The sequence below is a fragment of the Enoplosus armatus genome, chromosome 10 (assembly GCF_043641665.1).
Source record: "Enoplosus armatus isolate fEnoArm2 chromosome 10, fEnoArm2.hap1, whole genome shotgun sequence".
Taxonomy (NCBI): domain Eukaryota; kingdom Metazoa; phylum Chordata; class Actinopteri; order Centrarchiformes; family Enoplosidae; genus Enoplosus; species Enoplosus armatus.
In genome coordinates, this window is record NC_092189.1 from 3988846 (window position 1) to 4111191 (window position 122346).

The 122346-nt window shown below is 41.9% G+C and overlaps 11 protein-coding genes and 2 non-coding genes across 19 annotated transcripts; 5 read left to right on the forward strand and 8 right to left on the reverse strand.

Annotated features, from left to right (window-relative positions):
* Positions 1 to 7386: 7386 nt before the first annotated feature.
* irf2b (interferon regulatory factor 2b) lies at positions 7387 to 14312 on the reverse strand. The gene is made up of 9 exons (XM_070913136.1): positions 14276 to 14312; positions 12610 to 12702; positions 12429 to 12528; positions 11599 to 11775; positions 11391 to 11437; positions 10211 to 10331; positions 9880 to 10032; positions 8985 to 9022; positions 7387 to 8464 (listed from the first exon to the last, which is right to left on the reverse strand). Exons 2-9 carry the CDS (start codon positions 12694 to 12696, stop codon positions 8195 to 8197), a joined length of 993 nt encoding a protein of 330 aa, XP_070769237.1. The 5' UTR covers positions 12697 to 12702; positions 14276 to 14312; the 3' UTR covers positions 7387 to 8194.
* A 3694-nt stretch (positions 14313 to 18006) lies between these two features.
* LOC139291022 (caspase-3-like) lies at positions 18007 to 22937 on the reverse strand. The gene is made up of 7 exons (XM_070912908.1): positions 22851 to 22937; positions 21200 to 21280; positions 20743 to 20879; positions 20318 to 20446; positions 19829 to 20004; positions 19175 to 19295; positions 18007 to 19043 (listed from the first exon to the last, which is right to left on the reverse strand). The coding sequence occupies exons 2-7, from the start codon at positions 21274 to 21276 to the stop codon at positions 18814 to 18816; spliced, it is 870 nt and encodes a 289-aa protein (XP_070769009.1). The 5' UTR covers positions 21277 to 21280; positions 22851 to 22937; the 3' UTR covers positions 18007 to 18813.
* A 231-nt stretch (positions 22938 to 23168) lies between these two features.
* cenpu (centromere protein U) lies at positions 23169 to 29056 on the reverse strand. The gene is made up of 14 exons (XM_070913784.1): positions 29031 to 29056; positions 28851 to 28908; positions 28687 to 28774; positions 28024 to 28270; positions 27729 to 27893; positions 26536 to 26620; positions 26317 to 26403; positions 26123 to 26201; positions 25589 to 25715; positions 25334 to 25412; positions 24840 to 24887; positions 24177 to 24238; positions 23762 to 23918; positions 23169 to 23545 (listed from the first exon to the last, which is right to left on the reverse strand). Exons 1-14 carry the CDS (start codon positions 29054 to 29056, stop codon positions 23420 to 23422), a joined length of 1434 nt encoding a protein of 477 aa, XP_070769885.1. The 3' UTR covers positions 23169 to 23419.
* Positions 29057 to 32217: 3161 nt separating this feature from the next.
* LOC139291693 (C-X-C motif chemokine 6-like) lies at positions 32218 to 32978 on the forward strand. Its single transcript, XM_070913798.1, has 3 exons — positions 32218 to 32328; positions 32481 to 32601; positions 32897 to 32978. The coding sequence occupies exons 1-3, from the start codon at positions 32265 to 32267 to the stop codon at positions 32976 to 32978; spliced, it is 267 nt and encodes an 88-aa protein (XP_070769899.1). The 5' UTR covers positions 32218 to 32264.
* A 1839-nt stretch (positions 32979 to 34817) lies between these two features.
* On the reverse strand, positions 34818 to 44507 carry LOC139291292 (long-chain-fatty-acid--CoA ligase 1-like). 6 transcript variants are annotated; one of them, XM_070913279.1, is made up of 20 exons: positions 44418 to 44507; positions 43669 to 43783; positions 43176 to 43240; positions 42006 to 42107; positions 40722 to 40821; positions 40432 to 40607; positions 40010 to 40042; positions 39861 to 39912; positions 39640 to 39713; positions 38682 to 38759; positions 38418 to 38552; positions 38077 to 38211; positions 37095 to 37190; positions 36865 to 36937; positions 36663 to 36751; positions 36461 to 36577; positions 36235 to 36378; positions 36031 to 36135; positions 35088 to 35159; positions 34818 to 34958 (listed from the first exon to the last, which is right to left on the reverse strand). In XM_070913279.1, exons 1-20 carry the CDS (start codon positions 44505 to 44507, stop codon positions 34818 to 34820), a joined length of 1992 nt encoding a protein of 663 aa, XP_070769380.1. The 6 variants fall into 6 exon arrangements, with proteins under 6 accessions (XP_070769380.1, XP_070769381.1, XP_070769378.1 ...); XM_070913280.1 differs by lacking the exon at positions 38682 to 38759 and adding an exon at positions 38908 to 38985; XM_070913277.1 differs by having other exon boundaries at positions 44313 to 44507.
* Positions 44508 to 51146: 6639 nt separating this feature from the next.
* st3gal5 (ST3 beta-galactoside alpha-2,3-sialyltransferase 5) lies at positions 51147 to 61783 on the reverse strand. Its single transcript, XM_070913282.1, has 8 exons — positions 61665 to 61783; positions 60154 to 60270; positions 57599 to 57719; positions 56733 to 56942; positions 55849 to 55985; positions 55518 to 55704; positions 53086 to 53244; positions 51147 to 52719 (listed from the first exon to the last, which is right to left on the reverse strand). The coding sequence occupies exons 1-8, from the start codon at positions 61670 to 61672 to the stop codon at positions 52462 to 52464; spliced, it is 1197 nt and encodes a 398-aa protein (XP_070769383.1). The 5' UTR covers positions 61673 to 61783; the 3' UTR covers positions 51147 to 52461.
* A 129-nt stretch (positions 61784 to 61912) lies between these two features.
* Positions 61913 to 79099, reverse strand: polr1a (RNA polymerase I subunit A). The gene is made up of 37 exons (XM_070912946.1): positions 79011 to 79099; positions 78396 to 78504; positions 78219 to 78314; positions 77864 to 78013; positions 77591 to 77701; positions 77341 to 77426; positions 76826 to 76931; positions 76652 to 76730; positions 76197 to 76314; positions 75825 to 75966; positions 75517 to 75678; positions 75298 to 75420; positions 74979 to 75206; positions 74787 to 74894; positions 74562 to 74708; positions 73749 to 73940; positions 73403 to 73552; positions 72955 to 73138; positions 72789 to 72871; positions 71759 to 71917; positions 71009 to 71107; positions 70710 to 70862; positions 70452 to 70534; positions 69578 to 69743; positions 68447 to 68570; positions 67840 to 67940; positions 67473 to 67672; positions 67005 to 67172; positions 66425 to 66560; positions 66044 to 66198; positions 65765 to 65894; positions 65505 to 65612; positions 64842 to 65114; positions 63920 to 64120; positions 63136 to 63253; positions 62870 to 63034; positions 61913 to 62417 (listed from the first exon to the last, which is right to left on the reverse strand). Exons 1-37 carry the CDS (start codon positions 79085 to 79087, stop codon positions 62317 to 62319), a joined length of 5091 nt encoding a protein of 1696 aa, XP_070769047.1. The 5' UTR covers positions 79088 to 79099; the 3' UTR covers positions 61913 to 62316.
* Positions 71274 to 71410, reverse strand: LOC139291916 (small nucleolar RNA SNORA5). The gene has a single exon (XR_011597613.1). It is a non-coding gene; the product is annotated as a small nucleolar RNA SNORA5 (small nucleolar RNA).
* LOC139291915 (small nucleolar RNA SNORA5) lies at positions 72455 to 72591 on the reverse strand. Its single transcript, XR_011597612.1, has one exon. It is a non-coding gene; the product is annotated as a small nucleolar RNA SNORA5 (small nucleolar RNA).
* A 330-nt stretch (positions 79100 to 79429) lies between the features above and the next one.
* On the forward strand, positions 79430 to 87554 carry ptcd3 (pentatricopeptide repeat domain 3). Its single transcript, XM_070913319.1, has 23 exons — positions 79430 to 79518; positions 80041 to 80093; positions 80726 to 80765; positions 80934 to 80979; positions 81087 to 81155; positions 81439 to 81543; positions 81778 to 81901; positions 82003 to 82106; positions 82367 to 82528; positions 82677 to 82737; positions 83233 to 83315; positions 83971 to 84115; positions 84268 to 84318; positions 84396 to 84485; positions 84636 to 84664; positions 85015 to 85121; positions 85284 to 85362; positions 85587 to 85677; positions 85817 to 85902; positions 86007 to 86152; positions 86289 to 86330; positions 86744 to 86902; positions 87424 to 87554. The coding sequence occupies exons 1-23, from the start codon at positions 79430 to 79432 to the stop codon at positions 87467 to 87469; spliced, it is 2007 nt and encodes a 668-aa protein (XP_070769420.1). The 3' UTR covers positions 87470 to 87554.
* A 6371-nt stretch (positions 87555 to 93925) lies between these two features.
* LOC139290953 (plastin-3-like) lies at positions 93926 to 105386 on the forward strand. Its single transcript, XM_070912795.1, has 16 exons — positions 93926 to 93987; positions 97568 to 97636; positions 98503 to 98654; positions 98901 to 99030; positions 99145 to 99277; positions 99414 to 99495; positions 99752 to 99917; positions 100161 to 100300; positions 100526 to 100621; positions 101194 to 101380; positions 101490 to 101568; positions 101670 to 101790; positions 101883 to 102016; positions 102476 to 102599; positions 102805 to 102929; positions 103472 to 105386. Exons 2-16 carry the CDS (start codon positions 97576 to 97578, stop codon positions 103602 to 103604), a joined length of 1863 nt encoding a protein of 620 aa, XP_070768896.1. The 5' UTR covers positions 93926 to 93987; positions 97568 to 97575; the 3' UTR covers positions 103605 to 105386.
* Positions 105387 to 106852: 1466 nt separating this feature from the next.
* Positions 106853 to 112009, forward strand: cnga2a (cyclic nucleotide gated channel subunit alpha 2a). Of its 2 annotated transcripts, none has more exons than XM_070912891.1 (10): positions 106853 to 106941; positions 107737 to 107847; positions 108094 to 108285; positions 108376 to 108486; positions 109274 to 109380; positions 109520 to 110007; positions 110121 to 110399; positions 110548 to 110646; positions 111372 to 111749; positions 111830 to 112009. In XM_070912891.1, the coding sequence occupies exons 1-10, from the start codon at positions 106853 to 106855 to the stop codon at positions 112007 to 112009; spliced, it is 2034 nt and encodes a 677-aa protein (XP_070768992.1). The 2 variants fall into 2 exon arrangements, with proteins under 2 accessions (XP_070768992.1, XP_070768993.1); XM_070912892.1 differs by having other exon boundaries at positions 107761 to 107847.
* Positions 112010 to 117046: 5037 nt separating this feature from the next.
* fgl1 (fibrinogen-like 1) lies at positions 117047 to 120622 on the forward strand. The gene is made up of 7 exons (XM_070912893.1): positions 117047 to 117115; positions 118140 to 118308; positions 118442 to 118601; positions 118706 to 118794; positions 119337 to 119425; positions 120093 to 120280; positions 120424 to 120622. The coding sequence occupies exons 1-7, from the start codon at positions 117047 to 117049 to the stop codon at positions 120620 to 120622; spliced, it is 963 nt and encodes a 320-aa protein (XP_070768994.1).
* Positions 120623 to 122346: the final 1724 nt, after the last annotated feature.

Here is a 122346-nt window from a genome sequence, read left to right on the forward strand (position 1 = left end):
TAAGTGTTATTATTTGTAAACTTGTAAATTATAGTTGTGGTTTTTTATAATTGTTATTATAGTTTTTATAACTGTCTTTATTGTTTTGTATGTATTGTATATCTTGATTTTTCTTACTTACTAACAATGCAAATTTCCCCCGCTGAGGGATTAATAAAGGATTATCTTATTGTGAAATAATGTAATAATGATAAAGTATCAATCATCTTGACGTATGCATCGATATGTACTGCCTTCACGTTACAAACAGGATACAAACAAACTGAGAAAAACGAGGCAAAGAGGTGACAAGGTCAAACAGATGAAACCCTCGGCTGACCCCACAACAGTTGAAGCCATCCCCAGAAAAAGGACGCCTATATACTTCCCTATTGACGAGGTGGGTAGTCTTGGTTTCTTTTCCTCTTCAGGCAAAACGCTGTATTCTTGAAACAAATACGAAACTCCTCCATGTTTTAGCGACTTACCAAATTTATCTTCACAGGACATGGGGAGGAAATGCTACCTTAAGAAAAAGTCAAACAACAGTAATTCACATGGTGAGTCATACAAGTCACCAGCTTATAATGACTTTAACAGCCACCACTGAAACAAACCTAGTTTTAAAATCTTGTTTTAATGGAATATTTAGATATTTGGGGAAATATACTTATTTAATGGTCCAATCTTCTACTCACAGCAAGAAAGCAAATACAGGAAGTGTTTTCCCCCAAAATGTTGAACTATTCCTTTTAAGACATTCGTTATTTTAGTTCTGTGGGGGTTTTTTGTCGCATATTGCCAGATTCAGATTGAGATTTCTTTTAACTCCGGACCACGACTGCATGGTCTGGAGAACAAGCAAAACAAAAATACAATCATGGCAGAGCAATGGCACCCGGTACATAAAGTTAAGAACAAGCTGAACTTAAACAGAGGTAAAACATTCTTCAAGAGGGCGCCTAACTTGCGAATACAGTAACGTTTGCCTTATCTCGCTGTAATAACACAATTAATTCAAACATGGCTGGGCGATTTACATAACACCGTGGCGAGTACTTTCCCCTATCATCCCCCTATAGTCCAAGTCTGCGAATCCACCCCGAAGTGAACCGTCTGTAGTTTTGGTTTTCATACAACAGATGCCTTTCCAGTTTAAGTCCCCGTCCAAATTCAACATAAAGATCACACCCTGACATACTTTCTACTTAGCTTTGCCACCTCATTATTATATTATCATGTCATGTCGTGTATTATTGCTGCAAAACTTGTGATGCATGCAAATGGGTAGTATTCCAGTGTAGAACAACTGTACACATTGTGCTAAGAGGGGCCCTCTAGCACAGATCAAACCACAGACTTTTATTATCCAATTTCTTACGTGTTTGTTTCTCTTTTTCCTGGATGTTTCTTCTCAGTGAAAAAGAATGTGGCTCTTTCATCACTTTACATTACACCGTGTGACATTGTGTCCAGCCTATTATATTCACATGATGTGTCTTCTCTCTTGCAGCAGGAGGATGTAAAAACTCCCCCCACCCTCTCCCGTGTGAGTGACATCTTCGATGAAGACTCGGTTGGACCAGTGCACGCAGTCGTGAGCCTTCACTCCTGCACTTCCATAAAAACTGCAGACATACTGTGCGCAAGCAGCGATGAGGAAATCATCGGGGGACACACATTAGAGAAGGAGAAGTCTTCCAAAGCCGAACTGAACGTGGCCTTGAAAAGGGAAGAAATGGCCAGGATGTCTCTTGAGGAAGCCTTGTGTAATGAGAAACTATCAACCGCTGCTCTTGGAAAAAGCTCTGGCTCGGGAAAAATCCACGACTGCTGCGCTTGGGAAGGCCTTGCCAAAGAAAAACAGCAGACAACGCGGCGCTCCACAAGTCCCTGCAAAAGAGGAAGGTCGTCATTTCAGATCTTCAGGCTACACTTGCGGAAGAGAAGGCAAACTCTACAAAGGTTCGACAAGAGATGGAAACTCTGGCATCTGAGCTCAAAAGCTGTGAGAAGGCTAAGAAGCAGCTCAAGAGGAACTGAGCGCACACTGAGCGCAGGCTGAAAGAGCAAGTGGAAGCGAACGGCAAGCTGGCTCAGGAGACAAACAAGGAAATCCAGGAGCTTCAGGACCACATCATTGAGCTTCGAGGGAGACAATTGCGCAAGAATGCGTCCGAGATCCTGGTACAGAAACGTCAACAAGAGGTCAGAACTAAAGACCAGCAGCTGCTCTTGCTGAAGACGAAGGCAAACCAGATGTCCGCAGACCTGACCGAAGAAAAAAAACAAGCGCTCGTGTGCGCAGATTGACGTCGCAGCAGATCGGTCCCGACAGCAGAGAGCTGAAGAGGAAAGGATTCGTCCAAACCTCGAGAGCAAGGAAAGGCTCACAGAAATCCAGGAGCTCAAATCCTCCCTGGTGGCGCGAAAAGCCGCCGTGACCCAACTGCAGGAGAGACTCGAGAACAAGACCGAGCACGCGTCAGCTCTGGTGACCCAGGTGCAGACTCTGGCAAGAGACCATGAGAGCTAAAGATGAGCTTCTGGCTTTGAAAGACCAAAGAATCAATCAGCTGATGTCTGACGGCCACATGGATTTAGGCTCTAAGGCTGCGCTCGCTGAGACACGCCAAAGACAAAGTATGACAGAGATCGTAACCGGAACTGCCCCGAAATACAAACGCAGCTCGTAATACTGAAAGGGATGAGATAACCCAACCGGTCGAGGCAGACGACCGCCCACCCAGAGCCGGGTCCTGCTCGAGGTTTCTGCCTGTTAAAAGGGAGTTTTTCCTCGCCACTGTCGCCAAGCGCTTGCTCCTGGTGGGAGCTGTTGGGTCTCTGTAGTTCACCTGTTAGACCACACATCTAGTCCTTACTGCAGCGGCCCTTTGCTACGCGTCATCCCTTCTCTCGCCCCTGTCTTTCCTGTCTTCTCTCTACTATCAATAAAGGCGAATAAAATTGAATAACTAAGGCTTGACCCTAACACAGGCTGACCACTCACAGAGCCTGGACACAAAGCTTCCTAAACAAGTGCAACTTCAACTTCCCACCAGTCAGCAGAACGGATCTTGGATGAGCGGCGGAACATATTTTAAGACAATACAGTTGCCTTTGAAAGTCATGTTATTTTGGAAATAAAATACACATAGTGGAACACTCGTGTACTGCATTTTGTCGTGAACCTCAACTGTGTTTTTCCTGTATTTCGGCATTAGTGTGAGACGAAAAAACAACAACTGAATTTCGATGGATTACACTGGATTGTTGGATACAATATATGATCCAAGTGTAAGATGACGACTAGCCTGTTATATAGTATAATGTGAGCTACAGCATATCAAATTAAATATCAGTATGGTACAATATTGTATGCATTTTGAACATGTGGTGGAAAGTTAACATTTACTCAAGTACTGTGCTTAAGTACAGTTTTGAGGTACTTGTACTTGAGTATTTAAATTTTTGGCCGCTTTATACTTTTAATATTGTACTTTTTACTCCACTACATTTATCTAATAACTTTGCAGATTCAGATTAATAACAGGAAATATAATCAACAAATACATCATGATGTATTATTACAGGTTAAGCTCCCCAGCAGTATCTGAAGTCGTTCAAATTAGCTCATATCGAACCAGCCTTCAAAGTGCACAATGAAATGGCCTTTCTGCATTATGAATACTTTTACTTTTGGTACTTTAAGTATATTTTCATGCTAATACCTTTGCACTCCTGCTGAAGTACAATTTTGAATGCATGACTTTTACACGTAACAGAGTATTTCTACATTGTGTCTAGCACATTGCACACTTAAACATGTTATTGCATAGTTACAATGCTTACAATTGTAACATATATACATTGCTGCATATATTCATATTGTATTTTCTTGAATTTGCATCCTTTATATTTCTTTTTCACATTTTGCTCATGCGTTTGTAAATACAACCGTATTCATATGTCACATTCACGTGCTCAATAGCACTGTTGCTCTTCTGGCTCTACTATCCCTTAAAAGTATTCCTACAGGCACTTGTTTTGATATTTGAACAGAATAATATAAAAAAAAATAAGCACAACATTGATGACATTATAATAATGGAGCCCTTCTGTCCCACCTTTATCAGAGAAATAAAGCTGCAGTTTTACTTTTTAACCACTGGGTGGTAGAAGTGAGACATCACCGCAGAACCGCCCGCCTGATCTGTCTGCAGGATGGTTGACCTTCCTTTTACGGCTCAATATAAACCTTTACATACTATGAATGTGGATTGTTTTGAAGAAAATGAGTCGAAATGTAAACTATGATTATAACTGTGACTAAGTTTGCCTTCTAATTGTTATTGTTAATATCGTGTGTAAGTTGTATTTATTCCCGATTTGGCTCTGCTGGGCATGTGATCCAGATAAATGAACTCCATCAGAGGCTTCACGTTGATATTGTCCACTGCTTTTGTTTCTCCTACTACTTGAAGAACTCATGTTCGAGGGAACAGAAAGCAGAATAGGGACTTTTTTTGACTAGCGGTCAAGGAGGTTAGAGGGAGGAGAAGGCGACATGTAGCTGTATACCACACAAAAGACAGGGCCGCTTACTACGACTAATGGCATGCGGTCCAACGAGGCCTCGGAGACAAACAGGAAGTAGAGTGAGGACCGAGAACAGCAACTGAAACTGAAACAGCAGTTAGTGCTCTGGTCTAGCTGAGTGAGCTGTGAAACGAGGAGACATCTGCTCTGACAAAAAGCTAAACCACACACACGAAAACAAGCATTTTCCACTCAGCACACACACACACACACAACCCTCTGTATTCTTGTGCAGTCATTACATGTGCACAGAACCTTTATTTCTTATCATACCTGAGCTCTAACTCCATTTATATTAATTATATTGTAGAGGCGCTCATAAACCATCGACCCTGGACTCTGAACTTTTACGAGTGCACGAGATAGAACTGTCAGCAGTTCCATCTGCATGTCAGGTAAGCACGTGAAACGCCTGGGAATAAATACAAAAAAAACAGTCTTTATTCAGATTTACACGTCAACTCACATGTAGCTTTCATGACGTACACAGGATTAACAGCTGTGAACTGAAGCTCTTTGCTTGCATTGCGGAGCTTTGAACTGAATGTTGATATTGTCCGCGCTTCGGTTTTAGCTCAACAGCGATTCAGTGGCTCTGAATCACACAAAGCAAAAGCAGGTAGGAAAGGTCAACAACGACATGATGGATCACTCTCTGATAACTGATCAGACTATTAAACCCCCCCCCCCCCTCCCCCGACGTCCAACTTTCACTGCTGACTACTGGCTGCAATGGCATCCCTTTTATACACGGAATAAAGCAGGAACGCTCTCTTATAAGTGCACTTTAGTTATTCCCTGCTAGGCCTCTTTACAACAACATGGTCAGGGTTTTGAGGCGACGTGCGTTATAGAGGGGGCTGAATGTTTCATTATTCAACTGGAACTCATTTAGAGCTTGCTGATTTCAGGTCAAAACATAATCTTACATTTAATCCAAATCCATTTGCTCTGGCGTAATGGCCCAATATGGATCGCGCTGTTTATATGCTAAGTGACACTTTGACGTAAATTAGGCACATTTAAGCATCTGATTTGGTCATTAAAACTACAGGGACCACTGTGACGTTGCTGAAGATAAAAAGGCTTGCAAGGAGCAAATGCATGGTTAAAAAAAAAAAAAAAAAAAGAAAAGGCAGGTGTTTGTCATGGCTGTTGACAAATATGATTAACATCCACTGCTTTAAATATTGCAGCGCGTTGAGCAGCCCTGCCATGGAGAACTATCATGAAGTGTAACCACACAGAAATAGAAGCAACCTTTCAGTTTCTAACAATAAAAAAAAAAAAAAAAAGGCACATGGAAGAAAACATTTGGTGAAGCAAAGTCTATTCCGCGTCTGCAGTGAAGCCCCTTTAGATTCAGCGAGAATCTTAAAATAATTCACCATGAGTAATGTGCATCCAGTGTAAATCTCTCTAGTGGTTTGGTTCGAACTCATGGCAGATAACTATTATTTTTATTCCTGCAGGAACTTTTAGGAGCCGTTCCCACTGGAGCTCTGCTGAAGGCAGGCCGGGAATGAGGACTGTGCTTTAGCCTGCTAGCTGCTAACAGAAGTAGCATCCATTTCATATTCTAGTACTTTCTTTTTTTTCCAATTCTATATCTTTTCATATAAATAATCTTGAAACCACTGAGCTTGCTCCAATAATGCCTTGTAAAACAGACATTAAAACAAGAAACATCTTCCATTTGATGCCAGAGTTCATCATTCTGTGCATATATTTCATCTTTAGGACGTCAGGATTAAGGCTAGTGGCTTCTGCACTTGGACTGCGACATCTTGCGCACCAAAGTCAACTGGGACATGGGACGTTTTGAGCTCAGAGGCTAGACTGTAAAAACAAGTGTGACTTCAAAACAACGGAGCTGATGACACAGTCCTCTGGGATGTCTTTCAAGCCCAGACTTCCCTATTCCTTGTCATCACAGCGAGACACTCACTTTGAACACTTCTCTCAACGGTGTTACTCAAAGTTAAGATGTTCGGGCGGAGATTCAGTCACTCGCCTTCCTCTTAACCAATGAGCCGAAATAGAAATATTCTAACAAATGAGGATTCTGTCTGTTTCTTTGTTGACTCAATTGACTGGGTCAAGACCCTCATAGTGCATAAAAAATATGGCCACTTCTTTGTCCCGCCGTGCTCCCCACTAAAACACTGCCTGCTCTCAATCCACGTGGGGCTGGATGAGAAGCGACCTGCATGTGTCGCTAGCAGACGAGAGCCGCTCTCTATCGAAAGGCACACATCTTCACCACGGCTTTTTCGCTCTCTCACTCACTCACTCACTCACACACACACTCAGACACACACACACTAGTGCTGTCCGTAAGGTGCTGAAGCGGCTTGCAGGCGTACATACATATGAGCTATGTACATTATTAACACCAGGAGGCTCAAGAGAGGAGAAGACACCAATACATTGTTCACAATCTGCCAGTCTTGTCTCTCAGCGAGTCTGTCGTTCTGTCTGTCTGCGTGTTGGCGGGTGCATTGTCCTGAGGTCTTCAGACAGACAGATATACACATACACACACATATACACGTACACACACACACACACGCCTGCTTTCCACCGCAGAGCAAATCAGGGCTTGAAGATGATTGTCATTTGTTATCTTGATCAAACAACATGCCTTTGATTCTTTTTGCAACCCGCTGATAGTAAATAACGTCCTGTGACAGTTTGCGTTCACTGCTTTGTTGTGCACACAGAGTGCTTCTGGGAACGCACCAACTTTGTTCCATCCATGTGTCCCAGTAAAGCATTTAAGTGCAATGTTTCATGCTAACACTTGAGCTTACACTGTTTTGAGACGGCGGGTAATTGGTTCAAATACTTAATGGCTAATGACACGTGGCTAAATGTGGGGAGTTTTGAAACAACTTCCTGTGATCAACGTTAAAAAGTGAAGGTTTTAGGTGATTGCATACAGCTTAAAAATCACAACAAAACATGAGGACGTACAGCTAGGCAATACTGATTCATCATACATTATACATATTCTATACATCTGTAGGCTGTGCAATAAAATAGAGTTGAAATTTTCACAACTAAAAGCTAATTCTTTTTTTCATTTGGCAGTGTATGCTAAAGTGTTAGCACAAAGCAGCAGAGACAATGACACACGGATGATTGTGGTGCCCAAAAGGCCTGACGTAGTCCAAAAAAAAGATGTGGACATGTATAATATTTATTCCATGCGTCTGCACACGTGTCTGTCGGTGTGTTCGGTCCACGTGGTCTTAAATTTCAAGCTGCACGCGGAGGGTCCGGAACACCTCGCAGACATGTGAAGATGATGAAACTGACATCACACAGACCCTCGCGTACGTACAGATGCAGACATGATAAATTGGGCTTAAGTGCTCGCCAATTAGGCAAGTCAAGCCCACTGAGAATTCAGATAACACCAGAAAGCTATTTCTCCAATTAAAAAGGGAAACGGAGAGTTCATGGCCCAGACAGAAGCAGTACAGTAAAATCAAAGGTTTTGAAGCTCGTCCTCTTTAGGCTCCACGCTGCCCTGATGGAGAAACCAGGCGATCTCTGTCATTCCTATGCCCTGGAAGCAACCGACGACACTCCCCTCATCTGGGGTCAGAGGTCAGGAGGGAGTGACATCGGAGGTTTTCATAATGACGCTTGCGCGCATCTCGTGGGTGTGGCTGGCCGCCGCAGACGCGAGAGAGTTCTGGCTGTAGGTGGGCGTCCAGCCGTCGGTGTGGTAGCTGATGAGGGGGTCCGGGTCTCGCGTGCTGGTCACCCTGAAGTTGGGCTTGCCCGCGCTGACGAAGGTGGCCATGCCGGGAAGAGAACACGTGGGGAGCCTGAGGACTGGTGTGTGGTAGTCCCGCCTCCAGCCCATACCGACACCCTGTCAGTTAAAACAATGAAGAAAGGAATGTCACTGTATCCAACACTGGCCAAAAACTTTTATTTTCTTACTGACTACTATTATTCACAACAGAAAATAACATTCAGACATTCTACATTACAGCACAGTAAAGAAGACTGTAATCTTACTACTGATAAGAGGTAGAGTGTGTGTGTGTGTGTGTGTGTGTGTGTGTGTGTGTGTGTGTGTGTGTGTGTGTGTGTGTGAGCATAGTGTTCACTGCGGGTACAATGTACCACAAAAGGATAACCTCAGATCAGAACTGTTAATGTTTGACAGCCACAGTTCCTGACAAGGCCCTCCCTTTTTGCAGTCTCTCACACATTACAGGAAAGAACACACACACACACACACTTTCAGACAGATAAACACAAACACACACACACCCTGTTTCAGTAGTTAAGTTGAAACAGGTAAAAACCTGTTTATCTGAAGATCAGAGCAGTTAATCATTGATTCATCACTCTCTCCTTGTGCGTTTGTATTATGGGAGACTCACCTCTTTAGTGTCCTCTGTGTCGCTGTCTGTGTCGCTGCCTGGGGAAATAAAGAATACACGAAAACGGTTCATAAATTAGTATTCAGAAAATTTTGCAATAAGTCATCCAGAGATCACAAACAACAGGGAGAGGTAAAAACAGACAGAGAGAAATACATGGAGAGCGGGACAAAGAGGAAGAGGTCAATAAAACCTTGATTTTAACCAGAAAACCATAGTGACAAGGCTCACATCCAACAGGCCCTTTGAACTGTTCAAACAGCGCACACAGTAGCACAATAAAATGTACACGTCAAGTAAATATAAGAAAAGAAGGGATATGTGAATGATTCTAATTTGAACCCTGACTCTTCCAGTCATGGTGGCAATAGTGAAAGACTAAAACCAGAAAGACAGATGGAACGATTACAACTGTAAACTGGTAGAGCCGCCTCTGCCTGAATGACAGAGGAAGAGAGGAGATGGATCAACAGATCTCAGGGTGGTAATGAAAGTCAACTTTGTTTTACTCTCCAGCATGAATCTGTTTTGTAATAGGGGATGATGTAATAACAGACATTAACAGTTCATGCGGTCATCATCAGAAACACACTTCTGTGGCTTTTTTTTGATCAAAATCAAAAACACAGTATTTGATTTGAGCTTGACAGCCAGATTAAGCTGTGTGTTTTAACATACCAGTAGTATAAACCACACCCCAGTAAGCTGTGTGTGTGTGTGTGTGTGTGTGTGTGTGTGTGTGGTAACCACCATGTTCTAAGGCAGCCTGCCGATTGAAACTGTGGCTCTGAAAAACTTCGACAGCTTCTACAAGCCTGGTCCCATGTAACTAATCTCACAACAAAATGTGTGTGAAGCGTGATGTGTTAGCATGGGCGCGCGTGTGTTGTCTCACCACAGCAGGAGGACACAGGAGAGATCTGGAGCGGGTACGAGTGGGAGGAGCTAACAGTCTGCTCTTCGTTCTCTGTGGTCACTTCAATTGTCTGACAGACGAATGGCAGCTGCTCGCTGGTGATCACATGGTCGTCTACTGAGCTGTGAATGGCTGTGGACGGACGGGACAGGAAATGCGTCTGAAAATATCACAAGATCAGCTATTCCTACACCTCAAAAAGTGTAGTTATTCAATATTCAGGATGTCTTAGGATATAGTTATTGTGCTGCCAGAAACATCAAAATGTAACTAGCAATCTGTCTGTCCAAAAGAGACACCGGTGTAGTACCTGAGGCACTGTCCGTCACTGTAAGCTCTACTGTCTCCTGCTTGATCACTTCCTGTTTGGTATAGTCAATAGGTCCAACATGACCATCAGGAAGAGTCCTGTCCGGAGATGGAGACGCTACCTGAATGTGAGAAGGGCACAGAGAGGAAGTAGAGACAGATCGTTATGGAGGGTCGACGTTGTCAATCGTGCATGCAGCATTTGTGGACGGTGACTTACTGAAAACACACAAGTTTATTTATGCCAGTTACATGCACACCACTACTCATATACCCATCAAAACTCTAGTTGGGATGTAGTGACCCAGTGCAGAGACTTGTAAGTGAGGTTTGTCAACAGCTTATTCCATACCAAGACCATACCAGGATACAAGCTGATGTCTGGAGCATTTCAGGCATGTAAACACACTAATTAAACTGACCAAAACATATTACTACAACTAACCAGACAAATATCAAACAAGCACTCTTGATGAAACAAAAAAGTGGATGTCGTCTTGTTTATTTATTTCAGCATTCCTGTTGAGCGGGCTGAACACTGAGAGGGTAGTTTAGCATTTCTGACTCATATTGCTGATTTCATTCTTTATTATTTCTTACATTAAGTCCTATTGTTAAGTTAGGTTGTAAGTGAAGTAAATTGAATGTTTCCAGTCAGTTTAAGAGTAATCCTTCTTTAGTTTCAGACTCAGATTCGGTGTATGTTTTCTGTTCCTTCCTGTTGACTGGTGTTGAAATAGAAGAAGCCAATTCCATAATTGTTCGTTAACAAGGTGGGGAGGTAGTAGTACTAGTTTTATTTGTACATAGCTTGGTGAGACACAACCAAAATGGGGGAGGAAGGCTTGGTTACTGCACCTCCTCCCTGGCAAATGTCTGCGTCATGTGGGAGGCGGACCCAGGGCTGATTGTTCATGTTAAGACGCTCAGCTCAGGACTGAGGAAGATTCCCAGAAATCTTTTGATCTGAAAACACACTCTTCTTTTGTGGTGTTATTATTTCCAACATGCTGTTGTGTTCCTGCAACGTTGCCACTTATGGTGAGCAGAATACATTTAAAAAGGGTTAAGTCATGTGTGAGCAACCTCTTGAAGAGAGTCACGTGCCCATAAAAACCACAACCCGACCCTGCAAACGTTGTGGGTTTCATGTGTAAAATGGCTTTTGCATGTTCATCTACCTCTTTGTTTCCCTTGGGCCTCCCCTCCTTGTCTGTCTTCTTCTTTCCTAAATGGACAGAAACACACGCCTTTCAGGAAGTGATTTATATCTGACTTAATAGATTAAATATGGAATTATAAATATGTCCTTTCAAGAGACAATCAAGTCTAGAGAAGTGATAAGAGTTCTTAAACACCAAGCTGAGGAGGAGGAGCAGCAGCACGCACCTTTCTTCATGCTTCTCTCTGACGAGGAGAGCATCTTATACACTCTGAAGGCATTAGTTCCCTTTTTGATGCTTTTATCCTTCACCTCCTCGATGTCTGGCAGGCTGTTCATGGCACAGCGGAAGTTAGCCTTCCACGTCTTGGGATCTGGACGGTCTATGCCCGGCTGGTACTTACCTACACATGCACATGCACAGAAACATCACAATCAAAGTGTGTTTTTGGCCTACGTCACAGAAGTCATTTTCCAGGTTAATAATTATTCAATTAGGATTTTTATCATACATTATTCAGCTTGCCCACTGTTCTGCTAAAGATTAGACAAAATAACACAGACTTGTTATGTGGATTTGTTGGGTCTGACACGTCATACAAACATTGTGACAGACAACAAACTATGACAGGGGACCAAACGTTTTACCTTCTGCACAGCAGTCTTACATTGGAAACGTTCTATACAAATAAAGTTCTTATTATTTAGTTTGACAACAGCTTGTGAGCTCAAACCTTTTTTCTTCAAACAATTAAAACAATATATTGTTTCTTTAAAAGCAGGCAAGAATCCAGCTGATTTTTATTAAACTTCCTCTTTACTGACGCAGGAAGGTCTTGTGGGACTTTCTACTCTTACAGAAACACATTAAAGGATGTTTCCTGTGGCCTAATACAATGGGAGACCTGATCATTTTGATTTCTTAGCTAAATATATTATGGAAATCGAAATGTTCTTTCATTTAAGACATACAAGTGGTGTGGTGTCTGCTAGGCATGAAAATGAAAACCACTGAAAAGGAGAACCACTGAGCATATAGTTGCATCTGTGTATTTACCAGTGTGTATGGCCCATCTCATGAAGAGCGGAGCATCTTTCTCCAGGTCCCAGCCGTGACGCGCAGCATGCATCCACGGGATCTGGAAGATTCTCTTTTCCTACGGACATTTACATTTTGTCAGCTTTTGAACTTTAATATTAGTGTGTGTGTATATATATTTGTGTGTGTGTACACTTACTTTGTTAACCCATTTGAGCCCTGGTATCTGGCAGGAGTTGATCTGTTCCTCCAGCCACGGCCGCATCCTCATTCTCTCTACTGGCATCGTGTCCTGTGAGCACACACAAATTCAGACGCAAACACGCAGTCATGTACATACATTGTAAACACCAACATCACTGTCTAATTTATGATGTGGAGAACGTACAGGTGTCGTAAAATACTGTAAACAAATAAAACTCTCAAAACATGTCTGTAACTGCGGCCATGTAGTCCGCTCCTGTCCGCAATCCCTTACTGACCCTCTTTGTCGGATTCCATTTTAAATAAAATATTTGATAGAGGAGAGGGAGGACAACAGAAAGAACTAAAAAGGAAGATAATGAATGCAGCATGTTTATCAGAAAACGGTGAAAGCGATCTTCGCCCAGCCCACTACATTTGATTTAAGAGCAGGGTTATGATCCCCGCAGTCTGATGTGATCAAAGTCCGGTGGGCCAGATCGGCCAGTGAGCATGGCACTCCCCATGCACGGTACAGTGAGCCAACACACTGGCTCCTGACGTGAGAATGAGATCCCCAACAGGTCAAACAGGGTGACATGGCACAGCATCAAATACAAAATATTATCCCTTATGAGCCACAGGCTTGAAACTTCCAGCTGCATCCGGCTTACTGCTCAGTGAAACGCTGCATACAGCACACACAGGTTGACTGACTGTACAACGCCATTTGCTCTATATTACTGGGGCCAATAGAAGCTTAAAAAAGGTATGGTAGTAGTTAAAGTATGTTAAATCGGACATTTGCAAGGCTGTGTTCGTGAAAAAATGAGTCATCAATTTCAGGGTTAAAATGCGGTAAGAAAGGTAGGAAATCATGTGGGTAGGCAATAATCTAAAATAGTTTCAGACAAACACTGCTAGTTTCAATACTATGTGGCAATGTGTTTTTTTTATGATTGCACAATGAGGGCCATTTACTGTCCTTGGTTTAAAAAAAAGAAGGTACATTTAATCAGTAGCCAGGCTGTATATGTATGTATTTATGAATAATAACCCTTTAATCACAATTTATTTTTAAAATTAAATTTTAAATTATGGTACTTTTGAATGTTTCAATTCATATTATATAAACATTTCAAAAAGTTTGCTTCACATATTTGTGCTTCACTGCTGACCTGCTTTACTGACAGCCACCCAAATATATAGATTTAATTTCTGAAATGTTCAAGTTGCAAATGAGGTGGATACTGTGTTACTTGTGCAGTTCAAGTAACACAGTTCTCACAGTACTGTGATTTACTGACACATGCACGGAGGCCTGAATACAACATGAATATTGTTCACAGGTCAGTCCATTTCTCCTCCTCACGTTACAAAATAGTTATAACTGCACCACTACAACTGCATTAGTCCCTCTGACACAACACGTTGTCAACTATGAGCAAATGCCAAGTCCTAGCCATATTACCTCCGACATTTGGTAAATCTTTGTAATAGGGTTTATTTGGGATCAATGTCTGTGTTTAACGTTAGCACTGTCAAGTCAAAAGTTAACCGCGGTCTGTTTGCCTACTGTCTGCCAGCGTGCTGACCCAAAAAACAACCGAGCCAAAAGTGAAAATAAACACCGTACCGAGTCAACAAACGCAGAGAAAAACTACAGTACTACTTTCACTTACACAGCGAGCAAGGGATCCGTCATGTCGTCCTGTAGGAAGTCTGTGCGGTGTGTGCGTGAGCGCAAGTCAACAGCGTTAATATGCGGAAATAAAATGTTACCTGTTCAGTTTGGACGGCCTGTAGCTTCACGGTCCCGCTGCCGGAACAACAAGCGCAGCTGGAGTTGGACAAGTTAATTTGTTTGCGGTTTTAAGTGGGTAAAATGAGGGAAAGTGGGGGCCGTCGTTTATTTCTGTTTCTGGGTCCAGACCGAAAGCAAAACAACGGCTGGCTCGGGAAGTGGGGGCTCGCGCTGGAAATCCCCCTCCTGCTCGAGTGCTCTCGCTTTGGGTCGATCTCGAGCGGCGTCGCGGAAGTCTCTTGGCCGCGTGCGCGCTCCCCAGGAAAAACCCGTCGCGAAGAGGGCTCACTCTGCTATTATTTCGTGGTACCACGAAAGTCAATGCATTGCTAATATAGAAAAGCAGACATTAAGGCTGTCAATCGCTATATTTCCCCACTCACAATATCTCTTATTGCGCTGTCTCCCTCGTGTCCATGTGTGTCTCATACAAAGTGCCTTTGGGATTGTTTTTTTACATACATAAATACTACTAAATGCCTATTATTTTTTTACATACACAAATTCCTGCTAAATGCCTATTATTAAAAATATTGAAGGTCGAACGAAACAACTTGATTGATAATGTAGCCAGAGTTTAGCTGCAGAGGAGAGCGCATGGTGAAAAATGAACGCCCACTTTTGAATCACTTTCTTCAAAAAAAAACATAGACGATCTTTGAGCTGGATTTCATTTTCACTTCCTCCATCGCCTACTCCCTAACCCCCCCCCCCCCCCCCCCCCCCCCCTTTCTGCGCGGTTGATGTTAGAAACGAAACCAGAAACTTTGAGCTACAAATGTGTTTTTAAACACCCCACCTGCAGTCATTTGGAAAGTGCAGATTTTGACTTCATTTGCCTGCTTCTGAGTTGTGTTTTCAAAGACTGGCCACAGTGCATTTTATATTGAACACAAGAGTCTCGATTTGGAAGGGGTTTTTTATTTTTTGTAACACCGTTGCAGTTACTGATGAAAATGTGCATATGATTTAAAATGCATTGTATCTTAATAGTTATTATAAGATATATATATATATATATATTGCCAATAATGTGAATGTATTCATTTGTAGAAGGCCTATCCTTGTGTTCCTAAAACCAAAGACGAACTTTTTTTAAGTCTTTGAACACAGGAATTAATATCCTGACTAATATATGAATTACTTTATTGCACTGTGTCCACATTAAAAAAAAAAAACCCAACAACACATCAATGCATGCTTACAACTTTAAGATGCAGGTCACATGCATTTTCAGATGAAGTTATGACCATTCGTAACAGCCCCCCCTCAATGCACGTACACACACATTGCCCTTTGTGTTTACACCAGAGAGAAAATAGCTTTTGAAAAATACAGGAACAGAAAATGGGATGTTTGACGAACACTGTTATTTAATGCCTACAAACCAAACTAAAGACATGTAAAGTGGTTCAGGAGGTAGTTTTGAAAAAGTCATACAGGGTCAGGCCACAGCCCTCTGGACAGGCAGACATCTGCTTAGAGTCTGGGTTATCTCTTTCTGACACACACACACACACACATGCTGCAGCTGAGACTGGGGAGGGGTCTGATAAACTGATACAGACAAACTAATACAGTTTACACTTAAACAGCAAGACTGATGGGCCAAAACTAAAGGCAGACATATGGACAGGGAAAAAAGACATCATACACATGGTGTGCAGTATACATATAGGAGGGTTTAACCATCAGCCTTTGTTCAGACTGAGATACGCAGGAACAAGAGCGGCAGCTGGAATCTAAAACGTCACCTGGCTGTGTGCACAGACTGAAGCCAAGGAGAAAACCTTATTCTTCTGTGTTTTAACAGTTCCAAATGGTCCGATCTGTGCATCAAGGGTTAAACTGAGCCAGAGTTTCAGTTCCTGGAGGAGTGAACCTTTGAAGGACTGCTGATTCACTAAAGGCCACTAACTAGACCATAAATGCCTCTCTGGCTTCCTCTAGTGGTTGCATGTCCACACGCCGCCGCCAAACTATCATAGACTGTTGATCATTCATATAAACAAGTACACCACAGGCTCATTGCCTTCATCAGCCGTGATAACAGAAAGTCTACAGTCGGTGGTGAGTTGACATTTTACAACAAGACGCACAAAAGCTGAAAATGATTACTTGTAATCATTTTTTGAGACCCAGATGGTCAAGTCCTGACCTTGGAATGAAACCATCCATTTTTCTTTTCTAAATACACATTTGGATTTAAATATGTCAACAAAAAAAAAATAATTATATATATATATATATATATATATATATATATATATACAGGCTGTATCAAATGCAGGAAATGTCAAAACTTCATCACAGTGTGTTTGAGAGGCATCCCACAAGAGACTCCTTAACTCTGGGCCTCCATTTGTCAATATTCTTGTCCAGGACAGGAAACAGAGTGCATCATTCAACACTCTTGCTGGGGCTTTAGCTCAACGCCACTTTGACTGTGCTGCCACCTTCTGGTAGAGAAGTTCTCCACAAATCGGTAATAAATAAGCTTCAGATTGCTCAAAATAAGTTTATAAGGGGTGTATTTAAATGAGGTCTCTGTACACACTTGGCATGTCTTCAAAGATTTCAAAGAAGAATGCAGTTTCTGGTTACATAACGGATGGTCCTAATGATGCAGCAACAGGTAGTTCAGCTAATGTTTTTCAATTTTTCGATTAAGGACAAAAATGCATTTTTTTTTTTACACACTGCTTCCAGGGTCCCTGAAGCAACAGCTGACTGGCAGGGGTAAGAAATGGTGGTGAAATAGTAAATCACAAGTTTAGCTCTGGTTGTTTTTGTCTTGCCTAACTCGTATGGAGTTGTATTTGTGTCAAAATCAAAAACATTCTGAACGCAGAAAAGTGTTGTTATTATTATTATATGAACCATGCAAACAAAAGTCAATTTTTGACTCAATACATGCATTTGTGTGTGTTTGTTATTATCCACATTCAGTGCACAATAATGACCTCCATGATGATTTGAATCTAGCTGCCATTCTTCTTCGTGCTCCCTTGCTCCCCTAGTGATGGGACTAGGGATGGGATTGGAGACAGACCAGCTTTAAAATCTGTAATTTTGCCTTTTCCCTTCTGTATCGAGGGCCACAATGTAAATAAACTTTCTTTACTTTTGTCAATAACGTAATGGTGTGTGAGGACTGGGTGACTACGGTCTTGCGTTAACCTTTATCATTCATTCATTCTTCAGAATACAGAGGCAATGATAGTAGGAATGTAGTCCACCTACAGTGAGTCTGTGATCTACTGAAAAAGGAAAGAAATATTCTAGATATTCTGCAACAGTACTCATATTATATATATATATATATATATATGACAGTATTCATTATTAGCATTGTTATTGCATTGCTCAGCTCACTTTGGGTAGCTTTACAGTCATCATACGGCTACTTAAACATTACTACATTTCTGAAGAGGCCGATTAATTCCAAAAGCCAACATTGTTTATGGTGAAATACGTTTGGTGATTTTATTTTCATGTTTCATGCCCTGATTAGAGACTCGGTCACACAGTCACTGTGATCTATTTGTGCTTGTTGCATTCAAAAACTGGCAAAAAAAAGTTGTATCCTTTAAAAATAGTCAAGTCAAGTCAATTTCATTTGTATTGCCCAATATCACACATTTCCCTCAAGAGGTTTTACAGTCTGTACAGCGCACGACACTCTGTCATTAGACCCTCGGTTCAGATACAGAAAAAAAAAAAACCTCAGCAAGAGCAGCAGAGGAGGATCCCTCTCCCAGCAGACAGACATGCAGCAGATGCCGTGTGTCCAGAATACAGCAACATAGTGAGATTCCAGGAAATGATTACTTGTAATCATTTTTGTGATCATTTTGATCATTTTTGAGACCCAGATTGTCAAGTCCTGACCTTGGAGTGAAACCATCCATTTAAATATGTCATAAAATATATATACAGGCTGTATCAAATGCAGGAAATGTCCAAACTTTATCACAGTGTGTTTGAGAGGCATCCCACAAGAGACTCCTGGGGGTGTATTTAAATGACCTCTCTGTACACACTTGGCATGTCAATCAGTTCTGACAGTCAAGATGACATTATTACAGGCAGATTGTAAACATATATGAAGAATCCAGGAGGAAGTCGAGCAACGTCTAGGTGCTGCCAAACAGACCTGAGCCACACCACCAACATACAACATTAGGTTTCTGCAGTAAAAGTAGAAAAGCACATTTGGATTCTCCACGTAGTCACATTAAAACTATATACTTATCCTGGTTCAAGGACAGCACCGAACTGGAGAAAATGGATTGACAAAAAATGTAATTTCCCCCAGAGGGATTAATAGAAATCAGGTGAATAGATATTGGTAATTCGACTCAGTTTCCCCCACGGGTACGCAGTTTCCCGTAGGTAAAAATAAAACATCTTAATCTAGGCAGGAAAGTAGAAGTCTTTGGTCAACATTGAGACGATGCAGGGGATCTGCTTCTTGCCACTAAATCCAGGTAGGTCGGAGGAGGACTCAAAGTGTACTGCCACCTTGTGGTTGACTCGGGTCATGATCTGCATCAGCTCCAGCTGTCCCCTGTAACGCTGCAACATCTCACACAAGGCCTGCATGAACCAGGAACCGTTGTAAGTGTTTCTCCATGAGTAGTAGCCTGCAGGACAGTATGCTGCGTTAATGAATAGGTGCACACAGTGCTTTGCCATGAACACACTGGATACAGGGTTTATATACACAGACAGTCATTTAGTGAATATAATGCAGTTTTATGAAATACTATGTTACCTGGAGCAGTGGAATAGGCATACAGGAAATCTGCCTCCACAGGGATCCTCTCTGACGTTTGCTGGTCTACACTGTCAGTCTCGAGGAAGGCTCCCTCATCCAGGTCTGAACCACGGCACGCCTAGAAAGGACAGGAAATCCAGGTATACTCTGACAAGTTCAATTGTGCCTTCAGCGATTCAGATTTCATTGGAGCCACATCTCTGTGACGTGTGAGGAGTCATAATGAGCACAGAGTTTTGACTTTGGGACCATAATTTACTAAATCATGCTGTATTGCTGAGACCATAAACTCAAGAGGAAAATGTTTGCTGAGGTAATAAATCAAGTGAGAAGTAGGGTCATTTTCTCATGGACTTCTATGCTACCTGACTTCTTTTTGCAACCAGTGGAGTCGCCCCCTGCTGGCCATTACAAAGAATGCAGGTTTAAGGCACTTCTACAGCATCTACAGGCATGGCCTCAACCAGAATTTTGGGAATACTGAAGCCATAAGATAATCAAATATCCATCATTTGTATGTTGTCAGTAGTGGAATGTAAACTTGACCTCAGTGTCCTCCATGGTAGCGAGCTGTGGCCCTGCATACAAGTGTCTCAAAGACACGTACTGCAAGTGATGGCACAAGATGAACAGTGGGCATACTGAACTGACCTGTATGAAGAAGAGCTTCGGCTTTCCCACCAGACTCCTGCAGTGATTTCCTTTAAAGTATTTCGTCAGGTTTTCCAATTTTTCAAAGTCGTCAGTGCCATATATCACCCCCTCATTTCCGTGACTTAGCAACACACATGCAAATGAGGCACAACTACTGTGGTCCTCCTGAGACACTGGAAACACACACACACACACACAAAAACAGATAGAAAACAGTTACATTGCAAGTCCAGTCCTGTCTCGTTTTAATTGTTGGGCAACATGGTATTCCGAGGACTGATGTTTTAGCATCTAGCACTTACCTGCTAGTTATCATCTAGCATGGATGACTACTTAACAGTTCTCAGTTCAGTGTGTTGGGAGTTAGTAAAGTTAGTAAAAAGATCATTGAGTACCAACACTGGATCCTTTAAATAATGTGTTAACGTGGCAGTGAACAGTCACAGCGGTAACCTTGAATGAATGAAAAACTGTCGTTTCTAGTACCACTTGACATCAGTTGTCTCATCTGACCCGCGGTCTGATCGTTGAAAAATCGTATCTTATAGCCCAGATCAGTGAAGGTCTTCACAGCAGAAGCAGCATCAACGTCCGTCCCATTACGGGGACTCATCCCTAGAGAGACACACACAAACACGCTGTAAAGTAGGAATGCAGCAGACTTTGACTTTAGTCGCACTGCTCCCATCTCTTCTCTGTAAGCATACCACCTCTCCACTGGTTGAAGCAGGAATATTAAGGAATGTGGAGAATATGATCTGCTCGGAGATCAGGTTTTTTTTTTTTATTCGTATTGTTGAATTCACAGAACACCTGTGCAAGTGACCGTGTAATGAAACAGACGTGTGTGTGTGTGTGTGTGTGTGTGTGTGTGTGTGTGTGTATGTGACTTGCTGGATGGGGGTATTTACTTGTGCTACTGTGGAAGTTCTTGTTGTTGATGACCAGACAGGTTCCGATGCAGGGGTAGTCCATCTTGTAGCGGTACGGGTCAGAGCCTACTGCTTTACTGCTGCTGGGGACAGAGGCCATTTCCTCAGCAGTCCTACTACACACACACACACACACAAATGCACAGACTTGTGAACACACGTTGAAATGATTTGAAACCTGAGGAATTTGTTTAGCACCGCCAAACTTAAGCAGGCTTTCGAGAGGATGGTGAAAAATATTATTTGATAAATAAATAAATAAAAGCTGATGAATTACATTTAAAAAAAAGACAACCTAAAATCATGAAATTGGCAGAAAGGTGAGCAGCTGCCTCCTGTATGAGAATTATGACCCTATATTTTCAATGGACAGAGCATACAGGTTTAGATACATAACACATGGGTGGTCAGACAGTCATCAGTGTACAATGATTACCTCTTTATAAAAACTTTCAAGGCGTCCACTGTGTCCCCACCACTGTGCGCGGCACCATTACCGCGACGCTCAGCCATGTTCCTACAGGCACGAATGCATAAGAGGCAGCGATGTAGACAGTGGAAACAACAACCAACATAAAAACACCAACTTGTCCTCTATTTCCTGGTATTCCTTTTCTCATACCAGCCAAAGCCACTTCAGAACCATTGAGCAGGTTAATATATATATATATATATATATATATATATTTATACCCAAATTTGAGCCAGCACACTGGAATTCTCTGAGAAGTCAGAAATTAATCAAGAATAACATACAACCACTAAAACAATTTTTTTCTGTTCAGGAATGCAAGTAAATAACTGTAATTTGGCATCTCAACCAAAAAAATAATAATGTGCTTTACTATTTTTTTCTGCTTTTTTGTAAAACAGTAAATTTTAAAATTCACGGATAACAACAATAATTATATTTTAGCATTAAAGAGATCATTTTGATTAAAGAGCTTGGCTTGCACATACTGGTGGATTAACCATTAAACATAAAAAAAAATATTTTGGTAATCAGCAATACTGTTAATTTAGGGCAGCGGTGGGAAACACCTTACACTGGGTGGTGGTCTAATAAATGTGTTAAGCACTGTATATATATATATATATATATATAAAAGGTCTTTGTTTCAATGAGTGTCATCACGCTTTGTCATCATATTAGGTTCATGTAATCTCACACGGGATGCTAAATTACGCAGCAACTTTAAACGGAATCCGACTGCAAACTCAACACCAGGGCACCAGTGTGGTTTAACACAGACCACAAGAACCAGACTAGTTCTTCCTGGAAGTTGTTCACTTTAACGTCTTGGTTAGGGCGGTTCAGAACATCCTATAATATATGGCAATAGTATTACATCACGATATATCATACCGAATATACTGCATGTGTCATTATACGTCTAATTATACGTCCGTGCTTGAGAGTAAGGAACATCCAGCACTGTTACGTTAGGACGCAGCGAAACTCCATTGACAAAACATTATTTACAGCAGCTGTCAATCAGCAAAGAAAGGTCAGTAAAAAGGACAGATTATTAGCAATGAGTGTCAATCGACGTCTGTTCACGTCAAGGTTGTGTAATAACGTGTCACGGCGTTGCGTAATACTGGAAGGGCGTTGCGGGAATATTGGTTCAAAGCTTGATGTACTAAAATGTCATTTTAACACGTCTGTCGAACCAGAGCTCTGCCTCCGTCGATGTAGATATAGTCGTCTCCCTCAGGAAGCAACGTTAAATTACAACGGGAACATGTCACCAGCTAACGTTAACTTCATTCCCTGGATAAACACGACGAGTGAATATGAGTTGACTACACCTACAAAACTTTTAGTTTCTCTGTTATAACACACTAGAGAAGACATTTTGGCCACCAGCGTTAAGTTTTAATTAATTTACAACTACCTCCAACATCAGAAAACTCATTTTGTCAGGTGCGACATGAAGTAACGTGAAGTAGGCTGTACGTTACCTTGTAAGGTAAACCACCGACTTTACCAGTCCTGTTAGCTAACAGTCGAGTCATGTTTCGTCAAACTCAAAACTGTAGGTGTAAATAATAATACAAAAATACTCTTTCCAAAAGAAACGTACCTTTTTTTTGTGAGACGGTGCTAGAAATCGTTATTGGTACCTACCCGTCCTTACTATCATTATAAGGAAATATCAGCTTGTTCAAAGTACAGCCCTGAGACTCCCAGCCAATCAGGAACCTGCTCCCTGTTTGAACAAGGCGCACCTTGACCAAAGGGGGTATTTGATTGGCTGAGAAAACGTTCCGGTACCGTCACGACCAATCCCTCCAGTTTAGAAAATGAAAATACAACGTGTTTAAAGCAAATAAAATAAATTACTTTATAGAACTCAAACAAGGGAAACCAACTTGATCTCAAGCATTCAACATCACCTCAAAATAGAATTTATTATATTCTTTTGTCAACAAAAACATGCTCCTATTTTTTGCCTTTATTATACTTGCAGTACTGTATTTATCTAACAACGATCCCAGATGGGCAGGATTTGGGCATACACAATGAAACATCTAAAATGTCAAGCTGCTTTCTCTATTAAGGCCTTTCAATCATTTCCAGCTGATGTTTTGCTTATAATATGCAGTCTTTGAGTCTTTAACCTGTGTGCATTTGTGTGTATGGCATCGTGCATTATTTCCGAGTCTCATTCTTCTTCTGTCTTTTTTCCTGTTGGTCATTGACTCCTCTCAGCTGATGCTCTGCCACCCGAATATGCTTGCTCTCCAACAGCAGAGCCGGCAAGCTGGACGCCCCATACTGGATGGGAGGAAAAGAGGGAGCATGTCACCATGAGAAATGTATTGAAACTCTTGAAAAGCATCAGCTGTGCGTTAAAACTTCAATATGATCAACATAGTTTATATTGCTAAAGTTGTACAAGACACACAAATAAACAGATAGCATTCAGGTCGTTATTTCCATGATTTATAAAGTCGATATTCACATCATCAGTTTGTGTGTGTGTGTGTGTACCGTCTCTTTCTCTTTGGGGTGTTTGTGTTGGTAGTCCAGGTATTTTCCGTTGAGCTCTCTGATGTCATGCAGGAAGGCTTGGCCTCGTCTCAGATCAGCTAATCGGACTTTGAGTTCAGCTTTCTCCTTTTGCAGCAGCCACACCTGCCTCTCTGCCCTGACCACACACACACACACACACACACAGTGTAGAGGTCATAGTGAGGACTTGGATGGAAACAACCTTCACAGGAAGTTTTACTTTTTTAGGGAAGGAAGGTTAATGATTGTTTTTAACGCTGAAAAGACATTTCTTGTGTGTTAATTATATATCTATCTGGATGTTTTAATGACTTTTAGTTTATTCACACTGAAGCGTTTCAATAAGCTGAGTTTGTGGAAATGAAAACTGGTGTGTTTGTGCCTCTGAACTCACCTCATCAGCTCATGTTTGGCATCCAGCAGTCTCTGTGTCTTTGTGCGGATCAAAGAACCCACCTGACACACACAGACACAAACACCAGCAGCACAGAGGGCACAGTAAACACAGGCTGCCAACAAGACCATGGTATCTGTAACAAGACTTTGAGTCCACAGCAACACTAGCTGCTCTGTGAGGCTGTACTTGGGCACAGCGGTGCTTTGCGCTAAACGCTAACATGCTCACAATGGCAATGCTAACATCCTGATGTTAACAGGTACTGTATAATGTTTACCATGTTTGCTGCTAATATTTGCTTATTAGCTTATTAACACAAAGTACAGGCTAATCGGAATGTCATAAGTATTTGGTCACAAACCAAAGTATTGACCTAAAGATAGTGCTAGATGAAAAGCCAGAGGCTCAACAAAGTTATGATAGTTATGACCAAAATGTATGCCAATCCAACCAATAGGCGTATTTCACTCAAAACCACAAATTCCAAGCTCACGGTGGTGTTAGATGAAAAGTCAGGGATCACCTAAGTCTGTACAAAGTCAGAAATGTAATAGCAATTCATCTAATAGCTGTTGATAGCTGAGATATTTCAGTCTAAACCAACCACACATTGCCATCCCTAGAGATGGGGCATGGCTAAAAGCTGGTTGCCAAAGTTACCTTGGCGTTTTCTCTTTTTAGAACCTTGAGCTCCTTGTAAGAAGAAATCTGGAAGAGAAAAAACACCAGTGAGTACACGTTTGATTAAAATTCGGATATGAATCGGTACCATTGTGTGTTGTAGCATGTATGATCACATTTATTGTTGACTTAATACCACACTGGTGTCTTAGATGCTCATTTTTGGAAAAAAAACACATCAAATCCTTAAGATCAACACTTTGCTGGCATTCATGCACATTAACCTCAAGGAAACCACTCATATGAAGAAAAAACAACTGTTTCACAATTTCTTATGCAACAAAATGCTTAAACAGTTTAGGAATGTGGTTGTAATTCTGTACTAGATTCTCTAATCAGAGGCTTATTGCTTTATACCCTGATAGATCAGTTGGTGGCAATAATATTCCGAAAACATCTCGAAAACTAGACAGAGTCCAGTTGCTGTTTTGCTTGAACGTATCACAAACTTAATAGAATTTGGAAAGTCTGACCTTTTCCAAGAGCTGCTCTTCCACATTAGAGGAGAAATTATCAATTGACTGTTTGACTGCTTTAGACTCCACGGACTCTCTGAAAAACACACACACATGAACACAATGCAACCATTCTTAACTTGCAAGAACAATGATTAAAGTTGTGAATTGAAAGTGGTTACTGTGTGGTGACATGATATGAAAAGGGTCAGATTACAGCCTGCAGACATCAAGGAACACCAAGAGGATTGTTGATTGTTGATCGTAGTTCACCTGTACTGGTCACAGAAGTCAAGGAAGGCATCCAGAACCACCTCTGACTCTGTTCCTCCCTGACGACCTCGTCTCTTCCTCCCCCGTTTGTCCGTGTTGGCCTTGTCTGGTTCTGCAGATGCACTGCCTTCAGGTGCAAGGATGATGTTTTGGTGGTTCAAAGTTTCACAAAGAATAGTAAAACAAAAAACAAAAAACCAAGACCTTGGGAAGAGTTCTGTTAACCCATTACAATAGTTCCTCGATTTCCAAATCTCAGTTTACATTTATAATGTAGAACGAAATAGTAAAGACAAAAGAAGCTATGAATGACGAGCTGTTTCCCCTTGTTTCCAGTCGTTATGCTAAGCTAGGTTACCGTCTCCTGGCTCCAGCCTCATGAATGTACACATATGAAAGTGGTATCAATCTTCTTATCTAACTCTCTGCAAGAAAGCATATTTCCCAACATGCCCGAACTACTCCTTTAAACAGAGTTGAAACCAGAAGCCAGAAGTCTTAACTGACGTAGCTTCTTGTGCTCTTTTCTCTTACCCGAAGAAGACTTTCTAGATTTAGACGACTTCCTGGTTCTGTACAAACGGTTCACCTTGGCCTTCTTTGGACTTGGGTTCTGAATAAATTACATAAAGACAATGATGAATAGTGAAAAGTCACATTGTGGGCCAAATTCCTGTGGATGGCTGCTGGGCTCCTGGCAACAGCAGTCTGCTGAAGTTAGCCCATACCCAACTCCTGTCCTCGTCCAACACCTCCTCATCAGAGGACAGGACTTTCCTACGGCTCTGCTGGGCGGTGCCAGTGTCTGACTCCTCCTGGAAGACAGAAAATGTAACATAACATCGTCTCAGCATAGATACAGCCTCCACTTAACTGAAGTTCCTTCCCTAGTGGTATACTATAGACACTGCCATTGTTATTGGAGACATTATCGTTCACGTCCTTGCCTGAGACTGAGGGTCACTGGACTTTTCACTTTCTGATTCACTCTTTGTCTTCTTGTCCTTCTTCATCTGCTGACTTTTCACGGGCCTTGTCGGGACACAGCGACGGATAAATAATTTGAAGGGAAGACAAACAGATCAATGCATCATTATAGGAGACAGACAAACAAGCACATGGACAAAGAGGACGGACGTAGAGCAGTGTTACGTCTGGATATTAACAAACAGAATAGGATGCGTGGCCATGCAACAACCACAGTCAGACTATTATTAGCTACACAACAATTTCTGACCCTTTCCCCTAATCCCTGTCCCATCCCACCCCCACCCCCCCCCGACCCCTTGGACCCAGAACAAACTTATGTATTTCATCACAATTCTTACACTGTATTTACTACATTAGTATTGAACCTAGAATAATCCTTTACATGGATTACAATGCAAGTGCTGTATTTCGCATATATATACTACTAACTGTTTTTGTTGTTTGTCTTTCTGATCTAATCTTTGAGAGCAACTGTTTCCTGTAAGGCCCATTGTAACGTGGTGTGCAATACTGGGTTGTACTAATAAAATTGTCTTGATTTCTCCCACCAATCACGTGCTTTGGGGGGCAAGTTATGAATGTATTTATAAATGTGAGTGTCTTTAAGTATATACCTTGTTGACATGTTGGTATGTGTATATAGGTCTCTATTCAAGAGTATGACAGAATTTTTTTCAAATTAGTTGATCTATTTTACATTCTTTCTATACTCACTTAATTCACTTATACCTTTGTTTCTACCCTGGTGTAAAGAAAAGCCAAGTACGGCAGCAGACTGTTAAACAATGTGTGAGACTTCTCAATAAAGCTTAAAAAGCATTCATCAGGAACTCTGTGAATGGTATATGGCAGTGGTGCTTATTTTTAGGAACACAATTCTATGTCCGTATTATTTTCTTTTAATTTCACTATCATACATACATTTTAACAGTCCAAGCAGCCTGGCTTTATAATAAATAAATAGACATAAACTTCTTAAATAACCCTTAAATTTTGTTGTCTTCTTAATTAAATGTATGTATATTTTCTTTATTTATATATAAAAATTCTTCCACCCTTGAAATCAAGAGGGCTTCACGACCCCTCGTGGAGCGTTGGCGACCCCTGGTGGCAACCACTGGTACATGGTAACCTCTACAAATGGCCTCACCTCGCTGCAGACGTCTGTCCAGCACTCCTCCTCTTGGCGGGCTTGTTCCCAACCAAATGTTTGAGACTGTTGGCTGTTGGGGGAGGCTGGTTGCTTGGATCTGACTCTACTCTCTCCCCCTGAGGTGCTCCCTTCTTTTTCTGTGTTTCTCCTTCTTCCTCGGGCCTGTTCAACGCAGACAGAACAGTTGGGAGTACGAGGCTTTAACTGAGATTAGCTTTCCTCACATTCACATCATAATACAGTAGTATCAGTGTGGAAAGTAACAGTGGCAAACAAATTCCTTTGACCTCACCTGGTTTTGACCTTCCCTCCAGCACTTTTCCTCCTCCTCCTCTTCTTCTCCTCCTCCTCCTCCTCCTCCTCCCCCTCCTCATTCTCTCCATCCCTCTCAGTCTCCTTCCTCTTCAGAGCAGCTCCACGCTGTTTAACAGTCGTCTTCAATGCCTGAGGAATGCCCTTTCTCCCAGCTTTCCCTTTATCTTGTCCCTTCTCTAAGACATTTAAATCTTCCTCCATGGCGGTGCTGTGCATTGGGTTACCTAGGCAACACAAGAGTTCTGGTCAGCACAGGATGGGTGGTTTGACATTATGCGGGGCTCTGGAAACAAGGCAACTTAAATAACCTGAGATATAAAAGTTGAAAATGTGCAGATATGGAGGCAAACTTTGTCAAAACTGTAACACAAGATCAGGAGTATACAAACAAAAAGTGTACAACACAATGCACTGTCAATCCACGTGTAATAGCTCTATCCTCCATTTACAACATTTAGTTCAGCAGCCATATTGAAGTGCTGTTCGGCTTCAACTGGCGTACTCAAAAGAATCCATTTGATTATTTTTAAGGTGTTAAATTTGAATGGTTTCTTGCTTTTTTCACACCTTTTAAAGACTCATGAAGACATAATGACACCGACAGTTGGCAAAGACACAGCCGTACAGTGTAACAACCCACCATAATTTGGCTCCAGTCCCTCCAGGAAGCTAGCCCTCTCTATCGCAGACAGGTTGGGAGACTCCATGTCATCAAAAGATGAACCTTTCTGGATATGAACACAACAGAGAACAATAAAACTCCATAATTCAGCACGAAATCAGTAGTGCAAATGCCACAGTGACCATTGACCAACTCACTTGCGGCACTGAGGGCACTTTGGCCCCTCTGCCGTTTTTGGCACTGTGGAAACAAAGAAGACAGGCGACTTAATCATCATCATCATCATCATCCTCACAGCCACCACCAGGTGACACCTCCGACCAAAGGTCTCCATCGCCTCCAGGCTAGCGTTTGATGCTGACCCCAAGTCTCGTAGGGAGCCGTCCATTCAGCAATGCAGCACATTTACTGCAAAGCTAATTGCCTTACAAATGTGGCCGAGTACTTTTTTTTTAATAGCTCTTCTACCATTTGTTATGCTTATATAACAACAAGCCCTTATTTTCTCAGGTAGTTTGACCACTTTTCTCACACACACACACACGTAAAAAAAAGTACAGAAACGTTACTAACGTTAACGTAAATGGCGGTACGAATCAATTAAAACCGTTGCAACTTAGCTAGCTTTGCTACATGCCGAAACTAGCAGCACAGGAGTTGACCGATTTTTAGAGTATTTCCAGCGGTGTAAACGTTAGTAATTTAATTAATTTCCAATGTGTAACGTTGACGTTACAGTTACATTTAGTTACCTATAGAAGAGCAGGGCGACGTTACATCGTCAGATTTTCAAATGACGATTGTGACTGTACCAACATACGAGACAGCAGTGTGTGTGTCGTAGATACGTGTTCGGATTTCTGGCTAGATTATAACTCATAACAACTGACATTTCTCACCTCATTTGGAACAACCGTAGCTTACTTAAATACGTTTGTTTTGTAAACACTCGGATCTCGAACTGAGACAGCTTCCCGCGAATTGCTTCAAGCCCCGGACTGTATCATTCCAGATACACAGGGGTGGCTGGTTAGAGCAATTTCTTGCAACGAAAAAGTTTCGCCTAGAATTGAGAGTTTATGTGGATAAAATTGCAACACTGTAGACTTACTTTTACAACGACATAGTATGGACACAACTTACTTAAAATAAACACTTGCACAGAAAATGTGTAAAAACGATCTTAACCGAGCGGTTTCGCTGAAATGTCAGTCCTACGGAAAGCGAAAGGGTTCAGTATCAGCGCTGTTTACATTACATTGGTGGTTTCCAGCAATGCAGATGGTTTTGGTTTTAAATGGCCAGGTTTTGATATATTGACCTGTGACACTTCCACCCCAAAGGATATATATATACATATATATATATAGTATATATATATGTATGTAAGTAAACCCACAACTATCTGCATGGCTAGAAACCATTATAGGTGAATGAGGGGAAAAAGGGTTTTATTTATTTATTCAGTTTTATATGGTTTTTGTGTGAACCATCCCTGTAAAACAAGCCAGTTTTTCTAAGTTTCTGAAAGCTGACAGACTGACGGTCACTTGTTTCCTAAAACCTGTCATTATAAATGGCATATCACATTACAGGAAAAGTAGGATGTTCAGTGCAATTTCCGTGTTTTTTCACACTGCACCCTCCTTTTGTTTCGTTCCGTCTAAACAGACTAGATAAGAAAGAAAAGAGAAGGATTTTGTAATGGGACTTTTGTCCAGAACAGTAAAAGAGGATATGAAACTGAAACTAACCTTCAGACTATGCTTTCTCCTGAAACCAAGCATTTCTTTTTAAACCCGTGACCTTAGGATGGCATACTATCTGATGACACCTCTATCTGATAGTGCTGTTAGTGTCTAACACAACCACAGAATATAATGAGGCAATGAAGATTGGAATCAATCAGATGATGCTGATATTACTGATTTATTCATGACAGTGTAACTACTGCGCAACTTCACTGGAAAGAAATGAAATCATACTTGCCTTCATTTCATTTTTCATTTGAATTGGTGCTGTAAATGCTGAAGGTGTTAAGCACTGATGCTAAAACTAAAAAATTTTTTTTTACCAAGTTTATCAGACATAACAGGAATCCGAATCTGAATCAGAATCAGAATCAGCACCAGTACTGTACAATTTCCTCCCATTCAAGATTCGAAAGCAGCATAAATTTAGAAATAAAAGTATGCACAAAATATAAAGATAAGAAATAGAAAATAAACATATACACTGTACAATATACATACTATACAATGTAAAGACATGTCAAATAATTTGTCTTTTACGTAGTCAACCCAAGTCAACTGCAACTTTGTGTTGACGTTATATAGGTTTAAAAAAAAAAAAAGAAAAAAAAAAAGGGAAATAAAAACACAGGTGACCTGAATGCCATCACTAATTTTTTCATAAATAATTTTTACAAGACCCATTTGTTTGGATCTTTGTTCTTCATGGTATCTGAAAAAAAAAATAAAGTGTACAAAATGACCTAAAAGATTTGTCCAGAGACATCTTAGCTGTACCTGCTCAAAGGACTTGAGGCCTCCTTCCTTGCCCAGTCGCACCATGTCCTCCAAGATGGCTGCCTTGACGTCCTGTACAGGGGCTGTGCGCTGAGTTGTAAACTTTCTGACACAGTCTGAATTGCAAATTAATCACGTTTAATAAAGTTTCACAAAGTAGTATTTGTTGCAGAGTTATTACCTATAAGATTGCGTGTTACTGTACACTGTGTACTTGTTATTGCGTGACTCCGTGCATAGCAGCAGTTGCACCCCCACAGTTCAGATGAACTCAGGTACCCCTTCAACAACACCACCAGTCATCGTCAAATGTGTTCTTTCGTGTTAATATGGATGTTGTTTAGCTCTATTAATTATATACACTTTCCTGGCCGAAGGGATATAACAATATGCCGAAATAAAGAGATTTAATGTGTCATTCTTTTTTGTCTTTATCATGGTTTTTCATTGTCACCAAGACGCATATTTAGTTCAGTTGTGTCTTTGCTGGATTGTTCTGTTAATTTTACATGACACAACTGTATGAACCCCGTGTACGTATACGCAACCAACGCAAGTCAGCTTCCCAGCACTGCACTCATGTGATCCACTCATTCTTATATGACCCATTTGTTTGGATCGTTGTCCTTCATGGTATAAAAAATAGATAACATGCGCAAAATGTCCTAAAACGATTTGCTCAGAGGTCATATGACGATTTAGACAAAAAAGTTTCATGTAAAAGTTGAACTGTACACGCAGGTTTACAGTTCCAATAGTTGTACCACTGTTTTTATATTCTTATTCTCATACATCATATTTAAATGTACTTTTTAAATCTAAAATGTGGTTAAATTATTAGTATATATACTATATACTCAAGAAGGGAAGAGGGGATTTCTTCTTCTGTTGTTGAGACTGGAAAGTGAAACCGGTTTCAGAGTATATAAGGCGAACCTCTGCCTCTAACCTTCACAGCACTTCTGCCAGCAAGCTTTGCTTCCACCAGCTCTTTTCTCTTTTCCCATCTTCTCCACGAGGAACAGGATTTCTTTTTTTGCCATCTTGACCAACAAGAGGAAACCAACAATGTCCAACATCATGAAAGTGCTTCTGCTCCTGGCTGTCATGGTCTGCATCTCCAAAGCTCAACGTAAGCGTTCAGACATCTTCATCATGTGCAACGGTAACATAGACAAGGGGAGGCTCGTTTAGCTGACAGACAACAGGGAGCAGAGAAGAAAAACATCTCTGACTTGATACTGATGCTATGAAATGAATTGTGATCTTTGTCTTTCCCTCCAGTCTACGAACCAGGACAGCAGTGTCTGTGTCGACGTGTCAGGGGGAGAATGGCCCCCAGGTCTGAAGTGAAGGACATCCAGCTCTACAAAGCAACCATCTTCTGCAACAAAGTGGAGATTGTGTAAGTAACGCTAAAATCTTTCATTCAGATTGTGGGATTTTAATGGGTCACAATTACAAAATAAGATTTGCTATTTGGCTCCTCCCTCAGTAAATCCTGGCACCATAATGCCATTTTAATCCATTTGAAAGATTTGCCAAAGGCTGTAGTGGAAATTAGAATGAACTCCTGCCGAAGCAACAATAAGCTGCACATTTAAGGCATGTCACAGTCTCTGAAAACACTTCTGGCCGTCACTCTGCCTGCCTGAATCATTTATGTGTCTGTTTATTGACTATATTTCTGCTTTCAACAGTGTCACCCTGAACAGCGGCTTTCGCTACTGCCTGAACCCCACCTTGAAGGGAGTGAAAAACCTCCTGGCCAAGATCATGTGAGTGTATTAACTGGCATGAAGCCAAGCCTCGTCTTAGATAGGAGTAACGGTCACTTCTCTCCTCTGATGTAATGTGTCTTAGTGTGTGACCTTCCTGTCTTACTGTCATTTCTAGGAAATAGAAAACTTCCACTACAGCCAGAACGACTGAGCTCGCCTCCACCCGAGGCAGCTCCAACTCTCTGTAACTCCTCGGATCAACAAGAAGCTCAACAAAAGGCACCTTAAACCAACGTGGATGTGAAATGAATGAAACTTTTTTAGTCTATTTATCTTATGTTTATACTGATGTGCACTGAAAGCACGTCTCCTTTCTATTGTATATCCTTTGACTTGTTTTTGTAAATATATTTATGTGCTGTAAACCAAGTTTGATGCATTCCTGGGTTTTTATTTCTTGATAATTAAAAAAAAAAAAAAAAATCAAGTGATTATTGAGTAATTGTTTTCTGTTCCAAGTCTGATACCTTGTGGCACAGTGTGTCAGTGCACATCTCCCCGTGATCTCATGCAGAATTAGTTTTTAAGTATTTAAGCATTAAATATCAGAGGGAGTCTTCCAGACACGATTACTGGGCCAACACCAGGTGCTCCTGTGCTGCTCTGGCAGGGGTCTCAGATCAGCTGAGCTTCTCACTTTAGTTTATACAGAGCAGTGACTTTAAGGTGTTAAGAAATACCTAAAACACAAATGTAGCCTCAGCACCAAAGCAAGAGAAAGGGATGTCTTCTTTTAGATCTTGGATCAATGCTTATAAACAATAAAATCCACAAGAAAGAAAATAATATTGGGATAAAATGTGTCTTGGCCTCGTGAATACCAAATATACAAATCCCTTTTAGAGGAGATAACAGGACTCATCCGCACTGACGAAGAAAAAGACACGAGATCACGCAGCTCTTTTGATGATTTTTAATGAAAATCTTTACAAAACAAATCTGAAAATGACAGTAAAAACAATTATAGCAAGAGCACAGACAAAAGTACTTCCATGAAATTAAAACCATAAACATTCAAGAGGATTTCATTCGGGTTGTATTGTGTCACCCTACTATATTAGAATAATTTAATCAACAAATCTCTTGCCTTCCTTTTACCGTCATAAATAAATTAAAACATTTGACACATGTTTTCCCTACGTCCTGATTGTGCTTTAGTACCTGAAGTCTCTGTGTACAGCTAAGCTTTGTTCAGACTATCTTCAATATGGCTCACGCTTAGCTTATTAAGGACCCAACAGAAACTACTGAACAAACCTAAGAAACATTAAACAAAAAAAACTCAAACCCACTGAAACGTTGGAAGTTGGAGTTGTCCCTCGTTCTCCTAAAAGTTAAAAAGATAAAAGTGTGTGTGTGTGTGTGTTGGAGGTACTGTGTGTGGTTCTTGACTCTGAAGTCCTGAGATATCTGATGCTACAGAGCTGCACTGTGGGATTTCCCTTTAAAATGCCCCCTAATGGAGATGATATCACAAGATGATTAGAACCAAAACATCATCACAGAATGTGCACTGTACATAGCATAGGCAAAACTACATCAATCAATACGCACATTGATTTGAAATATACAACAATCTACTCTGGACCCTCAGAGGTTTTGGATTCGGTGTCATACATCCTACAGGTCGGTGATTTTGTTGTAAAAGCTCTGAATCAAGTTCCATTAAAAGCTACATCCTGCTCCTGTTGTTTCTAGTGTTACTGGCCACAAGGACTAAACTGGTTGATGGTCCTTTAGGTCTGAGAGGACCCCCTTCATTTGCTTCCCTATGTGTGTGCTTTAGCTTGTCCTGCTCCTTTTCTCTTCATCTAAAAACACCTTGTGTCCGTCCTTCCTCCTACATTTTGATCCCAGCGTACATCTCGTCTATCTGGGACCTGAAGTGTTGCCGCATTTCGTTCCTCTTGGCCTTCAGCGTCGGAGTGAGCAGGCCGTTCTCGATTGAGAACAGCTCGGTGTGGAGGGAGACAGCCTTCACCTAAAAAGAACGCACACGTGGAGAGGATAACAATGCTTCACTTCCAGGAAAACTGCGTCTCATGCCTGAACAGAGTTTGTAAGAACACTATGGAGTCTACAGAGGTACAGAGTGATATTTCAAATGTACCTGCTCAAAGGACTTGAGACCTCCTTCCTTTCCCAGTCGCACCATGTCATCCAAGATGGCTGCCTTGACTTCCTGCACAGACAGACGAAAAAAAAGGAGAGGTAACTAATGATGTCACTGGCTCTTTCAGTTAACACTTGGGCTGTGGCTTTCCACCAAGCACCAACCTCCGGGTCTGAAAAGTGAAGCCGATGCTGAAGTGCCTTAAACCTGCATTCTTTCTAGTGGCCAGCAGGGGGCGACTCCACTGGTTGCAAAAAAAATTAAAGTCAGATAGTAAAGAAGTCTATGAGAAAATGACCCTGACTTCTCACTTGATTTATTACCTCAGCAAACATTTTCCTCATGAGTTTATGGTCTCAATCGCTAGTTTCAAGTCTTCTTCAATACAGCATGATTTGTCAATTTTAAATGTTGTAAATGATGGTCCCATTTAGAGTAAAATAGACGATAAAGCAGGGTGTGCTTTAGGGTGGGGCTACCTTGTGATTGACAAGTTGCTACCACTGCGACCTGTCAATCAGGATAGAGTTACAGTTACAAGCTAACTTTGTCAGCAGCTACTTCACACAGTGTAGCCAGTTGCCAGGTGCAGTCGGGTTGCTGTTTATAGGTGAGCTCGCATATTGTTCTCCGGGTTCTCAGATCCCCAGCTCCACCCTCTTACTTCTGGGTCCACAAAACCAAGATGGCAGCGGCCAAAATGCCAAACCCGAGGTTTCAAAATGGTAGTACACAAGCCAATGGGTGACGTCACGGTGGCTACATCTACCTCTTTTATACAGTCTGTTTTTGACAAAGAAACGTGAAATGGGTGTCTGGCCCAATTCGCTCACTCACTCATTATCCTACGGGGAATTTACAGTGTGGGCACAGGAAACAGCATGTGTGCAGCCTGAATCCACTGAATACCGCAATTGCAGTCTGAAAAGTAGCTCATTACCGCTCTGCCACATAGTTCCTGGTAGCTGCCCTCCAGTCCCAAGGTCCTCTTGGTCCAGCCAGACAGGAACTCAGGGTCAGGAACCACCACTGCTACGAGACAGGCCTGGAGACAAACACAAATATAAGTTAGGTCTGGCATTTTTTCTCAATGGCCATCAAACAGGGATCAATTCCACACACACACAGAATTTCCTCCCCCCACCTGCAGACTGTCTCCGTGCACAAAGATCTGTGCCACCGCATCGCTCCTCGAGTAGACATTCTCTATCTTCTCAGGGGCAATGTACTCCCCCTGTGCCAGCTTAAAGATGTGCTTCTTCCTGTCCACGATCTTCAGCGTACCGTTCTGGGAACACAGAATAAAACATTTTCTGTCCATTTCTTCTGAGAAAAGTAATGAACTTCAGGTGAATTATAACTTAACCTACAGGAAGCCATTTCCCAATGTCTCCCGTGTGAAGCCATCCATCTGCGTCAATGGTCTCCACAGTCTTCTCGGGGTCCTTCAGGTAGCCCTGGAACACATTCGGGCCCTTCACACACACCTGGAAAACACATTCATGAATGACACCCACGATCATAAACATATTAAAAAGACTGTGATGTAGTCTGTCTGTCTTTGTGTTTCACCTCTCCCTCCCCATTCACAGCCAGGTAGTTCATCTCAGGCACATCCACCAGTTTAAGTGTGTTGCAGGGCAGAGGAGCTCCGACGTGACCTGTTGACGTCAAGTAACAATCAGTCAGTTCATCACTTTCACAAGGCTACATGCCGTAAACCCTTTGCCGCTAACCACAAATAATTCAGTCAAGCAGCTTTGTTATTTAATACCTGCGCTGAAGTCCCCGGGCATGGTAGCTGTGCATCCAGCAGTACACTCTGTTTGTCCATAGCCTTCATAGAACTGAGACAGAGCACAGGATTATGCAACGTGGAGCCGATTGGGAACAGAGAAGGAGCGTGGATGATTACAGATCAGATGGTAGCATTACTACACACTGCCCACTGCTAAAGGTGGTAGAAAGAGACAGGATCGACTGAGAAACGAGGGTTTGCGTTACCTGACAGCCTATAGCAGCTCTGAGGAAGGTGAGGACAGTAGGAGAGACGGGAGCAGCTCCCGTTAACATGAGACGCACGCGACCTCCCAGGCTGGCCTGTAGAGGGCAGCAGACCACATTAATACTTGACAGCTCTGTCAGTTCCGTCCCCAACTAATGATGTAAATAATAATGTATATCAACCAGATATTTCTCCACCCTTACTGCTGCAACCTTCTGAATCACTTTCAGTTAAGGCTGTTGGAGGATGATAACAATGTTTATGTGCATACTTTACTGTGAGCTCTGAGTTGTGCGTGCGTCTGCAAACCTTACATGACTTGACACAACGTTTAAAACCCCCACATGTGCCTTCAGCCGCCATTTAAACCAAGTATCTGAATTTAGAGTAAATTGTAAAGAAAGAAAAAAAGAGAGATACTACTGAAAGTAGCCAAGAGAGGAAGTCAGTTTGATTTGAGAGGAGTATGCATGTTTAAGAAACGAAGGTTCAGGAGTAATGTTAGAAAACTTTCTGTTAGAGGGGTGAATTTATTGAGTAGCTGTAGTGAGGAACTGAAAATGTGTGGAACGCTTTGTGGCATCAGCAGAGTAGGGCCAGCGTTTCGGCGTCTTTCAGCAGCTGCTAGTTTTCTGCTGTACTGTCTTGTTGTGAGTGAACGGTTTTGTGTTTTTTGTCTATTTTCCCAATTTGTTTGTGTAATTATCTACAGGCCAAAATCTATTTCAATATCAATAGGAGGCTGGGTGACGACTGAGACATATTTTTAGGGCCTTCATGTGTGAGACAGCTGAGCAGCAATAATATAATACAGGTTATCCCATACAGACAGTTCTCTTGTCCACAATATGACATTTTACACATCGTGCAAAAAAAACATAAATTCGAGATAATAGAATTAATTTGACTTATTGCCCAGCCATGACGCACTCAACTATACAGTGACATAACAGGAGTTGTAACTGTGCTGGCTCTGTGTACCTGGACCTTCCGGAAGATGAGCCAATCCCAGATACTGTCTCTCCTCACAATGCCCTTCATCATCTCAGCCTCCTTCCTCCTGTAGGCAAATCCCAGCAGCCACCGCTTCAGAGAGGTGTTTGCCTGCCCGAAGATCTACAGGGGCACACACACACACACACACACACACGAAGGCTCTCCGTAATTATCAGGAACAGCAATGTTTATGCTGGCAAGGAGACATCTTGAACATTCACCCGCGACACTAGTGACACTAGTTTATAAAATGTTAATATGAGCGGGGTCAGACAGTCTCTGAGCTAACGCTGTTTACGAGGCTATCGTCATCGCGGCCCACCTACCTTATCATACATTCTGTTCAGGAGTCGGGGTACCACAGGGAACACAGTGGGTTTCAGTGTGTTCAGGTCATCTGACAGCCAACGAATATCTCCCTGGAAATAGCCAATCCTGGCTCCCTGCACTATCATCACTCCCTGTCCACAATATCAGAAAGATAAAGGAAGGGAAAAGTTAACTGCTTCATTTGTAATGAAAGAGAGGTTGACACACAGGGATTGCTTTTAACAAAGGGTGACTATGGGAACTAAGGGAACATACAATACCTGCACTACTCTCTCAAACATATGAGCCAAGGGCAGGAAGGAAATGTGGACATCACTGGGACACAATGGACAGGAAACCTAAAAGAGGTGCACACACACACAGGCGGGGACACACAGTACAGACACACAACCAGTGGACACGACCCAGATAGACAGACAGACAGACAGACGGACAGACAGACAGACAGGGAAACACAACACACACAGACAGTGTTAATGTCGGTACCTCCACCACCCTCTCGAACATGTGAGCGAGAGGCAGAAAAGACAGCATGACATCTTCTGAGGTGGTCTGAGCATAAGACTGGAGAGAGGACGAAAGAGTTAATCATGGCCCCCCCGACTCTGAAAACAAAATACAGATCAAGTTTCACGATTATTTCTTCCTCTGAAAATGTGGCGGCGCTCCTGGATCATGGAGGGTTTAACGGGAGAAACACAAAACATGAGACTCACGATGAGACCTCACTTCCTCTCCTTCTCTCTCCTTTACTCGAGTTTGTTCTTTTTTATTATTATCATTATTCATTTTTACTTTATTAAAACCAATAAAGCTACATCACAGTCAGTTTGCTCTGTCCAGTGCTTTCACTGCATCTCACTGTGTTCCTGGAGTTACACCCCGCCCATCATATAAAACTTGACTCGTGGGTCGCAGCAGCGAGCAGCGGTATCATAGCAGGAGGTGTGTGTTTGGATATCAGCAAAAATGTTGTTTATGTCTCCAAAAGAATGTTTAATTTAATCCATTTCTCCCTCGTCCTCCACCTCCCGATCAAACAATGCAAGAGAGGGAGGAGGAGGAGAAAGGAGGAGGAAAGAAGGAAGTATATGGAAAGAGGAAGAGGTGGAGAACCTACCTCCTCCTTTGATTCAAATCCTTCTAAAAGTCCTTCTATTACAGAAGCTAAAGCCGCTCCAACTGTTGTTTTACAACAGTGTTACATCAGTGCCTCACCTCAGTCATTTTGATGAAGGCTGAGCAGTTGGACACAATATTCCCATGTGTCAACATAGCTCCCTTTGGGTTTCCTGAAAGTACACACACACACACACACACACACACACACACACACCTTTAAAATTAAAGTATATATGTACTATATAGACTTCAGATACTCATGGAAATGATATATTATATACTGTGTGTGTGTGTGTGTGTGTGTGTGTGTGTGTCACCTGTTGTTCCGCTGGTAAAGCAGATGACAGCCATGTCCTCAGGTCGCGGAGGCTGGAGGGATGTCAACGGTCAAACAGTGCCACATAACACACAATGCTAGTGCCATTTTAAGTATTGATGGTCAGAGGTCATTAAACAGTTTACTCACCACTGGTTGGCGATGGTTGGCCTTCCCAATAGCCTGCACAGCAAGAAAAACACATTAATTATTATTCATTATGGATGGAATAAAGGGAGAAAGATAACGGAGCAATAACTTAAATGTAAATACAAAACAAGACAACTAGCATGAAGACGAGCAAGGGAAAAGCAAAAACAAAAGGAAAACACAAAAGCAAGATTAAAAGAAAAAATAAACAACAATGCAAAGACACAGAAAGAAGACCAAGTTAAGGAGAAACAACACCAACAAGAAAGAGAGAGTGACACAAAATAAATGGAAGGTTCGAACAAAATCACCAAAGACAGAGGAGGAAAGAAAAAACAACAACACAGAATATTTCTGAACCAAAAACAGAAGTATGACATAAAAAAAAAGAAGAAGATCAGATTAAGGAATCAAAGACAGACCTCCATCTCCTGCAGGCTGATGATGTGGATTCCAGCCTGTTGCCCCCTGTTGATCAGGTCTGCACTGGGGGTCTCCATTAGAACGATGGTTTTCACAGAGCTTTCCCTGTCCTTAACGCAGTCCAGTACCAGGTTGACTTTATCTACCACGTCGCACACTATAGTCGAGATGCAAGCTGCAGAAAAACGACACACAAACCAACAGGCAGGTCATTCGTAGTCCTCCACCAACAACAACACTTATAAGGGCGTTCAAGAGCTTCCATTATGTTGCTGCTGCTGTGGTTTACCTTTGTCTATAATGTAGGCGATGGCTTCTGTTCCCAGTGTGTCGTACAGAGGGACTGACACCAGAGAATAGGTGTAACATGCCAGCTCACTGATGGTCCACTACACACACACACACACACACACACACACACACACACATATAAACAAGCATTATAGGATAATCCATTTACTCAGTAACAATAGCAAATAAAACACTGGGAAGACAATGAACAAACTGTTTATGCACTCCTGTGGCGACATGATGGTGATGGACAGTTATTACCGGTTAATGTCAGCACTGATGTCATTTTTACTAACTCTCTATAGCTCTCTATGAGTTTATAGATACTTAGTTATACTAATACATACTTATAAATACTAAAGTTTAAATTAGATAACAGAGAATCACTTTAAAGCTTTAACCCCTCGGCTTTCTTTCTGTGTTTTCTCTCTCTTTATTTACTGGCTTTTAGCAGAGCGGCTACATTTATTAGTCAGGAATGCCATATAATGTTATTTTCAGAATAGGTTGGGCTACCCAGAAATGCCATCAATTTGCATGTGATTCTTTGTGGAAAAAAAAAAAAAAAAAAAAAAAGGTTTTATGCACCTGTTTTTTAACACAGGGCATATATCTCTTTATGAATGGACAGTTCATGAACAGATAGTGTCAATGTTCCAGGAATGTGAGAACCATGAGAACCACTTGATGGGACATGATGAACCTCAGGAGTTCCAAACAAATATGTTCAAAAAAGTTCACATTCATGGTTTGTGTCAGTCCCACCATCATTCTTGGTCTTACTTCTATTTGGAGGATAATCATGTTCTGAAACTACATTTCCCATAATGCTTTGAATGCTTTACACAGGAAGTATACAATGGGTTCAGTAATTTACGTGATTTGCAGGCTGTAACTTGAGCCCTGTTTTTTTTTTTTTTTTTTATAGATTTGTTTGTTTACTTTTTGGAAATTTGGCAACTACCCTAAATTACCTATTAGCAGTTCCTGTTGTGTACCCATGGATGTACAGACAACCTTCAGTGGATTACTTTGATACTGAAGACAACTTCTCATGCACGTTCTGGAGATACAGGGAGCATCTTTTTTTCCCTCTGATTTTGTTTATTTGGACATGGGAGATAATGACATCCTCGGAAAGTGAAAGTCACACTGAAACTAAAAATATGTGTGTTTGTCTCTGTGTTCAGATTAGACTGACTTTGGATTGACTGAAGGATTTTGCAATTTTGACACAAATTCCTGCAACTGGGCACTATGGGTACAGGGTATGTGTGTGCACCTCTGGTCTGTTCTGAGAGAAGATGCCGATGTGGGAGTCGGTGGTCTTGGAGTGTCCTTTGTGAAGAAATGCTGAACCCAGATTCTCTGTCCGCTCCATTACCTAACACACACACACACACACACAAACACACCCTGTTAATGCTGCACCGACAAGCAATTACATAAACTGAGCTTTGTTTGACCCCATCATAAATCAAAGATAAGAGCACGAGGGAAATAAAGTGTTGAGTGTATGATTTTCAACATTGCAGCAATAGCAAACAATCACATGGGCTGTTAATATCAGTTAAATGTTATTAAATAACGTTTAAATAACATTTTCACCTCAGCACAATTCACTTCAAGTGACTCGTAATGAGAGACAAATGTGTTACGGTCACTGTTGCGTCACTAAAACCTCATAAACCCCATTTATAGAAACATTAAAGGAACACAGGGCTGACAAACTAAGTGAACGTAGCGGCCCAGATTAAAGACATGTTAATAATTTATCAGCAGCTGCATGCCTGACTATAACACACAAACTGAATTTACAAGTGTAACCCCTTTATTTTGTTTGTTTGAAAACCTCTTGTTTACATCAAAACAATGGAGGAAGATTCATGCCGTCCTGTTGTATTATCCTGCGGCCAACTTAACAAAAACATAACAGCTAGAAACCAACGAATTTCATACTTAAAAGGGGTAATTAAGCGATTTACTGCTGTTTTTTTTGTTTTTTTCAATGGTCAAAATCTGTGCAGAAGAGGCCGAGATATCCTGGCTATCCCTCATGTGGGTCAAACTCTGAATACTTCCCATAATGCACCTCGGCTGCATTCTCCAGTGGACTCTCCCTGCCTCGTAAATGCCTGACTTTTAAACTTCACAATCAGGATTTCTGTTATAAATTTGGAGTCTCATATGCAAAGCTCCTCCACTACAACTGTTTTCACAGGCGACGAGTAAACGATGGTGAAACGCCCCTTTTAGTTAACTAGTGCAAGAGGGAATATTTCGAAAACAAAATTTAAAACATAAATACAAGGGCGACCCACACAGGCCATATTTGCCCCACCAGTACCACCACTGTGTGTCGACCTGTGTTTGTGCTACCCGCAACCTTCAGCTCTACTGCTATGGAGGCCATGTTGTTTTCATATGGTGAGCTGCTCACGGCGACTCTTACCTCTCTGTAGGACATCCATTCATAGGGCTGTTTGGGTTTCCTGGAGCCCAGACAGGGACCGTTATCTTAAGGGCGAACGGAGAGCGAATAAAAGAAAAAAAAACACACACAAAGTGATTTTACAGTGCTGTTGATATCTTAATACACCTTCTTATCACACATACTGAGCCTTCCAGCCCTGTGTATTCTGCTGCTGACATACAACACTCCTGTTTTTGTAAAAACACACATGGATCTGGGCAGCAGTAAAACTACAGTGTTTAAAGTCATGGCAAGATGCTGTGATGTAACCAGTGAAGGCTGCTGACTCACAACGCTGATGTTTGTAGTGCTCAGTGAAGTACGGGGTGAAAGGATGCTTTCAAGTAAGCTACATTAGGTACAAAGAATGGCCCTCAGTGAAAGTAAATGCAATGCTAAGTCAACACCCGACGGAGCAGAATGTGAAGAAATATTAAAAAATTAAATACACTCAAAATCCTATAATACTTACTGGATACTCTGGCTCCTCTGAGGAAGAACTCATACATTGTTCTGGCGTCATCGTAGAAATGTGTCAGGTGATCGTCTCTGTTCAGCAGAACTGACCGGCGTGCCAACTCTCCGCCCTGATAAAAGACACGAATGTGGCTTATGGAAGCTACGACTGATCCTGCAGCAACATCAGTTTCAGTCACGTGACTCTTGCTGGGATATTCAGTTCACATACAGCTGCAGTTTGGTTGATTGTGCGGCTAGCTGAGAAATAGCGCTGAACCTTCATTTTTTACGTTATTCCACATGTGCATTGTACACACATGCACTCTGTGCATTCCTGTTTGCCTTGAATATATTAGTAGTGTTATTAAAGTGTAACTCTAAAGTGTAAGACTCTAAACTCTTATTTGTAATTAAAATGTTGATTACAATGACTTAAATCCATCCCACCCTTTTTCCAGAGGTACATCAAGAGCCCAACTGTTGAGGTCAGGGTTGTGTATGCATTGTTGCCATAAACTGTTAATGATAATGTTAACTGACATTATGAAAGTGAAATCTAAAAATTGAAAGCCAAATGAAGTCAGATTGTTGTCCTTCACTGGAGGACACCAGATGTGCTGGCAACCTTTCTGATACTTGACTTGCCCTCAAACTTACCGGAACCTCAACTGACTGCATGCGGAGGTCGCAGGATGGTGGGAGGGCCTTGGGTCGCGTTGCCAGGTAGTAGGTTGTCGCAGCAGCCACTGCTCCCATGCTGACCAACATGGGGGTGGACACACTGCTGATGTACTGGCTGACATCATCCAGATCTGGCAACCTCAGCTTCTGCAGGAACTCCTGGCTCAGCATGATGCTGCCGGCGAGGTTAAAGGCGTGTGTGCGTTTAAGGAAAGCGTAGCTGTTGCTGCGTGTGGGTGGAGTGGTACACTTGTGTGGGTGTGTGAGTCAGATGAATGTCGGGCTGGAATGGTGGCAGTAGGGTGTGTCTGACAACACTGAGCAGTCTCTGATGGCCCTGAGGTGCAGTTAAGAGTATATGTGTGTGTGTTATAGGAAAGTGTGGAGGGATGCTAGCCAGGAGGGGACCTAGAGAGAGCAAGAAAAGACAGCTCATTCATTTGTTTACTTTAAAAAGTTATCACTTCAAGTATTCTTAATCTGTAATTTTTGGAGGTTTGTTACTTTTAAGCACTTAGCAGTCACGTCCCTCATTTTGTGTTGGTTTGCACTGTGATTAGTTCAATCTGACACAATTAGAACCTGTAGTTATAAAGCATAGGAGCACTTGTGTCCTCAGCATTCAGAAATGAGCAGAGCTATACAGTAGCATTTCCAAATGAAAATTGTGAAAAAATGCTAACACGCTGAATGACAGGAATGTCATCAGTTTTGCAGGTGTTTGATCATAAACCAGCGTATTGGCAAACTGGAACTTTGACCTGCTGGTGGATATTAATAATGACATAAGCAGCAATCAAAGTTAAAGTTTAAAAAACCACATCGTCTGGTATGATTGTTAACAGTTTACGGCTCAAACACTCACAGTCCTGATCTGCTTCATCAGGACTGCGTGAGTCTGGTTTGATTCAAATGTAGCTAAATCTTGTGCAGGACATCACCGCTTTCATCAACTGAGCCTCGCTCCTTTTCAAACCAGTCAGACAAAAAACAGAAATGTGGAGATCTGTCATGTGAAATATCCAAAACTATTACAACCGATTGAGAAAACAGGTTTCCCGGGCCTTTAAGTCATGGACAGTTGAAGGAACCACGAGAACACATAAATTCATTACGCACAGAGCAAGCTTTGAGTTATGCCCCTTGTAGGTTAGCATGTAACCTCTGACACCGAGATGTAAACATAGAGAGTCTAGTCACTGTGCCCTGCAGAATAATAGGAGCTCGCATTGCAGTATAATTAGATCAGGTGGCACATATTTACCAGATTCTCAAGTTTAGCAGGTGTGTCAGGTTCCAATGATGCGTTTGTGTTAAAGCGGTGGGGAATAAAGTTCTAAGTGTTCAAACACACACACACACACACACACAGACGAGGTGACAGACTAGGAGAGCTGTTTAAGAATAAACAGATTAGAAACCAGAGTCTTAAGGTGAGAGCAGGGGCAGGTCCACCTCCATGTGAACCTTGAGGATGAAGACCATGACCTTAGACACAGATTCCAAGTTAACAATACAACACTGATCACATCAAGACCAAGTTGCACTGACGGTCTTCATTTGACACATCCATTAGCAAACAGATCATGGAGGGACCACTTAGATTCTCAAAAATGTATATTGTTAGCAATGACATAGCTTCATAAAGAGAGAATTCTGATGCCTCTGTCTTATTTGTCTAATGGTCACACATAACCTAAAGCGACATCTGTGAGAGTGTTACATTTTTGCAAGTATTTTTTCTAAATCATAATTGGCATTAAAGTGAGCCTACATAACTGTGGCCACAAGTGACAATGGTGAGATCAAGGTTCATGCTAAAATGTAGTGTAACAGCGGCACAAGTAGAGAGTCACATCTTTAATGAACCAACTTAGTAATGTCAGTTTCAAAGCTAGAAAGTTTGCTAACATTACCAAACATTAGCCACCATGAGCCTACAGGTCATACCAGACCACGTTCAGCTGTAGCAGCAAACCCCCCTAAGGTGTGTTTTTTGCTTATGAATTAAACATTTCACTTGTAATAGGAAGGTTGTGGTATTAGTTATTTCAAAAGTTACAAAATCCCGCTTTAAGTTTTTCATATTGTGCTTTTTGTGATCATAATATGGACTCCCCTTAAAATACTCCTTTCTTGTTTCTAATCCCTCAAGTGTGGGCTTGTTTCCAATCTGCTTTTAAAAAGGTTACCAGTAATAGACAACACACTACATAGATTCACAGCTGCTGTATTTCAAGGCACAGGATTCAAGACATTTCATTACATTTTGTGACCTTCACATATTCGCCTAATATGGACTATGATTCAAAGGCAAATATTCTCAAAGCCATTTCCGTTTTGGGGGGTTCAGAAGAATCATCACAGTCATAGGGGTATTTGTTTGATTGTATGTAATTGCCACCAATCCCCTCTTCCAAAGTCACTGAGGTACATCAAAAGAGGCTGGTGTCTATAGGTTTCAATAACTCCACACAGACAGATGACAAGACTCCACCCTCTATAACCACAACGCAGAGCGTTCTTTTCTATTCCATTTGAATCTCTTCTCCACTCACCTGTAAACAGAAAGCAGCCAGATCAGGCTTTCAGCTCAACATCCAAACACAGCCACCCTGGGAATGCTGTTGTTACCGCTGCCACAGCAACCGCCAAACTCTGCTTTAATGAGCAGGATGCACTGATATACTACGGGCACACAACACTCGCGCAGATTTCGTTACAAGGTGATGTGTAACCTCGGCTAATCTACCAATCAAAGGTCGGACTGGCTCCGGGGAGCGCTCTGGTTGGCCAGTCGTGGCAAGACGCCTGGACTGATTGACTCAAAGACTTGATGTAAACAATCAATGATCTTATCCACAGACAAGATCAATGAGATAGTAGAGGCCTGGGGGAGCAAATCGTTACAATCGAATATATATAGCACCTTTAAGACCACAAAACTGCATTGTGCATCAACATCGCCTATGTTTCTCTTCCACATCTGTATCATCTGTCTTACTGTAGCTTCTGTTAGACATGAACAGAAATGTGACTTCTTAACTGAGTGCCTTGTAAAAGCAAGCGGGTTCAAGCAGTCGCTCAGCCCCCTCACCTTTCCCCCAGTGACCTATGACCCCTGTGTGGTCAACTGAGATGATTAGACAGGGTGCGATAAAAGCTGATCAAAGGAAAAACAGAAGCAGAATAGAGAGGAAGCTCTGTTCACTCACTGAGATGTGGCATACTGTTGTTTCTTTCACATTGGGCCTGTGTTTACAAGAGTCCATTCGTGAAAATATACTGAAAAATGCCTATCACAATTTTCTATACCCTAAAGGCAGCGTCTTGAAAAGGCTTGTTTTACCTGGCCAACAGTACAAAACCCAAAGATAATCAGATCATGGTCACATAAAAGCAGCAAATCCTCACAACTGAGAAGCTGGAACATAGTAATGTTCAGCGTTTCTGCTTGATAAATGAACAATTAGCACATAAGTAGCACATTAACTTTCTGTTAGTGGACGAATCTGTTATTTGACTAATTGTTTTAGCTCATTATACATTACATTAGCATGTAAAATCTAGGGATGGGAATCGATCACATACACATCAATCGGTTAGTGATAGCGTGCCTTAACTTGACCAGCTGAGTGAGTGAGTGAGAGTGAGAGAGTGAGTGAGAGTGAGAGATAAAAGGAAAAAATGAGATTAAATTTCCTGTTCCACTCACTTTATGCAAAAAGGGGAAACTATCCAAGGCCCCCCCCAAACCCTCAGGGACACCACAGGACCCCCGGGTTGACTGTGTCAAAAAGCACATTAAGAACTGGAATGAGAGGGGCTTTACGGTGGCTACTGTCTGTTTATAAAATCTTTAGGCCCTGCAATGGAGAGACACTCTTTGTCAAAATCTAGTGTTGATACCTTTAATATTTCAGTTCACAGTATACTGTCATGGTACACATTCTTGAACAAATGTGTGTTAAATTGTTGGAAATTAACTGACTTAAAAAGTGTGTGTGTGTGTGTGTGTGTGTATGTGTGTGTGATCATACATGGAGCACTTTACTCTATTCTTTTGTTGAATATTTACATATTTGTGAGTGTCTTAATAAACTTTAAGCTTAGGTCAGTATTAATTCAGAGCTTTGGCATGACTGTATCTCAATATGGTCATGCCGAGAACTTTGAACTTTCTTTTAATCCAACAACAAAAGAGACAACTACATAATGGTGGAGGCTTCCAAAGCTTTTGGCTTGAGACCTCAGATGTGAGTTGTTAGCAGTTCCACCAAAGAGAGACATTCCCTCTGAACTACTCGGATGGTTTCATGAAATAACTGTTTGAAATAATATCCAATATTTCTCAAAAGAAAGCAAAGATCGGAGAAAAGCCCAAACAACACACAATGTGTGCAGCAGAACTTGTTTTTTTCTTCTTCCCTCTCCCATTAATCATCTCATGACCCCCAGATTTGTCTTGTGACCCTTTGGAGGGGGCCCGACCCTTAGGTTGGGAGCAACTGGTCTTAACAATAGCAGTGTATAAAGTAGTTAAAACTAGCTCCACCTCAACCAGCTACAACAGTAAAATGCTTTTTACGCATTGATGTAATAGATCACATGATAACATATCAGTTACTGATGTTAGTACTTGATACTTTAAGTGCATTTTTCTGATAAATCTGTGCTTTTACTAAAGTATGATTTTGAATGCAGGTATTTTGCATTAATGTATTGGTACTTTTACTTAAGTAAAGGATCTGAATACTTCTTCCATCAGTGAAACCGCATGAGAACATGCATATATACCAGTACCATAGTCAATAAAGCACTTTGAACTCGCCCATGTGGGCGGCCTCACAACTCCATGTTACACCCATCCGTGTGCACTACGGTGTGAACTTGAAGGTCAAGAAAGGTTCAGCCCCCTCGGTCAGCCAGAGAAACATCACATCTTATATTGCGACTGTTGTAGAAAATATTCGTCGGCTAATGCATCGGGTTTTATGAAGAGATGCTGTTGTGAAGCACGTGACCTTAACGGGTTTGAGCGCCCCGGCGAGCATAACGAGCGCCACCACAGGGAGAGCGAGAGAGTCGGGGAGGAGGGGGCGGCATACCAAGGAACCAATGAAAGTAGGGTGGGTTCATGGATGTCTGCCAATCAGAGACAAGTCACCTTTCACCTCAAAACCTGCAGTGTCGGACAGATGCCTACAGTCATCCTTAATAGTTTCTGTCCACCTGTCTGACGTTTGTAACGCATGACTCTGCTGGATATCAATTCTAATTAATTATCTTAATTACTGCATTAATGCATACCACCACCCCCACCCCTCCACACACACACACACACACACACACACACACACACGTTAATCTACAACATCTCGCTTACGTTAGACTTTCAACTTAACCGACCTCAGTGTTGCATCTAACTTGAATTGGACATTGGACACGCTTGGACTCCTCCTGTAACTCTCGGAACACTCAACGTCCAATGTTAATTTCCCCCCTCTACCAATGTGTAAGTTACCTCTGACAGCAGAAACTGGACCTAGAGGTTATTAACGGAAAAAGCTACAACCCCGAGTCGCGGAGAAAGTAAACTTAAATGGCAGACTCCATTCAAAAAGCTAAAGCTCAAGTTCCCGGGAAGGACTTTAACCCTCCATCTATTCATAACTGGTTAACAGTGCAGACTCCGCGGTGTATTAGTGACTGACGACTGTGGGTACGAGAAACATTAACGTTGCTGAATGGTGTACAGTATTTAAGAACCAGCCATACAGTATATTCGTTAATGTTAACGCCGAATTTGTGCGCAGGACAAAACTATTAAGTCACGCGTATTCATTCATTAACAAGACACCATTAAGCTGTCAGAGATTTGAATAGAGTTCGGCGTATTTCAGTATCGCGGCATTCATTTCTTCTGCTACATTTGTACATTTTTGTTACGCATGTGACGTAACTAACTAATAATAAACCAACAATAGCAAACTTCTTTAAAGTGCTTCCCACCTGTTAGCTGCAGATCTCCCCAGCTCCTTGTTTTAGACCACGCGCACCTAATTGTGGTGTTAAAAAAAAAAAAAAAAAAAAATACAACTTCCGGACAAAAGTTCCAAAATAAAATCGGTTCAATTCACACAACTCACTTAGGGATATACGATGCTCGAGCTAAACAGTAAAAGAGTGTAAGTGCATCAAATATTTGATCGGGAAGTAAACTAAAATACAACTGTAGTCTTCCCACATTGTCTTTTGATGGTGTAACGATTTTAGGATACTTTTTCCACTCCCAGTTTGAAGGCAAACTTGCCTGATTTCCGGTCATAATATAGCTAGTAGAGTGCAGTGCACAAACATCATTCATTCATTATGGACTAAATTTAATTATTGCTCTATCTGAAAACTTGACATGACATTCGGGAATTCCATTATGTATGTTTGCACGACAGGACGCAACTTTTGTGGTACAATAAGCAAACCTAAGTGTGTCTTCTGGTCTTTCCTGCTTACTCAGATGAAGCTAGCTTCAAATGCACTGAATGAACTTACATGCTTTCACCGTAAAGTGTTTACTATTGGTTAAGTAAGGAAGTAATCATTTGCTATAATTTCTAAACTTGTTAAAGAATACATTATGATTCTTCAATGTAGAGCTTGACCCTGGATGTTTTTTGTGGATTTATCCAGACAGTACATTAATGGACAACAATGACATAATAAATATTAACAAACACAACTTAGAAATGAGTAATGACTAATCAATCACATGCAAATAAACCACTCATTTACTCACAAGATATTCCTCTCCATCATATGTACATTTTAATAATAACACGGACCAACAACAGTGCAACAAATTAAGACATAAAACTTTTTATTTCATCTCTTAAACACCGAATAAGAGTCGCGCTGATCGGTGCATTCATCTCCTCGTGTTGGTCACACAGACACACAGGTGTGGAGAACAGGGTGAAATTCACATTTGAGCTGACTGTTTTTAATCTGTTTTATTTTTAATTCACTTGTCCTGACGTCAGCTGTGTCTGATATATATATATATATATATTCTTTTTATTTTATTTTATATATATATGTAATTTAAAAAAAATAAAAAAAATTACTAGATTACAAACAATGAAAATGATACTACTGATGTATAAATAAAAAACAAATAAATAACATTTAATTTGTGCACTATTTTTCCACATACCAGCCATTTTGGAAGACTGCAGATTAAACAAGGTGCAGTTGTAAAAATCAGAGCTTTTGTGAATCGGCATAAAAAATGCCCCAGGAAGAACTCAAAAAGTCATTATAAAATTGATGTTTTAAAAAATGGAATCACATGAAACTGTGAAGAAATACGTTTTCGTTGGTCTCAACTATTTAAAGCCTGCTTCCAAAATGTCCTTGAAGACATCAGGACTGATGCAGAGCAATCCCCTTTTTCCTGCAATTTTCACATTCTTGACACAAGCCATTTTTTCCAGTGTTAACATAAATAAACAGTATGCTGTACTTCCTCAAAAATGCATTGTAACACATGTAACTGTCATTCAATTTGAAAGTGGACAACATGTCTTTATAACCAGTGGAAGAATTGGTTTGGTTCAGTTTAGTCTGATACTACTATTCTAACTCATAGTACGAGTAGAACTATCTTGATACTGAGTCCTAATTTCAGAAGTGGGTGAGCTGTCTATAATATCTATAATACTATCAACACAAGCTACTGTTTGGGGTCAATACTTGTTGATGTTTTAAATACGTGTAATACATTGAATATCTGGACATATACAACACTGATATGGACTAAAATCATTAAAAATGTTCAGTTGGGTGTATCAGCAAAGAAACGTTAAAAGATTTTGGGGCCATTTCTTCGAACAGAAGAACTTTAAAATTGAAATACTGACAGACATGTTGGTAGGTACTAATAGTACCAGAGTAACTTTTCTTTTTATGTCCTTTGCTCTTCAAGAAGCACCAAGATTTACTCTCACCTGTTTACTTCCTTTCTTCTCACATGTTTGTAAGTCCTTTGTTCTTGACGTTGCTTTTCTGTATTTACATACATTACTTCAAATGCATTTCACAACAAAAAGGGGAAAGTGCTTTATGTTCAGCTGGTGCAGAAGGAGCAGTGGATCCCCCCCGTCAGGTCAGTGATGGTTCCCTCTTGGACTAGGCTTTGTAGGAATTCGGTCTCTCTGTCCACATTGTGCATCTTCTGCTGCAGCATGGCGCTCATGGGAAGGCGGTCGTAGTAATGCAGTGGCGCCCCCTGCTGGGAGAGGTTGTAGCCGAAGCCTGCCAGGCTGACCTCGTCGCACAGCACGCTGGCTAAATTCAGTGCAGAGACACCCATGGTAGGCACATTCTGCAGAGGAAAGAAACAAAGACCCAAAACCTTTATGAAGAAGAAAAGCATTGGTGTCATCATCATTTTTTGCAGTTGTTTTGACTCCCACTGGTTCCAACAGGAAACCATCTCTAACAGTCTTATTTTCTGAAACTTGATTTGTTGATTCTGGTCTGAATGACATTCCTGTATTTTCTAAGTAAACTGTTTTTGTACTTATAATTATAAACTACCTTTAAAATACAGTCTGCAATTTCAATTTCAAATTTTTCTATTCCTAAATAGATCATTAGTCCAGATCCTTCATGATAATAATTTAGCATGCCTTGTAACCTTGGTTACAAGAACAGACAGTTAATCCCCAGTATAGGTAGTGTCTATTACCTGGTCACTGCCCCACAGGTGTGGTCTGGGTGGAGGGTATTTCAGCAGGTCCAATGCAGTCTCTCTGATGACATGCGGGTTTAGAAGTCTGAACCTGTGGGGTTCAAGAGGGATTTGATCTGGAACCTTCCTCCAGAAGAAGAGCCAGTCCCACAGAGGCTGCAACACAAAGCACACGTGTGTCCCAGCTCTGATCTCAAACACTGCAAGATTTCTTTTTTCATACGAATGATGTAGTATAAAATCATAGATATAGTAAAGTATATACATAAAATAATCTTTCTCAAGAGTACAGATCAGCTTTTGAATCTTGATCACATAAAGACGGTATTCTGTGGTGGCATCAAGGTTAAAAACAATAGGAGGAACAGGCCAACTCAGACCCCCTTTGAAGAGGGAGTTTTTTCACACAGTATCACATCTGAGTAAACCAAAGACACAGAGGTAAACTCTCCAGCTGATCCAGAATGCTGCGGCACGTGTACTGACAAGAACCAGGAAAAGAGATCATATTTCTCCTGTGTTAGCGTCGCTGCACTGGCTCCCTGTAAAATCTAGAATAGAGTTTAAAATCCTTCTCCTGACTTACAAAGCTCTTACTGGTCAGGCACCATCATATCTTAAAGAGCTCATAGTACCCTATTACCCCACTAGAGAACTGCGCTCCCAGAATGCAGGGTCGCTTGTGGTTCCTAGAGTCTCCAAAAACAGAACAGGAGCCAGAGCCTTCAACTATCGAGCTCCTCTCCTGTGGAATCGGCTCCCAGTTTGGGTCCGGGAGGCAGACACACTCTCTACTTTTACGAGTAGGCTCAAAACTTTGCTTTTTGATAACGCTTATAATTAGGGCTGGCTCAGGCCTGCCTGGACCAGCCCCTAGCTATGCTGCTATAGGCCTAGACTGCTGGGGGACTTCCCATGATGCACTGAGCTTTCCTCCTCTCCCTCTTCATCTTTACACATTCATCTCCCTCCAATGCATGTTACTAACTTTATATCTTCCCGGGAGCTTATTTGTGCTTTGTCGTCTCGCAGGTTCCTGTGGATCGTGGTCCTGGTAGGCCTGGCTGCTGCTGCTGCCATGGGCCTGCCTGACTCTCATCACTACAGTTATTATGTTTAGTCGCAGTTCTGTTACTATTAAAGCTGTTATTGCTATTATTACAGCTGTAACTACTATTATCAGTCATATTTCCATATTATTATAATTATAGCTGCTATGGCTACTGCTAGCGCTGCCATACATCTCTGCCTGTCTGTCTGTGTCTCTACGTCTATCTCTCTCTCTGTCTCTTTCTGTCTGTCTGTCTGTCTCTCCCCCTCTCTCTTTCTCCCTCCCTCTCTCTCTCTCTCTCTCAAACCCAGCCGGTCAAAGCAGATGACCCCCCCACCTAGAGTCTGGTTCTGCTCGAGGTTTCTGCCTCTTAAATGGAAGTTTTTCTTCTCCTCTGTCTCCAAAGGTCTTGCTCATGGTGGGAACTGTTGGGTCTCTGTAATAACATTATAAAGAGTAGGTCTAGACCGGCTCTATTTGTAAAGTGTCATGAGATGACTTTTGTTGTGATTTGGCGCTATATAAATAAAATTGAATTGAATAGATGAGGTGGTGAGTCAGATCTAACCCTTGCTGCAGCTTTGTTTTCAAAGTAAGTGTCACAACTATCAGTCTGAGGGTGCGATTTGCTGATATGCTAACAGCAAACATCTGCCAGGAAGTGAAATATGTCCATCGCCATGTTAACTTTGGCCAACATTTTATTTTTATTTTATTTTGTATCATGTTTAAAAACAGTTTATGTTTTCAGCTACATTTATATGATTTCAGTGATTTTCTTTTTCTGCTATTTGCTCAATTTTTACATTTGAAATGTTTGCTCTTTCCAGTCCATGTGTTGTAGTTGAATTCTTGCTTTATGGTTTTTCATCAGTAATTCAGTTCACCAGTTGTTTTGCTCCTTAGGAGATATGTTATATAGTCTGTTTCCTACTGGAAATGTGTGAACATGCCAACTTTCTTCCATGGATTAAAAACTGAAACTTGGCTGAATCATTGCTCCATGATTCGTTGATGAAGTCAGACGTTTTGCTGGATTTCTGACCTTTTTAGTGCAACAAACTGCTGTAAAGCAATGATACATTCAAGGCTTCAGCCAACTTTGTGAGGTTTTCTGACGGTTAAAACTGAAACTCATTGATAATGTTTTAATGTCTTTAAAAACCATTTCTAGAGAGCGCTCTCTAAAAATACACAAAACCCAGTAAAACACAACAACGATGACACTAATTAATAAGATACATTTGTTATTGATCAAAACACTGCATTCAGATGGCTCAGATTAAAGCTCTTCCTATACACAACAAATGTAGTATATTTCAGTTACTGAGAACAACGCACACACACACACGCACACACACACACCACCACTACTCACCACAGTGAGCTTGTTGATCATTGCTGAGATCCAGCTGATGTCTACACCTTTATACACCACAGCTACAAACAGAGTGTGTGGGTCTGTGTCGAGCCAGTGGAGCGGCGTGCCCTCGGGGTAACTCATCCTGATGCTGGTTCGACTCCCAACATCAACTCTGAATTCTCCCAGAGGGCCGCTGTTCAACCTGACAGAGGGAGACACAGAGAGGTTTTTAATGGAAATCATGTAGCTTTGTTGATTTTACACAGTGGGAAGTGTTTGTGATTTCATTGCTAAGGACCATTATGTGCACATGGGATTCATGCGGTCACGCATTTGTGTTTCTAACCTGATAATGGTGTCAAAACGGTCGATCAGTGGGCCCAGCTCCAGGCCTCTGAGAATGCCTCCATTTCCCATGACCACACAGCGCCGACATTTATCGGACGTCTTCTCCAGCTGGGGCGTGGACTCAAAGTCCGGCAGCTTTAAACCACAGATAGAATCATTAGCTTTGTATGTTTCACTGGGCTGCACAATGTAGAAATTAGGCGTGGATGTTACAATTATTTAAACCTTAAACTACAATTACATGTTCCCAACCTTTTGCATCCCTTTTTCCTTAACTTGAAATTATCAGACGGAATCCATATAATTTGATTGGGCTCCAAAACAGCCTTTGTAACACTTTAGACTGGATTCATTTTAATCTAGCATCTCATTAAGTGCCTTTCCATCAACCTGTTTTTTCTTTTTGCATATTTAGATAGAATGTAATTAGAGATATCATACATTTTTCTTTTGCTCAGTCATAAATGACATATACTGTATACGTAATGGGAATCCACTCAAGCTATTATTGTCTGATGATGATGATATAGTCGTAAATTAGGATTTATCTCTCGAATTATCAGTCGTACTAGTCAAATTGCATCGTGCATTGTCAATAATATTATCATTACATTTGTCAAATATCTTGCATTGTCATTCTGATTGGTCACATTCAAGTCAAACTACAGTTTTAAGAAACCATTATTGTTACATTGAACAGTTGGAGTGTATCACTACTATATCTGCATGTGGTAGAGGCAGCTTTCAATGGAGGTTAGGCTCTTCATATGACAATCAAAGGTTTTTGGTGTGTGACCCCTCACATGGTCAGGAACATACAATATAAATAATGATCATAAGATAGAAATAATAGAATGAAAGAGGGAAAGGAGTTGCATTCACCTGTTTCAGCAGATCCTCTGCTTTGCTCTGGAGGCCGCTGAACCCGAACGGTGGAGGATACAGGAAGAGGTCATCAGGGGGCGGCACGTCTTTCCACAGGAAGGGCTGGGTCATGTGACTGGAAGCAGGCAGTCGCGCCAACAGGCCCTGCCTGGCTCTGCTGGGACGACACTGACCCTCCAGAACTCTGCGCACGTGCTCGTGCACCGTCTGCAAGTAAAACAGAGGTTATGAAAACAAGGTGTGAGCTCCGAGGTAGCGACATCAATCTGTGGCCATCTGTAACTACCAGTAACAACATAAAAAAGTGATTTTCTGTAGTAACGGCAGGTAGAACTATTTATGATATTACTATTACTCTGTGGCAACATACAGTAATAAGACACCAGTTTATTGCTTTTTTTTTTGTTCGTAGGTAAGTAAAACAACAATGTTGGTAAAAAGTCTAAATTTAGTAATATCATATCAAGGAATAAGGACATCAAAGTACCTAAAAAAAAAACCTGACTGGTGTTGAAGGTGTGAAATCTCAACAAGCAGCTTATGATTCTGTTGGGAGGAAATGACACATTTGGGCACATCTGTGCAGCATCTAAACAAAAAAATCATATGGTCCTCGTGACGGGGACTCACTTCATTTGGTTTTCCCCAGCTCCACTCAGAATACAATTTGTACAATTTCCCCCCGGGGATCAATTAAGTATTTCTGATTCTGACAATAAGAAAGGAAACTGAGTAGAGAACTCAAAGTATCTAGGTCAAGATGGTGGTTTTACTCCAATCTACACCACACTGTCAACTTAACTTTCGCTTCCGAATACTGCTAACTTTCAGTATACAGTGAAACTTCTCTACCGTACTCTCACCTTTTTATGTGCAGGGTTGACGTGCCAGTCCAGAGGTTTGCTTGTCCCTGTCTCAATCAGTGGCAGAGAGACCAATACCAAACCCAGCAAACCTAAAAGCATGCACAGCACCAACACACGCCTGGAGACACACACACACACACACACGTGCGTGCGAAAGAGACAAACATTTCTGTTAGCAGTATGAAACGATCATCAGAGTAGATTAGGAATCAGAAAGCCAAATGTAAAGCATCTCTTTTTAGAAACCAGTTAAACGGACTGACTTTTCACATGGGAAAAAGCTGCAGGCAGACCCCTTTCACCTCTTATTTCAATCAATTGTGAAGGGTTATGCTGAAATACCATCTGACCACACCCTAGCAAACATCTTACCAAATGACATCTCCCAGTCATAGCCTGTTTATTTATAGTGCTACATTTCTCTGTGTGCCACTACTGTGTCATTATCTAATCACTGGAAACCACTGGCAGTATTTATGCTGTCATAGTTTGATTTATGAGTTAATTTGTTCTTTCCATAACACTGGGGAACAATTTGAAAAAAAAATTCTGTTGAGTTAGATAAAACTGGCATGCTGATTACAAAATTGCAGTCAGTTTTTTTCTAGCACGTCAAGTTTTTTCTCCACAGCTTACCCTCCAGATAAGCAAGATTCCACTGATTAGCTGTAGTAAGACTTGCCAGCTGATTATGATTGGACTCATCTACAGCCACGTGGCAACTCGTTTGTGCAGTCACAATTGAGACAGTGCGGTGAGAGGTGTGTGCAGCTCCCAATAGGTCAGTACTATCACACACATATCTGTTAAGTACAGTATTTTTCATATTTTTTAAGAAAACGGGGATCCTATAGTTCAAAAACTTGACGTGATAGAGAAAAACTGAGATCAGTTTTGGATTCCGCACCCAAAAATTAGTTTAAAAACAGCTGTCAGACCTAACTCAACAAAAATTGTGTTCCCCAGTGTAATCCATTTTTGGTGAGTCAAGTTGGCTTGAGCTCCTGTGCCTCATCATCACCTCAACCTTCATTCACCTTACATAACTTCAAGGACACAGTTAGAAAGCTCAACTCTTTCTGCGCCGTAATTCAATATCAATTCAATCACATTTTGCTGTTTCCTCACAGTAATTATTATCATAGCACTTATCAAGATAAATGTAAAGGAAGTGTAAGTCTGTACATGCTTGAGGTTCCTTGTTAAGCCCTTTAGTAGAAAGTCAGGCAAGGCCTCAGTTGAAGAGAGCCTCGCTCACTCAGTCAAGAATTTAAAGGCCTTCATTCAGAAGATACCTGATACCAAGCAGGCATGCTGAGGGCATATGAGTCACTGAGTCACAGAAAAATGCTAACAATGCACAGACAGATGAGCATCTTGCAGCATCATTGTTCAGTAATTCCCAAAGTAAATATTTAAATCATAGTGAATCCTGACTTGTTGCACAAGTGTAGACTTCATGTCCAGTCTGTCACCACTCAAAGGCAGCTGCTGACACCGCCCAGGGGAGGAAAACCAGAAAAACTCATTCTACCTGACCTAGGCTCAGAAAATACAGTAAGTTAGACTAACAGAGGGGATAAACACATGCGTCTTCTTCCTGATTCACAGCAATGTTCTGTAAATATAGAGCAATTAGTCATAAAACAGAGGTACTGTACGCAGGAAGACACTGGCTCTAACGAACAACTGCAACTCGTGAGAGCAGGCAGGAGATCCCCAAGTTCTGCTTGCACGACATAAGTCTACTCTTGAATTCTAATTAGCCCTGTTTACAGTAAAAACCCCTGATAAGCATTTGGGTACGAGTCAATCGACCAAGCCACTCAAACCAGGAGACACTGAAGACAATCAGGCTAGTTTTTCAACTCTCTACATCATCACTCACATACACATTATCTATTCATCTGCACTCTTCTTTCTGTCTTTTATACAGACCCTTTAACACAGCAGAGCTTTCAGAATAAAGATAGCTTTCTTGTGCACTGTTTACACATAAAGCTCCACCCAAAAGTAAAAAAGAAATGGCTGCATTTTGAACACAGTGGCAGATTCTTAGTTCAGGGAAAAATTATTGATAAATCAACAAGAGCAAAGACTGCGTCTGCATCACTTCAACAACAGATACAAGAAAGGATCGTGTCGATGCATTTTAGCGAGCGCTGTGGGTTCACAGGTTGCCTGTCCTCATTCTTCCTTTTGAGTCAGCACAGTTGGCCATAAAATTCACTCTTGTAAGGTACGCCAAACAGGTTCCACTGAGTAGATAATTCATCAGCAGCATGGAAGTTAACTTTCACCTTGCACTTTCAGAGTTGAGTTTTATTGCAGCCCAGCATTTGAGTTCTTTTTTTAAATGTTAAAAGTGCTTTTAAAAAGTAAATGAAAGCCACTTGCCACCAACAACAAAGCAGACATAAACAAACAGGCCGAGACTATAAATGATTATACTGTTGTTCTCCTTTAAGACCTTAAGGACAGAAGGCGTCCATCTAAGCGCCATGGTTCAAGAGAACAGTAGGCGTCTTTGTGGTGTGTTATGTGAACATCACCTGTGTGCTACCCAGCGTTTAGGAAGCCTCATGTTGTTCTCATTCACACTGGATTCTGGGAACTCCTCTGGTTTCTCTGCTGAAGCCCGAGACCCTCTGGCTCTCAGGGGCCATGTCCTGCACACACAGGGACAGTCAGGTGCAGTCTATTAGCCACATTAGTGAACAATGCAAGACTACTAAATACTACAACAGCAGCAGCGCTTGTACGAATAACTTCAGTTTGTTTGTTCAGTTTCTTAGTTTGATGATAAGTTGTTTGGTAATGCTGACAGTTACCTCGCAGCAGCGCAATTTCTAATGGTGGGACATGCACTCTGGTGTTATTAGGGGTTATGTTGTTCTGTAAAATACTGTATTGTAATTGGAATGTAGTTTTACAACAGCTAATGTCTGCACATTATCATAAGGGTAAACCTATGGGAGGCTGAGAAAAGGGCATTTAAATCGACCACTTAAATAAATGTCACTGTACCGCGATATTAAAGTCACAGGTAAAAGTCCAATAAATAATAAATTGAATAAAAGTATTCAAAACGACTTATCATGAGGTATGCACGTATTAAAATAGTAAAGTATATTTAAAAGCATCCACAGAGTGTTATATCGTTGTAATATTATTGTATTTATTATTATTATTGATGATAATTATTATTGATCTTAATGTCGCAGCTGGTCGAGGTGGAGCTCACTGTAACGACTTTATATAGCTATGTGTGTACCGGTTAGTCTAAACTATAGCGTTTGCGTTGCATGTAAAATCTTAATCTTTAACGAAGTAACTCCAGCTGCAGTAACGTTAAAGGACAACAACAAGTAAAAAGCAGCGTCAAATAAAATTACTCAAGCACATGCTGGTACTTGTTTTAGTTATTACAACACAGCAGTTGCTACTACGGAATGTTTTTGGCAGTTTCGGCACAAAAGCAGTCGAAAAATCAATAAATATTAGCCCTTAGCTAACGTTTTACCGATAAATGAATTACCGTTACTGTGACGTTATACCCCTCGCGACTGTCCAACGCAGCTCGGAGTTCCAGGCGAAGCATAGTCGTAGTGCGCATTTAGTGAGCAAACCTCCACTGGTTTAACTGTAGCTCGGCACCTAACGTTACGTTACTGAATAAAATGCTGCGTTTCTGCCATGTTTGTGCTTTGCTTGATTAGCAAGGCGTCACGCAAGTGCCAGTCTTAATAATGTGGCCTTTGAACATGAAAGAACGTCACGCATCGGCGGGGCTCGGCAGTTAGGGGGATTTTTACCCAAAATAACGTTACCGAACCAGACCGATTAAATTAAGTAGCAGCAAAGGCAGTGAGTGTTAAAAATGTTTTTTTTTCCTTGGCGGTCCCACTTTACGCTGTAGTGAAGACGAAGGGGACCGTTAAGTTAGCCGTTTCATTTTTTTGCGGACCAAACTGTAAGCTATGTTAACCACAACAGTTGAGTGGTTTTACACCCAATTCTATCTATTTCGTCTTCGTCATCATGTACGGACTTATTTACTTACCCTTCCATAGATTACCCAGGTTCGTCATAATGATTCCTATGGAGAGTAAATGACCAGCTACTTTTCCCGCAGCTCTTTATCCCAGCTTCATTTGACCAGCATCCCTTCAGGTAAAGCAGCCTATCGGAGGCCAGAACATGTCGCCATTTCCGCTCTTTCGTAATACGAGCCCTCGGTTTTCGCCTAACGTCTGTCCCGTGAGCGGATCATAATATCACTGTTCTAACACTGTCAAACAAAAAGACACATTTTTAACTTAAATTTTATTATTAAATACAAAAACAAAACAAAAAAAATTGTGATTTTTCTATTTTCTATTCTAGGAATAGCACCCTCTGGATATTGTGTTGAATGTTTGGGCTGTAAACCTCCACTATGCAGCCTTTTATAGTATGATACAGTGACTGCTCAGTGATTTTATTCACCACCAATAGAGAGTTTTCATCCTTTCACAATGGCTGGGCTACATTCATTCATCAATGACATTACAACAATATTCTTCAAAACACCAATATTAAAGAACATTTGTCACATCTGCCACTTTAAGTTGGGACTGAGATAAAAGGTGTTATAAAAGTCTGTCCTCATATTAGTCCATGCCAGGTGTTCTTATTCCTCACACCCAACCAATCTGGCTGCGATATCTCTTCTCCTACTGCAGAGGTTGTTTCAGTTCAAACAGCCCAGTCCCACCTTTGACCACCTTCCCCACCACCAGGCAGGCCGAGGGTGACACCAGCTGATCGTGCGATCCTGAAAAGGGGAGAAACGCAACCATGAACAGGAATCCAAAAAGGCTCCAATGTCCCTGAAGTCATCAACCTTCACAGCATAGATAGATTTGAGTAAATGTGAAAACCTTTAGTATTTATATTTTAGTTAATACCACACCCAAGCCCCGTTTCCACTGCAGGAACTTCATGCACAGATTACAATCAACACCACTGCCAACATGCCCCAGACAGTACTTTTCCATATTTCCAAGTTTTATCAAGTTTTACCCATAATGTATATGGAAGAAATGTAATAAACAATCCACTGTGGCACTGACTCTAGAAAACATCTGCTCATACTGTCAAAGCTTTGTTCACTATTGTTGATCAATAAGTTGCTAAAAAGAACGACAAAATCAATCCATGTGTAGAAATCGCTTTGCATATTATTTTCTTTTGCTGTTGTTATTATTGTTATCGTCTGTTCCTCACCCAGCATGGTCGCCTGTTTGAGGAATTTGTAGCTGGTCTCGAAGGTCATCTGCTGCAGAGGGGAGGAATTGGATCGGATGGCGTGCCGGTTTAATGGCTTATATACACCCTCAAAACACATGTAATCTGCTACCAGTGACAGGTGTCTGGGGTCCACCTCGATACCTAGAGACAGACAAAGAGGTAGAGACAAAACCTGAGTGAGTCTGACAGCCTTGTGGTCTGTTGTCGGGGGTTTTAATATGTGCGAGTGTGTACGTGTGTACCATAGACAGCAAAGACATCTTTGATCTCCTTCTCTATGACCTTCAGAGCCACTTCAATCCCATAGGTGTTAGCCATGGCATGGACCTCGTTGGAGTACAGTCTGTTGATGTTCAAGATCTGGAGAAAAAAAAAATAGTCTCACTAGTCTAATAGAATCCTAATACACAAAAAAAGAATTTGTTGAGTATTTAAATGGTATTGTGACACAAATTCGCAATATCCTCTTTGTTTTGCAAGACTTGAATCTACGACAGTCAAACAGGAAATGTGACTGGTAAAAATATATATGGCTGTATCTTGAATCCTCACTGGATGATGACTTCAAACCGTTGCATTGTAAATATCACTCGTCACAGTGTATTTGTAGACACTGTCAGTAAATGTTAAAAAGCCTTGCTATTTATGAGTTAAAGTCCTGAAAGTGTGTGCCATTTCTGATTTACAGTCAGTTTTTGGCCAAACCCCCCCCCCCTCCAAAAAACAAACAAGCTCTCATCACAATATATTACATACATGCACTAGATGTTTCTGCGGTCGTACTTCTTATGTCCAGTTTCAACAGACAGAAATATTAAGGATAAGTCAATTCATCTATTAACTGTGTACATTGTGCTGATTTCACTTGGCATTCTTTTCTCTGCAGAAAGAGAGTCAAAAAGAAACTATTAACCGCTTTGTTAGGCTAATGTTTTTGGCTGTGTTGCATCCTTTTTTGAAATAAATAATTTATAGTACAAACCAAAACCAAAATGTCTTGCAGTATAACCATCAGCGCTGACATACATCACTGTGCTTGAACATTTCGTGCATGTTGATGCCCTCCGTGTTGAGGAGAGTCTCTTTCTCGCCAGTCTTTGTCGTGGCTTCGCTCAGCAGGCAGCGTGTCAAGCCCTTGGTCTCCATGATGACGGCGTTCTGGGCCAGTGTTGACAGAACCGAGGTGAGGTCAAAGTGCACCTTGCTCACCGGAAGGACCAGGTGAACCTAAAAACAGGGAAGACAAGAGGTGGGTGAAGGGAGTGAGGTTTAAATAATAACCTTCTGAGGCTAACACTTTGAAGACATCTGAAAGCTGAAGTCTGTGTGATTTAAAACCAGCATGTTCCAATCTACTGACAAAGAGGGTATTATATTAGATCAGTTCTGATTGGCTGGCATGTGCCCATTAATATAATGTATTACGCCTGACACAGGTGTCTGCTCAGCTGTTTTTAAATCAATGAACCAGTATTAAACTGGTTTAGCTGACTTTGCCGAGATCACAGAACGTGTTTAACCAATGAAAAACAGATATATTGCCTTATGAGAACCACTCGCATTTCATTTCAAATATTAGCTTGAATCAGGCAGTCCAAGAGAGCAGCAGGAGAGGTGAAAGAGATGACATGGCTACATCATGTAGCAGGATGGTGCTCGTCGCTGTTTGATGTTTAGTCATATGTTAAACAATATCTTTGAGCCTTTACAAAAGGACTTTTATCATCAGAACCATAGTTTTATGTAGTTTTATTTAATAGACAGCAGGGGGAATAAGCTATACAAAACTATGGCTACACTCCAGTCAGAGCTTTTGCTGTAAATAATAAAAAGACGAAATATAGCCTGCCTTTTCCTTGAACTCTAATCTAAAATCTGAAACACGAAAAGCTCAAGAGAAGTCACCTAAAACCTTTTTCATCTGCTCGTGTGACGCGTACAAACTCACCTCACACCACAGTTCGTGCTGGAAGTCGTAGCAGTATCTCTCTATCGCCGGGTTGGACTCCAGAACAGTGTTCACTCTCATCTGATTCAAGGTCTCTCCTCCCTCTCTCTTTTGCCGTTTGCTCCTCCTCTCCACTCGGACCTCAGACTCCAGCTGGGACTCCTCCAGAGTGGCCTCCTCATTCTCCCCCACCTCCCCCTCCTCGTCCCCCTGATCTTCTTTATCCTCGCCATCCTCGCCTCCGTCCTCCTCCTCCTCACTCTCGTAGTCCACCTGCAGAGGAAAGCAGAGTGAAATCATTTTACATTCAGATTTAAAATGTTGTAGGATTTAAGGCAGGTAAAGGGCAGATTGTTTGATTAGTACAACCAAATCACACACACATTTTACTAGATTATACAATATGTTGTAAGACTTGAAGATCTCATACTTATACACATACATGTGTGCCTAAAGTTTTGCCCAAGACTTTCTAGTCCAAACTAGTCAGCTGTAATCCTTCAGCAACCACCTCTAATGCGGATCAGATGAAAATGTTCACAAGAGTACATGAAATGCATTTCTGAGGTTTCCATTTTCAGGAACATCAAGGGATTCGGTTTTATCCACAGGCCACAGCGTGACATAGTCTTTGAATTTAAAGAACTTCTTCCATCTTTATACCTCCTCTTCCTGTTTGTTCTTTCGCTTGGCATCTGAAGCATCGGCATCTCCTTCGTTCCCCTGGTCATCAACAATATCTCGCTCATCTTCGGCCTCCCCGTCATCTACCTGATGAATGTCAACATGACAAAGCTACTTCAGATTTTTTTAATTCAAAAAAGGGAAAGGAAAGTTCACTCAAAGACGAGTGACAACACTAATCCTAAAAATAAAAACCTATAGCAAATACTGAAATGACAAAAAGCCAATTAAAAACACACCCCTGCTGAGTCAGCTGTCGCATCACCATCATTGTCCTTATCTCTGAGGGTGGCCTTCCTTGTTTCCACGGCGATGGAAGCCAACTTGGCGCTGCGCTTCTTAATGCCTTCGAGGAGGAGACGGAAAAACCTGGGAGGACAAACAACCAAATGAAGTGTAAAAACAGATGAGATGAGAGGTTAATATGAGTATATTTCTTAATGGACTCTGGTACAGGAGAAACTAACAGCCCACTCAATCTCTGTCTCACACACACACACACACACACACACACACACCTAGTTTCCATGTAGTGGAGGATCTGTTCAGGTGATAACAGCTTATCGTCACAGTAACGATCAGGGGGCAGGAAGTGGAAGGTGATTTTGAACGTCCGCAGCTTTTCATGATTTTCGATCTGCAGTGTTTCCACCACATCCACCTTTTGCAGCACCTGCTCACAACACACACAAGCACACCCGCAGTTGTGGTGAGTTCTAGCTTTTAACTCCCCACCCTTCCACCAACAATGCAAATGCAAAGGACATCTGCAAACACTGAAAAGTGAAAGAGTTAAAATGAAGGCAGGAGTAAGTCCTGGCAAGACAAAAAGACACCAAAACAACCACAGAAGATGAAAAGGAAGTAACTAAAATACCACGAGAGAAGCGGGTGCCTACCTCAGCCAGACAGACTCTGGTGAGTTTCTTACGGAGCGTCTTGGCTCTCTTCAAGGCCTTCTTGTTGTTTAGCACCGGAACGCTCATCATGGGAGTTTTAATGTTGGAGCCGGCCACCATCAGGATCTCTCTCAGTCTGCCAGATATACATACAGAGAAAGCGTGAGGCATGGAGGAAAAGTACGGTGGAAGCAGGGAAGAGTTAAGTGGGCAAAAGTAAGCAGTGTTGATGTTGGGTAGGGGTTTTAGGGAAGGCACATTTTCTACACTGTATACAGTTTTCTGTGGTTTCACTACACAGCTGCTCTTTTTATAACCCCAAAGTGTCAAGTCCAGTGACAGTTCTGCCCTTTATTTCCTCATTTGCTCTTTCACTACTCTCTGCAGTGGTTGACAGTGGGGACAGTACATAATGTAAACTATGTATGCCTCCAGATACATTTTATGTCTATAAAATAGAAAGACTGGTGTGTTTCATAAGAATTTAAACCAGGGAAAGATTTTTGTTGTTCATTTAAAACGGACTCACTTCCCTATAAATGGGGGAAGATGACAGAGTTAGGCGTAGAGGTGACTTTACCGAGGTATTCCCAAAGTGACGTTCATCTCTCCTCTGCCGGCAAAGTGAAAGGTGTTGAGGGTCATCTGGGTGGAGGGCTCTCCTATGGACTGAGCCGCCAGCAGACCCACTGCTTCACCTGGATCACACAGCGAACGCTGCCACTTATAGTGCAACAGCTGGCTAAGGCTGAAGACGCACAGAGAGAGCGACATGGGGCTTATTTTACCACACAGAAAGGCAAATCACTATCATATAAAGGCCTGAAGCCTCATCTATTATTCAAAGTGGGGAGTACTGGCTGTGGCAGTATTTCCTTCTATTGGTTGTGAAGGCTGTATGGTTTCAACTTCTATTGATCAAAATGCTAAAAATCCTCACATGCTTGCATATTTGGCTTACAAATAAATGTTATGGTATTTTCCACTGTTATTTCAGTTGTATTACATTTTATAGTTAGATTTTTTTTTTTTTTTACACATTCAGTACCTGTGGGCGTCCAGGCGGTCTTGACTCATCGCGCCTCTGTTCTGCAGGTATTTGTCTGTGATGTCATGGAAGTTTTCAGATACTGATCCGAAGCAGACGTCAGGCCTTAATAAGCCCAGGGAGGGCTCTGGGCAGCGGGAGGACTTCCTGCTGTATTTGGATCTGCTGGATTCATCCAGAGAGTGCCACTGCTCTAACAGCTATGGAGGAAGCAGAGTTCAAATTACTGTTTGGTTCCACCAGGTTAAAAGGTCGGCTAAAGTCCACTTTAGTCCACGTGCATGAGGTTGGAGGAACAGAGTGTGACACCAAATCCGACAGTTTGTACATTTCAATTCTGTTAAATCTGTTATTCTGTTATTAATACCTGCAGTACAGCGGCACTCCTGCCGTTGACATCCAGCCTTGTTCCTTGTTCAGTCTGCTTCAGTTTGGCCAACTTCTTCTGAGAAAACAGCAAGAATGCTCCTGACACAGATACAAAAAAACACACACACACAGACACACATTACATGACAGACATCCACATAGGCAACATACAGATACAGAATACAACATTTCACTGTCCATGTCCTGGATTCTCCTCATCAAATGAATCCGACCGATCTGGAACAGCTCAAAGTGGGATCTCAGACTTAATGGGATTTTAGAAAGTGAATAAGACAGATTACCAAACATACAGTGTAACGCATTAAAATGACCAGCAGTTGTTGACATACGCTTCAAGTCATCTTCAAGGGTATTTGGCTATTTTCAACAGCACTTAAAGCCAGAGAAACTCTAGACACTTTCTGGTTTGAATCAAAGAATGCTACTTGGGTTTTACTGTTGGGGGAATTGGGATGAAAAAAACAATACATGTGGATTTTAGTCAACTCAAATATACATCTAAACATGTGATTGGAAGTCAGACAGATCAGTCTGAGCAGCAAAGCTCATTTTACAGCCCAGCCAAACTATCTTCTCTTATCTACCTCTCCGTGGAGATGCCACCTCTCTCTTTGCTCTCCAGCGCTGGATGGCTGTAAAGTGTTGATTGGCAGTCTGAGGGTCCAAACGGGTCAAAACCTCATCCAGGCCCTGGGACCTCTTTATGACCTGACGGGAATGGAAAAATACACGGCTGGTTGTTTTTTTTTATATCATTGTTCAGGTTAATGTTCTCCCCAATGTGCTGGAAGACATCTGGCAATCCAGATTTTGTTCAAACACTGGAAACAATGACACTGTTTAAAGTAGCAAGGGCCTCCCTGCTCAGTGCTGAATGAAAAGACAGGACTTGTGTGTGAACCTGAGGCGAGCGGTTTCATCAACATTAAAAACAAACAGTGTTGGTCAGGAGGGAAGTTTGGGTGTGTACAGTAAGAGGAGACTATTAGCCTAGCTTAACACAAAGACTTGAAGCAGAGGGGGAAACAGCTAGCGTGGCTCCGTCTGCTAATGCAGACTAACCATCTGGTTTGTTTCATTCCTCTACAAACTAAAATGTAAAGTGTACTTGCTGTGACTATTTCAAGATACATCGTGTTCATTAGTAAACGCACTGCTAGGCATATTCTTCTTTTTTTTTCACTTTAGAGAGAGACAGGCTAGCTGTTTCAACCTGCTTCCAGTCTTTATGCTAAGCTAAGCTAAGCTAATAGCCTCCTGGCTCTTGCACCGTACGTGACACACAGATATGAGAGTGGTATCAGTATTCTCATGTAACTATTGGGAAGAATTAGCATATATACTATATATAATGTTTTTGATATCTTTTACCCAGTTAAAAAGGTTCATTTATTTTAATCTTCAAAGACTCAGTGATGAACAACAGATAACAAAAGACCTTGAACGTTTCTGTATCAGTCATGATACGGAGCAACAGTGCTGTTCACTAGTTCAGCTCATGCCGCTTCATGTTTGTGTGTCGTACATATTTATCCCCAGTGGCCATGAAGGAGCACCATGGGGCCCATGAACTACACCTTCACTGTGGCTTTTAAGGTTTAAGGTTTAAATCAGGAAACCTGTTATCAGGAGCAAAAGTCATATCTGAGGCTTCACTTATCTCTGCTGCGGGGTAAAGGTCTTAGAATCCAGTATCCACATTGTGCTCTGTTTACCTCATAGTTGTCCTCTATGAAGGGGAACTGTCTTGGCTGCAGGAACTGAGTCTTGGGGATATCCAGTCCGTCTTCACCGTACAAGAACTGGACCACAGATCCATCGCTGTCCCTCACCGTCAGATCGTACTGCACTACCAAACCCTCCAGATGTTTTATAACACATCTGCAGAGGAGAGGTGGTGAGGGAGGGTAGAAGAAAAGAGGGGCAAGATAAGTCGAAGGAGAGAGGTGGAGAGGACAATGCATCCTAGGATGAGTTTCTTCGTTCTGGGGAGGTTTTGCTTTGGTTCACATCATGGATCAACTTGTTACTTTGCTCCACTGGTTCAGATATATTTCACACTACAAAACTGTGAATAAACCATTGCTCATTTGCAAAAGCCATATGGGGGCAGCGTCTCCCTCCCAAATCATCTGAAATCTTTGGTGAAACTCATCCTTTCACTGTGTTGAAGCCAAAACTAATAAGACCTCCTGGAGCTGAGTGGGATCATGGTCAGGTCATGTTTCAGAGAAAACGACACGTGTTGGTATGGAAACTCCCAGCAAAGACATCCAATATTTCTGTGATCTCAGTGAGACAAATGCCCATAACTATTCAGCAGTAACTGCTGAAAACCAGCTGTAGGTGGAATGCCATTTCCGTTGTGGTACCAGAGAAGCCACCTACACATTTCCATTTCCCCCTTAACTATTAGCCTCAGAAGAATGTACAGAAAATGTTTCACATGTAAACCACAGTGAACTGGGCCTGCACAGATATGTGCAACTAAGTCTAAGTGTGCAACTGTGCCTCTGCACACTCATGTGACCACACTTTAAAGATGGCCGCTGCCTTTTCCGAACTACTAAGCGGCAAGTTAAACGTTACCTCTGCAGGTATCCTGATCTCGATGTTTTCACGGCTGTGTCAACCAGTCCCTCTCTGCCAGCCATACAGTGGAAGAAAAACTCCTGATTACAAGGAAAGAAATGCATCATAAACTGACAAGAATCTGCATAAACATCTTAAGTTGCAAAAAGGACTTAAAGCTAGAGAGGACTTTCACATGTGCCATTTGGCATCCCAGTCCTCAACAGGAGCTACAGTGAAAAAAGGCAACTTTTAAACACAGCTCTCTTCACGTACCTGTGGTTTGATGCCTGTGAGGAACCTTCCGGAAACGAAGCCCCCGGCACCAGGTGCAGGGTCATATGGCTGGAAGCATGGCAAGGATTTCCCAGAAGGCATCAGTGGAGGCCTACGGCCCTCCAACTCGATCTGACCTAGTAGACACGAAATCTGAAACGCACACACACACACACACACACACACACACACACACACACACACACACACACACACACACAGGTCAGGGTATTTGTAGGGTATGAGGCTTTATTAAAGTCAGTGTGAGAAAAAAGGTGAGGTGAGTGTGTGGGGGGTACCTGCATGGTGTTCACAGTAGATCCCTTGGCTCCAGATTGGACCATCAGCTGGAGGTTGTTGTCTGGGAAAGAGGTGTGGAGTCCGACTGGCATGCACACCTAGGAACACAGTCCACATCATTATTATCATTAAGAGCACAAAGCAACAAATACACCACAGCAGCAGCTGTCAGTGAACGTGCAGTTCAGATTTTCAAAGACTCAAGAACAACACTACACATGACAGCTGCACAGTAATGGTACTCTTCAGTTCATTTCACTAAGTGTTTGTGTGTAGTACATATTTATCCCCAGTGGCCATGATGGAGCACCATGGGGCCCATGAACTACACCTTCACTGTGGCAGCCATTTTGGCCAGTGGCATCCACTGAGGAGGAGGCACTGAATTTGACAAGGCTGCTATTCTTCCAAACACTTATTTACTGTGGACTAGTCCACATGTAGCTCATTAGCTTGGCGGCAGTTTAAGCTTTAAGTCAGGCTTGAACCTCAGTTATCAGGAGAAATCATGTGCCCTCTTACACCTCATTGCTATATCTTCAGAAGCTGTAGTTGAAACTGCGCCTGTGGTTTGTTGCAAAGCTCACTTAAATCCCACTAATGATCGCCATATCTGAGGCTTCATTTAAATCCGCTGCTGGTTCTACTGTATTTGTATGTGTTTCTATTTCACCACGCGGGTATTATGTAATCAGTACTGACTGTCAGTAGTAGCAGTGGTGGTACTGCTAGTAGTAGTGGCAGGTTACCTTGTTAATGTCATTGTTCACTTGGTTGGCCACTTCTTTGAACTTGTGGTCGGCCATGCTGAAGTCCCTCTGGTCTGGGTTGAGGTGAGCGTCCTGCCAGCGGCTCCGAGCCTCAGCTTGATCCACGTTGGAGGGCAGGTTGAAGGCTGCCTGGAGGGCCTTAGAAGACGGAAAGGGAAAAAAATAAAATGTCTACTAGATAACGCTACCACTCCCTTTCCGCTATAATCGGCTGCTGTAGATTAAATGACAATGTGAAAACAATGTAAAAGGGGCCCGCTCGTAAGGATGAACCTAAAGAGGATTATCACCTGAACCTGCTGCTCCCCTAGGGTTAGAGTTCCCTTCGGCTTTATGGAGCTTTATAACGAGTTTCAGCTCATTGTTTAGTTTTGGTTCACTCTCGGTGCTCTCCTCGTGTCGTTTTCAGCAACAGCGTTCTATAAACCCACTGTACATGACTTACTCAGCACCAAACTGCAAACAGACACATTTAACAACTAGCTGGGGAACAGAGTGGAGCGGTTGCTTTTAAAGAGACAATGTGCAGAATTAGAAATATTCAGACTCTGACACCCCCCAATGGCAGTATGACTAACAGCACTGTGGCAGACAGCAATGGATGCCTCTACCCCCTGACCTAGGTACACAACATGCAGTTTACAGAAGTGTAAAGATAAATACCTACATGTTTGTGTTTGTGTGTAGTACATATTTATCCCCAGTGGCCATGATAGAGCACCATGGGGCCCATGAACTACACCTTCACTGTGGCAGCCATTTTGGCCAGTGGCATCCACTGAGGAGGAGGCACTGAATTTGACAAGGCTGCTATTCTTCCAAACACTTATTTACTGTGGACTAGTGGCATGTATGTTTTACCTTTGTTCATTTGTTTGAATAACACAAAATGCCATCATAAAAGTCATGAAAGTGCTCTGCACATGTTCATCCAGGGCCTTCGACGTATACCACGTTCGATTTTACAGCAACAATGAAAACACCAGAACAGGCTGGTGCTTCAACTCACTTTGGTGCCAATCTTCAGCGAGTCTTGAATGATTTTTTTCCGCTGCTTGTTGGCACCCGGTTTCACCAGGATGTCTTCCACACCTAAACACACAAAACAGTTTTAAAAATAATTCCCCCTCCTCTGTCTTCAAAAACGGACTCGTTCCCTGTATCTGGGTTCTTACCCAGAGTAAAGCCTCTGTAGAGCTGCAGGTAAGCAGTGAAGAGCCGAGCCAGGCAGCTGAGCAGCTTGCCGCTGGTCTGCCCTCCATACAGCTCATAGCAGCAGTGGACGAGGCCGTAAGCTGAGGAGCCGTAGTGAGCTTTGTCCAGGACCCCCACCAACAGCTCCCCCTGACGAATCACCACCTGGGAACAAAGAGAAAGGGAAGAAAGAGGGTGAATAAATATGAAAAAACACATTAAAATGTCCAATATTGACTCACTTGGCTCAATATTTAAACAGCTCCTCACCCAGCTCAATTTGCTTTCCATGTTTTTAACATTGTAGGAGTCATGTGTGTATCAAGCTGTATCACAGTTGACACATGTCCATTTGGATTGGACAGTGGAATCTTTCCACCTGTGTGTGTGTGTGTGTGTGTGTGTGTGTGTGTGTGTGTGCGCGCGTACCTGCGAGTCACACATGCTGTCGGGCCTGTATCCCGGAGCAGCTCGTGGTGGGACCTGGATCCACGCTTTGCTGGGGATTTTCGATTTGCCCACCAGGTTGAGGGGCACAGCGTTCTGCGGGATGACATTCAGCAGGAGTGTCGACACCACCTGCAAGAAACACCATTCAATTAAAGCAGTTTACGGACACAGTCGTGTTTTTCTTGTAAGAAGCAGGGAACATTTTGGCTGAACTGACTTATCATTGCTTTCATTGATTCTTCCTGCCTTCACAGTCAGAGCGCACCCCCAAAAAGCCAAAGAGCATCTACTGAATCATCGACTAAAATGTCACAGGCTCAATTACCTGCTTCCCCGTCCATAGCTGCTGTGGTTTGAGGATGGCCGGCGGCAGCAGTTTCACTCTGCCCGGTCTGTCAGTCAGCCCTCTGTACACCAACTCGATGTACTGGACTCTAGTGAAGAAACAGCCTCGTATCGTCATCCTCGTGCCTGACACCATGTGGTCCTGGATCAGACCTGCTAAAGGTTTACCGTCCTAAAAGATAAGAGAGGAAAACCTGAGTGCAGACCTGTGTGCGTGTTTATGTAGAGGTACTCAGCAGTACCAACCGTTTTTGCTTCTTAGTGTGTGCTGTCACTTACTGATGAACACGGGCTCTGAAACAGCATCTAGACCATCAGGCATATATTCTTGCAACATATTCAATATCAGCTTCAAGCATGTATATGTTGTTGTGCAGGCTCATATTTTTTGATCTGGTTAAATATCAGTATCAGTTAGTTATCTTTATTACTGTGCAAGCACATGCTTTTATATTAAATGTATAATATTATTCATAGTGCATAAACAGGCTTTACCACCTGCAAGTTTTTTTCGAAACTGTGTCGGCTAGTTATCATCTACAAACATAGGTCTATTAAGTTATTTGTCTTGTCTTATGTCTTGTGTGACAGAGTACAGTTGCTAGCTCTCTTTTTTTTATCCCAATTCAAGTACTCGGGCAACCTAATTTAGCCTTGATTAGCAAATCAAATGTCTGATACTCGATAATTATCGTGAGAAAACAGCAAAGACAGAAACTTTAGAAACACAATCGGGTGTTTGTAGCTATCGTTGTTAAGAGTTCAGGAATGTGGCGAGCTGCGTCGTACCCACCTTGGGGACGAGGTACTGCTGGTCGGTGCTGACTAACGTGTAGGCCTCGGCCCTGCCCAGCTCACTTTGAGGGAAGTGCGCGTTCATTTCGTCCCCGTCAAAGTCAGCATTGTAGGCCTTGCAGTTGGCGTAGTGGAGCCTTAGTACCTGTGACATCAAGTACAATTAGTTACATATCAAGTCCATCCTGCTTCGACAATAAATCACAAGAAAACCAATGAACACCTTCTCTCCTGGCAAGATACGTGCGCAGTGGGCTTGTATGGAGGGTCTGTGCAGAGTCGGCTGTCTGTTCAGTAACAGAACGTCTCCGTTCTTTATGTGACGATTCACCTGGAAAGACGGGAGGAGGAGAGTGAGGGGGGCCGTGTCACGGTTAACTTATACTGCAGGGTGTACAGGCAGCATGTGACTCACTATCTTCATGGGCATCTTATGTGGACCGGGACAGGGCGTCAGCAGCTGCTTGGCAACAGCTTCTCTCTGCGCGAGGTTGGCAGCTGAGAGGATGGTCCTCCTGCCGTCCTCGTTTATCACCATGGAGGCACCGGGGTGGACGTTGGGCCCGTTAAGGACGGCCTGACGAAGCTCCTTCACGTTCCATGGAGTGACGGGCTGGGGGTAGGTCAGCTTGGTGGCAAACACCTGCGCAAGCACGGAGGAGACATGTCTGTTTCATTCTGGATCAAACTTGGAGCTCTGGTGATCAATGCTGATAGTATTCATATAGATGTACCATCGGTATTCCTATCTCGTTGGTCCCTATGTACATGTCTGGACAGATGACAGATCGTGCAGCGTAGTCCACTCGCTTTCCCATCATGTGTTTCCGGAACAATCCGTCCTTTTTCTCCAAGATCTGGCGGGGACGAGGAGACAATTAGGCAACTGGAACGTCTTTATCTGCGAACAGAAAGGGAGGCTGATTACACTGCAGCATCTGTGTATATGATACCTGTCTGATTCCAGGGTATTTCTCCGTCATCATTTTGTCCATTTCGCTGTCAAAGACGATGTTAACGTGGGTCTGCAGCCGGATCCAGATGTTGTAGAGTTTATCTGTTATTGTCAGTCCGGGGATTCCCGACAGGAACGACTGGTCTGTCTGTTCAGGAGCCTGAGAAGGACGAGAGGGGACAGGTTGACGTGCTCTGTTCACAATCACACAGCTGTTTTGACTGGATCTACTGTATGCAGCTCTGCGTATAGGCATAGAGAAAAAAAGAAAAAAAAAAACAGATCGCAACACAAGTGTCTTATCACCTCTTCCTCCTGAGGCATTTTCTCCCCCGCTATGAGAGCCAGGAGTTTCCTTATGATTCCACAGTCCTTCATGACAGCCTGCATGTTGACCGTCTGACCGTTTGTAAACATCTGGTCACCCAGTCGATTGATCGGACGATACCTGACAGGGAGCGGTGTGATAAAGCAGTGTCACACACTTTCTGCTAACATCAATACTTTTGCTATTTAGTTGTATTATCACACAAAAAATAAATACGTCTACGACATACACTACTGGCATATATTTAGGATTTTATTCCCAGCTTGTTTTGTTTCAATGCTACCGAAGAAAGTCTAGTCTTGTGTTGTAGCAAGTACAGTTTTAAACAATCAGTGGTTCAGTATGTGTACCTGCAAGGTGGGACCACCAGTAGCTCCAGGAAGAAGAGGTCTGGATAGAAAGCTTTCTCTCTCTCCTTTGCCGCCGTCCCCTCCTCCAGCCCAGCGAACAGACACCTCAAGAAGAAACCTGGATGAAAAGAGAAGAGATAAGAGCTGCTTCACACAAAAGCGATTGAAGTTTTTCCTACTCTGCAATTTTGCATCCTTTAAAAAAAATTACTTTCTAATACCAAAGAAATACTTGCTAGAAAAGGACACAGTGATTCACATCATAAATACAGCACTTCTTACTGGATTCACAGTTTTTATAAATCTTAAAAATGTTATTACTCCAGTCATATGGCCCCTCTGATGAGACCATACTTTATTCAAATGTCCACCTTTAAATGTTTAAATATAATGTAATCTGGACCTGTTTTATGCACATGGTGGTGGGACATTGTTTTGGTTTTTCTTTGGCCTACCTTCTTTCTCCCACAGCTTGTTGCTGTGTTCTCTGGCTGTACTAGCTGTCAGGTAGACTCTCTTCCCGGCCATCAGATCCTCTGCAAGAAGACAAAAACAAAGGACAGGTAAGGTCTATTTACTGTGTGTACGCATGTAACGGTAGGGTTTCCACAAAGACACATATAAAATACTTTGAAATAATGCTCACCATCAGTATTGTCACTGGTCTGCACTCCTTGTGGCATTGTGACAATCAGCTTACTGTTGTGTTCACGGCGCACTGTAAACCTGCCACTACTACACACACAAACCATAATTACAGCATTAAATGGCCTGTTAGGAATTTAACTATTATCAGCCTCTCAGCAAAGAGGCACTACATCATTATGCCATTTTTTGCCCTGTGGTCTGATTTCTGAGTAAATAACCATTTGTATTAGTAAGGACGATTTGATTATCATGGTAACACAAACAGAGCGGGCGATTGCAGTCATTTTCTCCTGTGTGCTTAATTGTTGAATGTAGAAAACAAGGCCGAAAAATCACAATGGTACAATAGTACACCCCATATTTAAACCAAAACCACCACAGACGTACTGTATATAAATACCTTTTAAGTATGGCTGGCTCCACATGACTGATAATAAGGTGGTTGATGGTAAAGCTTTAATATAAAAAGATCTTCTTTGTTTTTTTATCAAGTTACCTGCAGTAAGGGCACTTCCTGGTTTTCATGTGGATCTTCCAGAAGTCATTTATCAGACTGCTCCTCTTTTCAACAAGGTGTTTAATCTACACACACAAACACATATTTTAAGTCATATTAAAACAGCCCTAATGTGATTTTAGGTGTGTGTTTATGTTTGTATTCGAGTGCCATGTGTCGGCATGCCTTTGTGTACGTGTGTGTGTGTGTGTGTGTGTGTGTGTGTGTGTGTGTGTGTGTGTGTACTCACCGGTTTGGTGTTCTCGGACCCTTCAGTGTTCACTCCAACTATCGAGTCTGTAAACGTCTTGAGCACCTGCTCAATCTCATCTCCGGTGGCTTTGGGATTCTCCTCCAGGTGCTAACACAAACACACACACACAGTTCATACACCATCCTAAATAATAACCCATCAATTTCCTCTCCACTTCAACGGGGAAGTATTGCAATGATAAGTAATGGTTGCTTTATTTTGGGATTAAGTGTGCTTTAGTCTGCACAATCCTATCCAGTTCAAACCCACCTGGTTGAGAACTTGCTCTACTTGGTAGACCTCCTGCATGGCCCCGTGGTCCATTAACCTCAGCTGGTTCAGCAGCAGGTGGATGGCGGCCCGGGGACACGTTAACATGTGACACGCCAAACAGGAACCACGAATCAACAGGTAGAGTTTCTGATGAAGGAGGAGATGAGAGAAAAGAATATTGGTTAAAAATAATATATAAAAGCAGGTGGATTGAAACACATTTATAAAGTAAATACTGATTTATCAGGCTGGTCCATCATTACCAGTATTACAACCAGCAATGTTGAGTTGTAAGCACGTGTGTCCTGCTTGTATACGCGCGGTTGTGTGGTGTACTTGTGGACATGCTTACATCAAAGAACAGCGGGTTGTATACAGGCAGAGGTAGCTCTATATGTCCCAGGTGTCCTGGACAGTTGTTGAAGTCCTGACAGCAGGTTGAACACACCTGGTAAAAACAATAACAGAGTCTTTACTGTAGCGTAGAGCAAACAGACAAGCGTGTGATATGATTTCAGTGGAGATGTACCTCTTTGCTGTCTGCAGGTCCCAGGGCCAGATCGTACAGGCTGTTCGGGGCCACGTTCCCAACAGCATTGAGGAACCTGAAGTTGGTGATCGTCTTCACGCTCAACTTTCTGAACAGGAATTGAGAAGGATGTGTTATTATACTAACTGCGTCCACAATGACACTGGATTCTTAGCAGGTCAGTTTACTACTACAGTGCATAACTGGTAGTTGAATTTGTATTACATTGGTGTATAATCAGTATTTAGTCTGTTTAGTGTCATCTTAATACGTCCCTACAATACAGGGTCCACTCTCATCCTCAGACAAGTGAGCTACATCTCACTCTCAGTAATACATTTGACACAGGGAGGTTAGAATGATTTCGACATTTCCCATATTACAGCATTATATGTATTATATAAGTCTCATGAGAACAAACAACAAAAGGCAGGATAAGAAAAGGGGGGGGGGGTTATGTTATTTTACTTGACCGACATTCACATTCATGCTGCAAACGAATCAGGTTTTGGTCACAAGAAAACAAACACGAAATATCTATTATGTACGTTGACACAGCAACTCCGAGCTGAAATATGCGTACTTTGCGGGAGAAGCTAACAAGCTATCTCTCACCTTATCTCTTCGGCAGAGTACATGCCAAACGACATGCCCTCCAAGCGCCGCCATGGCACTTCTTTTCCAAACAACATTTTGGAGTATTGTCCAGACTTTCGGGGTGTTTATTGACGCACTTTCATGGCGCACTAGTAAACCACATGCGTCGCAAAAGTTGCCCGTTTCACACGTGGGACCGTCCGACCACACTTGAGATTAGAGGGGGGACACACATACAGATGACTTGGCTTTTCCATTAACTCAGAGGATATTCCACTTTTTAAATAACTGACTCAATATTAAGGTTTGAACTGGCTCGACGTTACGTGTGGGCAAAGTGTAGTATTTCCTGAAAATACAAACTGTTATTATTTTTCTCTCCCCTTCTCTGAGCCAACATCGTTTCTCCCTCCCAGAAGCCTTCACTCTGTAACAACATGGCGGCGCCCGGTTGGCACGTAGGGCATTCTATCCAGAGAAATAGCCGTTTTTTGCTAAATAACTTCGAGCAGTTATGGGTTCACAGGTAAGCAAGTTTTACAGCTGTGTTTTAAATGAGAGTATTATTCGGTGGGCTTTATTGTCATTTAATTTAGGTCATTACACGAGTCTTTATATCCTGCAGCTAGCATCACTTGACAGGAGGTCATGTCTTCATGAAGGTAACTTACATCACTGCAGCAAATGTTGGCAATCTGTTTGATGTTTAAGCAGATGTAAGTAAGGTTTATCGGTTTGTCTTTAACAGTTAAAAACGTGGGGTTTTTAAAACGGGACAAATGTTGTCTGTCAGTCATCCTCACTGCATTCAGCCTACGTACATTCTGCTTTCCGACTGATATTGACCTCATATCATTAACTGTTGCAACTAGAAGGTCTGTCATGATGTTATCCTGCCCACGTCCTCCTTTAACAGGCGTAATCTACTTCGATAATAGATGCTGTATGTGCAATAAGGGGGATCTATTAATACAGAGCCTACCAGTAACTGAAGTCAGTCTATTCCAAAATGTACCTCTTCTTAGTTAATCAGTTTCTTTTTTTCCAGGAGTTTTGGTTGGACTCCAGCTCTGCGACAACAAGCTGCAGAAGCCAACAAAGGTAATTTGGAGTGAGTCATAACTGAAACACTCTTGTGTCAGTGTGAGAAAATGCTAACTACTTCAAAATATAAGATTAGCCCAAGTGTAGTCATCCTTGTGTTGAGGGCTGATTAATAAATGCATTCAAAGGTAGGAAGCGTAATCCTCCAGGAAACCTGTATCAGGGTTACTGCTTGTGGTTACAGGTTCACTGAAAGGATGCAGTTGGAGATCGTAGTCCCACAATGATTTGATGGTACCACTACTGTCATCTGTATAATTGAACATACGGAGGATATAGGTTATTTCTCTGTGCCATAGGCTTACATTGTTGTCCAAAAACACATCAGTGAGCCACACTGTTGCACAGATCAACATAGACACTGCAGTTACAGTGACTACAGTGACTACAGTTGATCCACCAGATAAAGGCCCCCCCCCCCCCCCCCCCCCCAGAGTAGAGAATTGAGAGATGGACAAACCAAACACATTGTTGGTTTTCATCTTCTCATGGGATTTGTTGACAATTAAAAAAAAAAAAAAAAACCTGGACTGATCCTTCAAATATTTTAAATTTTTCGGAGCATTTATTGGAAAATGTCTAGAAATTAGACATTAAAATCAAACCCTTTTTTTTCGATGTGGTTGCAGAATCTACAGAGACTATTGTCATCCCCAGGAAGAAAACATGGTATGTGTCCATATCACTATCTATGAAGTCTTGACGTTTTGTACAGTGCAGGCTACTCTGTGTACCTTATTGTGTCGCTCAGAGAAACCTCACTGAAATAGAGCTTATTTAAAGTATTTCAGTTTGCATGAACAAGACTGTGAACTGATGTCACCCTGTATTGAACAGGAGCAAGGAGGCAGTGCTGGAGGCTCTGGCTTCGACTGTCAGCAGGGTAAGCTGTCTCTCTGATGCTGATGTGGATCTTTCAGTGTGGATTGTTTACTTGTTTATCTGTCCGTCCGTCTGTGTGTTACCCCTTTTTTCCTTCTCTCCCTCCAGGATACTACAGCATATCCCTACGAGTTCCAGGATGATCCTTACCTCTCTCCCAGGACCTCCACTGAGTTTGTACGTCAAAAACACGCTAAACTTTACACAGACATTACGTTACTCAGCTGACTTATTTGTGTTTTCCATTTTTAATTTGAAATCAGTAATCTGTCCGCAGTTTATGTATTTGCTTTTGGTTAAAATGTTCACCACTAACAGTTCAGATCACTGTTGCACACATAATCACAATAAAGCATGCACTCTGCTGTAGTTGCTGTAGTATATACGGGTGCCACACTGTTTCACTGTGACATATTTTCCAACTGATGCATCGTCTCTTTCTCTCTCTCTCTCTCTGCAGAAGCTGTACTCGCTCTCTCAGGAGTCAGGCAGAACTGCAGCCAAATACTTTGTCAACAGCAATCCCAAGTTCTTCACCAAAGACTTTGCTGAACCACATATACCAGTAAGAAACACACACACGCATATATATACTGAGTGAATACGCAGAGGGGACTGGAGAGTATATAGTCACAGGTGTGTGTGTGTGTGAGATGGAAACGTATCTTGTTTGGTTCCACTTTAAAAGTAAAAATATCCTGTGATGTTTTGGGTCTTGGACAACAATATTGGTTGATTCTCATTGCACCGGTTGATTGATTGTCTTGTTGTGTGTGTGTGTGTGCGCACACATGTGTAGTGTCTGATGCCAGAGACTGTGTCGCTGCGTCTTGAGGAGGTGAGCGAGGAGGCACTGAAGGAACGGATCAACTTGAGGAAAGTTACAGCTGCTGTTGACATGTATGATCAGCTACTGCAAGCTGGTGAGAACACACACTCACACACTCACACGTATCCTCTGATTTAGGAATGCTGCTTTAATCCTTCTACATCAACTGTGTCTCATCAAATTCAATCCCACCAGGCACAGCGGTCTCGATGGAAACAACCCACGAGCTGTTGGATCTGATCTGTCTCTATTCTGACAGAGACCCTGTCCAGGAGGGAGGACCACAGACGGAGGACGCGGTGAGTCATACCCGATCAAAACCTCAGGGCGATGGTCAGAGACAAGAAAAGATTGACACAATTAGGGCTGCAGCGGTTATTGTTATTACTATTATAATTTCCATATCTTTTTGTCTGTAAAATGCCCGTCAGAGTTTCCCAAGATGACATCTTCAAATGTCTTGTTTTGTCCAATCCACAGTCCAAACCCCCAAAATATTCAGCTGGAGACTGCAGACATCATATTGATACTAAATGTATGTTTGCTTTTGTGTTTTTAGGAGTCGGGAGAGGAGGCGAAGAGAAGGAAAGGGAGGTTCCGTCGGGCATCGGACTTCCTGAAGTCCACCTGGAGAGAAAACAACAACGCAGAGAGAATCTTTAACCTGCTGTCGGAGAGAGACACACAGTGTTACTCTGCTCTGATCAGAGGCATGGTGAAGGTACGGACGTTCAGTACTGGAAGGGCTTCTTCATGTCCGTCAGCAGACCCACCGGCTGGTTATTGTGTTGTCTAGGGATTGTAGTTGGCAGTGAAATGGTCATTTTATTTTGCATCTGGATTAAGTGCTTATGTTTGTCTCTCCACAGCATGGAGCCTATGCAAAGGCCTTCAGCATGTACACAGACATGCTGAACAACAGACAGACTGGTAGGTGGCAAGACGCAATAGAAGAAGACAAAATAGCTCATTAGCACCATTTAAAAGGCAATATTTGGAGTAGAAATTGTAGGTTGAAGTGATGTACAGTCATTTGAATCAACTCTAAAATGATTGTTTTTAAGATTATTTTAATTTCAGTGACTAAAAATATATTTATTTTATTTCAAGAAGTGGTTAAAGATTTGTAAAAAGTGATATTTTGTGAATGGCGTCGTCCCACATCTTACTACATTCAAGTATGCTCAACTGAAAACGCAGTATGTTGGTTTTGACCTTGTGCATGGCGGTCAGTCACGGTGTTATTCCTGATAGTACCATTAGGTGGTGCCAGAGAATTACATTTTCAATTCCCAGACAAAGTGGCTTTAAATATGAGCCCCTCAGCCCTGCAGATAACACCTCTATCTAAACTCTAACTGGCTTGTTAGTCTCCTTTCTTGTCCTGGAAGCAGACGACTAAATAACCCAACCTTCTGTTTCCAGCTGACGTCCACATCTTCAACGCTCTGATCACAGCTGCTCCAGACGTCAGAGATAAATACAACGAGAGATGGGACCTCGTCACTGTGAGAATCTTTTTCACTGTTTCACTCAGCATTACAGAGCTTTTGTACAGATCTGACGAACAAACATCGCCAGGTTTCCTTTCCAGATGACCTTTTCATCTCATTCAATATTACATTGCATATGCTTTACATGCATTCTAACATCAGTTAGCGACATTTTTATAGATGAATACGTTTTTGCTTATGGAGCCCCAAAATGTTCAATATTAAATAAATGAACAAGATATGATGAAATGAAGCGTGAAATCATTTCAGAAATCATTAAAACCTCAACATTTGAAATGTTATTTCATCATTCTTACTCTATTTTCTGTTAGATTAAAGCGATTAAAATGCTGGCGTGAAAAGTTGATTTATAATTTCTTAAATGATTTCACAAATGACAAATGGTTCATATTCGCATTGCACACAATTTTGTTCATGTGATTATTTCAGAATTATTATGTCTTTAATATTTTGGGGCAAAAAAAAAATATGGAAAAAGAAATATAAATGCTTCTGAAGAGACGTAATGAAAAATGTTTGACATTTTTTACTGTGTGAAATGTGTGTGAATTTGCAGCTCTTTTAGCCACGCGGGGCGGTAAAACCCCCTAATGTGGCACAAGGCTGCACTGTCCTTGATTGACGGTCGTGTGTCTCGGTCCGTCTGCAGGAGCTGTTGAACCAGATGAGTCAGCAGAAAGTTCAGCCCAACCAGCTGACCTTCAACAGTGTCCTCAAAGCTCTGAGACGCTGCGGCTCTTTGGCCAAAACACAAGCTCTCCACACTCTGAATGAGATGAAGGCTCTGGGAATAGGTGACCACACACGCACACAGACACACACACACACACACACACACACACACACACACACACACACACACAGACACACACACACTCAGAGAGGTACAGTCGTAAGATGATGATGATGATCTGTTGTAAAAAAAACTTTGTGTGTGTGTGTTCAGCCCCCAGCCTGGCCTCCTTTGATCACATCCTGGCCATCTTTTTCAAAGCAGGTAAACAGAGTTCGGTGTTGAAAATCGCCGGCTGTCCGAATGCCAAGTCGTTTTAAGTGTCTTTGTTTCCTCTCCAGCCTCCTCGGGCCAGGGCAACACTGACATTTTACAGGAAGTGATGTCAGAGCTGGCAGGAACCAGCTTCACCTGCCAGGACCCTGATGATGGTATGTTGTGGTGGATGTGTGTAAAGAGTTGATAGTATCAACTTGGGAAATATATCTTCCCTTTTTTTTGGGTTCAAATGGATATAAAACACAAGAACAATTCTGATCATTGGAATGCTGATTTTGTATTTTCTCTCTTTTTCTATCCAGTTCTGTTCTTCTCCAGCGCTATGAGAATAGTAAGTCTTTTTGATTGTAACTTGTTTTGTATTAATATTTTTTTCTGCAGAGAGAACAATGACATAATCTTATATTAAAAGTTTCTTAATTGAGGCCTTGTTTTTTTTTTTCTCAAGCACTTCTAGATTTATACTTAACATTACTTAACTTCAGTTCAGTCAATCCTGACATCCTTTTTTAATTCCTCATATTATTTAGCTAATTGTGATCAGATACAGGCTGATTTTGACTGCTTTGTTTATTTCAGATGATGGATTCGTTTTAATTGTAATCCCCACTAGCATTTTAAGTTTTTGTTTTTTTTACAAAGTCTTAAATGTGTCCACCTAACCTGTTTATGTCTTAACAGTGTCTGGATAGTAAAGACCTGGAGCTGGGCTATAAGGTCCAGAGTCTAGTAGAAGTGGGAGAGAACTGGAGGCTTCTGGGAGACTCCTACCAACAGAGTATTTACTAGTAAGTAAAAACCTTCCAGCCGCCTAAAACACATCCCCTGTACCTGCTACATATTTATGAGCTTCAACATGGCCTGAAAGCGGAAATCTAGTGATTAGATTATGCAGATGAGTTTCCACATTGTTGCCGTGTGTAACTGGACCTCCCCTCTCTCCTCTCCAGCGGTCGCTTCTTCAGCCTGCTGTGTATGATGGAGCACATCGACGTGATACTGAAGTGGTACAGACTGCTCATTCCCTCGGTCAGTACATCTCTCTTCCTGCTCAGTAGTGCTACTGCAGACCGTATCTTGTACTACATGAAGAATACCCTTTAAGATACGAGAAGCTGCAGCTGGTACTTCACAAGACATCCATAACTGAGATTAATCTGAGAGAGTTTTGTGCACAGTCACCGCTCTTGGATGTTGTCTTGGTTAATCAAATGGAAATGAACAGTACATTTGATTACGCTCTCTGTCTGTAGTTGTACTACCCGAACCCTCAGGGACTGAGGGACCTGCTGCAGGCTCTGGACACAGACAGTCGCTTGGACTTGCTGCCCGCTATATGGAAAGGTGAGTTATGGTTAAAGGATCTCAGTGCAGTGGTTGAAATCAACGACATTGGCCGTGTTTATGTTGTTAGAAACCCGGCCACCTTTACATTTCTCTCCAAAGACATGAACAGTATCTGAGTCTGTTTTCTGTTATCCAGATATCCGCTCTCTGGGTCATGATAACAAGGCTGATCTGGTGGAGGAGCTGCTCACCCTGATGGCCAGAGACAGACACAGTCCTGAGGTCAGTGAGGCTGCGATAGCAAAGCATAGAAGGCCCTTCTGTCAACCTGGCTGGGTCCATGAATATACTTCTGCCTGTGTGTGTGTGTGTGTGTGCGCGCGCAGGTTCAGGAGGCCTTTGCAGCGTGCGCTCTGGATGTAAAGGGTGTGTTTGATGGAGACAGAGGGAGGCCCAGTCTGGAGTGGAGCACCTCCTCCCTCTCACACATCGCCTCCCTGCTGCTGCGAGCCAACAAGACCCAACAGGCCTGGTAAGAGAGACAGTTGTCTTGTCTGTCTGTCTGTCTGTCTGTCTACTTAGAGGAGAGCTTTTACTGGAGCCTGACTGCCAAATGATGTTAAAGTGAAATCCATCTGGCTTCACCTCCTCTCTATTCTTCCCTGCAGGGAGATGCTGCAGCTCTTCAAATCCAAGAACAGAGTTCCTCCGTAAGTCTCTGCCCTGGAAACTGCAAACATAAAGAAGGGAACAACCGTTTTGGCAGCGAAAAGACTTTATATTTACCACGTTGAATGTCTTCAAGTCACCACAGCGCTCCGATTTATGACATGTTTATCATTTATCATACAAACAGGAAACACTAGTGCTGCTAGTGTCACTTAAAAAAAAGGTGCCATCTGAGGAAATGTGTTACATCCTCTAACTGGCAATAACAAGCAGTAAAACTGGAATAGTGTTTGTTGGCTCCAGCATCTCAAACTTGTCATGACAGGAGGTTTCAACACAAACAGTAAACATGTCACTCGAACAGGGTAAAGATGTAATTAGTCATATTCACACAAATGGTTGAGTGACTCTCCATTGAGGTGTGTGTGTGTGTCCCTGTTGTGTTGTTCTCCAGCGAGGAGCTGTTCGAGGACTTCCTGTCAGTGTGTCGCAGCGAGGGCTCCCCCCAGAGAGCAGTGGAGCTGGTCCAGCTGTCTGCAGCCTTCTGTCTGTCTGCAACACCGAGGCTGGCAAAGCGAACGTTGGCTGAGTTTGACCTGAGAGAGGAACAAAGGTGAGGAGGAGGAGGCAAAGGCTAAGTTGTTCCTTTTTATTTAATTTTTTTAATATGTCTTTTCATTTGTAGCACCCTTGGGCTGATCACTGGCATTATGCAAACACCAGGGGCTTGTTTCACAAAGACAGACTTGGATCTAACGGAGAGTCAGACTTCAGATAGATAGCGCTCTCTAAAAACTCTTTTCCATTTCATTATTTGCTTCACAACATCTCAGCAAAACAAATTAGCAAATGAGGAGACCTTATTTTTGCTTGCTTTTTTGTCATTTGGTGCCACTGGTCAGCACTTGTCCCTGGTTGTTACCATGGAGACATGGCTCTTACTTCTGAGCCAGCCTGGGGGTAGGGTGGCTATCTTTTTAGGCTTTAAAATAAATTCAATTCAATTGTATTACATTGCGCCAAATCCCAACAGAAGTTATCTCAGGGCACATTTTATATAGAGATATGGAAACTACAGAGGTAGATGTAATCATGTGTGTTTTCTGAAAACTTGTGTTTTTCTGTCCCATCCAGAGCCATATTATCTGAACTGGAGTCTGCAGAAGAGCCCACTGACTGATGCAGCAATCTGACAAATCCATACAGAGTGTACTTGTTTCGTTGTCTGTGTAATAAAAATGTATGTGTCACGTAAATAAAATCTAAACACTGTCTATTCCTCCTTGTTCAGGGAGTTCTCCAGTAGCTCTCTTTACAGAACTAAACCACCATGTGTCACATTTTTCACTTTCTGTCCAGCTTTTCGTGCATGATATGATTCTTTTCAGCTCAGCTGTGGCGGAGTGTTTATTGCTATGATAAAGCAGAATAACATCAGGAGAGAAGAGCATCTTCAGCCCATAAAAACCTGATTCTGATAACTCAAATGGGAAATTCTCTATCATGACCACAGATGAGGGGGGGGGGGGCACTTCCTCAAAATGCAGCATGCACATGTAAGTGGTCTGGAATGCTGATTTGGACATTTCAGCGTCCCATTTTTATCCTTGCCGATGAGACGAACAGATAGTTGTGTGTCTGCAGATGCAGGTATGCGCTGCGTGTGTTTTTTGCAGACGGGATTTTATGGTCGGCGTGTCAAGACAAGAGTCTCGGGTGCCTGTGGTGTGAGGAAAGTTTCTAATTAAATACATAACCTATAGTAATTGTGTTTATTGTATTGATTTAATGCCATTATCAACAGCAATCACACTTAGTATCAATACATATAGAGGAAACATTAGTATCATGTCTGTACCTGTGTGTACAGTGTGTGTGTGTGTGTGTGTGTGTGTGTGTGTGCATGGGAGATGATGAGAACAAGCATGGGTGGGTGTGTGTGTGTGTGTGTGTGTGTGCAAGCCTGCACAGGTGTGTGCCTCCATCAAAATGTTTTTTTTCCTTCGACCAATCATAAGCCGAGCTGCCAGCACGACCAAATAAGGATAAGTGGGCTAAAGAGAGTGGAGGAGGAGGGGTGGGCACTTTAAGATGGGTGTGGTCTGCGGACAGAGTGTATTGTTCTCCAGAGGACCTGCCTAAAGTCACACACACACACACACACACACACACTCGCGCACACACAAATGTGCTCCCTGATAAACACATCGGTGTCACCTTTCAGTCTTAACATGCAACGTTGCAGACTGCCACTGTTTTCTTTTCTATTGTGACTTGCCCAAGACCACACACACATACACACCTTCCCTCATGCATTTATAAACTGTCGTACATGCTCACACACACACACACACACACACCAGTTTGCAAAGACAGCGTAAAGGTAGTTTTTTTCCTCCCTCTCTTAGGAGGAAATGTTGTTCTTCTATTCACAAAACTTGCAGTTGTCTCATACATTGTGTGATGATATACAGTTGTGGAGCGCTGCAGGTGTAGTTAAGGGTTGGAGACGCCCTGAGTGGACAGCCTGAAAGACCTGGAATAATGGGAGAAGTGTAAAGTTACCAACAACAATGGGGAGTTTGATTGGCCTGGATGAAAGGCGGACACTTTCACAAAAAATAGCTTGTGTTCCGCTAGCTTGCAAAAACACTGGAAGTGGCCCGGTCACAAGCATTCCTTTTCTCCTACTCCTTTATGCAAGCACGAATGTACTGTACTGGAGTGGAGGTCAGAGGTCAAACCTGTTCACAAACACAGGATGTGATGGAACATCCTCTAATGCATTCAATGCCTCTCCCACGTGTTGCTTTTTAACATTTCTTACTTGATGAGAGGCTCAAATAAACTCTGCTTTGCTGGACTTTCAGAGCAAGAAAGTGTTTGTCCTCTTCCCTTAGAAGTGACTTCCTGCAAGGAGAAGAAGAGGAAGAGAGGGAGGACGTGGGGAAGAAGATAAACAAGTGCTAGCGGTGGGAGGAAGGAGCAGAAAGAAGAGCAGAGGGGCATTAATGAAACTCTAGCAGGGTAACTGGACGTAATATGAACTTCGGTTGTTTCACAATCTACCATTTTTCATTCATGAGATTTCATGGTGATTGACAGCTGGTAATTGGCAGGCAGCTCTGCCAATCCCACACACTGGAAAGAGCAAAAAGATGAGAATTCCCCAGACCTCAGGTCATACTGGCTTTCTGTCTGGCCTCACAACAGTATTTCGTCTCTAACTGGAGCTTTCAGTCTCAGTCACCACTTAAGTCCCACTGTTATCAACCTTTAATACCACAGTCCTTCTACACCTAAATAAAAACGTATGACTTGCTAAAGGATACTTTGGCATATGCGTGAGGGACTGCACCCCAGAGCTCCGATGAGAGTAGATGCGATGACTTCACTAACCACCAGGCCATCTTACTGTCACCTCAAAGACGTATTTCCAAATATACGCTCATCGGGAAAGCCTGAGATGAGACATGATGTAGGAACTTGCCCTGGATAAGCTTACTGAATCACTCGCCCCGGGGGCTGAAGCAGAGAGGAAGGAGCGTCCCATTTTCCAGAAGTGAGATGGATAAAGCTGGAGTCAGCACAGCGGCTAAACGGCAAACCAACCACAGCGTTTGAGTAGCTTTCGCTCAAAACTACAGTGCCCCAGTTGTGTTAGGAAATTGACGTGTACATCTGTAACTCGCTTTTTTTTTTAAAGATTTACGTCTCCAGTAGAAACCAATGGGCTTGGGGGCTGAGTGCCACTGACAAGGCGTTGTTGGTTTTGGTGTCATGTGATTTGTGATGTGATATTTCTTTTTTTTAATTCGAACCAGAAAGCTTGTTGGTCTGGTCTCTCAGTCAAATCGCTTGAGCTTTTTCACAGCATAGGTGTCATTAATAACATGAATCGTGGCTGCATTCCATTTAGGTGTGGACCCTGTTGTTGGGCACGCTGGCACATTGTTTAAGGGGCACCTAAAATGATTCTAGGGATGAACTAAACCTGTGCCTGTCCTGCCAGGGCAAAGGAAACATCTCACTGTTGTGCACTCACTGATCTGGAGAAGGTTTTCTTTCTTTAACCTCTCGTCTTCATGTTGCCACTTCATTATACGATATCTGCACATGCTATTGAGTTGTGTTTTATTTGACATTGATTAGATGTGGACTAAATGGTCATCTTGGATCAGACCACAGAGTGTGATAAGTCACACACCACAAACAAACATGCGTACTTGTGCAGTTCTATCCACACAGTGTCTTTCTGTGTGTGTGTGTGTCTGTTTGGTTTATGAGTCACAGAAGCATGTGTTTAAAGCATTATTCACCGCATCCTGCCCAAACTGCACAATGGTCAGTCTCTCAGTCTGTCTGTTTGTCTGTGGCTCTTTCTGTCTCTCCATGTGTTTCTCACACACATCGCTGAGGGGCAGAGGAGCAGCCAACAATAGTGAATCGGCCCGACAGTTTGTTTGGCTTGTTGACATACTATCAGCGTTATCACATGAGCCAGTTGTCAGCTTCCAGGCCTGGTTCAGCACCAGCGGAACAAAATCCAAGGCCCTCGTTGCCGTATTCACATGGGAACACAGCTCATCTACTGTGGTCTTTGTTCCAGTTCAACATCTGACTACATTCCATGAGTCATTGAATTATATGTGCGGGTTATTTTTATTGAAGCAATTTGATGTCAATTATCACCTTATTACAGTAATATTACAAGACACATGTGGTGATTCCTCTTCACTTTCTAGAAAGGATTTTACAAAGAGATTATAGCATCAGGGTGACGAGAAGAACTGATATTGGTCTCATTCCTGGGCTCACTCCTGTTTTTTACTCATATTTGTATCCAAGACACGCATTTGTCCCATCTGCATCTCTGTTAATGTGATAGCTTCCTCCATTTTGGACTGTCCGGTTCTTTGTTCCCGAGATTATAGAAATGCAACTAACATATCAAGAACTGAAAAGAACAGTCAATTTATAGATCAGCTGACTGACGGAAAATGAATAAATAAATGAATGATTTAATCATTTCATTGCAAAATGCCAAATATTTGCTAGTTTTTGGTTCTACAATGTGAGGACTTCCTGCTTTTAGCTGTTTCATATATCTATAATTACATTTGACTTTGGCCTTGAGACTGTCAGCAGGACAAAACAAGACATCTGAAGAACATGTGATTTGTCATCTATTCATTTGTTTATCTGACATTTCAAAGATTCAGTGATTAATCGATCAATCAAAAAAATGAAATGGGCGGTAGTTGCAGTCCTTAACAACACTGTTGTAGCTGAGCAATGGCAACTGCAAAATATTCTAACGCTGAATGCGGCCTTTTCTTGGATGATAATGTTAAGGGACGTTAATATGTAAATGAGCACTGCAGTGAGCACTAGCGTGTTCTTTTTTTTTTTTGCATGTCTTGTCTTTATTGGACAGTTAATAGTGAGGACAAAGACAAAGAAATAAGGGGAGAGAGAGGGAAATGACACGAGGACGTTGTGATGATGTGGTATGCACCCTAAACATTCAGCTACAGGGTGCTCCACACTTCTGTCCTCTTTTATTCTGTTTCTGTTTCTTGACTATAAACAGTAGTGGAAAAGATTTCTGGTCCACCATTTGTCTGTCAACACGCTCAACTCGATGCCATTCAATGACATCATTGTCTAGTCCTCTTTTTAATAGTTAAAGGACAATCCGCAGCTCGGCTGGAGAAGGATTTTCATTTGTTTAAAGGAAAAGTTTATATACCCAGGCCAAGGTTAACAGAGCACACTCACATCTGCAATCAAGCTCAACCAAATCCAAGTACAGTGTTTTACTGTTTAAATGAAGGTCTCTGATGGAGCAGTTCAGGGTCAGAATGCTGGAAAAAACGCACACACTTAAACCTGAAACCTACCTGGATAAATAATAAAAGTCTGGCGCTTAAATAGTCATCAAAACTGGGGGGACTGACATTTTTTAGACATGAAAAGCTACATTTCAGTGCCAAGCTATGTAAGACATAACTTCTGTGACTAGCAGAAGTGGAAGCTGTTGCCTCACCTTTTTTGGGCCCACATTTCTTCATCACAGGAGTATCTTATCTAAATTATGACATTTAAGTCTGTGAACACATCCTTCAAGTAAATATTTTATTATTGTGGCCTTTACTGTGTGATAACAATTACCTTTAATTTACTGCTAATGTTACAATGTCAGCAATGAAGCGGCGTGAAAAGGTAAAACAATCAGACTGCAGTGGGCAAGTTTGTGCAGGACGCTAACTTTACACGTCGGACCCAAAACCCACCACTCCTGGGTTTCTGCCACTGAGGAGGAATTCACTTTGACAAGATTCAGCACATCACGCCAGAGTCAGACAGAGGGATATGACAGGAGAGGGAGAAGAAAAGGGGGAGGGATGGGAAGGTAAGGTATGAGAATTGTAGGAGGGAGGAATTCCTGCATGTAGAGGCTGGTAGCAGCAGCAGAGCTCTGACAGTTCACACACAAAGCCACACTCACTGATAAAGCATGTTTGCAGAATGAACAATCAGTAATCTGCTGCAGATGACTATTTGAACACAGTCTACATAACCTTGCCTGATGGCGATGCATTTTTTAATCTTAGCTTGACGGGACGTGTTCAATTGCTTACTGTAAAGAAGGGTTTTTGTGCAAAATGCACAGGTAATACGTTGTTGTCATCTAAATTGGTCATACAGAGAAGCTACAGTGGTATGTATGACCACACAGTATGTCAGCAGATGTGTTGCAGACTTCAGATGTACATTCTTGGGCTTATCTGCAGATGTGAGTCAAACAGTAGGATATTTAGTAAGGTTCATGAAGTGGCGGATGGGTGAGGCCGGCCTGAGGGACAAAATGAAGCATTAACATTACACTGGCACAAAGAGTCGCAACTGTGCTGAACTCTGGAAAAATAAAATAAATGTAAATATAAACAATAAAAAAAATAAAAACAAAGGCAACTTAACATGAAGCAGCTCATTCACAATAAGGAATTTTAAGCCTCCTTTTCTGGGCCTCATCCCTTTAGCTCAGTGGCATCTTGGCTACAGTGGGCGCTATCTTAAGGCTAACTTAAGCTAACTAAATATGTGGTTTCTTATCTTCTCCATTAATTTCAATGACAAGAAATACAATAAAACATGTCAAAAAAGTAGAAACCTGGCTGTGTTTTCAGGAATCTACTCTTATGTAAAAGGTATTTTCCAAGAATGATAATTATGAAAAGTCATGTGTTTCGTCTTTCATAAATATACCAAAAATCACATTTTCTTTTGATTACAGCTAATTAAGCTAGCAGCTGATAGTGTTTTTGCTTTGGTTGGTTAGCAATGCCATAACAATTAGCCACAACAGTGAGCATTCTTAGAAAACTGTTTCCATTTTTCCTTCTTTCTTTATTCGTGGAAAAGCTGGGTGAAAACGTTAGCTACTGTTGCTATCAAATGCCATACATACACTGAAGATGTGTATGTATTTCTTGCTAAGTGGTCAGACATGACTGCTGACTGGTGGGAGGAGGGCGGAGGCAGGTTGGTTTGGGGAAGGGGGTGGCGCGGAGGGGCGGGGCGCTTCTCCTTAACGGGCGGTGTCAGCCGAAGAAAACGGGACACAGGACAAGCCGACACGCAGGGATTCATTTCCCCCGGGTGATTTTACTGAATTGCACCAGCGGACTTCAGGTAAGAGGAAGGAGCGTGTTTTAGGGCGTTTTCTCGGGATTCAGGAGGGGAGGTCTCGGTGTGAGGTGCGGAAAATAGGATTTATAACTCACTGCGGCACATCTGGTGTTCTTTCATTAAGGAAAAATAAATACATTTCATACCTCACCTCAGGACATGTTTAGAGATGTGAGTAAAACAATATGCTAACAGCAGCTAAAAATGCGCAGTATTTCTGGGCTATTTAGCATGCGTTCAGAGGCTAGTTTGGACACTGGAAATACAATTTTCTCCCCACATAAAATTTCCAGTGAATAATATTCAATGCTATTCACGTGTACAATTATTATTATGATATTATATATATATATTTTTTTTACCATTTTATGAATATATCTCACTATATGTGAACACCATTTTAAATTTGCAGTATGCTAGCTGCTATATTGTGGAGATTTAGCTAGCTAATGAACCATTTAAAAGTTAAAACACTTATACAACGCAGATGTATTGTGCATTGAATATGCTTTTCCTGCAGTTATTGCTTGCATGCTATAATAGAAAAATACTACATGGTTACTTAAGTTTAGATAACAGGTACATACACATAGCTAAAAGTTGCTTTTTTCACAATGAATATTCGGAATGGAGATACTGGAGTGTGATAGGCAGCAGAAACGTGTCAGGATGAATGGTGCTGTGACCTGCATCGTCATGCTTAACACAGACGTGTGTGTGTGTGGGTCCATCAGGACTCCTGTAGGTTATAAACACACTCCTTCAGTCATGTGCATCACTGCTGGTGTGACTGGATGAATGGATCCTCAGAATCTAAATCTGGCATCCAGACAATGCAGTGTCATTAACTACAGGCATGACTGAGGACCAAGAAGGCTGACTTCATTTGTTAACTTTATCAGCTGGAATTTTCCACCACCTATATACAGATATCTGATCAGTATTTCCCAAGCATGCTTTGTATGATCGTGTTATGTTATTTGATAACACAAATTTTGTGATTTTATGATTAATAGTTGGCACAAACAGACCTCTGATCTGCCTCTATTTTTCCGAAACTTGCCCAGAAAACATAGCAAGGGCAAACCCTAAAAGCCTTCAGAATGAAGGTCTGTCCTTCCTGAGGTAGTGACATCTGGTGGCAGTAAAAAATATATTGTTTCTATTATAAACGCAGTTTAATGGATTGGAAATAGTTTGCAGGTCTTCGGATGTACAGTATCTATTGTCATGAGGAGGAGACTGTGTTGTGTAGACAGCATTAAGAAGAATGCATCTGCGTTCATTATTCAAATGATCTGGGGAATAGATAACTGACATCGCGTAATATGTCTTCTGGTCACTAGTACTGTTTACTCATTTGCTCGAGAGTTGTTTTTGGAGACATTAATAACATTCCTGTTATTACCTGCCTGTGTCTGAGTGTCTGCGTGTGTCTGGCTGATCATGCAACCACTGTGTTTGCATGTTTGTGCTGAAGGATAGCCGATTTGTTTATTCGCAAGTGCCCACAGTACGGCACACGAGAGGAGGTTTTTCAGGACACAGCATTGGAATGGAGTGAGTTTTGATGCGGAAAGGTGATTTGAATTAAAACACAACAAGTCAAGCGGATTTCCCAGCCAAAATCTTTTCCTACATCGTTTTAAGTTAGATCCGGCTTTCTCATCAAATCAGATGTTTTAATGGATGTCCAAACAGGGAAAAAAACGATTTTATTAGATTTTACTCAGTTCGGACAGCTATGAGAGGATCAGGTTTCTTCTTCTTCTATATGGTGTTTGGAGTTACATGCCATATTTCAGGCTTATAATGCTTGATTTTTTCTTCTGAATGGCTGAATTGATTCACTGTCTATGTAATACATCAAGTTGCCATCAGCTTGTCTCAGCTCGCAGGACTCTGCTCTCTGCAGCAGAAAGCTCTCTCTCAGACTAAATCATATAGAGGACAGGCTAATCTCACTATCTCTTATTACTGGGACTGTGTATCTAGGCCAATATTTTCTATAACATTATGTGATGTATTGTGGGATACATTATGCTGCCAAGCTGCTACAGAGCTCTGCTTTTTGCAACTGAAGGGGTCATCCTAGCCTAAGATTGGAAGGGATCTGCGTGCTAAAACAGATACCTAATTTCATTAGCCTATTTGGTGTTATTAAAGGGTCAGCTCGCTCAAATTTCAAAATAAGTTTCTCATACAGCATTCCTCCAGTAACCTTTAGTAGACACCACCACCTTCGGTTTGATTTGGGGATGTTTTGAGCTCTCAGCCCACTACAAATGAGGTGGACCAAAGCACGGACAGAGATGGACAGTTGGCGTTTGTACTTTGGCAGAAAATAATTGACCGTTAATAGTGAGGTCTGTGGATTACCAGAGTACTTTCGGACGTTGCTTTTGATGTTTTTTGATGCTTTGAGTAGCTAAATGCCATTCATCTCCATTGTATTTGGGTGGTAGAGAGGGTGTCAATGCCAGAGGTCAAGAAAACAAAGTAAAAAAAACCCAAACTGTCATTTGCAAGTGGAAAAAAAAGATTTTTGCCACTTTCTGTCACTGTAGTTGTAAATATGCAAGTGTATGAATCTATATACAACAAGTACGTACCTACGTAGACCATATCATATCTGTTTTTGTTCTAAAGAGAGCTATTAAATATACTTAGCTGTAATATAAATAGCTATCTGCATAAGCTATAATACAAACCTTCTATACCCTCCATTACAGAATCATATTACACCAAAGGCAATCAACATAAATCTATTAGCTGTTTTATAAGGGTCTCTAGGCTGATGTAACTGTCATGCTAAATGGCTCTTTGTATAATAGATCAAGCTAACATCTATTTTCTATGAGTTAACAGTGCCGTGCTGTTTGAGAGCTGTAGAATGGCCCCAGGCTGACACAAGCATTTTAACCGTAAATAGAGGAATAATGAACACGCCTTGATATCGTGTCCAACCCTAACTCATATTTAACAAACCTGTGTCTGTTGTTTCAATTCATTCATTCAAGCAATACAGCACTATCTTGCTCAGTTCAATACACTCAGAGGTCTTGCTGTTACTGTCTTACTTGGTCTGGTATGAGCATACGCTTATAGTGGCTAATGTTAGCAAATTTAGCAAACTTTCGCTAAGGTTACACAAAGTTTTTTGCATTTTTTTAGTCGTAACATAATTGTCACTTGTGGCCACCGTGGCTGCTGTTCAGCAAACAGTCACTGCAATGGATGGCACATTTCAGACTGATGCTCTTTCTCATGCGTGCAAAAGTGGCAACAAAAATATGTAAAGCACCAATGTAGCCAAGAGACAATCATCAATACAGAGGAGCTCAGGACATCCAGCCATTTTATCCTGATGAGTTTTATCTACACAGCTGAGGAGAAAACGTTCAACGGGGGAGTTATGAGAAATTTATTTGACAAACCGTAACTATAATATTATAATAATTATAATAGTACGTGTAGTATCTTTAGAAACGGATCATACAGCTAAAAAGATGTCGACTCTCATCGACAAAATTGTATTACAGCACCTAAATGCAGCATTTTCTCGTGTTCTGTTGTTTTTTAGGTGTCAATATGTCCACAACGGTCAGCGCTGAGGAGGTGGAGGAGATCAGGGAGGGCTTCCAGAAAGTGGGTGAGTAAAAATGTGTGTGACACCCATCAGACAACGATGAATTAGTCAATATGATTGAAGTGGGGTCAAGCAGCTGACAAACACATGTTCTTGTTCATTGTGTGCGCTCCTGTGTGTGCGCACCGTCTGACAAACAGATGTTTGTCTTGGGATTTATGGGGAGAATTGAAACCTTTGATGCACCCACATTTCAGTTTCTTTCTGTACATAATATGCTGTAAGTCAAGATACTGTCTTTGTCCTCTCGATGGACAGATTTCGTTGAAGGTGCTGCAGAGCTTCATTTTAATCAATGCGTTATTGAAGGGCAGTAATTTACTCTTTGGTGAATTCGGGGGACTTGTGAGAGACAGATTTTACACTGCAGAGGCAGAGACCTTGACCTTTAGTCCCTGGTATGGTATGAACTCCTAAAATCCTGGATGCTACACCTCCCACAATGCATCTCAGGAGCTATATCCTTCTGGCAAATGCTCACATCTTTCAAACTCTATGTCCCCAATTTGTAATGCAGACTTTTGAGTTAAGCATCCAGTTAAGTCTAGTCAAAAGACTAGTCAGTAAACTGACTTCTGTGCTCAAAAGGTGTGAATTGACTGTGATTTTAACTACGAATAGTTATTCCTCTGTCGTAAAGAATTAGGAACTGGACACATGTACATTTGACAAGCAGAGAGGCGGACGTTAGATCCGGTCCTGCCAGACTTCTGGTGTTTAGAACAGCAAACATCGTGAAGACACTGACTGAACATCAGTTGGAAACAGAGAAGAACACCATGGGCTCCAAATAAAATATTGCTTGAACTATTGCTGTTTTCCCTCCCTCCTCCTGCCCCCTCCCTCCTGCCTCCACCCCACCTCTCCAGATGTGGATGGTAACGGGTACATCTGCGCCTCTGAACTCGGTGATCTCTTCCGCGAGGTGGGCTGTCCTATGGCTGGATACCAGATCAGAGAACTCCTTCAGAAGCTGGACAGAGACAGCGACAGCCGCATCGACCTGGAAGAGTTCACGGCTGTAGGTAACACTAACTAACTAACTAACTAACTAACTAAACTGATTCACAACTTTACTAACAGTTGGCTAAAATCAACTGATTCCTGATGTACTGGTACTTTTTGATTTTGACTGACCAACTGGGAAGAAGAAAAACTAACAAACTGACTAACTGGTAAACGATGAATATTAATCAGAATCTTGACAAATGGAACCACAGTTCTATTGACTCTAAGCGTTGGTGTGTGTTTTTGTGCACACATTCAGATTTTCCAGGAAATGAAGGAGGACAAATTGGCCCAGGGTTTCAGGAAAGCTCTCAACAAGAAGGAAGGCATCGTGGCCATCGGGGGCACCAGTGAGATCTCTAGTGAAGGAACTCAACATTCAATCTCTGGTTAGTAGAGCTCTCGTAACACTTAATACCTATAGAATGATGATAAGGGTTCGCAGTCCGCTGCAATCAACGCCATCAAGCCAAGACGTGACACTTGACTCCACTGTCTTTCAGAGCAGGAGCGCTTTGCCTTTGCCAACTACATCAACTCTTCTTTGGAGAAGGATCCGGACTGTAAACACGTCCTGCCCATCAACCCCAGCACTGAAGCTCTGTTTAAAGCACTGGCAGACGGCATAGTGCTTTGGTAAATCTCAGTCTCAGTTTTTTATCTTACGTTCACGGGTTCTTATCTGTCAACTTTAACCAGTCTGTTTTTAGGCTCTGTATCAGTTCAGTTCAGTAAAATGTTTTTCTCTTTTCTCTTCTGCTGTTTTTTGCAGTAAACTCATCAACCTCTCTGTTCCCGACACCATCGATGAGAGAACCATCAATAAAAAAAAACTCACAGCTTTCACCACACAGGTGAGTGAGCTGTTTCACTAGTTAATCTGTTGTCGTATGTCGTGTTTAGTATGATTTAACTTCATCGCATAACTCCTAGAAAACAATATCAAGTGGATTTACGTTACAGTTATATGCAGGGACTTTTAGAAAATACACAGAAATGAAAGCAGTTTGCTTTTGTTTGGTGGCGATACCACCTTCCCTGACCTATCCCTCTACTCTATCAGCTTCCTTCTGGTTCTTCATATGCACCCTTTTTTGGCCCCCCCAACAGGAGAATCTGAACTTGGCTCTGAATTCAGCCTCAGCTATCGGCTGCCAAGTTGTCAATATCGGAGCTCAAGATCTGAAGGAGGGAAAACCTCACCTGGTGCTTGGACTCCTCTGGCAGATTATCAAGATAGGACTGTTTGCTGACATAGAGCTGAGCCGCAATGAAGGTATGTACGAACACACACACACACACACACACACACACAGAGGCTGACTTGTCTGTAGATATAAAACTAAATATCCATGCAGACAAACGTTCACATGACAATCTAACACAAAACCTTAGTGGCATAAAGGTGCGATGAAACAAAGAGTTAAACACTTGTATGTCATTTCCTTTCATGAACTTTTATCCATCAATCATTTCAAACCCCCACAAATCGGAGTCATGCTTGTCTCTGTGTGCACAGCCATAGCAGCGTTGCTGGAGGAAGGGGAGAGCCTGGAAGAGCTGATGAAACTCAGTCCTGAGGAGCTGCTGCTGCGCTGGGCCAATTTCCATTTAAAGAAAGTCGGCATGACCATATCAAACTTTTCGGGAGATATTAAGGTAAGGAAATGCAACTCGAGCTGCACTGCTATTCGCCAAGCACACCCTCCCAACTGTTCTTTCAGCTGTAATAAATATTTCAAACGTGAGTTCTCTGACTGAACTACCCACAGGAGAATACATGTGACTGGTTTGTGGTGGGGAGGAACTATCAGTGTGCTCTGGTATTTCATCACATGTCACTAAGCGTCTCACATCTTGTGTGTTTGTGCATCTCCATGTCAGGACTCCAAGGCGTACTTCCACCTGCTCGAGCAGATCGCTCCAGACGGAAGCAAGGAGGACGTCCCGCGGGTTGAGGTCGACATGACTGGTCTTTATGTGAGTCGGTGAAGCAACAGTTACATCCAGAATGTGCAACTTTTTGTTAAATCAGTCATGACTGTGGGCCTCTCTGGATCAACACGTTTTTAACACACACACACACACACACACACACACTGGGATGTCATTGGAACTGAGCAGCGGTTTGCCGTCACCAGAGGCTGAAGGGAAGCTGACTTCCTGTTGACCTTCTTCCTGCTTCCTTTAGGGCTACGTTAGGATCATGATATTATTCTTATTCTGAATCATATCAGCATTTTCTGTAAGCGACTGTAACTTCTTTCTCCCTCTGGTATTTTTTATATAATGGACAAAAGTGACATAGCTTTGTCTTTACAATATTATGGAGTAGTCTTTCAAGTTGTCTACGTATGTCGTTCTTTTGTCGCTTCTACTATATATGGAAGGATCATTTCTAAGTGAATGGGTGATTTCTTAGTTAGTATGAACATGTGTAAATGCTACAGAAAATCTGGATCTGTAGTGACACATACAGTATGTAACTGAGTGTATGTTTTCCCTCATCTAAATGTAAATAAACCTGTGTTTGTGTGTGTGTGTGTCACCAGGAGAAGGATCTTACAAAGAGAGCAGAGTGTATGCTCAAGCAGGCCGACCGCCTCGGCTGCCGACAGTTTGTGACTGCTACCGACGTCGTGTGTGGAAACGCGAAGCTCAACATGGCCTTTGTAGCCACGCTCTTCAACAAGCACCCGGCCCTCACCAAACCAGAGAACCAAGACTGGCATCTAGAGAGTAAGCGTGGATGAATCACGCCTCTCCCACATATACTTCCACCCTCGTCCATGCATGTAACAAGTAGCTCTTTGCTTACCTCTCTCTCTCTCTTATTGTCTCTCTCAAGGCGAGACCAGAGAGGAGAGAACTTTCAGGAACTGGATGAACTCTCTTGGAGTCAGTCCACATGTTCACCACATCTATGGGTCAGTATCTCTGAAACCTGAAATGGTTTGCTGTAGTTGCCATTTTCATTGGTGCAAAATTCATTGTTTCAATCCATGCGTGTGTGTGTGTGTTATTGCAGTGATCTGCACGATGCCTTGGTGATTCTCCAGCTTTATGAAAAGATTAAGGTGCCAGTGGACTGGGACCACAGAGTCAACCTCCCTCCATTCAAGGGAGTAGGAGGGGGGCATTTAAAAATGGTAAATGTACATACTACTCTCCAAACTGCGGCAGTGTCCCGTATCCTAACTGAGTTCACCGTAAATAAACTAACTTTGTGTGTGTACGACAGATGGAAAACTGTACTTATGCTGTGGATCTGGGTAAGAAAAACGCTGGTTTTTCTCTGGTGGGAATTGGTGGACAGGACCTCTACGATGGAAATCCAACTCTAACTCTGGCACTGGTGTGGCAGCTGATGAGGAGGTGACTTACCCTTCATAGTAAAACTCAACTTCATGCCGTGGTCATTTTGAGATGTTCAGAAAATCATCACAATTGAGCTAAAACCACCATTAGAAGAAAGACTGCATCTATTGGGCTTCTGACTGTGGATGTAGGAGTTGCAATACAGCCCATAACAGGGAGAGGGCGCTGCCAGCACACAGTGAAAGCTTTCACAGTTTCTCTCAATGTCACACAATGGGTATAGACAAAGACACAGACAAAACACCAGGGGAAGGTGCAGCCAGAAGAATTACCCCTCTTGCTGACTGAAAACAAAGGGGTGTATGGGAAATGTAGTGTTGATTTTGCTAAATATTTTTGGACTGCATTAGAATTTACAGTATTCCCTGATTGTACCCCAAGCTCCATATTGTATCTAGGATGTGATATGATTGTAACTGTATCAGTTTTCATACATTTGGTCCAATCTATATGCAGGTACACTTTAAATGTTCTCGAAGACCTTGGACATGGAGAAGCTGCGGGAGATGATTTGATAGTTTCATGGGTCAACAAGACTTTGGCTGAGGCTGGCAAGAGTTCCTCTATCAAAAGCTTTAAGGTGAGTTTCACTTTCACAACACAGCCATCCAGCAGTGTGCAGTATCAGTGCTGTAAGAGAAGTATGTATTTTGATTTTCCCCTTGGCAAAGAGGGTCACTTCTGGAGCTACGTTGCATATATGTTGAGTACACATGTGTGATGTGTGTGCATATATCCCTCTGTCTGCTGTCTGTGTGTGTGTGTGTGTGTGTGTGTGTGTTCAGGACAAAACGATCGGTACCAGTATTCCAGTTCTGGACCTGATTGATGCCATTCAGCCACAGAGTGTGAACTTTGAGCTGGTTCAAACAGGAAGTCTATCGGACGAAGACAAACTGAACAATGCCAAGTAATCCCCCACCTGCTTTCCTCCGACTGTGTGTTTATTCGTAGCTCCTGGGTTTTAGTGTGGCATTATATAATGTGTGTCTAAATTCTGAGTGCGTGATGGGACACCTGCAGCACAGAATGTTTTTATATTGTTTTGGAGAAATTATTATCATTCAAACATGAAATTAATTTACCTACTCTGTAATGTACCTAGTCTGTGCAACCTGACTGCGTGCCACAATCCCAGCCTATCAGAGAATTTGGCTGTCTCAATCAGATTGCTAGTAGGATTACCTCGGGGAGTGGTAGCTGGAGTTTTAATGAAGGTTATTATGATGCACTTACTGTATGTGGATTACAGGAAACAAAAAAATATATTGTTTGTTCAAAGGAAATTATTCTTTTGCAATTTCGCTACAAAAGTAATGTAGAGAAATCAGTGATGATGAAAGAAAATGAAGGCATTTTCTGCGAAAACAAGCCATTGAAAACATACAATTTAGTGTCACAGATCTAATACGTTGCCATAGTGACCCTAGCTATGACCCTTTCCTGCACCAGGTACGCCGTCTCCATGGCGAGGAAGATCGGGGCGAAAGTCTACGCTCTGCCTGAGGACTTGGTAGAGATCAACCCCAAGATGGTGATGACCATCTTCGCGTGCCTGATGGGGAGAGGCATGAAGAGGGCATAGACGACACACACACACTCACACACACACACACACACACACACACACACACACACACACACACTCATACTGATTGTCTTCGTCTGTTTGGTTGGGTGAGAGTGAACATACAGTAGCTGTATTGTCTTTCTCTATTCTGTCAGCCAAAATAGAAGTGTCACTTTATTCATCTATTCTGCATTCAATGATTCATTGAATGTGGACATTGACACAAACACTAGTGATCTTCTTAGGGGTCAAAAGAATTTGAATTTTCTGAATGTGAAGTGAGACTTCTGTAACGGCTACGCAGTAAATATCTGGGGTTTTGGGTTTCTTTCTGGATGTCAGATTTGTTCTGGGACACTGGTAGTTGAGTGATCAGCAGTGTCACATTAAGAAAGACTCAACTTCCCATACTGCCCATTGGTATGAATATAAGTGTAAATGTGTTTGTGTAGACCGGCGACCAGTCCAGGCTCTGCCCAGTGCATGCTGGGATAGCCTCCTGGCCGCCTGTGACCCTGATGAGGGCTAAGCCAGTTGAGAAAATTAACTGATAAAAGGTTTTGTTTCTTTAAATGTGAAGGCTATGATACATGGTAAACATTTAAAGACCACTGAACATCTCTCAGCCCTGGAAAGCAAAAAGTCAAGGTGGTGATTTGTGTAGTTTATCCTCAGCATTTCAGTTAAATCAGTCTAATAACATTTTACCTCTGCATTCCTTTTTTCTCCAATGACAGACCTGATATTTTCCCAGCTGCATTGCCTCAAAGTTTCCCATGTGGTCACTGCCTCGTGATAACTGGACTAAGTTCTGCTGTATCTTCCAATGTGCCAGCCAATTCACAGAATGAGCATTGATTGTACTTAAGCCATAATATAATATTCTTTACTGAATACCTTTTGGCCTTTTCTGTATGTGACCAAAGCTGTGCTAGAGTATAGGCGGTTTAAAAAAAAATGTTATTCTACATTTGAAGTTCATTCATTCACTCATAATACGGATGTAATTAAGGTGTTTTTAATGGGATTTTAAGGGGATGATTATTTGATAGATTAATGGATGTAAGACATTTATACCTTTATGGAACCATTATAAGTTTGGTGTTTTTGATGGGTTATCTTTAAGGGCTTACAAACTGACCAAATGCCATCCCTTAGTTTGAATCTAAAAAGGGTCTCAATTTTTCCATTGTGGTGAAAGGGAAAAATTGTCATTTGCACCTTAACTGAAAAGTTAAGGTCCTTTTAAGGTATAGATTAAGGATTTTTTTTAACTCTTAAAAGCGCCATCATTTATGCAGAAAACCCATTGAAATTGCTAAATATATTACAATCCATTAATGTATCCATTATGAAGCCACAAATCTGGGGTATTAAATGCCTGAATACTGCATGAGACTCAAAACACAAGCTTAAAAACACCTTAACGAACTGACCCGTGTAAACAATGTCAAAGCACATGAATTCAGATTTTTCTGTTACTGATTAAACAGCCATGATTGAAATATAACTTAACCTGTATCAGTTTAAAACATTATTACATTTTTTGTCTTAATGCTGCAGTTGAATATGTGGAGATGTTTAAGAGTTCTCCAGGTTAGTTTATTAGTTAGTTGCTGCTGTTAACATTCCACTGTTTGTTTGTTTTTTGTTTTTTTATCCCATATGTTTCCCAGTGAAGCGTTTTCCAATCAGCCTTTGGAGTGCGACTGTGGGCAAAGCCTTACATGCTGGCAGTACTTCCTAAAGTCAGGGTACACTCAGAAAAATAATGTTAAATAAAATCATTTTTCCATATACTGTTTGAATCCTGTTTTCTGTTTGTTTCTGTCCTGTATAGAGTCGTGGGTGTGCCAGTGGGGTTAATAAAAGATTAAGAAGTCATTATAATTTAATTATAACTAAATATTGGACTGGAAATTAAATGAATGAATTGGAAAATCGAGCAAAATTGTAAAGCGTTTCAATTGCACGTTTAAAAACTCAAAGTAAAACATCATAGTAACTAAATTCAATTCCATAACATTGAAATAGTTTAGAGCCAAGCTAGCTGTTTCTCCCTGCTTCCAGTGGTTATGCTAAGCTAGGCTAACCACGGCCTGACTTCAGCTTCATCTTAAACCTAAATTGATTGAACGGATTTCTTTAGCCACTTGGGGGTAGATCAATAAGCTATAAACACAACATATACATATATATATGATATATATATATATCATATATATATATGTTTTGCCCTCCACCATGAAGTCGCTCAGTAGAGCTGAGGGGAGCTAAGTTGGGGGGGGGGGAGGGGGTGATTCAGTGTGAGTTCTTCGCTACAAGCTACACGTTTTCTCACATTAATTATTTTTGTGTTAATAATAGAAATATGGATTCGTGTACTGGCGTCTCATTTCGTTTACTTTTTTTTAAGGCTTTTTCAATTTGAAAAGATTGACAGTTTTGTGTATTTTGTAAAAAGGACAATTCACCACAATATTTACATTTTGTATTTAAAGCTGCACCGAACAACATTTTATTAACAATGGGGGGAAAAAAATGACTGTGTGTCAAAATGATTAATTAATTCAAATTAACAGGTTTTAAGACTCATTCCTGCAGCACTCTATTACCTAAGGTTACACTCGAATGCAGTTTCTGAGTAGAATCTGAAATAAAACCGTGTGCAGGTGTGTGCATAAATAAAAAAAAGCCCTCCTCTGTCGGTAATCAGGAGAATATACGCGCGCAATGACACACTTGTAGCGTCGAGGCCACTTCAAACAAGGTTCTTGAATTCAGATGAGCTCGGCGGTGAAAAGGAACACGCTCACACACATTTGCAATTCAAACGATGCTTTTTGTGGCAGGACCATGTGATCACTCCTTTGATCGGTTACATCTGTTCACTCCGTCCGTCCGCTCATATGAGCGCTCGTCTGTCCCTGGTGATGATCGTCTCTGTGAATCTGGCCGAACCGGTGGACTGACGGGCGAACGTCGGGGGTGTCAGGGAGCTGATCAGGTTTGCTGACGTCTCTGTCTCTCGCTCTTGTGATCTGCTGTCCTAACTGTTCTACAGCTCGTTGCTGTGCCGTCTTGTCTCCGTGGTGATGCCTCACACAGGATGACCCTCGTACTTGATGACCTTCCTTTTCTGGCTGCGGGTGTGCGTGTGTGTGTGTGTGTGGTGATAATGTCTTTGGTTCTTTCTGTAATGAACAAAGTGAAGATGAATTGAGTCTTGCTATGGTGTGTGTGTGTGTGTGTGCGTGTGTAGTATGACAGGTCCAGTGCAGGATTCACACAGGCTGTCTGTGAAGACATGGACAGAGGAGGAGAGTGACCGAGCTGACAGCACACTGAGCAGGTACACGCACACACACACACACACACACACACACACACACACAGATTTCCATGATTGTATGTATGGTGCTGGTGTCTGTACGTACATCGAGTTAGCTGACTTGTTCAGAACTATGGATACTACAGAATACTGATGTATTGTACGCAATGCATCAATATATGTATGGACAGAAAATCAATCATCAACTATTGATAATCGACAGTCAGTTTTCAAACAAAAAACATTTGAAGACGACACTTTGGGAAATTGCGATGAGGGTTTTTTCCACTTAATTTCTTCACATTTTATAGACTAAACGATGATTGTGATTAATGGTGGAAATAATCTGCACATTAGTTGATAATGAAAATAATCTTTAGTTGCAGCCCTATATGCAATATAGTGTTACAATCATGTAATATTATAAACATCTTTTGAGAATTAAAGCTTCATCATCCATATTTTTGGATGACAATTAAGTTCAAACCTTAAATTCATCATCAACCATTTGACAACATTATTGTCAGACTGAGCGGTCTGAAAGCTCAGTGACCCGACCAGCCAATCACCGCTCGGGGCAGACAGGCCTTCAATGACTACAGTTAGTGTCAGTCTCATTTGAACTTTGAGTGGTCAACTTTGACTACACAAGATTACAGTTTTGTGTATTTTGTTAAAAGGTAATTTACAATATTTACATTTGGTATTTAAAGCCGCACCGATCAACATTTAACATTGGAAAAAAACTTTTTTCGGACTTTGTAGCTGTTATCGCGTGTAGTCGCTGATGTATTTGCCATGTGTTCATGTGTGTAGAGCACAGTCGATGTGTGATGACACTTCTTCAGAGCTTCAGAGAATGGCGGCCATTGACAGAAGAGATATCAACTCCCAGAATTCCTTTCATGGGCGAGGTGCTCTGTCCAGGTATGACAGCTGATAAATGAACTAATCCACAAGTTGACGTTCCTCTTGTATATTCAGGAGTCCTTTGCTGCATGTCATGCCCTCTCTGTCACTGTATGTTAAAGGCAAAATACCCCAAAAATAATCTTTTAAAAGAAAGTATCTCATTTATTTCCGGTGTAGGACAATGTTAATTATTTGAAAAAAGTGAATTATTGGTGCCCTGTGTTATAAACGTCGTACATTTGTCTGTCTTCCTGTCTTCAGGATAGTCAGTATGGTGATGACTCTGAGAGAATGGGCGCAGAAGAGTTTGGCGGAGGAGACGGAGCGACCGGACTCCTTCTTGGAACGTTTCAGAGGCCCCGCCCACGTGGACACACAGGCCCCGCCCAGCAGGTTCAGCCACAGCCACACTGGCTCTGACGCAGACAATGAAATCAGGCGCTCCAGACGCACGTAAGAAACAAAAACACAGACCGGAGGCAGAAAGATCAGCCACTCGCGTATAAATCTCTGTCTTTCTGTTGTTCTGCCCCTCTCTGGCAGGAGGAGGAAGTGTCATGTTGTGGTCTTGTCGCCGTCTGATGATGCATACTACCACTGGCTGATGGTGATTGGTGCTGCGGTTTTTTACAACTGGACCCTCCTAGTTGTCAGGTTGGGAACTATATACTGTGCTTATACAACAATACAAGTGGCAGTTATAGTACTACTTCTTGCACTACTATGAATCCTATTTCTTAGGCATGCCACTGAACAGAACTACCCCGATGACAAACACTACTACTGCTCAATTACTGTAGAAGAACAGAAACCTTTGGCTGTTTTTGCAAGTTTGTGGTCCGAGAAATCCAGTATTTGACATTGACATGATATTTAAGGGGAGGAGGCACAGGCAGGACAAGCTAGTGTAGCAAGCCCCACTTCTGATACTCATGGGCTGACTGAGGTAACCTGCCAGTCAAGCAGACCTGCTCCTAAAACATACCTTTAAATATGGCAATAATGAATATTTTTATGTTTACAAAATTACAAAATACGTGTATGGGAAAGGGGTCTTCCGTAATGACAAAGAATTGTCGCTCTGCAGTTCAATGTTCAGTGTTCATAGCTGTTCGCACTGCTCCCAAGTGGTAAGAAAGAAGAAACGCTGTTTTAATGGAACACTCAAATTCTGAAAAGTGCAGCTTTGGTAGGACAGGCTAAAGAGAGCCTTATTTTCTTTTTCCCCACACCATTTATTTCTCCATTCCCCCTCACCTGATGTGGGAGAAAATGATTTACTTTGAACTTGTAGTCCCAGGATTTCGGTATGAATTCCATCATTCTGCAGTAGTGGTGAACTCTTATTACTGATACTACCTTTACTACCACAACTGCTATTTCAGCGGCCAAAAGGGGGCACTGACGTTCCTGTTTTTTCACTAATGCTTCATCGTGTTAGGGCCTGTTTCGATGAGCTCCAGATGAAGAATGTGCTGGTGTGGCTGGTTCTTGACTACTTCTGTGACGGAGTCTATATCCTGGATATAGCTGTTCGTCTCCACACGGGTACTGAAAAAATTACTCAAATTTCCATTCCTGCGTGAAAAAGTTTGACTCGATCTTGGTTCTAAGTAATGCGCTTGTCATCGGAGACACCTACATTCATTCACTGGTGGATTCACTTGTGTTTATTATCTATGTGAAGGTTTCTTGGATCAAGGCTTGATGGTGAAAGATGTGCGGCGTCTGAGAGAAACCTACGTTAGAACCCCTCAGTGTAAACTTGACATTTGCTCCATCCTTCCAACGGACCTCCTGTACCTGACCGTAGGAATCAGCTACACCCCTCTTCTTCGATTCAACCGGCTGCTGCGTCTGCCACGCCTGTTTGAGTTGTTTGAACGTACCGAGACACGAACAGGCTACCCCAACGCTTTCCGCATCTGTAAACTGGTTCTGTACATCCTGGTCATCATCCACTGGAACGCCTGCGGATACTACAGCTTCTCCAAGGTCCTGGGACTGGGCTCGGATTCTTGGGTTTATCCCAATGCTTCAGATTCGGAGTTTGGCTCCCTAACCAGAAGTTACATATACTGTCTGTACTGGTCCACTTTGACACTGACCACCATTGGAGAGACACCTCCTCCTGTTAGAGACGAGGAATATTTGTTCCTGATATTTGACTTCCTGGTAAGTCAATTGCAAAAGTGTAACCTTAGCTGATTGATCCATAAAAAGCCTTATATGTGGATCCCAGTTGTTCCAGTCCATCAAAACGGCTAATACTGGTGTTTCTGTCCTAGGTTGGTGTTCTGATTTTTGCCTCCATTGTGGGCAATGTTGGAGCCATGATCTCCAATATGAATGCCACGAGAGCAGCCTTTCAGAGCCGCGTAGACACCCTGAAACACTACATGCACTTCAGACATGTAAGCAAGGTGCTAGAGCAGCGCGTCATTCGCTGGTTTGACTACCTCTGGACCAATCAGAAGACAATAGATGAACAGGAAGTGCTGAGGAGCTTGCCCAGTAAACTGAGAGCAGAGATTGCTATTAATGTTCACCTGGACACACTGAAGAAGGTAAAGGCACTGTGGACAATGTAACCCAATGCCATTTACCTCTCTAAGCCTCTTAACTCCATTAATGCAGTGTATTTGTGAAGAGGGCATCATCAAAAGGTCAAAATGAATTGTGTGTGTGTGTGTGTGTGTGTGTGTGTGGACATAGGTGCGTATCTTCCAGGACTGTGAGGCGGGTCTCCTTGTAGAGTTGGTATTAAAACTGCGGCCGCAGGTTTTCAGTCCTGGAGACTACATCTGTAGAAAGGTTAGTATTGTTTTTACTGGTGCTGTAGAAGGACATATTATCAGTTACTATAGCTGCAGCACTGTAATGGATGTATTAAACTATGAATGGGGTGTCCATTTATTCTTGTAAAAGACCACCCAGAACATACGCCGAAAAACGCCCCCCCCCCCCCCGCTTCGTGCTTTGGTGCCCATATTGCATTACTGCACATGCATTATGGTTCCAACTGGTCAACTGCATGGCCACATGAACAGCACAGAAATAATATCTTATACATCTATATAATGGTGGCTTTTAAATATTTTACTACTACCCACAAGCACTTGGTTGGCTTATTGGATGGGTTTAACATTTACCCAGAACCATCATCGGACAACTGCCGGTTTTATGACTAGTACTCTTAGTTAATGCATTTTGTGTATCCGTGAGGCCTCACAAACATCTTCAGTGCATTTACGTCTTCATCAAACCTTTGCAAAGCAGTTTTTTGTCATAAGCCATGAGTTATGCATTGTTCTCATCGTCTGCAAGTTTGCAGTCTTCTTCTTCCTTGCCTTTTTTTGGCACATTGCTGTGCTTCTTTGCCCATTACTGCTGCCAACTCTCAATCAAACGCGTTTCTAGCCGACATCACTGCGAGTGATACACCTGCAGCAGTGCTAGGTATAGCACTAGGCTAGTTTTCAGGGCAGAATGGCTGTTTGAAATGCTGATTTATATTCTCTGTCTGTTTTTTTTTCAAGGGAGACGTGGGTAAGGAGATGTACATAATCAAAGATGGCCAGCTGGCCGTGGTGGGGGAGGATGGAGTCACTCAGTTCGCTGTTCTGACCTCAGGAAGCTGCTTCGGAGAAATCAGCATCCTGAACATCAGCGGCAGCAAGATGGGCAACAGACGCACGGCTAATATTCGCAGTCTGGGATACTCCGACCTGTTCTGCCTCTCCAAACAAGACCTGATGGAGGCGCTTCAGGAGTTCCCCCACGCCAGGGCCCAGCTGGAGCAGAGGGGGCGGGACATCCTGCAGAAGGAGGGGCTTCTGGAGGAAGTCAACGTGTCTGCGGGGGAGGAGCTCGAGGAGAAGGTGGAGAGGCTGGAGACCAGTCTGGATCGGCTGCAGGTCAGCAGCATTAATCCACTTGTACTACCGCTGTCGGTTCAGTCACTAATGATAATAACTGATGATAACCTCGTTTTCAGACGTGTTTGGCCCGTCTGCAGAGCGAATTCAACTCCTCCCAGCTTCGCCTGAAACAGCGAATCACAACCCTCGAACACAACGTCACCACAGTAGCCACAGGCAGCGGCTTCCTGTCAGACGGCAACGAGAGTGCTTCCGGCGGCGAGGGCGTGCGCAGTGAAATCAACATCCGGCTCTGAACGACATACTCAGACTGTGGAAATGTAGGGAAATAGCCCACAGCATCGACAAAATCATTACTGCGTTACTTTTATTTACTCATGATAATTGAAACGCTCAAGAAAACGCCACCAAACCTCTCATTTAGTTTGATGTCTTGGACATAATTCCATGTGAACTGTGTTTGTATTTTATTTGTGAAGCAGTCTTTAATGTCTTTAAAACTTTCTGCCTCTTACCGTTTACAACTTTTCTTTTGGAGGAGAATAAGTACTATATATACAATTGTACAGAGAAAAACAGACGATAAACAAATTCAAAGGTTGCAGACACTGAATTTAGAATATACATTATTAGGCGAAAACACCGTGCCTTCAATTATGTCTTTTTTCCACTAGGGGGTGTAGAATCTCTATGAATGCTAGTGAATACTGGCCTGCTGTTAGAACTGAAGATGGCACAACTCCACAACACAATTTACCTGAGGGAACGTCTCACGCTGCCCAAAGGAAAACTGGTGCTTATATGCTGTCCCTCGTAACTGCTTCAAACTATCACACAGCAGGTTTTTTTTTTTACGAGGTTTAGTGTTGTCTGTTGAGATCATTTGTAAGTTCTCTCACGCTGTTCCCTTTCTTAATTGAAAATAAAAATGCAGGGGATGTTTTTTTTTTGTTGTTACGTTGGCTAGAGTACTGTCTACAGATGATTACATGCCGTATAGCCTTAATGACTGCAGCCGAAATAACAAAAGCAATTCATTTTTTTTTTGTTGTTGCGTAAATTACAGTAATACTTTCTTACAGAACCTCAATATGGAAACCTTTCATTTTTCTTTTTGGTCTTCTTTGAATCTGTTTCTGTTTCATAGATTTTTTTTGTGAATGCTTTTTACTCCTCGTCAAAATTAAATAATCCAATTACTTCATTATACATCAGAGGCTTTATTATTAAAATACTATTAAATACTGAATTAAACACTGAACATTTATTTTGAGCACGATAAATGACATACTGTGAACCATGAAAGGAGTGTGAGTGTGAGTGTGTGTGTGTGTGTGTGTGTGTGTGTTAATAAGCATGTCCTCCCCCTCTGATGGGGCCTCTGCATGCTCTGCAGCCATGTCAGCGAGTGACTTGGGACCAAAGTCCAACATCACATGACTGTAAGATTTCAGGAAGTGACTTTTAAGGAACTCGTGGAAACTGAGAAACTGCTGTGTTAAAAAGGTAGAAACATATGTGGCTCCTCTGTAGCTTCCTCTGCGCTCTTTGCCTTCCACTTCTTTCTCTTTCTTTTTTTTAATCTTCTTGTCCCACTCTGCTTCCCCTTGTACTCTGTGCATGTTCCTTGCATCTAGTTTTAGTTTCCTTTCTGTCTGTCTGTCTGTCTGTCTTCATCATCCTCTTCCTCTCCCAGTCTGATCTTTGTAGTCATATAATAGATCCAGACAGATAGCTTTCTGCTCCTCATAGAGGGTCTTTAAGTGTGAACTTATCTGTGTGCATGTGTACATGTGCAGTATATTGACTGTTGCTGTGGGCATCGCATTGTATATATGTGGGTGCACGTAGGTGTGTGTGTGTGTGTGTGCGTGTGTTTCAGACATGTGGATCGGCTTTGTGTTGCTGTGCATGATGCTGGGAGTCAGTGTGACACCGGCGTCTGCTGCAGCGCAGGTAAGACCTGCTTTTATGGCAATTTTCATTTTGAATGAACTATTCTATTCATCACTGTTAGGAAAAGAGAGTGTTTTTTTCCCCCTTTTTTAAAATCTTTATTGATGTCAACACAGGTACCCATAGACATACAAACACATAAACAACAATATAAAAAGGTATATGGAATTTATTTTAAAAATCAACGTGGAGACGTTGGCCATGGGTATTAAAAATAAATATAATATAAATATAATTCATTTGTTTTTTTTCAAGGTTCAATTTTTTTTAGCTTTATGGTTCAGCGAAAACACATTTTTGAATTATCTTGAAACAAATAAGTAATGGTTTTCTTGCTAATGCCAGTTAATCACTGCACTTTCAGATGTAGCAGCCATTTACTTTTTTGCACCATCTTTCGGATACACTGATATACAATGTCACAGTCTGCCATTACAGTTGAAAACAATTTAGAACTCCCCAGTTAATGCTCCATAATCCTCAGATCAGGTTTATTAACACCAAATGTTGACACTCTCCCTTTTGGTCTCCTTTTTTCACATATTACACTGCAAGCATGAAGCAAAAAGGATGCTTCCCCAAGACCTGCTTCTACAAAACAATTTTATATTCTCTCTTCATCTCTTATTCTAATAACTTCCCAGGTTTTTCTTTCACGATCATTTTGTGGTCATACTATTATCGTCCAGGCACCGTGGTTTTGACCTTTGACCTTGATACCATTTTTATGTATTATATTCTAGCCAGGTATCATAGAGAGCCTCTTGTTGGCCACCCAGCAGCGTCCCTGGCTCTGGAGCGTCTATGTCTTCACTGTTGGACTTCCCGTCATTCTCTTCATCAGCTTCATGTGGCCTGACAAGGTAGAACGGGCTTGTTTATGGGCTTGTTTATGCGCATGTGTGTGTGTGGATTTGTGTGCTATTGTGTGGATAGTGTGGTTTGGTCGTCGAGACATATAGTGCAGCCACAGTGTAAGGAGTCAACTCGTGTGTGTGTTTGCATGTAGAGGTTTGGGCCCCCTGACCAACAGTATTACTACAAGAAGTCTGATGATGCTCAACCAGATGATGAAGAGTTGTCGCAGCGGGCAGCACCAGTGGATACCAAAGGTAATGTTTTATTTTTTTTTTCGATTATTACCAGTAGAAGTGCCACATCAGTAGCTGCAGTACTCCATGTGGTGGTAGTAATGGTAGCGATGATGGTAGTGGTATTGATAATGGTATTATTGGCAGCAGAACTCCTCTCTTCTCTGTTTAGGAAAGGCTGACGGAGCTGTAACGAGGAGAAGAGACGCTCATGGCAACCAGGGGAAGTCTGACTCAGACCTGAAGGTGAGGTTGGCAGAGAGGCTGAGAGCCATCAAATGAAATGTCATTTGTGTGACGGAGAGGATATGCAGCATTAGCTGGTTTGCTAATAATAATAATAATAATGTGCTCAATAATACAGTACGACTGATGTGAACGGCTTTAAAAGAAGCTACTTTTATAAATAACCCATCACATCACGTTTTGTTCTGACACTGTGCTATTGATCAAAAAACAAGAGGAAACAGCGGAATGCAGGAAATGTCTGGTAAAGAGGTCATACTGAATACTGGAATACTAATAACTCTGATTTGTAACAATTGTGCTCTATTTGGGTTGCGCTAACATTCTAATTTAGCCATTTTTAGCTGCAATGTCTGGCAACAGTCCTTTGATTATGACCCCTTTTAGGCCTAAACCATTTACAGAGCCACAACTCTTTTCAAGGATTGTGAATATCAGTGACTATAAAAGCCGCCATTTAAAGCCGCCTTGAAACTGCCGGTAACGAAAGCTGATTGTGAATGCTTGTGTGTGTTTGTGCAGGATCACTGATCAGTGCGGCGGCCTCAGGAGAGGAAAGCAACAGGACGCTGAGCGGTCTGTGGCCAGTCAGATGGATGACTGGAAGAGGACTGGCTTACAGGACTGTATTGTGGTTTTGCTTAATTGACGATGTCAGAACGCACTGGAATGATCTATACATAGAAAAATAAACGTTTTTCAAGGATTTCTAAATATTCCCATTTAATGTGTTATTTTTAAACGATAGGAACTATGTTAGCTGGTCTCTGCCTCTAAGAGTATTATGTTTGGAGGATCTGGACCCCTCAGCTTTTCTCAGAGGTTAAATAACACGTGGCATTGTCTCATCGTGTCAGGTCTGTCGGCTGATTGCGGATGAAACTAGTGCCACCACCTGGTGGCTGTTGAAGGCAGATGGAAATATTAACTTCAGTCATTTGTGGCTTATAAAAAAAAAAAACTCACTTTGACACAAAATGGTTCTGTTTGTTTTGTCATTAATACTGTCAATATGGTGTAACTGCGCACTACTTAAGGAAGATTCTTGTCTTTAGTAACTGTTGATTTGGATGTTATTGTGACATAATTGAAACGCACGTCTCCATTTACCAGTAAAGGATAATAATAAAGGATAGTTTTGGTATTTTGTTCAAGGAATGGTACCTTTGAAATATGCTTATTTGCATTCTCGCCAAGCGTTTGATAATACGATTAACGACGCTCTCGTGTTTGTAACTCTAAAACTGCCGCCAGCACCTGGTTAGCTTAGCATAGCACAGGAAACAGGGGGAAACAGCTGGACGGCTAAGAATAGCTCTGGACTGACTTGGACAAACTTGGGCCCTGGGCCTGTTTCACACTGGCACCTGCTGTGCTTAGTTGCTTCTCAGGGCTTAACCCCACAAACATCATTCACTCAGGTTCCTTTGTGATCCCTTGAGATGAAACGTCTCCCCCCCTGCTGCCAACCCTCAGTGGCATTTAGCTGCTCGCAAACATTTATTCAGCAAAATGGCTACTTGAGTCTTTCAATGACACTCGCTGAGAATGCCAGCCGGGTAAGTGGCCATTAAAGAACGGGGGAAACCAAAGAGCTGGTGAGTGGAGAACAGAGGACAGTGATGAGAAAAAGAGAGGACAAGACAGATGGCAGACAAAGGAGAGATATTATGAAGACATCTCCTCTGATCAAATGCAAATGCAGAGGAATATGCTTATATATATATTTTTTTTTTACCTCCTATCAATGTAACAAAGCCAAACCTCTATTCTCTACTCAACAAAAATAAAGAGATTTTCCCGAAAGTGTGGCTACTTTCGGCGAGTGTGCCTCTGTTCTAGACACTCCCTGCATATTTTCCACTCTTTATGACTGTAGAGAATCTGGTATTTGGACACAGCTTTCTTTGGATCCAGGTGTGGGGAGCATTTGAAAAGTCTTAACGTGCTCTCTGTGGCCAGATTTAAACTGAATCTCTGACAAGTAGAAGGCTCTTGACGTCTGATCTTTTAGTTTTGCGCTGTCTAGGAAAGAAGAGGATGGAAGGCCCGCTGCTGCTGCTGCTCACAGGGCTGCTGGTCATCACAGCCTGCCTTCAGTCTCTCTGTGTGAGTACAAAGAATCAGTTAGGCCGCTTTGCCATGTCACACTTCATTCAGACATATTTCAATTCTAAGCCACAGGTCTTCTTCTTGACTTAATTTATTGTATGCATTTACCAACGTGTGCGTTTTTTATTTTTTATATCTGGAATTGATTAGAATAATGTATATGTGACATAATATGTTGCGATTCACTGTCTGTATGTATGGCTGTCACTGTTGCTGACGACATGAAAATGAGTGTTGATGACTTTAGGAAGGTCTGGTTAGCACTTGAGAGCTCCACAAATTCACTTTATGAATTGAAAGTTGCAGAACTAATTCCAGTGAATAGTGATAAACACTGGATGTTAGTTTTCACGCAATCTAAAGTCCAAGCTCAGTTGCTCTTTAAATATTCACCCTGTTTTAACTGCAATAGTGACAGTTAACCGTATCCTGTCACTGGTTGGTGTGATTTCTTTGTGTTTGTCAGGGTGTTCTTGCAAGTCGCAGTTGTTGCCTCTTTACATGAATACCTCAACATTCAGGGAAACGCGCCGATTCGCTTTCTTGTTGAGAGTTAGAGGACAATACTGATACCACTCTCATATCTGTACAGTAGATATGAAGCTAAAGCCAATCAGTGTATTTCCCAAAATGTCAAAATATGATTTAAAAGTTCGTTCTTAAGTTGGATCTTGGGTTAAAGGTTAGATTAGTGCAGGGTTTGCGAGGGTGAATCTATGATCTGATATATAATCTATCAGTTTTTACACTCTGTTGCTGATTGATAGCATATATTAGTGATCCAACCTGCTCTATATCCAAATGATTAAATATATTACATTTCTTGTACTTAACATACGAGGGGATCCATCTCTCCTCGGAAAAGAAAAAAAAGATCAAATAATAGTGATTTGATTGAAGGCAGAAGGAATACTGTAGTCACTGAAGTAGTAAATACTAAAGCCGTTTTGTCTCAGAGTTAGAGAATGAATTTAAGTGAGGATCCTCACAAATGTAGCAATCCAAATGTGTGTGTGTGTAGGCGTCAGACAGTTGCGGTGAGGAGGTGGCTCGTCTGCGGGAACAGGAGAAGCTTCTGAAGGGCCAGCTTCAGAAACAAGAACTCCTCCTACGCAGACTACAACTGCCGAACCAACCTGGCACGACGGACGAAGCCGGATTGGACCAGAGCCAGGACACAGAGTCCACAGGTCAGGGCTGAGAACATTCGAAAAACTGAGCTAAAAACATCTTGTTTCAGGGCTCATATTGCAGTAACAGGAACCAGATGATGTACCAAGTACAGAGTGTGAATTTGTGTGTGTGTGTGTGTGTGTGTGTCAGACTGCTCCCAGCTCTTCAGTTCTGGCTCCAATTCCAGTGGTTTCTACAAAATCAAACCCCACGGCAGCCCTTGTCCAGTCAGAGTCTACTGTGATATGAGTGATGGAGGTGGTTGGACCGTCATTCAGAGACGGATCAATGGAACAGAGAGGTTTAACAGGTCTGTGACGTCTGATAAATATCAGTGTCAAATTATGAAATCATACGGGCTATTGCGCTTGATATCTGTCTGTCTGTCTGTCTGTCTGTCTGTCTGTCTGTCAGGTCGTGGGCAGAGTATAAGGATGGTTTCGGAGACATGGATGCAGAGTTTTGGCTTGGAAATGACAACCTGCATTACATCACTGCACAAGGTCACAACTGCTTCTAAAGACTTTACGAAGTCTTGTCATTTAAAGCTGCACCAATCGATATTCATACATTGTCAGCGGATCAAATGACTACGTGCAATGTGAAAGATGGTGCTCATAGCGATGAACCCACAGAGGGTTATCACCAAACGCAGTTCCTTTTCAGCTCCTCGGAGCGTTTTAGCATCTTTCAGCGAATTGTTTTGGTCTTCCTTACCTTCCTGTGTTGTTTCACTCTCGCCGCTCTTATCAACCTCATTTCCAGCGACAACGGGAAGTTGTTTCCAGCAAAAAACTATCGGATTAATAGCATTAATATGCCTAACGGAGCATTCAGCAGCTAAAGAGCCAGATGTTTTTTTCTCAGGAGTTAGAGGAGACCACAAACAGAGCTGAATATTGGACTTAGATGCGTCGTGCGGCCAGAAACATGACAGCTTGTTCTGCTGCCCTCAAGTAGCCAGAAGTATTCTTCTTGTGTTGATATATGGCTTGTTTTTTTTTTATTTTATTTTCAGAAGGCTTTCATTGTTTGTCTGTTACAGGGAATTATTCTCTAAGGATTAACCTGGAAGACTTTGACGGTCACCAACGCTACGCTGAGTACAAGAGCTTCAAACTGGCCAATGAAACGGTGATGATGCTGACAAACAAACAAACAAAAATGAGATATTAGACTGAAAAATACACAAACATTTGATAATGCTGAGGAAAGTCACCTTAAACCATGTGTGTATAGAAACTACTTGGTGCATCTAATCATCTTGTTTACATCTATTTGTTTACATCAGGTAGTTTCCCTCTTTCTCCTGTTCAGACTTAAAGGAAGCGTCGGCATGCTGGGAAATGATTTGCTTCCTTGCAGAGAGTGAGATGAGAATATTGATGCCACTCTGATGTCTGTCGTCCATCCATTAAGCTACAGCCAGCAGCCTGGTTAGTTTAGCTTAGCATAAAGACTGGAAACAGCGAGCCTTTTTTCAGGCTTTTTTCAGAGTTAAGAAATCCGCCTACCAACACCTCTAAAGGTCAGTACACAACACAGCGTGTGAAATGATTTAGTGACAACGCTTGTTTCCTGGGAGTTAAGAGCTAGCTACTATTTCTTGGCCGGTCCAGTCTTTGTCCTGGAGCTTCATAATTAGTGTACAAACATGAGAGTGGTACTGATTTTCTCATCTGGCACTCCACGAGAAAGAGAATAAGTGTTCTATCCAAAAGTCAAACTATTCCTTTTTACTTTTAAGCCCATGCAAGGTGACCAGCGCCCCTCGTTTCTCTCTCTCTCTCTCTCTCTGCAGGATCACTACAGACTCACCTTTGGAGCCTATGCAGGTACAGCTGGAGACGCTCTGTCCGGAAGTGATCGGGTTCATGTGTCAGAGTGGGCCAGTCACCAGGGCATCAAATTCAGCACCTACGACCAGGACAATGACAACTACAAAGGAAACTGCGCCCAGGAAGACAAAGGAGGGTGGTGGTTCAACAAGTACGGGTGTCATGTTAAGAGAACCTGCCCTTCTGTATCCCCCTAGAAGATGCACAGATGCAAACACATGCATTCACAGTCCCAGTCTCAAACACTCATAAAAATACTCTTTCCTTTTCTTTCTTTCCATTTTCTTTCTCCAGGTGTCACTCAGCCCATCTTAATGGCATGTACTACCCCGGCGGGCACTACAGTGCGTTGACAGATGATGGCGTAGTTTGGTACACTTGGAGAGGATGGTGGTACTCCCTGAAGACCAGCATCATGAAGCTGCGGCCCATCGACTTCAAAACTGACCCCTTTGACGACCCCAATGCTGTTCCCCGCAGACCACCTTCCTAGATCAGACACGAGCCGATATCAGATCTTCTTTTGCCTTGATTATTGTTGGGAAGAAACAGCTTGGCAAACTTGTATTCCAGTGGTGTGAAATCATATTACAAATGTAAAAACGCACTAAACATGAATCTAATCCTCTTAAAGCCCATGTGGACTACATGGACTACACACGCAAAGCACTAATCAACCCCCACTGACTCCTGGTAACAAATATGCCTCCTGTGCTTTCAGATTGTATCTGGATGGAGCAAAGTAGCTGTCAGTAAATAGACTAAATATAGCCAAGATGAGCCAAAGATCCCCATAAATGAAACTGGACGCTTCAACAATTTAGAGAAATCTTGAAAGAATTCATTAGTTTATATAGCGACATGCTTGTAAGAGGAACTTCTTGCCTGTTTTAGAGACATGAATGTTGGAAGGGGAAGTACCAACCACACACAGCTGTCTGTTTTGGTGGAGAAGAGGGAAATCTGATGTCAGCGAGTGTGCCAGACACAGGCAGAAAGATTGGACTGAAGGCGGTGAAAGGAGCCATTATCTTGTCATTGAAAATGGCTGTAACAAGAACTGGAAGTGTTAAAAGTGATAAAAAAAGGAGCAGCTGAGCTGAGTACTGGGAGTTTGCCCAAATGTTATGAAGATGAACACAAATTGCTTTTGTATCAATTGAAATAAAAGAATGCGATTTCAACAGTAGAGCTTTTCCCGAAAATGACAAAATGATACTACAAAATGATAATACTCTGTGCTTCATCTCACACTTACAGATTATTATTAACAACTCTGAACATATGACCAGCTTTATCTCAGAATCAGAAATACTTTATTGATCCCCGGGGGGAAATTGTACAGTACTGGTGCTCCCATTCAAGATTGGAAAGCAGCATACATTTAGAAATAAAAGTATGTACAAAATATAAAAATAAGAAATATAAAATTAAAAATATACACATTCACAATATTTAAGTGATAAAAAAGTTTAAAATATATACAGCAGCAATATATATATATATATATATCTCTTCCATTTGCATTAAAACCATGATTCATAAAATAAAACAAGGAAACGCTTCCTCTGGTCCATTGAATCATTTCATATTCTTGCATGATCACCTTTAAGACCTGACCAATTGTAAATATTACACAGTCAAATATATATATATATATATGTATATATATATACATATATATATACATATATATATATATATATATATATATGTCACCATTCCTGAAAGCTCATGCTGTATAGACACAGGAGTTCTAAATCTAAAAGCTTCACGTTATCATTCATATGAATTTGTTTTTGATAAAGCAGAGTGTTTGTAGAAATTAAAGTCTCATTTCCCACACATTGTGAAGGGTTGGTCTATTTCACAAAGAATATGTCTCATGCCACATCCAGGTCAGGTTGGATTTAACATAAACACCACCTGCCAAGTGGCAATGCTTACATCAGCCTCATAGTTATAATGACGAGAAGGATATGGGGACATTTTTGGGACTTTCATATCTCCAAAATGAACATAAAAAAAAATATGATTTATCTGTCATATTTTTGTATATACTGAAAAAAGCATTTGCTGCTCTTCATTTATTTGATTGTAAATCTATAGATTAAAATGTCTTTATTACTTATTACTTTCTACAGTTTCCTTTATGAATATCAAACCTTTATGGATTAATAATGGCCAATCAGTTTTGTGTCAATCACAAGTTTCTAC

Excerpts from the sequence above, each read along its gene's own strand:
- irf2b (XM_070913136.1), bottom strand. The coding sequence starts at position 12,696 with ATGCCAGTAGAGAGAATGAGGATGCGGCCGTGGCTGGAGGAACAGATC. Across the intron at positions 12,529-12,609 it reads GGCTCAAATGGGTTAACAAA|GAAAAGAGAATCTTCCAGAT; the intron begins GTAAGTGTACAC and ends AAATGTCCGTAG. Across the intron at positions 11,438-11,598 it reads AGAGAGAAGCATGAAGAAAG|GAAAGAAGAAGACAGACAAG; the intron begins GTGCGTGCTGCT and ends CTGTCCATTTAG.
- LOC139291022 (XM_070912908.1), bottom strand. The coding sequence starts at position 21,276 with ATGGCTGAGCGTCGCGGTAATGGTGCCGCGCACAGTGGTGGGGACACA. Across the intron at positions 20,447-20,742 it reads GAACTTCCACAGTAGCACAA|GGATGAGTCCCCGTAATGGG; the intron begins GTAAATACCCCC and ends GTGTCTCTCTAG. Across the intron at positions 19,296-19,828 it reads CGAAGCTCTTCTTCATACAG|GCGTGCCGTGGTTCAGACCT; the intron begins GTCAGTTCAGTA and ends TGTCCTTTCTAG.
- cenpu (XM_070913784.1), bottom strand. The coding sequence starts at position 29,056 with ATGGACGGCTCCCTACGAGACTTGGG. Across the intron at positions 28,909-29,030 it reads GGCTCCCTACGAGACTTGGG|TGCCAAAAACGGCAGAGGGG; the intron begins GTCAGCATCAAA and ends TTGTTTCCACAG. Across the intron at positions 23,546-23,761 it reads ACCCCAAAGAGAAAGAGACG|TATGGGGCGTCCAGCTTGCC; the intron begins GTACACACACAC and ends CCTCCCATCCAG.
- LOC139291693 (XM_070913798.1), top strand. The coding sequence starts at position 32,265 with ATGTCCAACATCATGAAAGTGCTTCTGCTCCTGGCTGTCATGGTCTGC. Across the intron at positions 32,329-32,480 it reads CTGCATCTCCAAAGCTCAAC|TCTACGAACCAGGACAGCAG; the intron begins GTAAGCGTTCAG and ends CTTTCCCTCCAG. Across the intron at positions 32,602-32,896 it reads TGCAACAAAGTGGAGATTGT|TGTCACCCTGAACAGCGGCT; the intron begins GTAAGTAACGCT and ends TGCTTTCAACAG.
- LOC139291292 (XM_070913276.1), bottom strand. The coding sequence starts at position 44,507 with ATGCTGAGCCAGGAGTTCCTGCAGAAGCTGAGGTTGCCAGATCTGGAT. Across the intron at positions 38,553-38,681 it reads TGTTTGAGAGAGTAGTGCAG|GGAGTGATGATAGTGCAGGG; the intron begins GTATTGTATGTT and ends TATTGTGGACAG. Across the intron at positions 36,752-36,864 it reads GCCCGGGGACTTCAGCGCAG|GTCACGTCGGAGCTCCTCTG; the intron begins GTATTAAATAAC and ends TGACGTCAACAG.
- st3gal5 (XM_070913282.1), bottom strand. Across the intron at positions 55,705-55,848 it reads CGTTTTGACACCATTATCAG|GTTGAACAGCGGCCCTCTGG; the intron begins GTTAGAAACACA and ends TCCCTCTGTCAG. Across the intron at positions 53,245-55,517 it reads TGATCAACAAGCTCACTGTG|CCTCTGTGGGACTGGCTCTT; the intron begins GTGAGTAGTGGT and ends TTTGTGTTGCAG.
- polr1a (XM_070912946.1), bottom strand. The coding sequence starts at position 79,087 with ATGTTGTTTGGAAAAGAAGTGCCATGGCGGCGCTTGGAGGGCATGTCG. Across the intron at positions 71,918-72,788 it reads CGCTGAAGATTGGCACCAAA|GCCCTCCAGGCAGCCTTCAA; the intron begins GTGAGTTGAAGC and ends CCGTCTTCTAAG. Across the intron at positions 70,535-70,709 it reads TCACAGGCATCAAACCACAG|GAGTTTTTCTTCCACTGTAT; the intron begins GTACGTGAAGAG and ends CCTTGTAATCAG.
- ptcd3 (XM_070913319.1), top strand. The coding sequence starts at position 79,430 with ATGGCGGCGCCCGGTTGGCACGTAGGGCATTCTATCCAGAGAAATAGC. Across the intron at positions 81,156-81,438 it reads CCAGGACCTCCACTGAGTTT|AAGCTGTACTCGCTCTCTCA; the intron begins GTACGTCAAAAA and ends CTCTCTCTGCAG. Across the intron at positions 84,116-84,267 it reads GATGAAGGCTCTGGGAATAG|CCCCCAGCCTGGCCTCCTTT; the intron begins GTGACCACACAC and ends GTGTGTGTTCAG.
- LOC139290953 (XM_070912795.1), top strand. The coding sequence starts at position 97,576 with ATGTCCACAACGGTCAGCGCTGAGGAGGTGGAGGAGATCAGGGAGGGC. Across the intron at positions 100,301-100,525 it reads ACTTTTCGGGAGATATTAAG|GACTCCAAGGCGTACTTCCA; the intron begins GTAAGGAAATGC and ends TCTCCATGTCAG. Across the intron at positions 101,569-101,669 it reads CATGTTCACCACATCTATGG|TGATCTGCACGATGCCTTGG; the intron begins GTCAGTATCTCT and ends GTGTTATTGCAG.
- cnga2a (XM_070912891.1), top strand. The coding sequence starts at position 106,853 with ATGACAGGTCCAGTGCAGGATTCACACAGGCTGTCTGTGAAGACATGG. Across the intron at positions 108,286-108,375 it reads ATCAGGCGCTCCAGACGCAC|GAGGAGGAAGTGTCATGTTG; the intron begins GTAAGAAACAAA and ends CCTCTCTGGCAG. Across the intron at positions 110,647-111,371 it reads GAGACTACATCTGTAGAAAG|GGAGACGTGGGTAAGGAGAT; the intron begins GTTAGTATTGTT and ends TTTTTTTTCAAG.
- fgl1 (XM_070912893.1), top strand. The coding sequence starts at position 117,047 with ATGGAAGGCCCGCTGCTGCTGCTGCTCACAGGGCTGCTGGTCATCACA. Across the intron at positions 118,309-118,441 it reads CCAGGACACAGAGTCCACAG|ACTGCTCCCAGCTCTTCAGT; the intron begins GTCAGGGCTGAG and ends TGTGTGTGTCAG. Across the intron at positions 118,795-119,336 it reads GCATTACATCACTGCACAAG|GGAATTATTCTCTAAGGATT; the intron begins GTCACAACTGCT and ends TGTCTGTTACAG.